General features: G+C 39.6%; 1 protein-coding gene and 1 long non-coding RNA gene across 2 annotated transcripts; both read left to right on the forward strand.

Moving 5' to 3' along the window:
- The first annotated feature begins 18,824 nt into the window (after nt 1–18,824).
- Nucleotides 18,825–88,095, forward strand: LOC122811516. The gene is made up of 3 exons (XR_006366264.1): nt 18,825–18,915; nt 62,206–62,233; nt 87,868–88,095. It is a non-coding gene; the product is annotated as an uncharacterized LOC122811516 (long non-coding RNA).
- Nucleotides 88,096–91,927: 3,832 nt separating this feature from the next.
- Nucleotides 91,928–93,228, forward strand: LOC122811517 (uncharacterized protein C11orf96 homolog). Its single transcript, XM_044083403.1, has one exon. The coding sequence runs from the start codon at nt 92,261–92,263 to the stop codon at nt 92,660–92,662; it is 402 nt and encodes a 133-aa protein (XP_043939338.1). The 5' UTR covers nt 91,928–92,260; the 3' UTR covers nt 92,663–93,228.
- The last annotated feature ends 50,951 nt before the right edge of the window (nt 93,229–144,179 follow it).

The raw sequence follows: 144,179 nt of genomic DNA on the forward strand, positions 1-144,179 counted from the left end.
TATCCATGGCTATCCTCTGAAATGGTTCCTCAGTAACTGGTAAAGGCATCAAAGCAGCCTTGACTTTATCCCCAACCTTGCTAACCTTCTGGAATTGCTCACAGGTACTGTAGTATCTTGTTACATACGTCTTTTGAAATCCCAAACCAATGAAACTTCTGCACAAGGCAACTTTTAGTATGCTTTATGCCAATATGGTCTGCAAAAGGAATATCATGAGCTATGGCCATAAGTGCAGTCAGTAGGCTGTGGGTACTACCAACTGCTGTTCTACTTCACACTGTATCACTACATCACGATTGATTCCTTGTATGATAGTCCTTTGTCCCTGTGTACAGACTCCCTCTGCCCTTAAGTATTTGAAGCCTCCTTGACTGCCTCCCTGAAGTCTTGTAAAACAGGATAAGAGAGCCTTGCCCTCCACAACTCCTCCTAACTGACCCTTCTTAGTTCCTCTTCCAAAAGAAGTCTGCTGCTATCTGGTAGTGATGTATCAAGTTCTGGCTGACTGTTGTCACTTACCTCTTCGCTAGACGATCACCTTCCAATGGAATGCCAGTACCTTTTCCATGCTGTGTCTCAGATACCGGGTTCCTACTACTACTCACCTACTCCTCTGAAGTAGCCACATCACGAACCCTAGATAGAGGTGTTGGTACTGGCAGCCCCCTCCACCTCACTGCCTTCACCATAGGTTTGCCTATATGCCTGTGTATGACAGCATGCACACAAAGTACTGTACTGTCAAAATCATTCCCTGTTAGAAGGAATGTCCTCAAACATAGCCACCTGCTTGCTACTTTCCTGTCCTTCCCAATCCAGATAAACTCTAGCCAAAGGTACCTCAAAGATTTTCCCTCCTAAGGCTCTAATTGGAATGGATTGCCAGGCAATTAGTGCTCCTGTCTGATGACTGCAGTTTGACTATGGTTATATCTGAGGCTGTATCCCTTTGGTAATGGCCTCCTTCCTTCTACTTGGATAGGATACAGACTTTTGTGATAGTTAGGTACAGCTGCTGTCCCTAAACAGCCCACCACTGTTGTAGTGATAGTTCTGATGGATGCTTTCTGAGATCTTTCCTTCCCTGCCTTAGCAAACAGTTAGAAAGTACATGCTCATTTACAGTAAACTGTCATTTAACCAGCACCCATGGGGATTGGTTGATGCTGGATAACTGTAGATGTTCATCTTATTTCACTATTGCAGTCATTACACATGGGTTATCCTGCTGGCAGGCTACCAGCAGTCGGCCTGAATTCCAAAGTCCTGGTCCGGCGTCGGTTGCTGTCACCTCTTCCCTGATGTCAGTGCGCCAGGGGTATATAAGATGCAGCCAAGGCCATTTTCTTCAGTCTTTCTTGCCTCGTGGCTCAAGCAAAAGCAGTTCACAAGTGCCAGTCGGCCGACTCCTGAGATTTTCGAAATTTAATTTCAGATCCAAAGTCTTCAATAAAGCTAAGTACCCTGTTGAGGAAACTTTTTCTTGCTCCAGACCGATGTCAGTAAAAGTTAACAATTGCATTTCTTGTGGGAAGCAAATACCTCATAAGGATTTTCATTCTTACTGTATTCCTTGCCTAGGCCCTGACCACGACGTTGCTAATTGTCGGTTTTGTGCTAGATTTAACCAACACACTATTAAGCGTCGGTACGATTTTGCTTTCCATTACTTTGGCCGAAGGTTTAACTATATAATGCCATCGGAACAGCTGATGATCGGAGTTCATAAAAGCGAAGGAAAAGAAAAGGACAGGCATCTGAGGTCCAAAACCGGCGATGAAGCCTCTTCTAGGCCAGTCGCGGTTCTCAGTAATCAACCAAAAGCAGCTTTTTAGGGTCCCCAAAGTCAAGGGATGTTTAAGGATCCCCTGTATCCATTTATACAGTCTGGGGAGTGGAGGCCACCAGATTCCTAGACGATCAAAGTGTCTGAATGCTCTGTGACATATTTTAAGTCTTACTTTTGAAATATAATCACTTGTTAGCTGCATCTTTTATTGATACCCAGAAGAATAATATGCGTGTCCCAGCATTATTGGATGTATGCATTGATAAAAATAAGTGATATTTTGCACACACACACACACACACACACACACACACACACACACACACACACACACACACACACACACACACACACACACACACACACACACACATATCACAGCAATGGTAGTTTTGTACTTATTTCAGCAAATATTTTGTACACTAGTACTGCTACACAAGATCAGTGAGTGGTGTTTAGCAGTCATCAAACAGCAGCAGGAATAAGTCATTTTTATTTACCTCACTGAGTAGTAAATCAATACCTATCACTATCCCTGATTTCACAGATATTCCTGATTTTGCCTCAGAATTTTGCTCTGTCACAATAAATCCAGTCATCAGATTTTCATACTTATTGTCTAAAAATGCATGTTGATGCAAAATGTGTTAGTCTAGTAACTTTTAAGTGAATCAGAATAATATTTAAAATGTGTTCTTCATTTTAAGACTTTATTATGCTATAATTTTTATCACTGAACAGAATTCTTCAGCAAAGACATTGAGAGTTATAGTATCAGTTGTTCTGCCAGTATGTATAAAAACCTTGAAAAAGAAACCATCCCTGAAGATTAGAAGTAGCAGCTCTTCCTAAACTCCAAGGTTTGCACTGTGATCGTTCACCCTGGGTTGCTGATCTCTCTAGTGCTTACTTTGCTTATGTTCATTACAGCTTTGCCCTAGCAGGGTCATATCACAGTCATGTTCAGGTTAAAGGGTGTAATTGAAAATTAATACATTTTTTCTCCTCATTTTTCCCCAACCAACAGCAGCTTTTGTGGGGCCCTCACACAGCCAATGATGATTAAGGGGCCCCCTGTAGCCACAGCTATTGGAGGTACCTAAGGCTGGTAATGTTAATTTTAGTGAAGAGGATGTCCACCAACAGGGCTTAATTAGGCCAGGGGCAGTCTTTTATTGGTAAAATATTTAATGAAATTGTAAAGCTTCTTACTTGACATAATATTGCTACTGTAACTAAAGATCTTTGAATTTCGAAGGAGATAATAAATAAGAGTTATTGTTACTTACCTGCTTTATTAAGTATTCAAGCTTGCTGTATTAGCTTTTGCTGGTTTAGCAGACATGTTACCAAATAACAAGATAACATAACTTGCAGTGGTTGGGGCCCCCCAGGACCAGGGGGCCCCCAGCGACCGCAGGGTTCGCTGGTGCCTAAAGCCGGCTATGGTTGTACCTGTGTTAGGTGCACATGAACCATCCACATGAGTACCCTAAGCTCCTAATCTTAGTCCTGAGATTTAGGACATATTCCACAACAGACTTTTTGTGAGAAGCACACTCACCCTTCTAATCATAATAAATTAAATCCAGGGGGCTCACTTAACCTATGACCAAACAATTGCTCAAAGGGTGAAAGATCTGTAGATTCTTGGGGCACCCTCCTGTATGTAAACAAAGATGTTGCAGATAATTGATTTTACTCCAACTTGAACTGGTATGCAAATGTCCTCAACATGGTCTTTATTGTAGAGTACTACCTCATCACCAGACCCTTTGTCTATGGATGGTAGGGTGCAATCTTTAGGTGCTTTAATCCACACACTTCTACAAACATGCCATCAGGTCTGACATAAAGTTGTCACCTATATCTGTCAGTATTTTTCTAGGAAACCCTATCCTGCTGAAAATGTCTAGCAAAGCTTTTGCTATTTTTTCCTGCTTCAATGGAAAACAAAGCACAGTTTATGGACATCTAGAGGCATAATCTACCACTACCAAGAGATATTTCTTATCTGTGGAACATGGGGGAACTCAGAGGTGCCTCAATATCCATGGCTATCCTCTGAAATGGTTCCTCAGTAACTGGTAAAGGCATCAAAGCAGCCTTGACTTTATCCCCAACCTTGCTAACCTTCTGGAATTGCTCACAGGTACTGTAGTATCTTGTTACATACGTCTTTTGAAATCCCAAACCAATGAAACTTCTGCACAAGGCAACTTTTAGTATGCTTTATGCCAATATGGTCTGCAAAAGGAATATCATGAGCTATGGCCATAAGTGCAGTCAGTAGGCTGTGGGTACTACCAACTGCTGTTCTACTTCACACTGTATCACTACATCACGATTGATTCCTTGTATGATAGTCCTTTGTCCCTGTGTACAGACTCCCTCTGCCCTTAAGTATTTGAAGCCTCCTTGACTGCCTCCCTGAAGTCTTGTAAAACAGGATAAGAGAGCCTTGCCCTCCACAACTCCTCCTAACTGACCCTTCTTAGTTCCTCTTCCAAAAGAAGTCTGCTGCTATCTGGTAGTGATGTATCAAGTTCTGGCTGACTGTTGTCACTTACCTCTTCGCTAGACGTATCACCTTCCAATGGAATGCCAGTACCTTTTCCATGCTGTGTCTCAGATACCGGGTTCCTACTACTACTCACCTACTCCTCTGAAGTAGCCACATCACGAACCCTAGATAGAGGTGTTGGTACTGGCAGCCCCCTCCACCTCACTGCCTTCACCATAGGTTTGCCTATATGCCTGTGTATGACAGCATGCACACAAAGTACTGTACTGTCAAAATCATTCCCTGTTAGAAGGAATGTCCTCAAACATAGCCACCTGCTTGCTACTTTCCTGTCCTTCCCAATCCAGATAAACTCTAGCCAAAGGTACCTCAAAGATTTTCCCTCCTAAGGCTCTAATTGGAATGGATTGCCAGGCAATTAGTGCTCCTGTCTGATGACTGCAGTTTGACTATGGTTATATCTGAGGCTGTATCCCTTTTGGTAATGGCCTCCTTCCCTTCTACTTGGATAGGATACAGACTTTTGTGATAGTTAGGTACAGCTGCTGTCCCTAAACAGCCCACCACTGTTGTAGTGATAGTTCTGATGGATGCTTTCTGAGATCTTTCCTTCCCTGCCTTAGCAAACAGTTAGAAAGTACATGCTCATTTACAGTAAACTGTCATTTAACCAGCACCCATGGGGATTGGTTGATGCTGGATAACTGTAGATGTTCATCTTATTTCACTATTGCAGTCATTACACATGGGTTATCCTGCTGGCAGGCTACCAGCAGTCGGCCTGAATTCCAAAGTCCTGGTCCGGCGTCGGTTGCTGTCACCTCTTCCCTGATGTCAGTGCGCCAGGGGTATATAAGATGCAGCCAAGGCCATTTTCTTCAGTCTTTCTTGCCTCGTGGCGCCCGAAGCAAAAGCAGTTCACAAGTGCCAGTCGGCCGACTCCTGAGATTTTCGAAATTTAATTTCAGATCCAAAGTCTTCAATAAAGCTAAGTACCCTGTTGAGGAAACTTTTTCTTGCTCCAGACCGATGTCAGTAAAAGTTAACAATTGCATTTCTTGTGGGAAGCAAATACCTCATAAGGATTTTCATTCTTACTGTATTCCTTGCCTAGGCCCTGACCACGACGTTGCTAATTGTCGGTTTTGTGCTAGATTTAACCAACACACTATTAAGCGTCGGTACGATTTTGCTTTCCATTACTTTGGCCGAAGGTTTAACTATATAATGCCATCGGAACAGCTGATGATCGGAGTTCATAAAAAGCGTAAGGAAAAAGAAAAGGACAGGCATCTGAGGTCCAAAACCGGCGATGAAGCCTCTTCTAGGCCAGTCGCCGGTTCTCAGTAAGGTGCTTTCGCAGACCCTGACACCTGCTACCTCAGAGCCACAGGCTGCCTCCGACACCCACGTGGAGACATCTAGGCCTCTGGAAACTCAAGGTATTGGGCCTACAGAAACTACTCCCTCAGATGGGTCCGGAGCCGCTTAGCAGGCATTGGCTTCTGAGGGTGTTTTCAGACCTACACAGCTTTCTATCAAGACCACTTCAGCAACCAAGACAAAGAAACAAGTACAGCATTCTCCTGGACGGTCTTCCATGCCTAAGAAACAGATGCTTAAAATGGCCGAGGACCTAATTACTTTGATCAGGGGTTCCCATCCCCCTCCTGATAAAAGGCCTAGGCAAGACACTGACTATGATTCCTCTGATCAGGTTTCTATTTTTTCTGATTCCTCTTCAGAACAGGGATATTCTATTCCTTCCTATGAGGACTCTGATGCTGAAGAATCTATCCCTTCAGCCTCTCCTCCTGAGGACTATTCTTTTAGGAAACCCTGCACACCATGAGGGAGCATTTCCACTGGGAGAGCCAAGATTATTCAGAATCCAAGAAAAGGCTTAGAGATTTTCTTTTATTGCCTCAACACAGACCTCTTGCTATCCCTCCTGTGTTAGACATTGTAGATGATGTATTTTCTGAGTCCAGTCTGTCTCCTGATTCTTTACCCCCTGCACCAGTTAAGCCAGACAGGTATTACAGGGTTCCAGATTCACATACATTTCTTCATAAAAACCCTGCTGCTGACCCAGAAGCTATATCTCAGGGTCTCAAAGGGGTCAAGGCTTCCACTGCAAAAAACCCTTTTCCCTCTGATAGGGATTCTAGAGCTCTGGACAGATGGGGGAAAAAAGTTTACACCTCTGCTGCTTTAGCTGTAAGGGCTTTAAACTGCCAGTTTCACATGCTTAAATATCAGCAATACCTAATGTCTCTGCTAAAACAGAAAATGCTGACAAACTCTGAATGTCCTGAAAACAAGGAAATGCAGGATTTATTGCATGCAGCTGAACAAGTGGGAAAACATACTTTGCAATGTGGTTTTGATTCACTAGAGGCTTCTTGCAGGGCCGCAGTTACAGGCTCTGTCATTCGAAGGCATGCTTGGTTAAAGGAACAGAGTCTGCCTGATCATGTTAAAGCATCCATTACAGCATGATACTTTGTTTGGTGTTAAGGCAGAAGAGGTGTTAAAGAAAATGGAGGATAAAGCTAAATCAATGCAGACAGTCAAGGATTTCTTACAGGTTCAGCCACCCAGATATAGCAGGAACTGGCCTTCTAAGAAATGGTCCTTTCCAGTGTCAGACAGGCCACAAAGAGGCAGATACAGATGCCCTAGAGGCAGATCTCAGCCCCAAGGCTCATACAGGCCTAAACAATGGGGTGCTCCTCCTTCCAAAAGCGGAGAAGACAATTCACAGCCTTATAGGAAACAGTCCCAATGACTTCCCACTGCCAATGCCAAGCACTTACCTTTTGGCAGCACCAAATTGGCACATGATTATCCAGGACAAATGGGTACTGAATATTGTTTCGCAGGGCTACAGGTTCCACTTTCACACCCTGCTAAAGACAAAAGGTATGCCAGATCTGCCACACAATCAATGGGCAGAGGCACAAAAGCAAATTTCATCTCTCATGGACATGAGGGCTATTCAAAGAGTTCCACAGCAAGAGCAGGGGCAAGGATTTTACTCAAGACTTTTCTTGGTACCCAGAAAGGACAAAGCTTGGAGACCAATACTGGACCTGTCTATTCTAAATACTTTTCTGGAAGTTCCAAAATTCAAAATGTTGACACTACAGCAACTTCTGCCCATGCTGGGCAAGAAGGCTTGGCTCGTAACTTTGGACCTCAAAGAGGCATACCTGCATGTCCCAATCAGACAATCTTGCAGAAGATACCTCAGATTCATAGCTGGCTCAATGTACTACCAATTCTATGCACTGCCCTTTGGCTTATCTACTGCGCCCAGGGTCTTCACAAAATGCCTGGCACCAGTAATTGCATTTTGCAGACAAAAAGGAATTCGCATGTATCCCTACTTGGACGACTGCCTTATTCAAGCAGAAAGCAAGGACATTCTATTAAAGCATCTGGCATTTGTAAAAAGATTACTAATTTGCCTAGGGTACACGGTAAATGAAAAGAAATCAAAACTAGTGCCCTCTCAAGAGATAATATTCCTGGTTGCAAGCTTAAATACAACTGCCCAGATGGCTTATCTCATGCCAGACAAACAAAGGCAACTGACTCATTACTTCCAAATGATGGCAACAAAGACCTAGTTACCTGCAAGAAAAACTCTGCAGGCTTTGGGCTTCATGGCATCCTGCATTCTGCTAATTCCATATGCAAGACTGCATATGAGGAAGCTACAATGGTATCTAAAAAGTGTTTGGACTCAACATTGCCACAGCCTGGAAACAATAATTACTCTCATTCCCTGCCTGCAACAGGAGTTTCGGTGGTGGGCACTGGCCTGTCACCACAACAAGGGACAGCCATTCACTTTACCCACAGCCAGGCAGACACTAACAACGGATGCATCGGATTATGCCTGGGGGGCGCACATGGCAGGAAAATGTATTCAGGGCTCATGGCCCGCAAGCCAAATGCATCTTCATATCAATCAAAAAGAGATGCTAGCTGTACAGAATCCCCTGACAGCCTTCAAGAATCTACTCCATCCAGGACAACTACTGCTAAAGACGGACAACACTACAGTAATGTGGTACATAAACAAGCAAGGGGGCACACATTCCTACCCCCTCTGCAGGCAAGCCATGACCTTGTGGAACACAGCATTGACCTAGTTGGGAGGGTGGCCTAATGGTTAAGATGTTTGCCTTACAAACAGAAGGTACAGGGTTTGAGTCTTGCGGGGGATAATTGGCTAGGCTTAAAATGGCTCGCAAGGGCAGTTAGCCTAGTACTAATCTATGAACCTATGAACCTATCTGCAAGCACAATTCCTGCCAGGAGAGACAAATACTCTGGCAGATGAACTAAGCAGAAACCCCATGGACCCTCACGAGTGGAAAGTAGATCCACAAGTCTTCAGCATGATAATAAGAAAATGGGGATGCCCACACATAGATTTGTTTGCCTCCCCTCACAACTGTCAACTACAGAGATTCTGCACAAGGACTTATCACACACAAGCATGGAAGGTGGATGCTCTATCATTCAGCTGGAAAACCCTGACAGTTTATGCCTTTCCAGCACTGCCTCTCCTCCCCAAGGTACTTCTAAAGTTCAGACAAGAGAAGCCAAACATGATTCTGATTGCCCCACACTGGCCATGCCAGCACTGGTACCCAATCCTAAAGAGCTTGTTTCAAGGCCCAACCTGGACTTTACCTCAAATTCCTCATCTTCTGACCCAACAAAACAATCAGATCCTGCACAGCCAACTCAGAACCTTAAATCTGACTGCATGGCGAATACTATAACCACTCAGAACACATCTCTCTCTAAAGCAGTTATGGATGTCATTTTGGAAGCCAGGAGGCCCAGCACCAGAAAATCTTATGCAGAAAAATGGAAGAGATTCTGTGCTTGGAATCAGGCACAAGGAATTGAACCACTTGTTCCAAATATCCCTCAGATTTTACAATACCTAACTGAGATGCTGGACAAGGGCCTATCCTTCTCATCAATTAAGATACATACCTCTGCCATTTCAGCTCATTACAATATGGAACCACCTATTTTTTTACATCCACTGCTAAGGCAGTACCTCAGAGGGGCCAAAAACATAAGACCTCCAAGGAGAGCACCAATACCTGCATGGGATCTCAATTTTGTCTTGGAAAAGCTCACATTGCCTCCTTTTGAGCCAGCCAATACAGCTGAGATAAAATTCTTATCATGGAAAACAGCTCTGCTCCTAGCAATAACTCCAGCAAGAAGAGTATCAGAGTTACAGGCATTAATGGCAGTGGAACCTTTTATCATTTTCCATCTGGACAGGGTTTCTCTAAGGACAAACCCAACATTTATGCCAAAGGTAGTATCCAGTGTGGCTCTTAATCAAACCATTCATTTGCCTACTTTTTATCCAAATCCCCAGAATAAAGGGGAGAGACATCTGCATTCTTTGGACATACACAGACAGCTACACTTCTACTTGGACAAAGCTAAGACTTTCAGAAAGACTGAGCAACTTTTAGTAGCATATGCTGCAGGATCACAAAGAAAGGCTATCTCAAAGCAGACTATTTCAAAATGGATAGGACACTGCATTAGTTTCTGCTATGCTCAGCATGGCAAATCAGTGCCTGAGGGCATTAGGCCACATTCGACCAGGGCAGCAGCCACATCAGCAGCCTTTCTCAGAGGAGTACCAACCAAGGAAATTTTAGAGGCTGCAACTTGGAGTTCAGTGCACACTTTTACCAAGCACTACCACTTACCTCTTTACTCTAAATGCCACTGCAGTTCTGCAGGGCCTCGTAGCCTCTCCTAATTCTATTTAGACCCAGCTGCCCAACCTCAGCTTTGGGATTCATCCCAAGTGTAATGACTGCAACAGTGAAACACGATGAACATAGTACAGTTGTGTACCTACCATAAATGTAGATGTTCAAGTGTATTCATTGTTGCAGTCCAGGTTACCCACCCACCATCCCCCTTTCTTTGCTGGGACTTATCTGTACTTCTCTATTCTATACAACCTATGTGGTGTATTTGTTTGTAGATGAAGGTGTTGTTTATTTTAGTGTATGCTTTTTATAAGCAATGTTTTTAGCTTACCCTTTTGGGGGCACCTGACATCTGGGGCAAGAAAAACTGAAGAAAATGGCGTCGGCTGCATCTTATATACCCCTGGCGCACTGACGTCAGGGAAGAGGCGACAGCAACCGACGCCGGACCAGGACTTTGGAATTCAGACTGACTGTGGGTAGCCTGCCAGCAGGATAACCCAAGTGTAATGACTGCAACAGTGAATACACTCGAACATCTACATTTATGGTAGGTACACAACTGTACTTTTCTGGTTGCTTGAGAGTTACTATTAAAAATTGGCCCGAGTAATACTGTACCCTATACCATACCATACCATTAACACTGTATTGATTTGATTTTAATATTGAAATACAGTAATTAAAAGCCTGGCTGGGGGGTAGAAAGTGCAGCACATGAAAATTGAATTGTTCATACCGTACTGTATTTCTTCGATTTGTTTTGCCGGTTGCTTGAGTTCCGGTTAACTGAGAGTTTACTGTAGTTACTTTTAAAATATCGAACTTGTCAAAGTACAGACTCCACCCTATATCAAGAAGCATCTACGTCTACAATGAATTTTTGCTTATAGTCATCATCATCAGCCCCCTTTTCCCATTTGTTTTCTACACGGAGTCGGGGTATCGTGTTAACTGTCACCATCTCTCTCAGTTCAGTGCCACACTCCTGCCTGTCACAGATCTTCTTTCACACAATCCATCCACCTCTTTGCTGAATGTCCTCACTTCCTCTTACCTTCTTCCTGTCTGTCCCAAATCTTCCTCACCAGACTGCCTTCTGCTTTTCTACATGTGTCCAAACCACTGTAATCTGTTCTCTTAGATCTTTTCTGCAATTGGAGATACTTTGGCTTCTGCTCTTATGCCCTCATTTCTTCATCTGTCCCACAGTGTGCATCCTATCACCCTTCTCAGGCACTTCATTTCCATCACCTCTAGCTTCTTCAATTGTTCTACCTTAACTACCCAGGTTTCTATACCATACAGTAGTACTGGTCACACCACTGCCTTGTACACCTTACTTTTCAGCTTCTTTGGCATTCTTCTGTCATAGACTACACCTGACACTCTACGCCAGTTGGCTGCAGTCCCTCTGATTCTAGCTTTGACCTCTTCATTCAGACTTTCCTTCTCCTCAACCACCGCTCCGAGAAACTTGAAGCTGTCTACCTGTTCCACTATCTTCCCTTCTATCTCTATTCTCAACTTCTTCTGATTTCCCCAATTAGCTGCCATTACCACCATCTTGTCTCTGCTTAGTTTCATCCTCCGTGCCTTCAGTTTTGCATTCCATTCTCCTATCCTTTGCTGAAGGTCTAGCTCGGAGTCTGCCTGTAATGCCACATCATTTGCATACAGCGACTTTGTTGATCTGACCCATCCAACCTGTTTGCTGATGTAGTCCATCACCAGTATGAACAGCATTGGGCTGAGAACTGAACCCCAATGTACACCCACTCCTACTGGGAACCCCTCTGTGAGGCTGAACACTGTTTGTACTTGGGTCATTGGGTCCTTGTACGTAGCCTACACTAATTCTACCAATGATTCTGGGACTTTAAACCACCGCATTACTGCCCAATGATGCTTATAATCATTAGTGGATAATGCAAGGGATCCACTAAAAACCTCCTTGGGCTTTTGAAATGCCTGCTCACAGACTGGTGTCTTGATAAACTAAGTCAAGATGGAAAGGACTTGGCAAGGTAGAAAGAAAGGGAAATGTCTGAACTGAACACACTTTATAGTTGTTGAGTGTACGTACTGGTAAGTTAATTTCATTAATTCATTAATTTGAAACCCTAGCTGGTTGGCTTTACAGGATGGCTATCTTAAGACAGATATCTGCATTTAACCTAATGTCTCATCTCATTTGAATACACGGTACAAAAGCTACCTCTTTTAACCTCCACTGCACTGAAAAAGGAATTTAATTATGTAAGTCCATGAGTTTTATTTTATTGTTGTATAACATATTGTAAACTGATAATATCAAACTTTCACTGTTTTAGACATCAAAAGTAAACACATGGAAATGGTATAACATTGTGTCTGATGCAGTGCATATGTCTTGGTGAAGAGTGAAACTCATAATAAAACAAGCTCCAAGATGAGGGAGAGTGGACAGTTTACACAGATCACTGAGTCTGATGGAAGTTATTAATGTTTGTATTTGTTATGTCCTACATTAATGGAGATTAGAAATGCTACTAAAAAACATACCTAAAATGCACTAAAAAATGTATGATGATGCAAATTCAGTGATATATTACTAGTACTGTTTTGAAAAGTATTTTGTTTTTTGCAAACAATAAAAATGAGTACGATTCAATGGAAGTAAAACATTAAATAACCTTTCAGTGTTTTTTTACTACACACGTTTCTAGGGGTAATAGTCAAAATCTCAACATTTGTAAATATCAGGTGACATAAGGTCGAAATGCAAATGTTATAGTCGAAAATGTCAATGTATTAGAAGTAAACGGAAGCCAACAGTGTGTAATCGCAGTGCAGTGGGAATTGGGGAATTTGTCCTTCCCCCATTGTAAGGTGATCTTGGAGTTAGTATATATAATTAGCAGGGGGGGTTAGAGGGTTGAGGGGCATTGTGGGGGGGGGGGGGGTTGCCCCTGCAAACAAAGCTGTTTTTAGTGTTTTCTTTTTCTTTTTTCTTTTGAATTCAATGTTTAGAATGTTGGTATTTTGTCACTTGACATTCCAAATATCAGTGAAAAGACACATACCCATTTATCTTTTTATCCAATGGAGGCCTGAGTAAAAATCATGACTAAGAAAATAAATTTATTTTCATATTTTGTTGTACTTTTCAAATGTTTCCTCCATCTTTCCATCACACCTGTAACCATGGTGGGAATATTTAAATTAAGTAGAAAGTTTGGGGTGGCTAGACCCCCAAAAAAGAGTGTTATAGATGCTTAGAGGTGTATGTTAGGATGTTTTCCAATCTTTCGATATAGTGATGTCCTGAACAATTTATTATTTATTTATCTATTTATTTATATTTGTTGACCGGGAGTGTCCGACTGGACGTAGGTCCATTTTCAACGGAGGCCCGGGGAGAAAAACTCCACAGTTAAAATAAACAGACGGTTGTTACATTGGATTACATAGCGATTAACAATTTACATAGCAATTACTTACAACATATTTACAGATGAAGAACATAGTACATCAGTAGACAACTAGAATCCTTATCTGTGAAGTACATAACAGACATTAACAACTGTTACAAGAAGTTGTTCCTGCTGTATAATAAGAAGTACTGGCTTATGTGCATCTGAGCTTGCTATAATCAAGGTAGTTAGTGGAGTGGAAAGAAAGGTAGTGGTTGGATGGGGAGGGTGATTAGTGTGGGAGTCGCAAGGGCATAGCCAGCATGTTTTTAGGTGCGCTTTTAGTAAAGTTTTGAAGTGGGTGCATGATGGTATAGAGGTAATTGTGGGTGGGAGGGAGTTCCATAATTTGGCTATGGTGCAAGAGAATAGTGCTTCACCAGCAGAGTTATTGGCTTTAGTGATCTGCAAGTGATTTTTGTTGCTGGATCTTAGTGGTCTGGTGGTGCGATAGGATTGGAGTAGATTCTGGAGGGATAGGACATTTAGTGGATGATTTACTAGTTTGCGGGTGAGTGAGAGTTGATACCATTGAAGGAGGTGAGGGAGTTCAAGCCAGCCCAGTTCAGCAAGTGAGAGACAGTGGTGACTACGGTAGGATGCCCCTGTGGTGAATTTGGCGATTTTGTTGTAGCAGGTCTCTAGCTTGTTTAGATTGCATTGCCTTAGGTTGGTATATATTGGACAGGCATAAAGTAAAGTGGAGATAAGGTGGGAATTTGCTATTGAAATCTTTGCTGCTTTGGTGAGAAGTTGCTTATTTCTGTATAGCGCTCCTAGTTTTTTGTGGACTTTTTTTATGGTCAAGGATATGTGAATGTCAAATTTTAGTTTATTGTCTGCTTCCACTCCTAGCAATTTGATGTGTTCAGTTGGGTATATAGTGGTGCTGTCTTTTGCTGTGATGTTAAAGTGAGAGTTGTTTTGAGTATGTTTGGTGGGTTGGAAGATGAGTAGTTTAGTTTTGTTTGGGTTGAGTTTAATTGGGCATCGGATAACCAAGTTTCAACAGAGGAAAAGGCTTCCTGTGTGACTTTTTGCAGTTTGGGTAGGGACTGGGCTGAGCAGATGATGGTTGAGTCATCTGTGTATTGTATGAGTGTGCCATGTTTGGTGGCAGAGGCTAGATTATTGGTGACAACAGAGAAGAGTAGGGGTCCAAGGATGGATCCTTGGGGAACCCCTATGGAGACAGGTAGTTGGGGAGATATGTCATTCTGTCATACAACGGATTGTTGGCGGTCAGACAGGTAACTCTGAAGCCAGTTGGTGACTGATTGTGAGAAGGATAGGTTATTGAGGACAGAGATAAGTTGTTTGTGTGGGACCATGTCAAATGCTTTAGATAGGTCTAGGAAAGTAGCAGAGGAGAGATAGCCATTGTTTTTATGCTGAAGGATAGTGTTAGTAAAGGAGAGTAAGGCAGTGGTGGTGCTATGGTTTGGTCGGAAACTATGCTGACTATTGGAAAGGAGGTTGTTAGTAAGGAGGTAGTCTGAGACCTGAGAGTGTATGCATCTCTCTAGTATTTTGGAGAGTGGAGAGAGAATAGCTATGGGGCGGTAATTGGTTAGTTCTTTGGAGGGTCCGCCTTTGTGGAGGGGAATTATATGTGATACTTTCCACAGTGTGGGAACGTAACTTTGTGACAGAGATCGGTTAATCAAGATGTATACTGGGTAGGCCAGAGCATCAGCTGTGATTTGTAGGTATTCACTTGGGAGGTTGTCTGCTGCTAATCTGGTGGGCTTAAGTTTAGTTAAGAGTTTTTTTATGTTGGAGGTAGGTACAGGAGAAAAAGAGAATGCAGCGGAGAGATTACTAGTTGAAGGTGTGGGTTGGAGGGGAGGAGGGTTGTGTTGTTTAGCTAGTGATAGTATGGTTTGTGTGAAGTGTGTGTTGAATGAGGTAGCAATAATTTCTGAGGAGTGAGGGATGTTAGGAGGAGGGGTACTGACTTTACCTGGGTGGAGGATGGAGTTTATGGAGGACCAGAATTGTTTGGGGCTGTGTTGAGAGGAGTCTAGGGCAGACTGGTAGTATTGGAATTTGTCCTGTTTTATTAGCTTTTTGACTCTATTGCGTAGTTCTAGGAATTTCTGTCTAGTTGAGGGGGTTTTGGTTTTGTGCCAGTGCTCCCAGGCTTTATCCCTGTTTTTCATTTCTGACTTAGTGGTTTTCTGTAGCCATGGGGAAGGTTGTGCTTTGATTCTGGAAAGTCTTATGGGGGCACGGTAATTAAGGATGCTCAGGAAGGTAGTATTAAAAAATTTAACTGCGTCATCAAGACTGAGGTACTTTAGAGGATGCCAGTTACATTCTTTGAGGGATGAGATGACTGTGAGTGGGTTAAAGTTTAGTTTTTTACGTAGTTGACGGTAGATGACAGGTTTAGCTTGGTATAGGTATTTTTTGAGTAGGAATGTTGGGGAGTGATCACTGAGGCTATCTGATAAGCAGCCTGTTATATATGACTGGGGGCTCTTACTGACTAGTATTCAGTCCAGGGTAGTGTACTTGCTGGAGTTTTTATTTATCCTGGTTGGCAACTGGACTAGTTAGGTGAAGCCATGAAGGTTTACATGATGGGTTGGATGGTTGCCAGAACAGGATTGCCAGTCAATATTGAAATCACCTAAAATGATAGTTTCTTGGGGAGATGGTGGATATACCAGCTGAGGAGGTTTTCTAGTGGAGGGATGTTTTGGTCAGGTGGGAAGTAGCATCCAATTATGTTGATGGTTTTGTTTTGGTTTATTTTGAGGTTGATATATATTATTTCTTCATTGCCTATTTGTGGAGCTGATGATTTTAAGATCTGGATGTTTAGATGCATTTTAAATATTATAGCTACACCGCCTCCTTTCCTGTTTAGCCGGTCTACTCTTAGTATGCCATAACTTGTAGGGAGTATTTGCTCACTGGTAATGTGAGGTTTTAGCCAGGTTTCAGTTAGGATGACTATATCTGGGAGTACAAGTCTATGGTGGCATGGAGTTCATGGACTTTGTTGGATATACTTCTAATATTTAGGCTTAGTAGAAGGAAGTCACTTGGCTTTCTATTGGCTGTAATATGGGAGAAGTTGTGGTTTCTAGTCTGATTATGAGGATTGGGGTTGGAGATGGTAGGGCCAGGGTTGGGGTGGATATCTCCACTTAGGGCTAGTTTAGATATGCATGTTATTTTATTAGTTTTCTCAGTTTTTGAATGTGTTTGTTTATAAGGGAAACTTTATGATTGTGCTCTTTGGGTAATAGGTATGGTGGGAGGGTTACTGTGTTAAGTTGTAGGGATGCTTTATGTTTGAGTAATATAGTTGGTAGAATATGTGGGGGGTGCATAGGGATGTTTCTTGAGTTGATGGGAGGGGAGCTGAGTGAGGGTGAGACATGAGTGGTGATGTGAGTAGTAGTACAGTGGTAGTAGTTGAGTGGGGGAATGATACAGCTTTGGTAGGATGTAAGATATGCAAGGAGAGTGCATGCCGTGAGCATAGGTAAGGTATGCTTGTACATGTTAGTTGAGGAGGTGTGATAGTAGTGGGAAGATGGAGGAGGTAGTGTTGGGTTAGTGCTGTGGTTGGCTACTGGAAAGATGGGAGGGGTTTGTGAGTGTAATAAAGGTGGGACCACTGGGGGCGGGAGGAAATAGGGGGCAGGGTGGGGAGCGAAGCGGGTAGACACCCTGTTAGTTGCTTTTATGAGGGGGCTGGAAACAATCAGGTAACAGAGTTAACTGATAAATGAACATATGATAGTGACAAGGGTGGTTGTAGTTTTAAAAATGGTGCCTGCCACAGGTAATATTTATTATGTCTTAAGGTAATAAACAGGGAAGGGGGAGGGGAGAACAAGGGTGTGAGCAGGCAGTTCTTTGTACTGCTGCTAATAAGCCAAAGCAAAGACAAGTTTGTGTTTAAGAAACAGTCACAATTGACCAAGGACTGCTCTGAAACTGTAAGTCATTTCTTAACCATTTCTCAGGTGGAAAAACAGGATAACCTTGTATCAGTAGGTTACTGTAGTCTCAGTTTAAATTAACAAAGACACAGTATTGATCAGTTATGGATACTATTTGCTAATAGAAGGGAATAAGAGAGAAAGTGGAAGATGAGTGAGTGAGTGTGTGTGTGTGTGTGTGTGGGGGGGGGGGGGCTGCTTACAAGCCAAAGCAGAGTGCTCTCCAGGGGAAAATGAATATTGGCTCAAACAGGTAGGCACATACTCAAAGTTAACTTTAGCTGTTTACAGACAGTTCAGACCCTGACTGCGCTTTTTTCTTATAAGAATGATAAAGGTGGTACCTCAGTTGAATACTTAAGAGTGGTGTTAGGTCTAGAAAAAAAAGAGTACAGAGAGGAGTAAGCACTTTGAGATGGTAAAGATATATTAGAAAGATTACTAAAAACAAACTGAGCAAATAGCTACTGTATATGCAGGAAAATGTCTTGAACCAACAACTAGTATATGCAGATAGTGAGCCAATTGGAAAAACATCTGTTAGAAAAACCTCAAGACAGTTATGCAGTCACAGATAAAAATATAGCGAGCAGCACTCTATCGAGGTTGTCTAATATGATTCTATCCACCAGTAACAGCACAATTATATAGAAATAATTTAGACACCAGTATGAGCTGTCTACACACAACACAATTACACGAATAACATTAGTGAACAAGGTGCAGCTATGCAAACAGACCATACTATTATACTAAAAAACAACTTGGTGCAGACAAAATGCTAGCATGGCATAGTAACTTCCAATAATAAAGCATAAATCATATTAGATGTCTAACACAATTCAACATAAACATGTACAGTTGTAACATGTCTAACACAATTCAACATAAATAGGCATTTACAGTTGTAAAACACTTACTGGAGAGACACTTAGCTCCTTCATGGGGCCTGTAGCAGAGTGGATTGTAGTTGTAAAAATGTAAAAAAACAAAAATAATAAGAAAGGATACAAGGAATTCAGTCATATTTTTCTTTATTTCAATTAAGAAATATGTTGTGTCCAAGGCTTGATGTTCAAAGATGACTAAACTGTAGTTCTTGATAAACTGAGAAGATACATGCTTATGAGAATGCATAAAATCATATCTTGAAACAGTGCCTGCCTCCTTAACCTTCCCTCAAAAAAAAAGAAGTCACCTTCTGTATAACCCTCTGGTGTAAGACTGGTATGAAAGTGAATGAACAAATGTCTTTAGTAATGTATTTCTAGTTTTTTCAACAGTTAACCCTAGTATTGTTTGTTATATTCCAGACAGTTGGGGACTGCCCCCACAAAGGCTACTGTACAGTGAATATAACAGCCAGCCTTGCAAAAGGTTACAGACTTGACTTTTAACTCATTGTAAGGTAAATTTACTTATTCATTCTGTTATTATCTTAGTCATGCTCTGTTCAAAATGGTACCAAGTTTAACGTTCTGTGCTTGGGCATTGCTTAGTGGTCTGTTCTTTGGCCGTTTTTCAGAACTGGAGTCAAAAGTAGCCTCCACTACTCCTCTGCACCTTAATTTTCCCTCCTCCTTCCCTATGTAATAAATGAGCTACACCCCACTCTAACTGGAAGACTGCACTTTCTTAAGTGTCCTTTCCAGCTACTGCATTCTCCATCTTTGTCTGTTTAGGCAGTTCTACGTTACTTTTCCCCTTTTCGGTGTCCTGAAGATTCACTGATAACTGCTTACTTTGTTACTATTGTGTTTTTCTACCCTTATTGTTTTTATTTTACTACTTTTAATACTACATGGTCTAAAATTTACTTTTTGCATTCACCCTAGTAAGCACCCTTAGTTATTACATGGAAACACTAGTAGTATGAATTCCATTGATTGTTTTTGGTGATGTACTGGCCCTAATGGGCTGGAACCTGCTCCGTTCACCCTTGCTATGCTCAGTCTCACTGTACTCTCCTACTTTGCCCCCAATACAACTACGTTTACACTTCCTAAAGCCTGCCCACTCCAGTCGTATACATTACAGCCACCCTACTTGCCCTTTCCTCTAATACACAGATACATTACTCCACAAAACCCCACTTTTGGTTCTTCCCTCCACACTCTTTTTCTCTTCCCTCTACTTTTCAATCCCCTCACCTAAATTTAATTAGCAATGCCATAATTCATTCTATTGATCACCCCTCATTAAATTCTTCAAACCTACATTTTCTTTATGATGGCTACATTATGATGCACCTGTACTTACTGTTTCTACTTCCACTTCTGACATCCCCACTCTAGGCCAATAAACAAGGAGCCTGAATCCTCATCACTACCACTGGAGAGGGATGTTCACTTGGAGCAAAAATGGATACACCCAGGATTTCCAGATGCAGCTGTCTGCATCAAGCACAATTTCCCTTAAGACCACACAGGGAACACACTCAGTCTGGGGTCTGGATTTCTCTGTCTCCCTCCAGGTTTCAAGTAAGACTCCCCATTGGTACAGCTATAGAGCTTAGACCATAGCCGAATTTCCAAGGCAGTCCTCCAGCACCCTCTCTGTGAAACTACTGCTTCGTGTCCCTTCTACAAGTAGCTGACACACACACACACAGACACACACACACACACACACACACACACACACACACACACACACACACACACACACACACACACACACACACACACACACACACACACACTTCCTAACTGCTGCCCAGACTATAAGGCAGTTACACTGCCACCAGACACCCCAAAACCACAGATACTCTAAGGCAAAGGTACCAAATTATACTGAGTGAAATTATTATTACTACAAATGGTAATGTTGACCAAACAGCCAGGCTTTCAGGAGTGGCCACAGTGTCACCAATAGATAAAAGTACTCTCAAAAGTTAAAATATTATCTAAAGGACCAGCCACAATGAAAATTTTAAATATATTTAATAATAATAAAAGAACATGAAAATACTAAATATCTTTTTACAACAAGCACCAAAGTTTCAATCACAGGAAATATTACAAATAACACAGGTGGATAAGTTCACACAGTTACAGAAAAACAATACTTAACTAATCTTACTATATTTTCCTGACTGATCTAAAGAATTATTATTCCTTGGTTACTTACTAGAGCAAGGCAAACTGAAGTAGGTGAGAGATCCTTCTTTGTCGGGTTACAAAAACAGAGTGCTCTGAGACTTCAGTCTCACCTAGCATTAAACATTATTTGTAGTGATGTATTACAGAATGACATAACGCACATCTGGTCATCTGACTTCTGGTTCCAATGCAACCCCCTATTGCTATAAACTGCCAGGAGTTAGCACCTGTGTGTCAATAGCTCACAGACACAGAGCCTTGCTAAGATCTGCTGCAGCTCCTGGAAGTCATAAAACAATTTCAAACCTCCACCCTTCCACAATAGCAATTATTTCACCCCAATGATAATGCAGAAAGCTTCCTTGTACAGACTTTTTGTCTCTAGTTGCATTGAGAACTGTATGTTAAGGTCTTTATGACCTAGGCTCAGTAACTTAATTTCTTACTATTTTCCAAAGACAGGTGGATTGAGACTAACCTCTTCTCTTTCAGTATCCTCTGTTAAAACATATACATTTAAACAGTTACAATAATACATGCATATTTCTTTTTTTGTCCAGCAGGGCAGGCTGTTGGTAAATTTTTAACACAAGCAGCTTTCCAAATACATTTTTCAACACAAGCATCTGTACAAATCAGTTTGACATTCAAATAACATTTATTTTTTCACTAAATTCCAGCTAGCTGTGCTGGCATATTTTACATATCCAGTGCTCTACTTCTCCTAGCATAGCTGGCAATACCTCATATCATCAAACCACTATCTGTTCTTGCCCATGCCATATCTTATCACACCTCATTGTTACCCAGCCTCACTGACACCTCTAGAACACTACATCATAATTCCAAATCATCTCCCTGTCACCCTGTTATATCACTCTATCACATCCCATACATTCATTAATTATAAATACACCAAAGAAGAACCCACACTACATGCAGATAATTTAAAGGTGAAACAGCACAAAAAAAATATTTCACTACACATACCTCTCATTCAAACTTGGTACTGATGGTGATATACATCCTTATCCTAGACCCTGTCTACACACTTAAAACTCTACCACCTGAGCTGCCCTAGTACTCCTTTTCCAGTCAACCAGGGTAATAGTCTACTTTTGATGAATGTAAATGTTCGAGGAGCATCTATAATAAACTACCAGACTTACACGTCTATATAGCCTCATACACCCCCCCCCCATACTAATAGCCACAGAAATCTGACTAAAACCAGGTACTAAAGACCAGGAAATTCTATTCCCCCCACCCCCCAAGGCGGCATCACTATTAGAAATGAGAAACAACACAAGAAAGCGGACAAAATGGCTACCACATACAAACGCAACCTAGAAATCACTTCCCATCCCTATCTATATCCCTCCTGGAAACAACATCCCATTACTAGAGGAAATCCTGTAGTGAAATTATCATAATATCAACAAAGAAACCGTCATCTTAGGTGGTGTTAATGTAGACTACCTACTTATCAACTCCCAGTCTCTCTCTCTATCAGTCTCTCTGGATTTACCCATATTATCAATACTGTTACTCAAGTAGACAAATGCAATAATAAAGAGTCTACATTAGACTGAATCCTCACCACCACTCCATACAAAATTAGCACTCCAGGCTGTCTACCTGACACCATCAGTGACCATCTACTGACCTTTACCATGAGATAATCTAATCACATGCATAAATACATACTCTGTAATAGTGTGTGTACATTCTCCTCCTTCAACAATGACACCTCTATTAGCTAGCTTAACAAATACAACCATAATATTCCAAAATACTTACCTCTAGATATCACTGTACCTCATTTTAACACATTCCTTAACATAGTTCAAAAAACAGAAAAGTGGAGAGCCAAACCACAACTAGGGACAGCAGCATAAAATCTTCCTTTATTGTGAGCGCTTTCTCAGCTACTGAGGCTGCTTCATTAGACATAATCACTTAACATTCTCTCCATATTTAAACATCAAACAACCAATAAAATGACAAGATTCATTAAACATTTAAATGCCCAATTTTCCTTAACATACTAAACAAACTAGCTCCCATCAAATCTAAATCCACCCCATAGCTCATGATAGTAGCCAGGCAACTCATGCTAAACAGAGATAAAGCTTGGAAAGAATGGTCTATGCAAAACATAACAAAATTACAATATTTTAGACCACTTATGAATATTTCTAAACTAAAACTTAGATCAGACAAAACTAAATACTTTTCCAAGCTCTAAGGCAACGACAAACAGAACCCTAAACTTTGCTGGAGCACAATCAAAACACTACTATACCCAGGCCAAATTTCCATTAATTCACCAACTCAAACCCTAGAGCTACCCAATTCAATACAGATTTCTTACACTCTGTCCTCTCCCTACTTAGCAACAAACAACTTTCCAGCTACTCTATCCTAAACAGTAGTAATTGCCACCAAAATCCTTTATCCCTCCACTCAGTTTCTTCTTTTGTCAAAAACACAAAATTCCACCTCAGCTGCAGATAGCCTGCCACCAGAATATCTCTAAATTGCTTCAGATGCTATTACATACCCTCTATTTATACTCATAAACCAATCAATTACAGAAAGCTGTCACCCCCCCCCAATCTGGAAAAAAATCCCACATCATACCTCTACATTCAGGGAGTACATCCACGAACGTCTCCACCTACTGGCATATACCCAATCTACCTCAACTCTCCAAAATACTAGAAAAATGCATTCATTCCCAACTCCTTTCCTATCTTTACAATAACAGTCTCCTCCCCAACACTGGACATGGTTTCTGACCTCTCTAGAGCATTAGTACTGCTCTACTCAGTTTTAAAAAAATACAAACTCTGATAGAAATACAGGCAACCTAGTATCCCCCTCTTCATATACATGTCAAAAGCATTTAACACAGTTTCAGACCAATGCCTGCTCCATGAACTGCCCTCCCTAGGACTCTCCCATGCATCTCTTAGTTGGTTCCATGGCTATCTCACCAACAGTCTCCAGGTTGTAAAATGGAAATGTGAGATCTCCCCTTTTCTGTCTGTCTCTGTTGGTGTACCTCAGGGATATTCCAGGCCTTTTACTGTTCAACATATTCAGTAATAATCTTTACAAGTTACCAAAGAAGCCTCCATAGTACAATATGGAGACAATGCAACTCTTGTATGCTCTGTACCAAATCTACAACTACCCCACAAGATGACCCAGGACTCATTTTCCTCAGCTGAGGCCTTACTAGATGACAACCAACTATTTTTAAATGATAAAAAATACACACTAATGTGATTTTTACCCAAATCTCTGTCAGCACAGAAAGAATCATTCAATATCGCAACAGCAAATTATATCCCAACTGAAATAGTTTTCAGCACAAAGATTCTTGGTGTCATAATCAATGATAACTTAAAATATGATCAACACATCACTCAAGTCATCAAGTTAACTTCCCAAAAGATGGGCTTCCTCTACTGAAACAAAACCTTCCTTACTGACTCCTCTAGGAATTCTCTAGCAACATCTTACCTTCTTCCCTCACTACTCTATGCAGCACCCATCCTGACTAATCTTCACTCCAGCTTAAAAAATAAGCTAGAGGTTTGCTATGATAAAATAGCTAAGTTTGCATCCAAATTACCAAACAATTTAAGTCACTGCCTAGTGCTAAAGTGGCTTGAACTACCATTACATTACCTACTCCCATCTGCTTACTGCCCACAAAATAATATAAAAACCTGACACTTTCCCTTCTCCACAAAACATCCTCAAACAATACTCCCCTCCTAGGAATCTCTGCTCATAGAACAAATATCTCCTGAACAGGACCAAGTCTCATAACAGTGCAGGTGACTCACATTACTCAATCTATATTGCTAAGAACTGAGTTCAATCCCACCCACCCTAGTAGGAGAAAACATTAACATGCATTTCAAGCACACGGTAAACCAACACCCAACTTTCTCATGTCTATTCTCATGCTCCAATCCTGCTTAAACCCACCTTTCTTTCTTTTTGTTTCTCTTCCATTACCAATTTGTCTGTCTCTATTAATCACCCTGACTCTCTCACCTTTCTTATCCCTTGACTCATTTTCTCTTTCTTTCACCACCACTAATGCTCCTTCAACTAACCTATATTCCTAATCCTCCCTCCTACTAGTATCCCCTCCTTACCCACCTCATCTCCTTACCTGTCTACTATCATCTCAACCTCTACACCTTCAGAACTTTTTCTTATTTTTTCCTGATTATTTCTGCTTATGCCCTTTCATCTACTCTATTTTCTGTTCCTGTTCTATTGACATCCATCCTCATTTATGTCAATATACATACCGAACTTATGTGCATTCTCATTGCTCTTCAATTTCCAGCTATCACAAGTTAACATGTCTTTGATATATGTACAATAATATAACTTCTAAAGTATATGATACATGTATTTACTATTTATGTCTCAATATTACCTGCAAAGTAATGTTTACAATGTTTCATTTTTTACTGTTGTTCATTATAAAAATGTATTTTATGTGGAGCTTTTCTCCCCAGGACTCTGGTTAAAATGGGACTTGTGCCCAGTTGGATTGTACCAGTAAACGAAAGACAATAAATAAATACTTATTCACAGTATGTCTCCTCACCCCTACCATGAAAAGACATCCACCTTCTGTAAAACTCTCTGAAATGGCCACAATTATATACTTTAAATTGTAAGACCTTTGTAAGCAGCATGTCTCCTTGCCCCTGCCCCAAAAGTAACTTCCTGTATACGTATCTGATGTCTGATTGTGAGGAGTATGAAAAAAATGATGATCATGGTAATGTAATCCAACATATTGCTCCTAGATGCGCCTGACAGCTATAACAATATTTTGTGCAAACACTGACACTTGATACTGAGGAAAATTAAAGAAATAATGACCACATTATCCCTAGCTATCTCAAACACAAACTATAGTGACCTTCTGTGCATACCTCTGAGCAGGGCCAGGTTTACACAATGTAGGGCCTGGGGCAGCAGGTAAGGATGGGGCCCCACTAAGCCTGTGTCAAAACCCATTATAGAACTGGGGGTGGAGGTCTAGGAGCATGAGGGTCCAGATGAATTACAATGCATTTTGATGCATTTTATGCCTTATTTTGTTAAGATAAATATCTGTTTTGTTTTGATAGCCAGAAGAACTCTGTCTACAGCAAGTTTCTACATACACTTCTGACATTTGATTGCGAGGAAAGCTAAATACCTATTGACAACACTATCCCCAACCAGCACCCAGTACTGCACAAACCACAGCAACATTCTGTGTACATCTGTGACCAGGACCATTTGAAGGAAGCAGGAGTCTGTTGGGTGTGGCAGAAGGCGACATAATGTGCATTATTATTTTTCCCCACACATTTTCATGTACACGTACTGATACACGTCAGGGCTTTCAGAATACATGTGTGTGTGTGTATATATAAAATTATATTTCACTGCATTACCGACCCATTAAATCTGCATACACTACATTGACCACAGATGACTGAAAATGAATAAATCTCAAAAAAACCCTACATCACCACACTCCCTGCTACTTGTGTATACCAACTTTGGGATCGCAAACTAAGCAAATTCTGGCATCCTGCAATGAATTACAGTTTGATAAAACAAACATATGATGCAACACACTGAAAAAAAAAAAAAAATATATATATATATATATATATATATGTGTGTGTGTGTATATATATATATATATATATATATATATATATATGTGTGTGTGTATGTGTGTGTGTGTGTATGTATATATTTATATATATATATATATATATATATATATATATATATATATGTGTGTGTGTGTGTGTGTGTGTATATGTATGTATATATGTATGTGTATATGTATATATATATATATATATATATATATGGGTTCACTACATATGACTGAAAGTTTATATATATATATATATATATATATATATATATATATATATATATATATATATATGGGTTCACTACATATGACTGAAAGTTCATATGACCGAAGTCCATTTGACTGAGACCAAATGACCGAAAACTCATTTGACCAAAAAAACAGCATTGGCAGGTAAATGCCCTGTTCCCCACTGTAGTGCGACCCTGGAGTGAGAATATAAAGTTAGAGGGTTTAATTTAATTAAGGGTTTAATTGCAGTTTATGCACTATTACTTACTTGTGTATCCATTAAAAATGCATTAAAACATATAACATCAGTAAAAACTGGTTGCAAAATGTGTGTGGGGGGCTACACCTCCCACACCCCCCAACTTTACATTCTCACTCCAGGGTCGCACTACAGTGGGGAACAGGGCATATACCTGCCAGTGCTGTTTTTCGGTCAAATGAGTTTTCGGTCATATGGGTTTTTGGTCAAATGAACTTTTGGTCATTTGGTCTCAGTCAAATGGGCTTATATATATACCTGCAAGCACACACACTGCGTAACTTGTCTACATGCAAACTGGAGGAATGCCATCTCACCAAGAGTATGCCTACAGGTTGCAGAAGAAGCCAAAGCACCTGGATAAAAGCCAAACAGGGAGTAGGTTTGCATAAAGACTCCACACAGAAGGAACCACAGCCAAAGGCCCAATCAGAGAACCAAGCGCTGTGAGAAAGCAATGCTACTTCCTGTGCTGCTGTGCTAGTAATCAATTTACTTCACACATGTTCATCCCAGACTGTGAAAGACAGACACATGTGTATGATGCTGATATCTGACTGTGATTTAAAGTGAATGAAATTATGGCCAACTTGTTATTCTTAGATACACTGCAACACCCACATGCATAAGCTACATCAGTGATCATTTTACACTTATTTTAGCAAATACAGTACATTGTGTGACACTTTTCCTGCCTAGCTAATTTGATGACTATACAACTGAATCAGTAGTAATATCAGGTGCTGGACCAGTAACCTGCAGCTGTTTCTTAGAGTAGGGTTTTGAGTGTAGTATTCAGTGAATGTTTGGAATCAAAAAGGCAAACAGAAAATTCATGGGCCTAAGAGATGTGCTGTTAAAAAAAACAGCATGGTTAAGTCCCATTTATGTACAGACAGCCTACATACCCATCAACGCAGCCACTTTATATACTGTGTACATGTAACCTCAGATGTTCAGTTGTGATTTAAAAAAATTACTGCAGTAAAGCACTCCAATTTACTTCATACATATGCACACTAGTCCTGCACAGACAGATTAATGACTATGTAAAAATCATGACAGCAGCATCAGTCATTTTCATCTAGAGGTAGCCCCTATATTTAGGAATTATAGCCACTGTGCTTACTTTGCATAGCTCAGATGTCTGATTGTGGGAAAGCAATGGCCACAGTAATGGATTTTTAATTTATTTCACAAAAATGCTCACTAATTCTACAATGCTAGTTTAATAATTATTTATTTTGAGTAAACAAAGGCAGCACCACTCGTAGTCATCCACATATGGACACCTGTACCTAGCAGTTTTAGCCATATTGTTTGACTGTGTATACCTTAGATGTCTGCAGTAAAAAATGGCCAAAGTAACATAGTTCATCTTGTTTCATACATATGAGCATCAGTGCTACAAATACAGAATACTTACTATTTAATTTAAGCAAATGACAGCAAGATTAGTCATTTTAAACAAGAGACAGCTCTAGTGCCCAACAACTGTATATGTTTTGTTCTCTGTTTATACCTTAGGTGCCTGATTATAATAAAACAAATGTCACAGTAATTTACTTCCACTCTCTTTCACACAAACACACTGTAGCCAGCAACAGTAAAGTATTCAGTCTTGCTTCACACCAATACATATTAGTCTAGCAAAATGAAATAACTGTTAATAACTTTCATCATGTTTGTTAAGAATCAGGGACACAAATAAATAATAAAAAAAATGCAAAGGCCCAAAACCAAGGGCAATTTTAAATATTATTCTAATTCTTTTCAGTGGTTAGTAGAACAATGGGTCTCCTATCAGCATGGATTTTCTGAATAATAAGTATGTAATTCCAATGTCTGGCATTATTGACTGACTATGTTCCTCGGATGTTTTTCAAAAAAAAAAAAATCAAACATTTTACAAGGGATATGGCAAAATATGATGCAAAATCATGGAAAGCTAAGTATTAAGTTTAAATAAATGACACCAGGCCAAAGTCAGTTACTTTCATCCATGGACATCCCCTATACCAAACAGTTATAAGGATTTTGCCGACTGTGTGCACTTTAGAGGTTTGATTGTAATAAAAATATGTCTCTGTTTCCTACATACAATAGCCAGCCATGGTATAAAGTATTCCAATATGGTTAATACAAATACAAATTATTCTTGCATGTTGTAGATCCATCCACTGCCCATAACAACCAGTTGCCCTCCAGGATGAAAAGAAAAAAATACCTTCTACAAACCAGTCTGTTCTGTGCAAGCTGCAGCCTAGACACACAACATCACAACAGTGTCTTCCACAGCCTCAACTCCAGGCACAGTTCCCATCCCCACTGTGGCCATTACAATTCCATTGTTAAAACTTTCTGGGCTTTTCAGTTAGGCTAACTAATGAGTTTAACAGCCAGTCACAGAATTCCATGAAGGATGCTGTGACTGGTTCTGTAGAACACATGTAGGATTGAGAAAAGAAATGGAAGTTAAGAGCTGTACAGTGCTTTCCTTAGAGTGCACTGCAACCGTGGCTATTTCAAGCAAGGTTGCCTTGGCAGTAGCAGCTTTTTACTTGGTTAAGAAATGAATAAAATAAAAAATAAATAAATGGGATACGTGCCCCTGACTGAATGGTGCCCAAGGCAGACACCTAGCTCACCTATGCCTAAATCCAGCCATGCTCCCAAGTCACTGCAACCCAGTAGTAAGATTAATTATTCTTTTGCTTCATAGTGCTTGATGCAGAGTTTTGTGTTTCACATAAAAACTCTGAATAGTAGCATGTCCACCCAGATTCACATATGCTGCAGTATGCCTCCCTCTGTTGTAGTAGTATTTTCTATCACTTTCATAGTTACTGTTCAGTACAAAGTACTTCTCTATTCTATAAATTCTTGGATCACTTAATGAAGTGCATTGCTCAAGCCACATTACTGATTAATAGAATAATAAGGTTTTGTGGGTATCTGTTTATTTCTATTGTACTTGTAATGAAACTTTGTGATACATTTTGTGTCTTCCTTACATTGCATATTACCCATGGTATTGTGACTCATAAGGGATACATCCTGTCAGAAAAATATGTATTAGTAATATGCTTAGTGCATTTAAGGCTTGAAAAGGGTTAACACATTTATTCTATTTCACACTGCATAAAATCTGTACAAATTGCAGAAGCTTTCTAACCTTGTATTGTCATGAAATATGCGCAGCTGTAATCTTTGCTTATGCTTTGGAAATTTACAGGGAAGCAGATAGTTTCTGCTTGTGTCAGGAAAATAATGAATAGATGTATCACTTGTATTAAGGTTATGAGACTTAGACAAGGAGTTCCGCTTGTGCTGTGAGAAAATACACAGCTGCAGAAGCTATAGATAATTAGAACAAAGACTGCTTGAAAATATGAACTGCAATCAGCATTTGCTTGTGCCTAAGCTAGAAAAGTACCTTGAAATGTAACACATGTATTAGAACTACACAATAGAAGCTTGTAATGGGCTAGAGCCCACCAAGGCCAGGTTGTTTTTCTCAAAATGTTTTTCATAAATCCAGTCACGTCAGCAGAAAATCTGAGTAACATCTGCTGTAGAACAATACTGAAAGTTGTGTTTGATTACGTCAACCATAGAAGGCAATGTCTTGTAGAACAGTATAAGAATAGCATACTTTCTGTTAGTTGTTAGGCAAAATCCTGTATTTGCATGTTTTTGTCTCCTTGCAGCAAGTTATTAAATGTGCCTTATCTGAACCTTACGTGTATTGGTCTTTGAAGTTTTTTCCTTTGTCACATCCATAAAATGCAGTTAAGTTTTTAAGATTAATTGCAAGCTAAACATTGATAAAATATTAATTATTTTACAGGAAATTATTTAATGTACTGTACCACCTGGCAGTGTGAACCTTGGCTCTAGTTGGTTGTTACTGTTGAAGTGACACCTTGATCCCATGGGAAAAGGGGTTTTGGATAGATGGATGAATAATTGATAGAATGAATTTTCTATTAAGTAAGACTAAGATGTTATTTTAGAGTGACATCCTAGTCCATTTAATGTTAGTATATGTATTGCGTAATATATATTACCCCTGATCTGACACAGTGGCACAGATGTAAAGCTATCATTTGCAGCAACAGTGACATGGCTCTAGCTAACATCCCAAAGGGGTGAGCAGGGGGTGGGGGATGCAGGTTCACATGGCCAGCAACAGTCCTTTCTTAGGGTAGGTTTTTGAGTGCAGTATGCTGTGAATGTTTGGAATCAAAAAGGCAAACAGAATAATCACTGGTCAAACTGATGTCCCAGTGTCAGCTTGAGGGTTTGGGGTTCAGTTATGACCTCCAGTAATAACTCTGTGGAAGTTACATGTGTCTATGTGTGTTTTCCTTGGGTACTTTAGATTCTTTTCTCTCCAACCCCACAACCTATTGGTTAATTAATTATTCTGAAACTGCCCTAGTATATTGCATAGCTTCTTGCTTTTTGGCCTGGATGGTAGCCAAAAATGGCTCATGAAGAATTGGCATACTTAGGCGGTTAACAACCAAACAAACACAGTACTACACACTGATATACTGCTTACCAAGCCCTAAGGATGGAGGGGCAGTGAATGAAATCCCTATCACTTGCATGTGGAATGACTCTGGTCCCCCAGGATTTACAGCTCTCATTCCTCTCATGAGAAAGCTTATATGGTGCAATCATGAGTTTACTAATGGACAACAGGTTTAGAATTTGGTGACCAGATTTCAGACAAGTCAGAGAAAAAGGGAGAGACAGAGAGGATAAGAAAAAGAAGAAAATGACTGACTGCTGTAAAGGAGGATTCAGACACCCGGGATGCTGAGGCAATGAGCTGGGCCTATATGGGCCAGATACCACCCTTCCTTTTATGAATCAGAAACCAATGACACCCTATCCTCAGATGATCTCTCATTTAGATATTCCCTTCTTTTAAAATGAAGGAAGAATTCCAATGGGATATCAAGGAGTACTCTGAAATACCTGTCAGAACCCAAACCAGTTGCTGTTCCTCTTGTCACAAATGTCTCCTCTTTGGACACTCTATTGAGAAAGCATTTAAGAAATGAGGGGAAAAAAGCCCATGCAGTTGGTTCAGTGATGTTTTCCTTCCCAAGCTGCAAGATTCAGTAAGAATTATCCTTCAGAATAATAGCCCCTCTTCCCCAGCAGAACAAAGGTGAATCAGAAAGGGAAGAATTCACGATTCAGAAAAAAATGGCAAGCAAAGAATATGGACTGACCTGAGAGACCTCAGAACTGTGACCTCAACATGAACAGCTATGACTCAGTCAAGCTGCGTCCTCCCCAGTTAATATCACCTAGACCCTCTGTACACCTAAATCAGGACACCACTGTCCCTCCTTAAAGATACATCTGGGCCTATTTGTAGATGAGTGTGAGAAGATAACCCAGCACACATGGGTCCTACACATTTTGTCCTTTGGAGACTAAAGTTTGTAGGCAGAGGCCTAGCTAGGGTGGGGAGAAGGGTTCAAATGCCCCTGGTGCAAGGTGTCAGGAGGTGCAATCAGTAGTACAGGTATTCAGTTGCTAAATGCCAATACTGTGTTTGTGCTAAGGTCTGCAGTGCTTTAGCGCTCTGTGTGGAGCATATACAGTAATGCCATTCATAAATGAATTCTGATACTGGATGCTTTCACAGTCAGGGCTGAAGCACTCAGTGCTCTGTGTGTGATATTGAGTTCTGAACTGTAGCAAACCACTTGTTACCTCAAGTGGCTTGCTACACTTTGAAGAGATGGACTTTTTTTCTTTTTTGATCCTCTTGTATTTTTTTTTTTTTTTGCTCTGTTGAGAGGGCATAATATTTGTGAAAAGCACAGGGTGCCAGAATAGCTAGCTATGACTCTGTTCCAGGTATCCCTCCTCTATGAAATGATCAGGCTCAATTTGTTCGACCCCTGCTTGACAACAAGCTAGGACACTGAGCCACAGAAAATATGTCAGTATGACAGGATGACATAGGGTTTTACTCAAGATTTTTTTTTCTGGTGCCCAGAAAGGAAGTTACATGGAGATCTGTTTTAGATTTTTCAGGTATAATCAAGTATATATTACCAAAGTTCAAAGTGTTTACCCTACAAAGTATTCTGGCTCTTCTACTCCCTTAAGTGTTCAAGGTCACTTTAGATCTAAAAGATACCTATGTCTATATCCTCATAGCAAAGGTTTCTAAGGTTTGATGTAGAGGTAGCCCACTACCAATTTACCTCCTTGCTCTTTGGTTGTCTACTACAGCCAAAGACTTTAAAAAAGCCTGGCTCCAGTAATTGCCTACTGCAGGACTAACAGTGTACATGTCTATCCTTGCCAGGATAACTGCTTGATCCAGGCAGATTCAGTAGAAGACAGATCATAAGATCTTACAGTTTATCTTGTCATGCTTCAAGCACTAGGATTTGACCCTCAGCCTCCCCAAGTCTCATCTGATCCCTGCAAGAAAAGTAGCGTTACTGGCATCTTGCTTGACAGAGAGCAACATAAAGCATTCTTGTCCAAAGACAGTGTCCTACTTCTGTCCCATTTCCTCCAAACTGTGTTGGAGAGGTATTTTATCACAGCAAAAGAATCCCTGATTATCCTGGTCAACATAGTGTCTTACATTCTGATGTTTTCTCTAGCAATGCTCTATATGAAGAAACTGATGTGGCACATTAGAAGCAGATGGTGTCAACACTCCCAGTCTCTGTAGGTCATCATCCACCTTTTGCCCTGTATCTAAAAAGAGATGTCATGGAGGAAAAGCCAAGTATATCTCAATCCATGAGCACCTTTTAAGCTGGCCCATGGGATCCAGACCCTAACAACATGTCCTTCAGACAGTGCATGGAGGCTTATGTGGAGATCTGAGGACCCATGGCATGTGGGACAGCAATATGAGGAAGAAGGATATAAATGGAAAGAAGATAATAGTTATAATACTAGCACTAAACATTCAAACAGATCTGGATAAGGGGCATCCTACACATAAACACAGACAACACCCCAGTGATGTGGTACATCAGTAAGTAGGGGGCTAGTCAAGCTTACGTATTTTGCAGACAGGCAGTGCAAGCTTGGGAAGTACCCAGGAGTCAGGACTGACCTTTATGGTATCTTGTATCCCATCACAGAAAAATGCTTTAGCAGACAGACTGAGCAGGTCATATTCAGACTGTCATAAATGGATACTGAGCAGTGCTGTGTTATCATATTTGAAGCATAGCTGATAGTGTGCAAGAAGTAGGACTTTTTACTTCCCCAAAGAATAGGCAAGTCAGGAAGTTTTCCTTGAGGACAGCAGGTCCAGGAACCTAGAAAATAGATGATTCCTCCATCCCATGGGCAGGTCTGTTTTTCTTTGTTTTTCCCTCTGATTCCCCTGATCCCCATGCTATTGCTGAAAGTAAAGGAGAAGAGGCCAAAACTGTTTCTAATAACCCCCTTTTGGCCCAGGCATCACCGGATATTCGTCCTACTAAGTATTGCAAGGGTAGAGACAATACCGTTACCTCAGTGAGGAGATATCTTGGCAGCGAAGAAGGGGTACTTAATATACCCCAGCCTCAGAACTCTAAGGCTGGCACCATGGGTGATTTAGCACATCCAGTCCAGGCAAATGTTCTCAGTGGCCATGCTACACATAATGAAGGAGTCTAGAAAACATGTGTAAATCATACCTAGCAAAGTGGAAGAGAGTCTGCCTGTAGTGTCTTGCTAGAGACTAGCACTTTAAATCAGTTGTAACATCTCTGGTTTTAGTCAACTGTTAGGTCTTTGCAGAACAGTGCTGTCTAATGGATCTCCTGTTTCAGCTTGCCTGTCTTTAGAGATTCCACTATACTGTTGCCAATCAGACAGTTCCTAAAAGGGGTAGTATATCTCAAGACTATTCAGAAAAGGAAAGTTGTTCATCATGGAACCTCAGCTATGCATTACAGAAACTAACTCTGGCACCCTTTGAATCTGCAACTTCAGTTCCCCTAAAGTACCTGTCATAGAAAGAGATGTTTCTGAGCTGGATGTCTTAATGTGTGAAGAACCATTTTTGATCTTCCACAAGTATGAAGTCACTCTGTATACCAAATACACCATTCATGCCCAAAGTGGTAACAGACTTTCCTTAAATCAGACTATTCACTTCCCAGTTTTCTTTCCAAACCTCCATAACAAGGGGAGAGAACCTTGTGTGCTTTGACAAGTATGGGCAGCTGAGATTGTGTTTAGACAGAACTAAGGAAATCAGAAACTGAGATTAAATACTTGGCTTTTTTGTGAAGGTCAAGGAGGGGAAACCTGTCAGTTAGCAAACTCTGTCAAAATCTCTTGCCCACTGTATTGTTTTTTGTTAATCATTTTATGATAAACGTGTGCAAGGCCATACCAAGGCACCTTTCTCTACAGTCACAGTAGCCAGCACAACAATCTTTAGAGAAGTTGATACCTAGTCAGTTTTAGAATGAGTTACTTGGTCCTCTATATACACCTTCTCAAAACATTACAATTTAGATTTTTCATACTGGACCAGAGCAGTGTTTGCTGTGGCCATTTCCCAAGGACTGTTCTCTTAACAGCCCAACCAGAGTCAGCCACCTACTTGGCATTATACTCTGGGAGTTTTCTCAGAAGTGATGACCAAAAGTGAATATTACAAAGAACATAGTACAGTTGTATTAGGAACTTAACAAAAGTTTAGCTGTTCAAGTGTATTCACTCTTGCAGTCCATATTCCTGCTCACATTGCTGTGCATCCTGGGATTGTGTGGGAGATACTGTGGTCACCTTGTCTCTCCCACCTTCCATCTTATTTCCCCATCAGTTTTCTCCTTCACTGACCCTACCTTCATATACCTGCTTACGTAAATTGCTCTCCACATTCTGTACATTATTCTTTTATTCCCTAAAATGAGTTATTTGGTAGCACAAGGACTATAGTGGAAGTAGGAATGGAGTTGCTGAAAAGAGAGAGAGAGAGAGAGAGAGAGAGAGAGACTCAGGACAAATCAATAGCCTGTGTATGAATAAAGCCAAGCAAACATATCAATCAACACCTATTTTCTTTATGTAATTCCTTCATGAAGCAAACTTAGACATTTCAACTAACTAACTTACAAAATATCTTCCCATCATTAATCTGCCTATACTAAAGCACACAATGTCACTGCCATGAACCATAATGAAATCATCTGAAATCTACAGTGGAACACTACATCTCTGCTTAGTCTGTAGTTTCAACAGATGGAGGGGCACAAAATGAGTATGTACTCTCATGCCTCAGTCCTATTTTCTGTAACTCTGCTCGCAAATGCTCCTCTCTATATCATCAATACCACTGCTGTAGGTCTGAATAACAACTGAACATTACATGATGTCACTGTCTTGGAGTAGCCCAGACAGATGCTGTATCCCTAATCAGTGGCACCGTTTTACATCAAACTGCTTATAGGCTACCATCATAGTATTACATCTTCCATTGGGATACTCTGCCTGACATCACTAGCACTGCCATATATCTGACTTTTCCATAGTACTGCAAACTACCAATAGAGAAGAGCACAAGTGATACATAAATCCTCTATTCCTTTTTATTTGCATTACTTTTGGTCATGGTCTTACCACTGTGACAAATGCTGCCATCAGTATGCATCCCATTTGACAAAAACGTGTGCTGTCCCCTCATATGTACTGCTCAGAACTGGACAAAAGTAGTTAATGTACTCTCTCTCCGTTATCACTGGCACTGCTGAGAATGATGTCATAGTATTACATGCCATCACCATGGAGTCACGTGATATATGCTCTTCTTTTTTAAACACCTTTATTGAATTATCACTTGTGACATGGGCACATTTACATTTATGTAAAAGTAATCAAACTATATTAACAGGTTTATGTTTACAAACATTATACTTCACATATATTGCTATATATCATATAATCTAAGCAACATTACAGAAATTATTCAATTCCTGCCCTTTTTTTAAGCAAGAAACATCCTTATTAAACCATCCCTTATGACATAGCCAGTCATACATTTATATAAATGAAAGCAAACCACACCGACACAATCCTAGTTGCAAGCATTTTACAACCATGTATTGGGAGAAAATAACATACCCGACAGAGCATAAAAAGAAAAGCAGTTTTTCTTTTTATGTTCTGTCGGTTGGGATAAGCTGCTTTTCCTAGGTGCCTGTGTTTTCATTTATAGTTATTTTTAGTTGGTTTTCTGGTCGTACTAACACACTTCGAGTTGCAAATATTATACATCACTTATAATCTGCCCATTCATTTTCAGTCAAACATTAGTTAGCTCATTTAAGTCCCGCCTTCTTTTAAACCTCATTTCTCCCGTATATGTATTGTTCCCACAATTCCCATTTTGCTCTTACCCTTTTCCAAAGATTTCAATTCCAGTAGTTACTATATTCACTATGTCTAGAATAGTTGGTTTAGATTTTGATTTCCATTTTCTAGTAATTGCTTTTTTGGCAGCCACCATAATTAGACACAGCAAGGCCTTACCATCTCTAGGCAATTCCGATTTTGTATCATAGCTCAGAAAAATCATCTCCCTTGTCACACCAATCTTCCCACCAAGTATCTCTGACAGTGCATCCTGCAGGAAATCATTAAAGTCCTCTAACTCACTGTACTTCCAGAAAATATGTTCCCAATTACCTCTTTCTTCCCTGTCATACCCCCAACATTTGCTGTCTACATGAAGAATAATTCTGTGGAGTCTACTTGGGGTATTAAAATGTCTATCTAAATATGTCCAAGCAAAAATCCTAAATCTTCTAGATTTTGTTGCATATTTGGGAGAAATACATATATCCTCCCATTGTTTCTTTGTGAATTGCTTATCCAGTCTCTCTTCCCAATTATTTCTAACCTCCTCTGACTGATTCTTATAGTTATCATGCAATATTTTATATGCTCTAGTAATTATTCCTTTTTAATGGCAGCTTCTGTTCTAGATTTTGTTAAAAACTCTACCAATGCTGATCTTTCATTTAGGACCCCCCTATTTATTTCTCTTTGCCTGTACTCTAATATCAATCCTTGAAAGTTAAGGCAATCTCTAACCTGCAGTCCAAATACATTTTTTGGTGTCTTCCCATTCTGTCATCTTTCCCTCTCAAGTTATTTTCTCCCAATACCTTGGTTCCTTTGCCAGTTTTCTCCAATAAATTCCAGCCCCCTCTTGCCTAGTGTCTCTATCCCTAATTGCAGTCATCACTATTGGCAGAATCTTTCTCTATTCCCATGTTGGCTTAGTTCTTAGAATACTTTCTGCCACTTTATGGATATAACATTCTGCGTGAATATTGTTATTCTCCTTAAAGGCCTGGATCCAAAATCCCAGTCTTTCCTTGTTTCTCGAGCTTACCTCCTTTTCGTCATCATCCCTTTCCACTTTGAATTATAGTTTTCTGATTGTGCTGTTTATAGGAGCCTTAACTGTGTAGCTCTGAAATACCCCTTCAAATCAGGTAATCCCAATCCACCATGTTCTACTGGAAGAATCAATTTATCCCACTTGACTCTTGCTGTTTTTCCCTCCCAGATAAAGTCATTCAGCTCTTTATGCTGTTCTTAATGGCATTGACACTGCAGTTTCCTTTATTTTAATAGTTGCTTTTTTAATTGTTGTGATCTCTGCCTAACATATAAAGCTATGTCAAACTCAGAGCTCTTGGACATGCTACACCTAAAGAAATCCCAATCCCTCCAAGCTACACACTCTAGGGACCTAAACCTTGTCACCACAATAAACAGGACACGCTGGAGGGATAGATTCCTGTCCCAGAGACTTCCTATACTCTGGAACAAGCTACCCATCATCAAGCAAAGTTCTTTATTAGCACTCTTCAAGAAAAATCTTGATGAGTGGATGGGAAATAGGAAATACACCCTGGGGATCACTTCTGTGTCTCTGCCGGACAGTGGCACAGGAAAATAACTTTCTTGGGTGGCGTAAGCTATGGTACCTTGCTGGCTAGGCTTATGTAGGCCCTTGGGCTGATAGCCTAGTACCTACCTATGAACGTATAGTAAAACAACAAAATTAAACACATTGCCATTATTACTGCAAAAGGTAAATGGCTTATAATTAAAGATTTACCTGTGTGAACGTGAAGCACTCTCTTTCAGCAAACCTTGTATCACAAACTATATGCTGAAAAATGGTGAACTGAAAAACCATAAAAGACATAAACATTTTTTTTTACAAGGAGGCAAACCCCTGCACCCCCAAATTATATATATCAACTCCACGGACATACAACAGTGAAGAAAAGGGGAAAAAAACCCAAAAAAAGTACTGCTGGCTTGCACACTACATTACACTGAGATGAAACATTGTTTCACTAAAGACACATGATGGCAGAGTCAGTGATGACTCATAGGTATGCTGTAATTGACAATACCTAGACACTCACACACACACACACACACACATGCTTGTGTGTGTGTGTGTGTGTGTGTGTGTGTGTGTGTGTGTATATATATATATATATATATATATATATATATATATGGGTGTGTGTGTGTGTGTGTATATATATATATATATATATATATATATATATATATATATATATATATATGTGTGTGTGTGTGTGTGTGTGTGTGTGTGGTGGGGGTATGCAGAATCTGAAAAGTAAATGATTTTTGTTGGGGGGCAAACCTGTATGCAACCCTACACCCCCTTACTTATATCTGCTGTCTACAATATTGCATTAATGCAGACAAGGAGCAAAATGTAAAAATTCTATTTTTTGCCCCACTCTATTTCCAAGTTGCATTTATCTCTGAAAGAGAAAAAGAAGAAACAGTATTACCTCAGCAAAGAAATCTGCTTCATAACATACACCCTAGGGAAAACACAACCCAATCAAAAATGTAAGAGAAGATACGTTTCATACTCATCAAGCTATTGAAAGACACCCGTCCACATACTAATGTTTCTGATACTTGCCTTAAAAATAAAGCGAAAAATGTTAAGTTCTATTTCAGCAATGTAGTTTTGATTACTGAAACAAGCTTACCTGTTTATTCTAAATACCACAGATATGCACTGTCTTCATTTGTGGACTTTGGAAAGTTTTTTCATCCTGATAAAGATGTTACTCCCCCCAAAACACACACTATGTTCCCAGTCTTGTAACAAATAATTTTGAATGCAGTGGAGAAATACTGTTTAGTTTCTTGCTATTTTCAATTATCATAGTTGCACATTTCTTCATTTTGTTCACCTCACACAAGTTTAAACACTATTGCACTAATCTTCTTCCAAAGTGCAGATCAGTGTTTGACAATTACAAATGCACATTTGCAGTGTGATTTCAGCAAGTTTTTGTATTCCTTTTTTCCATCTCTATGTAATAATTCATATTTTAACTTCCTGCACCATCACCACTCAATTATCTACTTAGAACTGCTCCATGATACAAAAGAGATTCCAATGTGGGAAGACAGGGTTGCAATGAATGCAGCTCTCAGCTCCCTCTTAATGTGTTTTTCGGGGTAGTTAAAATGATTGGCATTGACAGGACAGGATATCTAAAGGTGCACTTCTGTACAGAGGATGAATATAGTGTAACCCTCCTTTTTACTCAATACAGAAAGATGATAGATATGATCATTACAATGCAGTGATCAAATATTCTATAACTTCCTGTGGGCCTCCTTGATTTTACAGGCAGCAAACTTGTCAACACCTGATCTGACTGTACTGCTGCCCCATCTGGCTGATGCTTTAAAATAAAAGAAAACAGTATGTTAAAACATTTTGCAAGTGAGGAGATGTGCCCTCTCCACAGTCCAGTGTGGGGCTCTGTCCCCAAAGTCTCACATTCTCAATATATATTACCTGCAAGATTGAACCAACTTGGAAGAATGATAAATACATGTTTTCCCTTTCCTCTGACTTAGTGTGACCTTGGAGGGATGATCAGGGTTCAGGGTATGCATCCGCTCCAGTTGCTGAAACATTTACAGTAAACTGCAACTTGATTTAATGTACAATGATGGTTTATCAAACATAAAATAGACCCCCTTCCTTTCAAATCAGAAGCAGTGTGTGGTCTTAAAGGTAAGCATACAGGAGTGGTCTGCAGGTACAGTGGCAATGTGTCCATCTCTGGTGTCAGTTCAAGAAAACTGAGACTATTTAAAAGACCATCCTAGGATGTATGTATTTATTTATATATTTATTTTACATTTGTTGACCAGGATAGTCCGACTGGATTCATGCCCATTTTCAGTGGAGGCCCGGGGAGAAAAGCTCAAAGATAATAATACACTTTGAACATTTAGTAAATGCTAGTTTCAAGCAGATTACAGTCATACGCAATACCAGCATTTAGCACATATAGTACGTATTATAAAACACTTTACAAAACATAACATTATTTTCAAAGTTAAACATACATAACATTACATTCAGGTTTAAGACACATTGAGCAGCAGTTATACAATTGACCCTTTCTGAAATGGAGTGGTAAAAAAAAGTTAGAAATAGCTGAAGGTAAGGCACCGAAGAAATAGAGAGGTCACCAGTCAGGGTTAGTGTAAGGACATAACCAATGAGTTTTTAAGTATTTCTTGAGTTTGTTTTTGAATGGAGTTAGTGAGGGTTCTAGGGTCAAGTCATCTGGGAGTCTGTTCCATATTTTTCCAACAGAGTTGGCAAACGGAGAGTCTCCAGCTAAGTAGTTAGATTTGTATGTTTGAACTAGGAATCTAGTGGATGATCGCAGTGGCCGGGTGCTGGTGTAGGCGCTGATAATATTTTTTAGTCCTGGTGTATTTTTTAGTTGGTAAAGGACTTTATGTGCCACTATTAGCTAGTTGAACTGCTGGTTGAAATGTATTGATTGAATATTGTTAGGCAGTTCTCCCAAATGGGAGTTTGGCGTGGTAGAGTTTACATTCAACTTTCTGATGTCTGTTGGACTCTAGTTAGCTGAGTCTTTGTCATTTTGTGCATAGAGTGCTGTAGGGTGGTTATAAGAAGGAACGTGATGCTGCTAGACCTATTGTGCATCCCACTGTATGAAGGGGTCCTAAGGGGAACAGAAAATGCATCTGTTCTACAATATGACAACTATGGGCACAATCACACTGGGATCCTCTTATATCTTTTTCCTTTCCATCACCTCCACTACCTGGATTGCAGACCATTACTAATGGCTGTTTATTTCCAAGGTAAGAAAAACCTATCTAAACACAGATTGATCTGGATTCTACAGGGAAACAAACAGAATGGACTTAAATAGGGCAGGAGTCTTTAATTGTTAAACATCCAGCAAATGGATATCAGAGGTTGGTGACAAAATAGGTACAAGAACAGAAACACTTTTATATTTATTTACAAACTATATTATAGCTATATGGGGGAGTCACAGGCATACATTATGAATCACCACACAACTTATAAGATGAAGAATGAGATATATTCTGAAGACAGTGACGATTGTGTAAGATACAAACATGATTGTCCTCTACTCATGGGGAATATATGCAATGGTGGTGTTGAGTAGAAGGCCTTCTGCTATTTGACTGAAATGAGACACAGTTCTCTCTTAGGCATGTACATACAGATCTTTTCAAAAATACTGGGGCCATCTTAAAACAGACAAATCTTGATGGCCCACTGGCATAGAAATAAGGCGGCCATCCGTACTGCCTGAAAAGTGAGTTCAGGAATAAGCCTCTTCTCTGAAACTGTCAGTTAGGAGGGACAGGATGAAGTATACAAAGGCCTGCTGTCCTATACTGTGAGAAGGACTGCAGACTACTGTTACCTGCTGAGCCCCTGTGGAGACTAGGAATTTATGGTTATGCAGTGCTCAGTAATGGCAAAGGGACTTCACTGGCTTCCAAGACATAGTGCATGGAAGTATACATGGTACGTAGTTTGCATCATTGCATGTTCTACCTCCTAAGATAGGGAAGCTGGCTGTCCAGTCTACAAGGATAATGTTCTTGGGTTACCACTCCACCCACCCTCCATCTCAGTGAAGCTTAGTTTAGATTCCACAGCCATTAGCAGAGGTAGCAGAAATGCTCTGCTTCCATACAAATGGAGGTCATAATTAACAAAGGTTTACCTCTTAGATTAGCAGGTAGGAAATTACACATGTGAAGGGGTTAAGGGACTGGGACACTCAAAAGACAGTGGACGCTCTGGCATGGTGTAGGTGAGTACAAAAGGAAGGACTCTTTATTGTAAAATGCTGTTTTATGCAGTGATGTTCACTTAGTAAAAGCAGAGATATGAAAACGTTGGGGGTGGCATCTTAATTTATCCCCACCTACTGTTTGAGACCTCACTCTGCATTCTTTTATAAGTATCACCTCATATGAACATATTGTAATAGTTACAATTAATGTTTCAATGTAAAAAAATTTGAAATGAACTTGCATTGAGGTTTCCTCCTCAGTTGTAAGCTACCCCTCATTTATAGATGATTCCCTCCCACACAAAGGGCATTGACACAGATCTGTTAGGGTAACACCATGTTCTATCTCAGTCTAAATATCAAGGAGCCCAGAAACTAAGCCATAAGAAGTAAGAATATAATGTAGCAGTATCATTGCAGATGTGAGGTACATCTCTTCATGTAGTTCTGTATGGCATCATGACTGGAAGAACGGTGTTTGTATCTAAGACGGGATCAATATTGTACATCAATTTTCATGTTTCTGATGTGTAATGGACCAGAACTGATGAATTAGCAGATATTTAGATTTTATATGTAGTTTTCTGCTTTCTGAGACTTCAGATACTAAACCATAATGCATAAATAATATTAAGCCTGCCAAAAGCAAACATATGACAATTAACAAATGAAATGCATATTCATTGCTTTTTTCCCCTGGTTGCCTCTGTTCACTACAATCCCATTCTTTAGACCAGGTCACCTGGTAAGAATGGATAGGACAAAATGAGTTTGCAAAATTGACATCCTTGCTCTCAACTTGTTCACTATCCCTCATCCTTCCACAAGCAGGAAGCCACCTGTTAAAATGTAAAAGTACTTAGTATATCACTGCTAGACAATTCTGAGCTAACAGCAGGAGACAATCTCCCTAGGAATTTCCACTAAAAAAGCTCTTCAAAAATTGTGTTTTTTCTTCTTACTCATTCTTTGGATTCCTTTGCTGTAAATGTGTAATTAAATAAATATGGAAGGCAATTTTATGTACTAATGAGTTGACAAAGCTCTTTCTGAAGAGTTTGGAGCATCAAAGATTTATTAGAAATTTCAGTTGTGCCTTTAGAGAGGTCACAGAATCAGAAAGGAACATACCCATGTGGTGGATGTAGTTTATACAGAGTCATTGAATGTTCTCCTTTTTTTGAAACATCTTCACACCGAAAGAAAGAATTTTCAGGCAAACTACTGTAAATGGCTTAACTGTAAATCTATAGGGTCGTCTCTTTGGCATGGTGCAGTTGAAATTTTATATGTCAGTAAAACCAAAGGAAGAATAGCACAAAGCATGGACAACCATCAATATGCTATTCTAGTAGAATGATCACTGTGTACTTTACAGAAATAGCCAAATCTTTTGTGGGTAAAGAAAAATATATTTCTTTTATTGAACAAGTTTTGTTAATGAAAGAGAGATGAGATTATGAGTGTGTTAGAATCACTTGAGCTGCATTGGCTCCTGGTGTTAAATACATACAATAGACCAGGTTTAAATGATCATGCTAACATTAAAAAACTATGATCTTTAAAATTAGTGTTTAATTAACGTATGCTGTTTGTAATGCCAATGACAGCAATAATGTTTATAGACACAGCCATATCTGTTTGGGGTATAGGATCTTTTTATTCTCTGGTATAAAACAATTTACATTACATTAAAGAAGAAGGTTATGAGAGTAAATTAGAATAATGTGAGCTGCATTAGCAGTCGATGTTGAACGTGTGTAACATGCCAAGTTTAAATCTGTGCTAACATAAATTGTATTTTAAAATTAGGATCATTAAAATGAGTGCTTAATTAAGGTAAATTGTTTAGCAATGTGAGTGTGCACTTGACTCTAATCATTTTTTTTATTTGCTACCAAGGCACATGTTTTTATTACGGCCCTACTCCAAACTTTGATTTGATGAAATTTCAATAATGAATAGAAAAATATCTTTAAAAAAAAAAAGAAGTTACTGTATACGTTAGTTAGCCACAGTATATTTTTGGATTATCAAAAAATAGGAGGATCACAAGGGACTTGTGCACCAAACTGCTTACTAAATTAATATGTTTGCTGTACTGTGTGTGGCTATGGATTTGGGAGACTTTTTGGAATAGACCCATAACTACATCTGTTGCTGCATAATATGCATTATATGTCATGTGGCGCTACTGAATACTAAATGGGCAGCAGCTAGTGCAACATATTTAATAAACAAAGCACAAGTAAAATAAAGAAAAATACACTCAGCAGGGCAAACGCTCCACTGTGCTGAAAAACAAGTAAGATAATTCCAATAACAGTAATGGCAGCAGTCAGGCAACCAGACAGCAGACACAAATCGTAAACCATAAAAACCTTTAATCCATAAAAGATGTGGTAAGCGCTTCAGCCAATTCACAGCCAATCAATGTGCAATTGATAATTTTATGATTGTGTATTTTAACTATGAGAAGTCATCATGCTTATATGGACATAATCTAGTTGACTTTTTGATGTGAATTTACTAATGCTATGGTTTTTGTATGTCAATAATTGGTGATTCACATGACTTTTTTTTTTAAGAAGTTAGTTGCACATTGATTGGCTGTTGACTTCTATTTAAGAGTTTTTTAAATGTTTGAGTACTGTTTGGTCTGAGGAAGCACCTGTGAAAGTGCTTACCACATCTTTTATGGATTAAAGGTTTTTATGGTTTACAATTTGTGTCTGCTGCGTGGTCGCCTGACTGTTGCCATTACTGTTATCGGAATTATATTTAATAAACAGTTTGGTCCATGAATCCAAAGTGAATCCACCTTTTTGCATATTTGTATAGCTGGTTCTAGCAATAGATGTAGTTACTTTTGGTTTGTTGGGTGTTTTACTATATTTTCCATTGTTATTGGTGAGTGAGACCTTTTTGGATTAAAGAAACTCACACAACTTTTACTGCATAGTACTCTGGTAGTGCCATACATAGTTCTAATGAATATCATGATGGTAGCTGCAGCAACAGTTGCAGTGGCTATAGCAACATATTTATATAATAAACAGTGTGGACCAGAAATCTTAATTGAGCCCACTTGTTTTGAGTTTTTTCATAATTAGGCCTATCTGTAGGGTCTATATTAGATAGTCAAACTTTCAAATGTTCGACTGTCATATGGTCGACAACATATGATCGAACTTTTAAAAGTTCGAAAATCTAATAAAAAAAAAAAACTACACAAATAACCTACCTGAACATTTTAAGCCGGTGGCCAAGCCTGCCTGCACCCCCACACACCCCAGTCTTTAAATACACCAACTCCGTGATCACACTACAGTGCAGAAAAGGGAAATCTTCTATTTCTGCGCTGTACGGAGATCTCTGTTAAAATGTTCAAAATGTAAAAAATTCAATCATATGGTGTCAACCATATGACAGTCAAACTTTTGAAAGTTCAGTTATCTAATATAGACCCTATCTGTTGCTTAGTTGTTTTTTGACATAAAAATGATCATCTCAGAGGCAAGCTATTAAGAGGAGCTAAATACTGAGCAAGTGAACTTTCAAACATTCACCTTAAAAGTATGACTGAGGAAATGGTAGTGTGCAAAAGAAAAAAAAACTCTGAGTAAAAAAACTCTGAGTAAAAACGACTAAGGTATGTACAGATGAAATTACTAGTGACTGCGTGGTATTAAAGATATCAGAAATGTGGCTGCAGTCATAACAAAGTATGCTTCACATTCATTAATTAAGTCTGTAGGTTATGTGAAGGTCATAATCATTTTACAAAGATATGTAAACTTGGAATGAAGTGTTTCAGACAGATTTGCTTGTATTAGAAACAAAGAAATAGAATAAAAGTGAAATATTTGTTTGGCATGGGGAGCTGTATGCTTTGAATAACAGACTATAAATAGTGCAAAGATAGTTTCTGCTCAGAAAATCATATTATTGGAGGCAAGCTTGTTGCATCTAAGCTTAATACTGGTGCAAAATGCAGTATATTTTCTGAAACTACGTTTCGGTGACTGCATTTAAGTGAATTGGCCCAATGTGTTCAAATCCGTGTGAACTCTTCTAACATATATTGGGCACAAGTAGAAACTTCTAGATCAGATTTACTTGATTATTAAATACAAGTGTAGAAAAATATAGGTTGATGTCCCAAGCAGTGTCCTCAGAAAAGCATTTACAACCACATATACTGGAAAATAATGCATTTGAGACATGATATGATTAAAAGGTTTCATATCATGCAGTGATTTACAGATTGGAGCCCTCAACTGTAGGAATAAAGCCAAAGGTGTGAGATGTAGAATTGATACTACTAAAGAGGCTTCTAATCAAAGTATGTGAAACAGCTACAAAAGTATATCTGCCATTTCTGAAGTATCCTATGAGAAAATGAGGATGTTTGTGAAAGCAAACAAGTTAATTCAGTGGTTAATGAGTACTCTCAAAGAGCTTAATAAAGCAAGGAGCAACACCTGTGTGCATATGTCTACCAACAGATTAGCTCTGAAGGAATATAGAAAGAATGCTGATGTAGTTAGCTGATGCAATAACATGAATAATGTTATTACAATTTAAGTGAAATTTAAAGGACACAATACTCATAGCACTTATTGTTTTGCTCAAGTTACTGATAATACATGATAACCATCCTGATCTGTAGTCTGATCTACATTGTTTAAAAGGAGAGTATTGTACTAAAACTTTACCTGAGGTAATATAAGTTATATGCACCAAGATGACTTCCATTTACACTCAAAATGTAAAGGTAAGCAGTTACTGTAGAACATGGAAGCTGTGGGAATCATTAAGTGTCTGAATGGGTAAAGAACATGGTACTAATTGTGAAACAATGCTACTTTAGAAGATATAGAGGTCCCCATAACTTAAACAAATGGCTTAGAAAGAACATTATCTACTTCAAATACTAAGTTATATGTGCTTGATGTGAACCTAGGGTTTTGACAAATTAGGCTAGATGAAGCTAGCTCAAAGCTTTGCACATTTAACACATTTCTGTTTAGATACAGATCTTTAATACTGACTTTTAGAATGTTATAAGCTCCAGAAGTGTTTCAACAAGCCAGATGATAAACTTTAAGGACTGAAAGCATGATCTGTGTAATCGATGATTGTCAAGGTTCTAAATAGTAACATCACGTTTGACCTATTAAGTTGCTGGAAAGACTGAAACAAAAACTCTTGAAGCTGAGCAAAAGTAAATGTTAGATATATGGACCAACTCTCAAGTACATGGGACAAAACTTAACTTCTGAAGATCTTAGACTAGACTATGATAAGATTAAGTAACAGAAGATCCATAATAAGTCACATTTTATGTAGTTCCTTGACATGTTATAGCATCCTTCTAAATGTATTCCATCTTTTCAGATACAGCAATACTTTTTAGGAAGCTACTAAAGTATAATATTACTTGGTTTTGGTCAATAGAACAAGAAGTTTTGGAATGTTAAAAAGATTGGTTTCTGAACTGGCAGTGCAAGTCATCTGCAGACCATTATACCACAATTAGATGCTAGCCAGCAAGGATTTGGTGTAATACTGTTGCAAGAATATAGGCTAATAGCATATGGATTAAGATCATTGCCTGATGCTCAAACACTCTATGCACAAAAGGAGAAATATATGTTGGCCGTAATTTTTGGTTGTCAAAACTTTCATAACTATCATTTTTGAAATGGTCACTATAGAATCCCATCATATGCCACTTCAGGGTGTATTTAAAAACTATTTTCACAAAGATCCAGCAAGACTTTAAAGAATGTTCCTGAATTTGCCACAATATGGTCTTTAAGTTCAATGTAAAGTATACTTTGAATACAGCATATGTAAAAAAAAAAAAAAAAAAAAGACTAAATAAAAATTACTGGAGAAAGAATTAGATGTTTTGTAGATTATCTCACAATTGCCTGTGCTTACTGAGAAAATGGAAGAGCTAATACAAGACATATAACTGCAATTGTTCCAAGACTTAGTTAAGAAGATAATGCTAAATCAGGGCTTCCAGGCAAGAGTATACTTTCCATACTGTGATGACTGTTCATCACCACAAGGCTTGATGTTTTAAAGTGACAACTTACCATTCTCATTCAGTGCTTGGTGATATATTACATACACTCTATGACTCACATCTAGGAGTTACAAAATTTAAAGAAGGACCAATCATTAATGTTCTTAGCATAAGGTGGATGCACAGATTGATGAGATTGTGCAAATGTATGGTATCTAGAGTGTGTTCAGGTGTTAAAATCAAAAAGAGGAAGTATCACTGTATCAAATACTAGATCTTTCTTGGCTAAAAGTACAAGTAGATGTATTCCTTACAAAGATGCACATTATCATTTGTATGTTGCTTATTAGTCAAAATTTCCAGCAGTAGTACAACTATTTCAGACTACAAGTCTGAGTGTTATCACAGTGTTTAAATCTCTTTTTACTATGTGTGGCATTCCTAATGAAGTGATATCAGGCAAAGATCCACAGTTAGTGAGTTAAGAATACTGTACTTTTGAGAGTCAATTGCAAGCAAAATATTCCACAAGTCTTAGGCGTCCAAAAAGAAAATAGCCAAGTTGAACAGATGCTACTGACAATTAAAAAATCTGTTCAACAAGTGTAACAATAAAGAGACTTTGGACTGTTGTCTTTCAACTCAGGATTATAGGAATACACAAGCAGAATCTGTGGGGCTTCTACCTTGACAGTTATTAATTGGAGGATACCTTAAAGCTAAACTAAAAGAGACCAGTTTGCATAAGGTCTTTGCTTCCCAGGTACAAGGTAAAAAGTTCGATCTTGACTTCCAGCCAATACCTGTTTGGAGTTTCCATGTTCTCCTTGTGTCTCTGTGCGGTTCTTCCCTCCTCCAAAAAACATGCTGAGTGTTTCCATTTCAAACTCTCCAAAGAATGGAGGTGTGGGCAGCATCACAGACTTTACATGGTGCCCAGTAAGGGGGAGCTGTATAAACCAACCAACAAACCAAGCTTTGGGCATCTACTGTAGCATGTAATTTCCTCATGATAAGAGAACAGACTGTATGCCATGGCAGGGCTACCACTCGATGATGTAAAATATAGCTCCAGGTGATTCAGTCATGTTGACTAATGCTGCCAAATGGACATGGAGATTTGCCGGTGATAAGTGGGTTGAGGACTCAGCTTACTCCAACCTATGCAACGGACCCATGCTAACAGTGGGAGGGCTGTATGTGCCTCTGTTGGCCAGTGTGTACTTGTCATAAAGCCCAGCAGCCCTGGGTCAATAAGCTACTGGCCAGCCAGAGTCTATTTCCCCAGCTTGGGTTACCTGGGATAGCTCAGTTGAGAGAAAGCTGGATGTAAAACATGCTGAACATGAACTAAGAATTGCTACATTCAGTGCAGGTTCAGTCATAGGATGCAGCTTAGAAGTGGATGACATGATGGTAAGGTGAAGGCTGGACATCCTATGTATCCAGGAAATGAGAATGAAAGGCAGTGCCGCAAAGCCACCTGCTCTGGGACAGGATAGAAATGCTGTGGGAATTGTGGTGAGGGAGAGGCTTCAGAAGACAGTGAGGGATGTCATCAGAATTAGTGACAGACTCATGGCAATCAGATTTCAGTCTAATGATAGAGCAATATTCAAATATTCATAATCTCAGCCTATGCCCCATGGCAGGGTTATGATATTCAGGAGGAGTACAGTGCATTCAGACAGCAGTTACGGGACCTAATAGATAAAGCAGGACAATATAAATTGGTGTTGATAATAGGTGACTTGAATGCATATATCCAGACAGACAGAATAGAATATGAGGAATGTCTGGGTCCAAGTGTCTGGCACAACAAGAATAAAGAAGCAGAGACCATTCTAGACTTCTGTCTGGCAAATGGCTTGATATTAGCCAACACATGGTTTCAAAAGAGAGAGAGTCACAAGATCATATACAAGAGTAGACAACATGCAACTCAGGTATAATTCCTCCTAGTAAGGAAAAGCCACTGGGGTACAATCAGCAATTGCAAAGTCATTCCCAATTAAACATTTGGCCCACAGCATAAACTGGTTGCCACAATCAGCTGTAAGAAGTGGTCAGAGAAGGCAGTAAGGTCAACAGACACCTTGCTGAAGAACTGGAAGTTGATTGGACAGAAAGCACAACAGTTCAAGGAATTACTCAGGACTCTACCATCTCAACAAGAAGAAAAAATAGGCAGAGTTGAAAAATGGCAGTGCCTCAAAATGGGTCTATATTAGAAGACCGAAGATGCATTCTTTCGAATTCGTCTTGGTCGAACTGAAAAGGCTGACAATTCAAAATATCAAAGCGGCTGTTAAGAGAATTCGTTCCCTGGGAAAGAATTTGCTTGGCTGCCTCGGTACTTTGCCATTTTTGGCACTGAAGTGCGGTCTCAGAGTTGGTATATTTAAGTAGGGGGGGGTCACCCCCCACTTAATGTAATGTTTGAAATTGATTTTTTTTTTTTTTTTTTTTTTTGTTGGAACAGCGGTCTTTTTCCCTTGGAAAAAAATCGCTGTTCTGACACTTCGAAATTGTAAGCTTTCACTTACATAGGGTCAATCAATCACTGTTTGCTTTTTTAAGGGTTCGGTGATTTAATATAGACCCCCTCAAAACAGCACGTGTGAGGATTACAGAAAAGATATGTGGCTGAGCCAGGTAAAGAAATAAGGTACATAAGGAAATCTGGTGGTGGAATGCAGGAAGTCATCAAAAGAAAGAAGGAATGCAGGAAAAAGTGGCAGATGGAAAAGACGGACCAGGCTAGGAAGGAATATTGGTTGTCTAACAAAGAAACTAAGAAAGGAGTTGCAATAGGAAAGAACAAAGTATCAGAGGCACTCTACCAGTTTCTGGAAAGTAAGTCAATAGATGGCACAAAGAAACTATATCAGGTTGCAAGGCAGAGACAGAAAGATAAAGAAGATAGTCAGACACCCTTCCTAAGGGATGCCAACAGCAACCTGCTCACCAGTCCACAGGAAATGAAAGGTAGAGGGAAGAAGTACTTCCAGCAGCTTCTGAATGAAGAAAACCCTACTGAAGCTGTACTGCCCAAGACACAGCCTATGATGAGAGAAAAGGAAGAGCCTGCCATAGAAGAAGTAAGAACAGCACTAAGGAAAATGATTTCAAGGAAAGAAGCAGGCTCAGATGAGGTCAGAGCAGATATGATAAAGATGCTGGGTGAGATAGTGGAGAAATGCTCCTGAGGGTACTCATAGCAATGTGGAGAGAAAGGCATGTCCACGATAACTTGAGAGTAAATATAATAGTGCCAGTGTTGAAAAAAAAAGTGGGCAGTGCAGAAATATCAAACTCCTGCCAAATTGAGTGAAAGTTCTGGACATGATGCTTAATAAATGAATAAGCAGAGTAGTATAAAGTAAGATGGGAAATGAGCAGTTTGGATTCAGACCAGGATGCAGCACAACTGACCTCGTGTTTTTGCAGTGAAACAGAAAGTTGAAAAGAAGCTAGAGATGGAGAAAGAGTCCCTCTGGGCTTTCCTAGACTTGGAGAAACACATGACAAGGTCCCCAGAAAGCTGATTTGGGCAGTCCTACGGTGGTTCAAAGTCCCAGAATCATTGGTAGAATTAGTGCAAGTTATGTACAAGGACCCAATGACTCAAGTATGAATGGTGTCCAGTCTCACAGAGAGGTTCCCAGTGGGAGTGGGTATGTACTAGGGTTCAGCTCTGAGCCCACTGCTTTCATGTTGGTAATGGACTACATTAGCAAACAGGTCATAGGGGACAGATCAACAAAGTTGCTGTATACAGTTGATGTGGCATTATAGGCAGACTCTGAGCAAGAACTTCAGCAAAGGATAGGGGAATGGAATACAAAACTGAAGGCACATGGGATGGAACCGAATACTGATAAGACAGTTGTAATGGTGTCAAATGGTGGAGTTCAGAAGAAGCTGAGATTTGAGATAGAAGGGAAAACAGTGGAACAAGTATCCGGGAGGGGGGGGTTTAGGAGAAGGCAAGTCTGAATGAGATGGTCAAATCTAGAATCAGTGGGGCTGCAGCCAACTGGCACAGAGTGTCAGGTGTAGTATATGATAGAAGAATGCCAAAGAAGCAGTAAAGTAAGGTGTACCAAACAATGGTGAGAAAGCTAGAGGTGATGAGATAAAGTGTCTGAGACAGGTGGTAGGATGCACGCTGTGGGACAGATAAAGAAATGAGTGCATAGGAGCAGAAGTCAAAGTAGCTCCAACTGCAGAAAACATCGAAGAGAACAGATTACTGTGGTTCAACACGTGCAGAAAAGCAGAAGACAATCTGGTGAAGATGATTTGGGACAGACAGGAAGAAGGCAAGAGGAAATGAGGATGTCCAGCAAAGAGGAGGATGGATTGTTTGAGAGAAGACCTATGACAATCAGGAATGAGTGTTGAAGAAGGCAGGAGAGTGGCATTGAACAGAGAGAGATGGTGACAGTTGACACGACACCCCAACCCCATGCAGAAAAATGAAAAAAAGGGAGATGATGATGACCTTAAAGCTAAACTAACCACTGCAAAATTACTGTTGGTATCTGTAAACAAAAAGAATCCATCTGAACTGGGAGAAAGACAACATAGAAATGTTACCATGCATCAACGTTTTTTGTGAAAAGGAGAATGATTTAGGATAAGTATAGATTTTAGACCTGTTCAGGAAAAGCAATATTCCTGCCACTGTGATTGGTCCATTGGAACAGTCAAGATCATATCTTACTGAAGGTCCAGCATACATGAAACATGAACTATCTATTTAGACAGGCAGTACAGTTTTCTGAGTCTCAACATTTTTGTCTTACCTCAAAGATCTGATCTTGAGAAATTATCATTTGTCCATGTGAAAATGTTTCTGCTGCCATTTGATTTGCTGATGTGCAGTAGATCCATCAGTACTGGGTCACCTTGTATGCCAGATGCAGGTCACCTCTTAGTAGTGTGTAGGATGCTGAGTAGAGTGACAGGGCTTTGAATCAGTCCATGTAGGCCACATTTTTTAGGTCTTGTATCCTTTCAGTAAGGTATCTCTGTTGACGTTCCAGTTGTTGCATGTGTCTAGATAGATACACTCCAAAGGGGATTTTATACTCAGTGATGGGCCTAATGAAGACTAGGTAAAGGGCAGCAATGCTATCTCTATATCTAGGCACAAAATTCCTTTGTTTTTAACCTGCATAGTATTGAAGGACTTTCATCAGTGGACTCATGTTGATCAAAACTTAGGTCACTATCCACATAAGTTCCCAAATTCTGTATAACTGGGCCATCTCTTAGGGGTGTACTGACACTGTGGTATTTCTCCCAAAGTGATACAATAATGTATTTTTGGCATTTAGTTTCAGTCAATGATTCTGCCACCTTCTTGGAAGATGGCTAAGTCATTTGGGGAGGCAATGACTGATCCTAGCTTGCAGTCATCTGTAAACTTAGTCAGACAGTCTTCATAGAAGTAAATGCCAAATAGGAGAAGTCCAAACACAGAACCCAGGGGGACTCCACTGCTGACTGGTCTCTTTGTGGAGGTAGCTTCCTCTATTTTGATTTCCTTCATCCTATCTGTGAGCCAGTTGCCAATTCAGTGGATGATGTAGGGGATTATTGTCAGTTGATTTAGCTTTTATACTCTGCCTGAGTGGGGGTGTGATGCCTGTGCACAGGTCCAGTAATCAAGGAGCCTCAAGCCTCACCACTAACACCAGTGAGGGGCTTGCACATTGGGGAGGATCACAAGTACACACACAGTAAATTACAATTTCCCTTAAGAGCACCATCAGTCTGGGGCTGGTTTGTTCCTTACTCTCCAGATCCCCAATAAGACTCCACACTGGCACAGCTATAGGGTCCAGATCTCAGCTGAGTAGTCAAGCCAAAACCTCCAGCACCCTCTCTGTCCAACCAGTGCTTCGTGTCCCTGCCCAAGTAGCTGACACACATACACACACACACACACACACACACACACACACACATACACTTTAAGATTTGATTTATATACAAACCCACAGACACTCCTGGGGAAGGCTGGCACAGGTTCTCCAGCTGTGCCCCCTTTCTGCCCAAACTATAAGGTAGTACCGACTGCCACCAACCACCAATATCAGCTACTATAAGGCCCTTCACAAAGGGTGACCAATATCACTGTGTAATATTACTGTTATCCAAATGGAAAGTGTGCCGAACAGCAAGACTGTTGGAGTGGCTTCGACAGTGTCACCAAATACAAGCAAGTACTCTAGAGCTTAAATTGTCCCTACACAAAACAGCCACAGTTGAAAGGTTTAAAAATATTTAATAATTAATAAAAACACAAGACAATACTTATTACTTCAACACAATGACATTACAGAGTTCAGCGATCACAAGAAACTTTTAAAACAATATTGTAAGATGGTCTGACATAAATATAGAAAACAGCTAGGCTAATCTGGCTATATTTCTATTTACCTCTAAGAGAAACAATGTTCTAAATAACTTACATACAGAGCAGAGCAAGTGTTGGTGAGATGATGTCAGCTTCAGACAAAATCCAAAATGCTCCCTCTTTCTGTCTGAGATAGTCTTAAATTGATATACACATTACTGCTGAGTCATTTCACATTATATCATTTTTGACACCTTGGCTGAAATTTCCCAGGCACACAGAACTCAAAATTTAAAATGTGTTTGTAATCATGCACCCGCCATGAAACCACAGCAATAAAGGACACTTTACATATAAAACCTAGTAATTAACTCTTGTCCTAAGACAATAGAAAGAATTTCTTAGTCCAGACATCCTGTCTCTGAGCATGAGATCAAACAGTCACAAAATGCTTCACTTATCAGCTTTCTTCCAGCAGGGTGCACTGTGGTTACATTTCTGAAGCTCAGAACATATAACACAGTTTTCTTACATTTAGTTTTCTTTACATTTGTAAAACAAGCCTATGGATTATATTAGTATTTTCAATGACATAGAATTATCTACAAAATTCTATCTAGCTAAGCTGGCAGCCTTCATAAGGGGATTGGTTCAAAAACCTTGGGCAGGTTGAAGTATGCAGTGAGTACCATTTTACCTTCATCTATTGCTTTGGTGACCTTTTCAAAAAAAGTTACCAGGTTGAGTAAGCATGACCTGCTCTTGATGAATCCAAACTGAGATTGGTTCAGTGTTTGGTGTTTGGATGTTCCCTATGACCTCATTGATTAGTTCATGATTAGTCTTTCCTTGGCTTTGCATATAATGATGGCCAGACTTATGGGTCTGTGATTGCCTGGGTGTGTGAAAGGTCCTTCCTTATTCAGGGGGAATGACTGCAGCTGGTCTTCATTCACTTGATAGAAAATCAGTATGGAGGCTGAGATTAAACAGTTTTGTTAAGAGTGTGGCTAAATCATGCTTCATGCCATTTAAAATGCATCCAGGGATATTGTCAGAACTCATGATGCAGTATTTTAGCTTTAGAACTCAGATTTTGCAGTATGAAAGATGTAAGTACAGCAAGAAGTATGACACTCTAATGTATGACATTATTGGATGACTGTAATGGCCCTTGATATGCGAGAGTTGTGCTCAAGACATCTAGACAAATCTTGGGGGAAAACAAGATGACAGCAGGGAGTCTTTTTAAATGTTTCTCTAATCCACTTAAAAAGTTAATAGAGTAAAGTTTTGCACCTGGATGCATTTACTGAACAATAAAAAGACTGAAAATCTAATGTCTGGCATTATTGAATGACTGTAATCATTTGGGACTTACAGGGGACATTGACAAATTGGGGATGTTCTGTAAACTCAGGAACAGATAAGAGGTAAGGTGTGTGTGTGTGTGTGTGTGTGTGTGTGTGTGTGTGTGTGTGTGTGTGTGTGTGTGTGTGTGCGTGTGCGTGCGCGTGTGTGCGTGTGTGTGTGTGTGTGTGTGTGTGTGTGTGTCGACACTAGATGTATTAGCAGTGAATATAGCAGGGATGTATGTTAACAAGAGGGAGGGGCATAGGGTGACATACAAGAGTGGAGGAAGATGCACACAGGTTGATGATATCTTATGTAAGAGGGCCAGTTTGAAGGAGATTGGAGACTGTAAAGTGGTGACCGGAGAAAGTATAGTTAGGCAGCATAGGATGGTGGTTTGTAAGATGATGTTGGTGATCAAGAAGAGGAGGAGTGTGAGGGCAGCACCAAGGATCAAATGGTGGAAAATAAAAAAGGGTAATTGTGAGGTGGAGTTCAGGGAAGAGTTAAGACAGGCACTGGGTGACAGTGAAGAGTTAACAAATAGCTGGGTAACTACAGCAGAGCTAGTAAAGGAGAAGGTTAGAAAGGTGCTTGGTATGACATCTGGACAGAGGAAGGACGACAAGGAGACATGATGGTAGAATGAGGAAGTACAGAAGAGTATACAGAGAAAGAGGTTGGCAAAGAAGAAGTGGGATTGTCAGAGAGATGAAGAAAGTAGACAGGAGTATAAGGAGATGAGGTGCATGGCAAAGAGAGAGGTGGTGAAGGCTAAGGATAAGGCATATGAAGAGTTGTATGAAAGGTTGGACACTAAGGAGGGAGAAAGGGACCTGTATCGATTGGCTAGACAAAGGGACCGAGCTGGGAAAGATGTGCAGCAGGTAAAGGTGATAAAGGATAATGAGGGAAACATACTTACAAGCGAGGATAGTGTGTTGAGCAGATGGAAAGAGTATTTTGAGGGGTTGATGAATGAAGAGAATGAGAGGGAACGAAGATTGGATGTTGTGTGAATAGTGAATCATGAAGTGCAATGGATTAGCAAGGAGGAAGTAAGGATAGCTATGAACAGGATGAAGAATGGAAAGGCTGTTGGTCCAGATGACATACCTGTGGAAGCATGGACAGGTGTTTAGGTGAAATGGCAGTGGAGTTTTTAACCAGACTGTTTAATGAAATTTTGGAAAGTGAGAGGATGCCTGAGGAATGGAGAAAAAGTGATTTGGTACCGATTTTTAAGAATAAGGGTGATGTGCAGAGCTGTGGTAACTACAGAGGGATTAAATTGATCAGTCACAGCATGAAGTTATGGGAAAGAGTAGTGGAAGCTAGGTTAAGAAGGGACGTGATGATTAGTGATCAGCAGTAGGGTTTCATGCCAAGAAAGAGCACTACAGATGCGATGTTTGCTCTGTGAGTGTTGATGGAGAAGTACAGAGTAGGTCAGAAGGAGTTGCATTGTGTTTTTGTAGACTTAGAGAAAGCATATGACAAGGTGCCTAGAGAGGAGTTGTGGTATTGTATGAGGAAGTCGGGAGTGTCAGAGAAGTATGTAAGAGTGGTACAGGATATGTATGAGGGTAGTGTGACAGCGGTGAGGTCTGCAGTGGGAGTGACGGATGCGTTTAAGGTGGAGGTGGGTTTACATCAAGGATCAGTTCTGAGCCCTTTCTTATTTGCAATGGTGATGGACAGGTTAACAGACGAGATCAGACAGGAGTCCCCGTGGACTATGATGTTTGCAGATGACATTATGATCTGTAGTGAGAGTAGGGAACAGGTGGAGGAGAGCCTGGAGAGATGGAGATATGCTCTAGAGAGAAGAGGAATGAAGGTCAGCAGGACTAAGACAGAATATGTGTGTGTGAATGAGAGGGAGGATAGAGGAATGGTGAGGATGCAAGGAGTAGAGGTGGCAAAGGAGGATGAATTTAAATACTTGGGATCAATAGTTCAGAGTAATGGTGAGTGTGGATGAGAGGGGAAGAGAGTACAGGCAGGATGGAGTGGGTGGAGAAGAGTGTCAGGAGTGATTTGTGACAGACGAGTACCAATAAGAATGAAAGGGAAAGGTCTACAAGAGGGTAGTGAGAACAGCTATGTTATATGGGTTGGAGACAGTGGCACTGACAGAAAGGCAGGAGTTAGTGCTGGATGTGTCAGAGTTAAAGATGTTAAGATTTGCACTGAGTGTGAAGAGGGTGGACAGGATTAGGAATAAGTATATTAGAGGGTCAGCCCAGGTTGTAAGGTTTGGAGACAAGGCCAGAGAGGCAAGATTACATTGGTTTGGACATGTGCTGATGAGGGATGCTGAGTATATTGGGAAAAAGATGCTAAGGATGAAGCTACCAGGTAACAGGAAAGAGGAAGGCCTAAGATAAGGTTTAGAGATGTGGTGAGAGAGGACATGCAGGTGGTTGGTGTGGCAGAGCAAGATGCAGAGGACAGGAAGAAATGGAAACAGATGATCTGCTGTGGCAACCCCTAACAGGAACAGCTGAAAGATGATGATGATTATAGCAAGGATAGCATAAAAGGAACTGCTAGCACTTGTGGTAATCACTAGGTGATTCAGAGACATGCATAATAGCTAGTAATGAGGTATTTCCTCATTGCAGCTAATGTGCCTCTGAATTGCTAATTTCTGTGATCATGCTAAAATTTCTGTTGCAGCCTTGCCGCTTGCATCCAGGCATGTTTCTGAATCCTGGCCATAATATCCCTTAGTATAGCTGTAGTATTTCTTAAGTTTAAACTGCATATGTCTTGCAAAGTGAGTTAGCTGTAACATCATTGGTCACATGTTAATACAGTGATAATATGGTAGTTGTGTTTTTAGGGGGGTGTTACCAGTAGCTGCATCTGTGTGCCATGTGACTATATTACAGCAGTTTTGTAAAGGTTCTTGTTGAATGCACATCACATCTAATGCCTCTTTGCTTGTTGCGTGTTACTATGTTCTTATGTTCTGATGTACATGTACTATACTCTAATAGCATGTAGGACAATTCATGTTCACAACTAAGGGAATTGACATTAACTTTGGATCAGATTTTCAGAATAAGGGCTTTAGAGGTGGATCTCGTGAAACAGTGTGCTCTCACAAGGAAGTTTGTTCCTTAATGCAGTTTTGAATTAGTTTTACAATATAGCAATTTAAAAGACAGTTCTGCAGTGACACTGAATACTTCATAAGGTGGGCATTCTACAAATGATAGGTCAGATTTGTGGACTCAAAATATTGAGAACAGTCAAACAAAATTAATTTGGAATGTTATCTTACTGGCCATACACATCTATATAATGATCCCCCAAGGTGACTTCACAGTAACTGTGCAAAATGACCTTTCTGGTCAGAACAAGAGTAATAGCGACAGAGTACATAATGAGCTTTTAACAACCACTACACTTGCAGTTAAGATGATATAGTTTCTTAATTTCAGAGTGAAGACACTAATGGGGTGAATACTTGTCACTCCCTTCAGTGGAGTCACTGACTACCATTATTGCCAGTCTGCAGGGTTGTGGGTTTGTGTGGGCTCAGTAGGTGGACAGAAATGGATGGTTACAAAGATATCATGAAAACAATGCAAGCATGTACAACTTCATTTACACAGGTCACGGGGCTAGGGCAATTTAGAAGAGCTCACTGAAAATGTATTTGTACAGGAACACCTGTGGACAACATAAGTACATATTTCTGATGGTGTGGTTCAAGTAAATGAGATCTAAAGTATGGCACCCACATGGCCAGAGTAATTTAGATACAGCTTTGTAAACACAGATACAGCACTGTTGCATGAAAGTAACAATACACACGCACACCAGTAATTTCTTGCTTATGCAAATAAATACATTTCATAAACTGGTGCACAGATACTGGTGTTGGCCTATGCTGCTCTGATCTGTATGGTTTGGTGTAATTATTGAAAAGATTGGATGCCACTTCAGAGTCACTGTACAACATTGTTTGTGATGGTCAGGTTGTGTGGCAGGGATGTTTGGAGATACGTTAATTATGAGTGGGTCAGAATGTTTGGTACAAGTATCTGAAATGCATTAGTACCAAACTGGGCAACTTGGCTATCTCATTGTAGCACTTATTTCATGGATTTGGAGCTGTTTATGAATCTTAATAACAGTATTTTGATTTAGTTCATAATCTGTATTTTTTTAAATTCCCACCACACTGCCTGCCAACCAGCAACCTTTACTTAACTTGCCCAGCCCTTCCCTATTGATCAGTACTAATTCATTCCTCATGCATATTGGTCACAAGAGAACATCATTCAGGCAGTCATCAGGGGTCTTTCTAACTTTAAGCCCCCCCCCCGAAAAAAAAGCTAATGCACTCCTTGGAATACTGGTTATCTGATCTATACCTGCAATCATACTCATGCTATTTCTGGCTATAGTTCTATGTTCTGCCAGTCAAGGTCTATGCATTCAGTACTCACACAAGGTAATATATTCTGGCCTCCTTCATGTGGGGTACCTTTTGAATGCTGTGGCAGAAAAATGTTTGCTTCACTTCCATCTTTTCACCCAGCTCCTTGAATGCCTGGGTGACAGTTCAGACCTAGCTCAGTGGAGATGTAGTTATGGTTTATTCACTCTATGCCACTGAGTTGGCTTCCACTATGTAAGACTTGAATTGCTTAGAAAATACTTGAGATATCACAACTGAATGAAATGCTTCTGTGCCATTCATTCTAATACCACTGATCAAAAACATTTTTGGCGTGGATCAATTCCTCTGCACACCCCAGACCTGTATTTACCAACTCCATGGACATGGACGCAGCATTGAGGAATGGAGAAACTCTTCAAAGCAGCACAGAGCTGTCGCAAACAGGTATCATTGTCACTCTAGCATGAGTAAGTGATTTCTGAGGTACTACTGCATGCGGAAACACAGGACAACAAAAGCTAGGATGTTTTTCTTTATTGCAGGAATATGCCACTGAAACAATATCCATCTGCCAGTTTTGTCAATAATTTTGGTCATTAAATTCAACTAGAGTCATTCGAAAGGGGAATAGGCCTTGGATGAAGTATAAAACTGATTCTTAGGAGCAGGAAGGCTATAAGTTGACTATATGCATGAGCTGCAACTTTTCTGCATCTTCTTGAATTCTGTCATATTGTTCATATTCACAAGCGCCTTGTATATTTGTGTTGGTTTTATGTATTTCTTTATGTATGAGAATGTGACAAATCAAAGCAGAATACATAAATAAATGGTCAATAGCAAGAATTAATCTAAATAACATCATTGTACCAAGGCTTCAAGTCTTAAATGAAAGATTGGAGATCTAATGCTTGCTGGAAACTACTATCAGCCCCTATTTTTTTTTGTTTGTTTGTTGTATTGCAAGATTGCAGTATGTGTCAGTACTGTTTTCATCATTGAAGAATGTTTCTCTTTGCAGGTTTTGTGCAAGATTGCAGTATGTGCAGGTACTGTTTTCACCTTTGCAGAATGTTTCTTTTTGCTGCTTTTGTGCAACTGTGAAGTTAGGATATTTAAGTAAGGGGATTTTGGAAGGCTCCAAGGTGGTTACCCCCCCCCCCTTTGAAAATGCTATCTTCATGCTGTTACCTGCAGATTTGGTTGGTTTATTTTTAGTGAATTTAAATTTCTGGGCTTGGTGTCAGTGGGTCACTAATCAATGGCTCCTAGAGGAGACACACACATAAAGTACAAGGTTAGTTTGTAAGAAATGCCTCCTAGTTTGGTTATTTTACATTGTTTCTTGTTAAAACGGAATATAAGACAGTGAGATATTGAAATGAAGAGAGCCATAACTAGCTCATTAGTGAAAGGCAGAACATCTGCCTGTGCCATTTGTGACCTCCAGGATACACTACGAGCTGACAGATGCCACATACCACACATAAGGGAGTGTGGAGTTATCTGAGTACTGCAGAGTCTGTACAATCTCTCACCCTACTCACACAACATTGCCAAATTCCACAATGCCATCAGATTTATATCACTGCTAAAGCTTAACAATAAAAAACTCTGTGTATTGCTAGAGTTTATATCCCACCTGGAAATAATATATCAGCTTTAGAAGAAATCTTGTCTTGGGCAACTAATAATATATCTTATGAAAGTGCCATACTAGGAGATATAAATATCGACAGGCAAAACTTTTCATCAGACTTTCCTTCAGCTAATAAAAACCTTGATGTTTGCATACAACTTATCAAAACACCCACTAAATTTAATAACACCACCATTAAAGGTGCAATTCTAAACTGGATATTGATTCTGACCTCAGTGTGGTGATGTGAGGTAGTGCCAGCTATGCCAGAGGGAGTAGGGCTGTACATGTATAACATATGCCAGCATAACTAGCTGGAGTTTTGTAAATAGTTATATGTCATTTGAATGTCAAACTGATTTGTACAGATGTTTGTGTTAAAAATGTATTTGTAAAGTTGCTGTGTTAAAAATGTATCAACAGTGGGTCCTGCTGGACAGAAAAGAAATATACACTTATATCAGACTGTACTGTTGTAACTGATGAAATGTGTATATTTCAATAAAGGATACTGGAAGGGAAGGGTTAAGCTCAGCCCAGCTAATCTTAAGAAAAATAGCCTGAAATTAAATGACTTGGTTTAGGGCATAAAGATTTTATCTCACAAGCCTGAATGCAGCCAGAGATGCAATGTCTGGGCTGGGATCCTGCTCTTATTGTCCTTAGTGGTGAATTAATTGCTACCCTGGTGTTCCCAGGAATGGCTTGTTAGTCTCTGCAAGAAGGATGAAAGGGCTGGAATGGTTTTACAGTCTACAGTTGCTGAAATAAGCTTTAGCAAGGTTCTAGCTATGTATTGTGACACATCTGTGCAATATCCTGGCTCAGCTTCTAGTCAGGGGGGTAGTGTGGGAACCACAGAATCAGATAACCAGATGTGATGTAATTCTATAGCTAGCACTGAAATTGTATTTAGATACTAGTGAGAGATGTGACAGATGATACTCAGCACTCTGTTTTGGAACTGACAAGACCACTCAACCACTTCATCTTGCCTTGCTCTGGTAAGTAACTTAACTAGGGAACAGTAATTATTCAGTCAGTTAGGAAAATATAGTGAGATTAATTAAAAGTAGTGTTTTTCTCTATCTGTCTGAGTCTTTCCATCTGTGCTATTTTTTATATTTCATATGAATTGAAACTCTGGTGTTTATTGTAAATATATATTCAGCATTTTCATGTATTTTATTTTATTATTTATTATTAAATATATCTATATCTTTCATTGTGGCTGGTCTTTTAGAAAATATTTCAACCCTTGAAAGTAATTGCATTTATTTTTTGGCACTGTGTTTTCATGCTCCTGAAAGTCTTGCCGCTTGGTCAAACATTACCATTTGTATAAGTATTAATTTTACTAAGAGTAATTGGGTACCCTAGTAAGAGCCTTAAAGTAGCTGGCTGGTGCCATTAAATCTACCTTATAGTTTGGGTGGAGGTGGCATAGTGGATAAATCTGTACCAGCCTTTCCCTGGTGTGTGTGAAAATCAAATCTCAAAGAGAGTGTGTGTGTCAGTTACTTGGAACAGGGACACAGAGCACTGATTTCTGCAGAGAGAAAAGTTGAGTCTTATGTGGAGCCTGGAAAGGTAGTCCAGCCCCAAGACCAGAGTACACTGTCTGTGTGCTCTTAAGGGAAACTGTGCTTGCTGCAGAGAGCTGCATCTGAAAATACTGTGTGCATCTATTTTTGTTCTAAGTGAATATTCCCCACTGGTGTCAGTGGTGAGGATTGAGGCTTATTGATTACTGGCCCAGAGGAGGGATGTCACACCCAGTAAATGTATTACCTCAGAAACCACCAGCCAGCCTATACTCACAGAACTATGACCCACCAATCTAATATTCACCAACTTAAAGCATCCTAAAACCTTTCCAAATTCAATAAAGACTCCATCAATACATTGAAAGCCTTTAATTATCTGCTATGAAAACTCTTCCACTTACAATATTTTCAATACTTTAGTCTTAAATACAGTAAAACAGCCATGCCCCGCTTAGCAAAAAAAAAAAAGAAAAGTAAAAATTAACCACTCCTCATGGCTCACTATCTAGACCAAAACCACAATGTCTAACAGAGACAAAGCCCAGAAAGAATGGCTCGAATATAACCTTCAGCTCTATAGAGAATTGCACACTCTGAGTAAAAAACCTAGATATAAAAATAACATTATAACCATCTACAATTTCAGCATATAAATACCCCCTCCAAAACATCTGGACATCAATATGTAACCTGTTATATCTGGGCTCAAGGAACCCAGTCCTTCTCACAATAGCTCTCCACTAGAAATTGTTACTGTATTGAATACCTACTTAATAGAAAGCATTGCCTCTCTAGCTAGAGTCTCCACCCTCATGAAGTGCTATCCCTCCCCAAATAATAACTTCTGATCCCAGTATTTCAGTGATTAACAGTTTAGATCAAAAACACATTCTCTTTACACCATTTACACTACCCCTTCCTTTGCCCCCCAGCCTTCTACACATGAATCTATTTTACTCTCTATATCAATTGCTAGCAATGTTCATATATTACCTGTCTTTATATCAATGATAAAAAACCTCTAGTTAAACTCAAACCCTACTTCCCTGCAGCTGACAACCTCCTACCTGAATACCTATGCATAGTTGCTAATGCAATAGCATATGCAGTCTCTAACTGCATCAATAGACCAATAGCCAAATCCTATTTACTGTCATTATGGGAAAATCATATATTATCCATCTTCATAAAGGTGGCATATCTGCTGACATCTCTAAATTTTGGCCTACTGCAAAATTATTACCTCTTACAAACATTCTTGAAAGATGTATTCATACACAACTCCTGCACTCACAAACATTCTTGAAATATGTATTCATGCACAACTCCTACACTATCTCCTGCAAAAACATCTCTCAATATCCCCTCGTCATGGCTTCCACCCAGCACACAGTGCAACTACTACCCTACTGTTATTCACTGCCACTATAAACAAATACAGGTGCTCAGGCAAACTTGTTTCCTCCCCACTACCCCTTGACCTGTCTAAAGCCTTTGATACACCTTCTCACCCTAAACCCTTATACAAAATGTCTCAGCTTGGATGATCCCCTTCTTCATTACAGCTATTTAACTGACAAGCTCCAATCTGTAAAATGGCAGTATACTCACTTCTCCTACCTGCACAACTTCATTGGTGTATCCCAAGGCTCTATTCTTAGTGTCCTCCTCTCTAATATATTTTTCAATGACTTCTATATCTCTGCAGGCCCAGTTGCCCTTATAAAATATGCTGATGATTCCTCTCTTCTGTGCAAGTCTAATAACCTGCCTCAACTTCTCCATATTGCACAAGAAGCTTTTTTTCTGCTGAGAAACAGTGCCATAATGCCCAACTACCACTCATCTAAAAAAAACAATGTTACTGCTATTTTCCCCAAATCACACGTACCTGACAAAATGATTTCAAAATCCTTTCACTAAACAAAACTGAAAATGAAGTAGTCTTCCATGAAAAACGTCCTGGAGTGATTATAGATCATAAACTTATATATGACCTGCTTATTCAAATAACACAAAAAGACTCACCAAAAACTAGGAATACTCTACAGGCATAAAAAAATTCCTTAGCAACACTACCAAAACTACTCTTGCCACTACCCACCCTCTCTTATATGATGCACATACCCTAACCAACATTCAGGCTACAGTTAAAAATAAGATGGAGGCACGCAAAATTTGCCACCAACAAATACCAAATCCACCACTGTACAGCCCTTAAGCCATTGAACTGAACCAAATTGCTGCACCACTTAGATTACATACAGCTTATCTCAACACACAACATTATTCACAAAGTCCTACATCTAGTCCTATTCTCCATTCCTATCACCCTAATAGACAACTTTGATCTAATGAACATCTCAGCCCCACAAATATGGCCAAAGCCTCTACTTACACTCAGTTGCTAAAAATATAGATCTATCTCTAACTTCTCCATCTCAAACACCTACTAAAAGGCATCCTACATAAAACTTGGCTGTGCTCCTGCACTTCCCCAAGCTGAAGTAGTAGAGGCATATGTCTTACTAATTCCATCCGTATGAACATAGTCAATCTAATTCTTAGAAAAAGGACAAATGTAATTTTGCCTAGACTGTTTATCTAGTCATTTCTGTTCCAAGGTCTGTGCTCATTGTGAATGATGTCATCACTATGAAGTATAATTTAGGAATACTTTAACTATTGACAATGATATTTTTTCAACTTAGCTGTCCAAATATTTCCGTTCTGTATGTATATGTTCACACTGTATGAACTTAAGTTGTGAAATGTTTGCTTAATTAGTATGTTCTCCTGCGTTAGGTTTTTGTAACTTCATTATTTAACTGTAACCATATTATGTCAATGTGAAACTTTTCTCAGGCCTCTGCTGAAAATGGGATATTATTCCAGTTGGACTTCCTGATAAATGAAGGTCAATAACACAAAATAACATTATTGCACACTATCCTCAGGGGACATAGGTAAATAAGACCTGCCTTCCTCTCACTGGAGAAAGGGGCAACTTAAGACTATAGATACTTTCTTCCCAGGTTGGGGGGCAGGGTCTGCTGATGAAGGAACATGCCAGAGTGTCTCTTCAATGAAGTACAAAAACTGGGGGAGGATGAAGTCATATGCAAGTAAGGGATCCAGTGGGCAGCAGTAGTGTTGCCCCTCAGAAATGAAAAGAAGTTAAAAATACTTTAAAATAGTTGAATGTGCCTTGAAGTGATCTGATCCTCAGCAAATACTCCAGAAATGTGCACCACAAAAATAGGAATTCCTCAGAGACTTCTCATTGTGTTCAGTAAGGTATGATGGCATAACAGGTACTATATGTGAGTGATTCCCTTTAGTTATGGTTATTATTCATATCAGCAAGCAACTACAATTAATTCTTTCAATGGGTGACAGGTATTCTTTTTTTTTGGAAAAGTTTTTTTTTGTTTGTCTTTTCGGCTTTTCCCAGTTAGGGGTTGCCACAGCGGAACTCCAGTCCTCTAATGAATGGCAGTAGTTTTTTTTTTATGGTGCCGAGTTGCCAGCCCGATGCCCAACCTTCAGAGAAGGCACACCCATTCACACATGTCTTTTGGAGGCCACTCACGGGGAGGACATGCAGACTCCACACAGAAGGCACTCCAGCCGAGAATTGAACAGGAGAACTTCTTACTGTGAGGCAACAACTCTACCGCTGTACCACCGCAGCTTATTCTTTTTTTGGAAAAGTACTGTTTGGAAATCAACAATCTTGTCATGACAGAACTGGGTATACATAACTTACACAAAATAGTTTTTTTCATCTTTTTAAGACATTTGTAGAAATTATATTAAGTTAGGTGCACAAAAATTATTGGCCTTATAATGGAATGAAAATGAAACTACCCATACATTATGGAATAAATAAATATATATGTATCTATTTTTGTGTGCATAGCTAATGCATGCTTGTGTTTCTGTGCTTGGTACTGTGTGTAATGAGACTGTACAGACTTTCACATTAGTAAGTCGTGGTAGTGGGTGATCTGACGCTGGGGCTCCCTGTGGTGCAAGTGAAGCAGGCATCACATTTCCTGTTAGGGACTGATCTGTCTCTGAGGTACACTGACCTCTGACTGAGAATAATAACGTAAAAGGAAGGGGCAGGGAAACTTGCACACTGCAAAAAATTTCTTTTATTGTCACACTTGCTGTTAAAATTGAACAGTTTGAGCTCATGAATTATAAGAATGTGCATATTCAAGACTGGACTAGTGGTAATAAATTTCAGTTGTACACTTCAGAACCACTTATTTGAAACACACACACACACACACACACACACACCCATCAGCTAATAACATCATCTGCAAGTCTATGCATCAAGACTCTGCCCATTGCTTGCATGCTAACACACACAGACTAACCTTACCACTCAACAATCATGCACCCAAAAACACAAACAAAAATACATTTTTTACATGGAGAAAGCCACCTATGCCACCATGGCAAAGGTTAGTCTCCTCCACATCCCCTACAACTTGTATAACTAATACTGAGATCACACTTAACCTTGGTATGTGCATCTCAAAACATAGCTGCACAAACACCTGTCTTGCATAACCTTCACACACAGACTGCACTCACCTGGCACACAGTGCACAACTAATATACACTGTGTTTCCTACTTACACATACTTACCTCATAAAACAAAGCCCAGATAGACTGCAAACTTCTGACCACACACAACAACCTCAAATCACTCACAACCTTACTACCATGCACACACACAGACCGCTATCATTGAACTACTCAGTGAAGCACAGCACAAACATGGACCACACTCACTGCAAATCCCATGCTCACCACTATCTTTTGACCTTTCATATAAACCAGATTGATACACACTGCATGCTTTTAGCAACTCACTAAAACCTTACCTGCACAAAACCCATCTCTCAAACATTAAAACAGACATACTCACTGACACAGTGGCAAACCTGGTATATGCTTTGTGTATAAGACTGATCTCTACACATGTCCCTGTTTGTGCACACTCTCAATGAATATATATATATATATATATATATGTGTGTGTGTGTGTGTGTGTATGTATATATATATATATATATATATATATATATATATATATATATATATATATATATATATGTGTGTGTGTGTGTGTGTGTGTATGTATATATATATATATATATATATATATATATATATAATATACACACACACACATATATATATATACACATATATACACACACACACACACTTGACATGTGTGTGTATGTGTGAATATATATATATATATATATATATATATGGAATCCTAACTTCTTATCAAATTAACAAAGAATTGGTTCACAGCAAATAGTTGACCATAAAATTATCGAGTCATAAACGACTGAGAAAAATTACAAAAGCACTGTTTGAGTGTACTCCTCACACCCCCTGCAAATTATATATACCAACTCAGATTGCACAACATTAAGGAAAGGATAATCTCCCTGATCCGTACTGTTCCTTGATCTAAAAATGAAAAAAAAAAGACGTAATTCTCCATCAGCTGATTTTCATTCAGCTACACCTGCTTTTTCCCTCATCGATAAATCGACAAAACATATTAATCCCATGTAAGGCCAACTCAATCAAAGACTTTCTGCAAAAAAAAGTGACAGTATGTGGTAGCTTTAACTTTTGGAATCTGCTTATTACATTTGTACCAAGCAACTTGTCATGGTGCTATGGCCACAGAGAAGAACTTTTTTTTTTGTTTTGTTTGTTTTTTTTCCCTTTGATGATCAAATAGAAGACTCTTTTTCCCCGTCCTCCTGAAAATGTCAAAGGTTGCAACTGGCAGGTGCCGATGATGCAGGAGTGCAGTACCCACATTTGTTAATGAAATGTTAGTACTGCGTTTGTAGTCACTTCTGAAGTACTGAAGAGCTCAGTGTGTGGTATTTTAATTGTAGCAAGATGCTTGTTACATTTGTAGTAGCAGCTTGCTACAGTTTCATGTAGAAGAAGCTGTAATGCAGATTACAGTGACAAATAACATGGGCCGTATTGCACCCAGTTACCTCAATCAGCTTAAGGCCAGTCTTGTTTATTAGCACCTTCCTTTTGTAACTGGCTTCCCAGGTTGAAATTTAGGTGTAATGTCTAATAACTGACTATCTGTTGGAAACAATTCTAAACTTATAAATAAATCACTCATACTAAAGTGGATAAACCTGGTTTATTTATTTATTCCATCAAATGTACCTGTTTTAAATGTATGCTCTCAACCTGTGAAGTAAAATCTTACTGAAGTTTCTAGTTCACTCATCTTTTCATGGATCATTACACTTTTCTCTATATGCAGACGATTTAGTTCCTTTTACCTCTTTTGGGCATTAGTTCCTTCTGAAGTACTGCTGTCTCAGTTTGTCGTAAGACTGTTGTCAGGGAAACAAAGTATTTCTTATCCTCCCCTCAGTAACAAAAAAATGTGGACCTAGATCAGTGGTTTTTGAACATGATGCAGAAAGAGGCATGTTCCTATGGGTAACAAACTAAGTAAGATCAGATCAATGTATTTTACTGTAAAATCCTGCAAAGTGCGCACAGTATCACAGGGTATTTTGACCAATGCTCAAGACAGAGCTATACCCATACAGTGTTTGTTAAATCACCATTGGTACCTCAAATACGAGTTCAAGAAATATAACATTAAGTACCATTCTTTCTGGATTCCCTACATACTTTTAAAGATTTTTAGCAAATTCATTATTCCAAAGGATATTTTAGAGTATATATAGTTTTCCTTGACGCTCCTGTAGAGTCCATCTGCCTTTATATTACAGTACCTATTTTTAAGTTAAAGTAAATACTCTGTTGTGAGTGGACTGTCTGCTGTAAGCAGCTTAATTCTGTCATATTGCAGTATGGAGAAGTCAACAGAAAGAGAGAGAAAGAACTGCTTTGTCCCAAAGTTCCTTTTGTTTTGACTCATTCACTGATTTTCCATTAACTTCTTTGTCTTATTAATGGTTGTGAGATAGAGTATTCCTACTGTAGGACTCCATGGGCATATGGCACAGAACTAGTCCAGGACAGGGTGCCAGTTGATCACAGTGTATACATAGACTTGCAAGTGCACACACACACACACACAGACACACAGACACACACACACACACACACACACACACACACACACACACACACACATACACTTCTGTAGGCAGCTTGGAAGGTCATCAATTTACTTAACTCCATGTAACTTACATGGGCTTAGGCAGAATATGCAGATTTTGCACAGAAGGTACCCTAGCAGGGAACCAAATCACAGAATCAAGCACTGTGAGGCAGAAACTTTAATTGTTGCACCCAGTTATCACCCAATATCCATCTTGCCATTAAAAAGATCTAGTGGAAAATATAACCTGGAAACGTTTTTAAGAAATTTGTATGTAAAATTTACCCGTTGTGTCTCTTGCTCCTTAGCAGAAAATGATAATAAAAACATTACCGGTTTGTATTTACTGCTGTTATCTTTGGCCTCCCTCTAAACAAGAAGGAACTGAATTCTAATACATTATTTTTGATATACACCCTGGGGAGTAAGCCGCGGTGGTGCAGCGGTAGCATTGTTGCCTCACAGCAAGAGGTTCTCCCGTTGGATTCTCGGCTGGAGTGCCTTCTGTGTGGAGTCTGCATGTCCTCCCTGCATGGTCAAGTGGCGTCCGAAAGACATGCGTGAATGGGCGTGCCTTCGTTGAAGGTTGGGTGTCGAGCTGGCACCTCAGCACCATAAAAAAATCTACTGCCAATCATTAGCAAACCAGAGTTCCGCTGTGGCGACCCCTAACCGGGAAAAGCTGAAAGAAGAACATTTTTGATATACACCCTGGGTTTATAACTTGTCAGAATCTGTGCCATCAAACAGCTCTAGGAAATAAATGAGGCACTATGACAATGCAGTGATCTTTTGATGAGATATCAAACTGAACTTTGCTGATTGGTTGTTATTTAAAAATCTTACAGCATGTCTTCAAAAGCAAAAAGGAGATATCTTTGGTATAATGGTCACATTTCACAGTTCACAACAAAACATTTGCAATATGGTTTAGTTGAGCTGGGTGTGCTTAAGTTCATATTTACATTCCTAAGTTAAAGGTAATGTGCACATTTTTTACCTTCTTTTCTAGTTAGCAAAAGCCAAGTTAAAACAAATACCACAAGACCTAAATGTGTATTTATATGTGAAAAAAATGACCAAGTTCTTATGTAGTTAGCAATTTCCTCACATATGACTGCACCATTGTTAATCCAGGCTTAAATCAGATCATAAACAGAGGCTGTTGGCAGTGTAATTGCTCTTGGCACCCCACCTCTGTTACTTCCATCAGCATTTTTCCACTATTCTATTTTTTAAGGAATTCCTTTTTTTTTTTTTTTTTTGACATCTTCACAGATTACCTTTATTCTAAGAAATATGTTATTGCTGAAAGATTGTAGGTATGTAGATTGTTAAACAGAATTTTTTTTTTTTTCCTCAAAAATTTTTTTATTTTATAATATAAACCATGCATACATGTAGTGGTACAAACAATGAGAAAACACAAATATTACATACAGAATGGCTTGCAACATTGTTCGGAGGAAAAAGATAAACATGAAAGCCTAATACGTTGAACGGAGGAAAGGAGTAGTATATATTGAGGTATGCATAGTACCCTAACTAACAACAACAACCTAAAGAAACCAATATTTACAAAGCTACCATGACAGCATTTACACAGTGTCACTAGTTATAGGACTAAATATTAGCAACCTCACTTGAAACTTGCATTATGAAATACAAACTCCTCAGACAAGGATAAAAAGGATAACAAAAAAAAAGATGTAAGGTAAGTTTTATACAATCACCATAATTTAATCACACAGAATTACTTCAAACAGGCTTTTCCAAAGTTTACTGAAGTAAACTCTCTTCTTAGTTTTTAAGGAATTCCTTAAGGACCAAGTCCACTAGTCAATGCATACATAAGATGGTCCATCAGTCTGCTGAATGATCACAGTGTATATTGTGAACATCCACATTGCTCTAAGTTTGTAGGTGGTGCACTATAATTTGAAATTGCAGATGAACATCATGTGCTGTTTGTTGTGAGAAAAATTCTCTTTGATCATAATGCCATAAAAGTAAAGATCACATGACTTATTTTACAGTGATGCTCCTTTGTGCTAGAAATGATAAAAACAAAAATCAGTACAATTTGTTTTTAAGGTATTTTTTTTTACTATAATTTGTCTAATTAAAGTTATATACTTCTGTCATGCATTGGACAAATGGATACTGTTCCAGAGTGCAGAAAGCAGTTATTATAACTTTTGAAACCTAATCTAGCTAGATTAATTACATTAAGGTTCTTTGCCTGTTCTAATTTTTTTATTTTGTCCTTTTCATCAGATTCTCTTTTCATTATTTCAGAATTAGCAAATGCTAATGAAACCATGTAATTAATATGTGCTCATTAGTTCCAAAACATAGGAATATGGTTGGAGCAGAAGTTAATCTATGCCTTCACATGGGTCTACTTCAAAACATTGAATTGTCATAACATTGAAACTCAAAACACTGAGACCATAACATCGAAAACCCAAAACAACGAAAACTCAGAACACTGAAACTTTGCATCTTAAGACTGAAAACTACAACGCACATGTAAGTAACATCCCCTCCACCTATAACAACACCAAGCTAACAAACACACTTTTTACTACGTTTCTGCAAGGGGGCAAGCCCCCGTGCACCCTCCAACCCCCCCCCCTCATAAATTAAATATGCCAACTCCAAGATCGCACTACAGTGGAAAAAAGTTAATTTCATGGCCTCACTGTATCGCGATCACCATACAGAATGTAAACATAATGTCTAAATCACTTACCTGTATGGCCTAAAAACAAGTACAGATTGACAAAATAAACATTTGTTCCCCTACTCACTTCTCCTAGCACTTCTCAGAACACTAACTTAACTTCCATGAAAGCAACACATCCATATATTTACATTCTGTATGGTGATCATGTTACAGTGGGGTTAGCAAATTAACTTTTTTCTACTGCAGTGCGATCTAGAAGTTGGTATATTTAATTTATGGGGGGGGTGAAACATAGTAAAAAGTGTGTTTCTTAGTTTGTTGTTATAGGTGGAGGGGATGTTATTTACATGTGCATTTTAGTTTTCTGTGTTATGATGCACACTTTCAATGTTCTGAGTTTTCGTTGTTTTGGGCTTTCGATGTTATGGTCTCAGTGTTTTGAGTTTCAATGTTATGACAATTCAATGTTTTGAAGTAGACCCCTTCACATAAAACTATAGTCTTTTTGTATAATTTTAAATGGCTCAGAAACTTTGCATGTTTGTTATAAATTAAAAGTCCAGTTTCTAGGCTGAAACCACTATTTTTTTTGTGCTGTGTAATAAAACTTTGCCTCACTGTTTCCACTTAATTCAGGTTGCACTTGTTTTTACATTGGTTTCCATGCACACATTTGCATGCACACACACACACACACACACACACACACACACACACACACACACACACACACACACACACACACACACACAATCTATGTTAGGAACAAGATCATAATAACCATGCTGCTGAGATTTCATATTCGTTTTCATCCCTTTGCCTCAGTGCCTGCCAATTTTCATACCTCTCCACAGTTTGTTCTAAGTCCATGTCTTCCCTTATATTGGGCATCCGTAGTCCTGGGGTGAGAGCTGAGCAGAAGGGACTTCATTCAGTCAGCCATAAAGGATTTTTTGTGCCCTTGCTGACATCCTGGCAATGAGGGCATTTCTGTTTAGGGCCCTAATCCTGTCCCTGTTGACTGCCATGAGCTCTTGCAATACCGCAGTGCAACTTACACTCTCCCTTTGCTTATGCATACTTTCATGTACGAGTTATATGGGCTACCATCACCAGCTTGGGATTAACAAGCCCATGTCCCTGGCCTTAACCCTTTCAGTGCTGTACAAGGCTCTGCTGTCATGGTTGCAGACAATAACCACTCCCCCCCCCCCCATTTGGGTGAGCTTTCATTGTCCACACACTCCCATCCTCCGCATCTCACTTTTCTAGTACCCAAGGTGCTTGTTGAACTCTGGTTATAATCAGGTTTTAGTCCATTAGTTTACATAGACAGACTAGGCATTTCCTTAATGACGTGTACCAAAGCATTATGACAGAGCAAAGCAGATGTGGCCTTTTCTGTCCTGAAGTGTGCGTCCCCTTCTTCCCCTCATTCTGTAACTTAAAATGATAAATCTGGTATCACATTGCTTTTTACTGAAAGTAGTCTGCCTTTCCTTGTTCCATTATATGCTTATTTTTCCTGGGTATACCAATAAGACAACTTGTCTCACACACCTCTTCACTTTTTCCGACACCACCTTGCCATTTCTGTACTTTTTTTTTCTGCTGTTGACTATAATTTTTTTTTTCTAAGGAAAACTAGAACTTGGCTGTTAAATGCACATACCTACACTATCTGAAAACAACAGGAATAACTTGTATCAATTTATTAAAAAAATATATGTAGCACTGGAACTCCCTTATTTGACTTTTTTATGCTTGTTAAAAGAATTTTCTATTACTGACCTGTGATGCAAGCAGAGTTTCTGAGAATCAAACCAACTTCTAAAGGATGCAATGTGGTTATAGGTCATTAACTGTCTTATAAGCCACTTTCATATTATTGGATATAATAATATTCTGCCTTTTTCCAAGATTTAGTTTGAGAGCAGTTCTAGGAAAAGGGGACTTTCCTTGGACTGAATGCTGCAAACTACTCTGTTTACATTGTGGTTTTATCAGACTGATGTCATTACGACAAGGTTCATCTTGAGCTTTTTCTAACACATCCTGGAATAAATGAACTTCCTGTGTGGTCCTTTACAAAACTTTTTACTGTATTGTCTCGGTATTTCAGTTTCTATGTTTTAAGTTTTTCATTTTGTTGTGTTCTTTTTGAAGCACAGCTCTCTGTTATATTGATGAAGGACACTGTGCTCTTCTATAAGCAACAGCTGTAGCTCACAGATAAATTCATGCACCTGTGCATGTGGCTTGATGACCTATCATCAGCTTTAGCATACTTTCTAAAGTCTCATATAATGCTACAGTCCTACTTAAAGTACAGAAATTATGGTATGATGTCTGAGCATATAACAACTGCTGTGTAATTTCTTTCAAAGTTTTCTTGTTAGTATAGTGGAATTGATGTAGCTCCATTTATCACAAGGGAACATTGGTGTAATTTCCTGTTGTACAGTTATGGTTCAACTGGCATAGAGTTATGCCCTGCAGGCCCAGGTTTGATTCCTAGAGCCGTGACTTGAATATTTTGCAGCTTTTCCTATTTCACTTGCTAAAGAGACCAAAGTGCCTATGTCACATCTGTGATTAGGCAGTTGTTTCTAATGTGTCTTTGCCAGATACAAAATACTAAGTAAATACACATATTAATGCAACAAGCAAAAGATAGTGTCAAATCATAATCTGCAAACAGTACACTGCTAAAACAACAAAATGGATTTAATGTGATAGAAAATATGCTTTGTACTCTTAACACCAAGCACCGATGAGAAGTAAAAAAAAAAGCCTTTATTCAGTGAAAAGAAAAACAGTCACATGCAGTAGCAGTCTTTGTGAAACACAAAGCAAAGTTTATATTATCAGAGACAGTCTGTGTTGTTACATCGTAACACCTTCCCCCAGTCCAAGTCTTTTCTCAGACATCTGCTAGATGACAATTAAATTGCCTTGTGTTGCACAGTGGGATGTACATCTCTCTAATATGTTTATCACGCGGCTTGTTTGTTAGAAAACAAACGCATGCATGCTTTTATCTCAGTGACGGAGGTGCCAGTCATTAAAGCTAGCGAGAACAATTACAGTAGTGGGCAGAAAAGAACTTCAGTTGAAATGATAGTAAAGGAATAGTGTGGTGTGACACTGGTAGAACTGTTTTGTTCTGTTTGTCAAAAGTGACTAGAGTTTGAGAACAAACTTAAGTTGCTGAAGGCAGTGAGCGTACCAGGGAATGTTTGCTTTCACCTGCAGCCAGGATGACCACTATCACTGTAGAGGGAGGGGCCATCTTGTTGGCCAGCAGTGCAGCTGAACAGCAGTAATGTGATGACAGATTTTGGACAAAGGTGTAAACTTACACAAAGAATGAGGATTGGTTTAACACTGCACAAATTTCCAGGGTATATAACTTTATGAATAAAATGTTTTACTTCTCAGACAGACTATTGTCCCATACCCAGTTACTGTCTCAGGCACTGGCATAAAACACTCTGTCACAGAAGGTTGGAACAAGCATGACTGGTTCTATCACTCAGGTACAAGCTAGCAGAAATAAAAATCAGGGGAGGACAGTGGAACTGTGTGAAAGCAGAAAGGTAAAGGAAAGAATTCTCATTAAAAGGACTGTGACTTTCTTTAGGCAGCATACTCCTAACTGCATTGTTAGTCTCGTATATTAGCCCCACAATCTGATGTGAGGCATCAAACCTGCAGCTCATTTTCCCACACTATCAATTCATCGTGAAGACAGTCCCATCATTAGCACTCCATGGAACAGATGTCAAATCCAGTAAACCCTCATAAGCTAGGGTGTTAGAAACAATTATGGCACTTCCCGGTGCATCAGTGCTGCCTATTGCGTAGATCATATTATCTTACCTTCTGCATATCTGACATGGCGATCATCGCTATCAGTCTTAAGTTTCTATCTGCGTGGAAAAAAGCAAGCTGACCCATACTGCTAAAGTGACACAGTCATGTGGACAGGAATAACCTCTACGTAACCTCATGTGCTGAGGCCTAGTGACAGCATCATATTTACTTTCTCATATTACAAAACATGTTGGTGGAATGAGCCTACCGACAGTTTCCATGGCAATTGTCTGCAGAATTGGGGGAGAAGGTCTTATTGCATTATTTTCTCACTAACGTTAGTGTTATCACCTACTGACGTAAAAGGCTTTATTCAGTGATTTGCGTCTTCATGATGTACGTGCTGATTTTTACAGCACATAATTTAACTGTGTGACTGAGGCAGTTACTACGATTATTACTGCTGCCAGACGTTACTCCTGCTGAGATCTTTGGCTCACTAACAAGCAGGTTCCAGACATACAATTAAACCGCTTTGTGTGGGAAAGGCAGGAGGATGGCTGAATCTACTGTTGTCTTCAGTGAAAGTCTTTTAAGTCTTATGCTTAATGTTTGGGTAACTAACGCTGCCAGTCCCTGCACCTTGTTCCCGACCTCTGGTCGTAGTAGTTCCTTTCTGGCATTGTGTACTATGCTCTCACAGCCAGTAGGAAGCCACAAATATCGGACATGGTACCATGAACCATTTTTATGCAGCCTGCTGTACTGCCCCTATTACCAAGTGTCTATGGGTTCTCCCTTTATTTTATGGGTTGAATGCATTTACTGCTGGCTTCATGTGAAAACTGCATCATAATAGTGTCAATTGGTTTGAATGAGAAAGTAAACAATGGTCTCTCCTCTCTTTTGCCTACTGCTCTACTAGAAGTTAAACATTTATCAAGAAAAGAAGGTCATTGTATAGTGGGAAGCATTTCTTAACTGACAAATGGAGTACAGAACAGGGCCTCTGTTAGTTAGCTTCTTCAGGAAAGCAAATATAATAACTCACTGAAGGTTTCCAGAGGAATATCTAAAAAAAAAAAGTAAACAAATATGTCTACTCATAGCAGTAATACTGATCGTATAGTACTAAAATACTGTAAGCCACCTAATTATGTTTGCCTTGCTGTAAATCACAGTGCATACTATTTTAAGTATTTACTACATTTTACTATCCTGGGTAAATCCCACTGAACCAAATGCTTCTTTACACAGATAGCCCACAAATCCAGTGATAAGTTTACAGTGGCCTGTTAATGTGTGTGTGTCTTTGGCAGTGGTAAGGGAGCCAGAGTCAACATGAGAAGATTGTACAAACTCAATCACAACTTCTGACTCCTAGAGACAGCCACATTACCTGCTTGGATGTCACAGCAGTCTAACGAGCTCCACAATGAATTGATACTGAATTATAAGAAAATATAAGAAAAAATGTAAATTGCAGTTTCATTTTCCTTGGCTACTGCTACAGCCACCTTTAGCTACTGGTCAGACCTGTAGTTTAGAGGGGTCTCCAAACAAGAGTCAGTCAAATAATTTTGTTATGTTTGTTAAACTTATGGGCATGCCTTCATTGAAGGTGGAACGTTGAGCTGGCACCTCGGCGTTCATCAAAATCTACTGCCAATCATTAGCGGAATGGAGTTCCGCTGTGGCGACCCCTAACCAGGAAAAGCCGAAAGACAACAACATAATTTGTCAAAACATTGACAGTTGTTGACCCAAATTACATATCAATGCTTCTTGCTGGTAATGTTAAGGCTACCCCTGATGATTTTTTAACTGGTGCAAAGGGTTTTCTTCTCATTACCTATCACACAACTATTGATCCATGTATTGATGTTTTATATAAACAAGCCTTAAATACATTACACATGTCTTTAGGCTGTAGTAGATTGACAATAATTTGGGATGGCCACGGTGGTGCAGCAGTTAGCGTTGCCACCTCACAGCAAGAGGTTTTCCGGTTTGATCCTCGGCTGGGGTGCCTTCTGTGCGGAGTCTGCATGTCCTCCCTGTGGTCACATGGGTTTCCTTCCACATCCCAAAGACGTAGTAGGTGGATTGTATACTCCAAAATTGGCCCTAGGCATGAGTGTGTGCATGCCTTCTGTGGAAGGTTGGGCGCCGGGCTGGCAACTCGACATCGTAAAACTCCACTGCCAGTCATGAGTGGACAGGTGACCCGCTGTGGTGACCCCTAACTGGGAAAAGAAGAAGATTGTCAATAATTTAAAAAGGCAGCATCAGTAAGTAATAAGTCTACTGTACTGGGATGTACCTATTATCACTGTTTTTCTTGTTATGACTGAATCATATGCAGCTGTCTGTCAGAAGTAAGTTTTTTTCTCCACCTGCAGCTATTGGAAAAGGGCAATGTCCTGTTGGACTACTCAACTCAGTTACATGATTAATAGAAAAATAAAACAAAAACTTTTTCAGCACACTTTGTAGTTAATAAGTCATAAAGGTAACAATAGATGCAACAGAATTAAAAAAAAAAACAAAACAAGGAGAAATACTATTGCTGTCTTTTAAAATCTCAAGCCATTTAACAGCACTGAAAAATAATTTCAAAGTGTCACACAAAAGCCGCACTCCATACATGCAGTGCTAAGTTAGTCATAAAGAGAGGCTTAGTGGTTTCATTTAATTTGATGTCCCAGACACTGTCATACCTACTGGGGTCTACCGGTTCATTTGTGTCCTACTGTGATGATGTTCTCTCCACTATCCTGTTAATTATTATGGGGATGGCCAGACTCCTTTGATGGTAATACAGATATATTGGCTCCATTAATTCTGGTGGCCCATGACTATGATAATTATTGTAGGGCTTTTTTATATTATTTAAACTGCTAGGCCTCTTGAGTCTGCTAAAGTTGCTGTGAACTACTGGTTTTGTTAAATGTGCCAGGACTGTCCACCTTTTTTTAGATTTGTTGGGCATCACCTAGTTTTGTTCATTTGACCCAGACATATTTATCTATTTATTTTCTGGTGTAGTTTGTTTGTAAACTGGGTTAGAACTACGAGGTAGATTTATTAATCATGTTAAGGGCTTTCTGACTTTATTAACCCTGTTGGACTCTCCAGCTTTGTTAATCATAATGACTCCTTTAGCCTTATTAATCCTGATGGGCATCCTGACCTTTTTCTAAAGGCTTTTAAAGCTGTTGAATCTGCTATGTTTTGGTGGTGCTTGACTCTTTTAATCCTACTGTGGGTATTGCATTTTGATTTATTCTGTCTGGGCCACTGGCACTCTTAGTTTTTTGAGGAGTCCCTATTTATGTTTGTTTTTATTTTACACAGTGCCTGACTGAGATTATTCCAAAAATGTACCAGTAACTTGCTCAGTTTCTCACTTCCCCTGCTGTAAACCTAATTCTTTATAAGTGAAACAGTAGTCATCAGTAATGATTGGACTAAGAGCATGTGATTGCTGCAAAATACCAACATGAATGCTCCACTCTACCCACCCTCCCCTCTGTCCTCTCCATTACCCCCCCCCAACCCTCCACTAAATCAATTGAGACCAAGTCCTTTTGGCACCTCCCCAATTTAAAAACACTACTTCCAGTGGGTCCTGACAATATTCCTGAATGTCTGTTGAGAAGTGCAAAATCCCACCCAGCAAAACCCCTCCATCAACTCTGCAGCCTGACTCTCTCTCCAATTGTTATGTTCCCAAGGTGAGGAGAATGGCAGTTTTGGTGCCCTTACATAAAAGTAGTCACCTTGCTGGCCCTGAGAATTACAGGCCTATTAGTCTCAGTAATATTAGTTACAAGACTATGGAATGTTATATGAGTCTATATCACATTGTCCAACCCTTAATTTATTGAATACCTAATTTTCGAAGCCTAATTGTCAAACTACCTATTCAGCAAATGACCTAATCATTGAAGTGGAATTCATTGAAAGATTTTACTTGGCCAACACCATAAAAGGTAAACTTTTTTCAAGTTTTTGCAGGGGGGTGCACCCCCCTGCGCCTCCTGCAATTTCAATATACCAACTCTGAAATCACACTACAATGAGGTAATGGGTAAATCATGGCCAACTGGCATCTCAGTCACACAATGTTTTTTTCAGGATGGCCAAGTAAAAATCTTTTGATTGATTGATTGATTGATTGATTGATTGATTGATTGATTGATTTATTTATTTATTTAATTAATTTATTTATATTTGTTGACCGGGAGTGTCCGACTGGATGTAGGTCCATTTTCAGTGGAGGCCCAGGGAGAAAAGCTCCACAGTTAAAATAAATAGACAGTAGTTACATTGGATTACATAGCGATTAACAATTTACATAGCAATTACTTATAACATATTTACAGATGAAGAACATAGTACATCAGTAGACAACTAGAATCTTTATCTGTGAAGTGCATAACAGACATTAACAAATGTTACAAGAAGAAGTTCCTGTTGTATAATAAGTACTGGCTTATGAGCATCTGAGCTTGCTATAATCAAGGTAGTTAGTGGAGTGGAAAGAAAGGTAGTGGTTGGATGGGGAGGGTGATATTAGAGTGGGAGTTGCAAGGGCATAGCCAGCATGTTTTTAGGTGCGCTTTTAGTAAAGTTTTGAAGTGGGTGCATGATGGTATGGAGGTAATTGTGGGTGGGAGGGAGTTCCATAATTTGGCTATGGTGCAAGAGAATAGTGCTTCACCAGCAGAGTTATTGGCTTTAGTGATCTGCAAGTGATTTGTGTTACTGGATCTTAGTGGTCTGGTGGTGCGATAGGGTTGGTGTAGATTCTGGAGGGATGAATTGATGAATTCTACTTTGATGACTAGGTCATTTGCTGAATAGGTATTTACATGATTAGGATGGTGGTGCAGCGGTTAGCATTGTCGCCTCACAGCAAGAGGTTCTCCGGTTCGATTCTTGGCTGGGGCGCCTTCTGTGTGGAGTCTGCATGTCTTCCCTGTGGTTGCGTGGGTTTCCTCCAGGTGATCCGGTTTCCTCCCACATTCCAAAGACATGCTGTAGGTGGACTGGATGCTCTAAATTGGCCCTAGGCGTGAGTGTGTGCATGTGTGTACCTTCTGTGGAAGGTTGGGCACCGGGCTGGCAACTCGACACCGTAAAACTCCACTGCCAATCATGAGTGGACAGGTGATCCACTGTGGCGACTCCTAACCAGAAAAAGAAGAAGAAGAAGAGGTATTCAATAAATTAAGAGTTCGACAATGTGATATAGACCCACGTATTATAACTGAACTAATAGACAATTATATAGGTGACCTTTTTTCCCTGGATACATACCAGTTTATTTATTTATTTAACATTTGTTTACTGGGGGAAAGACTGACTGGACACATGTCCTTTTTCAGCAGAGGCCCGGGGAGAAAAGCTCCAGCAATAAAAGTTACACACATTATAGAAATTAACAAATTACAAGCCATAAATAGCCAAAGGAACCATACATTAGCAATGTTAACAAATGAAGACATAAAAGGATTTTCACTAATATATAAATTCAAAACTAGCATATAGTTGGGTAAATACAACATTTTAGAAGAAACCTTTACATAACTTGAGGTATTTGAGTATATACATAAAGGGAAGGAAGAAGGCAAGATAGACTGGAATTATAATTAGTGTATGAAGTATGGAGCCAATAAATCAGGAAGGTGTGTATGGGTATACCGAATACAGAGTTAACCAGGAGGGTAGCAAAAGCAAAGCCAGGGGGCTTCTAAGTGAGTAGATAGGAGTTTTTTTTTAATTGTACTATGGGGATGGTTGGAGAAATAGAGGTGGATAGTTTATTCCATATTTTAGGAATGATGTCTGAGAATAGAGATTCCCCAGCTGCGTTGTTAGCCATGGTGGATTGTAATAGGAGTTTGTCACTAGAACGGAGTGTTCTTGAGGTGGTGTATGGTTGTATAACATTTTTTAGAGCAGGGGGTTTTAGCCAGTTCATCCAGTATTTTGTGGGCAAAGGTTAGTTGTTTGTATTGGAGCAATTGAGGGAGTTCTAGCCAGTTTAGTTGTTTAAGGGCTGTGCAATGGTGTGACCTATATATGGAGTTAGTAGTGAACCTGGCAATTTTATTGTAACATGTTTCTAGTTTTGTAAGACCTGAGTTCAGCTTTGTAAAAGCCAGATCATGCCTGCTCATTTTGGTTGAGTTCTTTGAAAGGGTTAAAGAGGCCATGGAAAAGGAACATACAGTCCTAATTACTTATCTAGATACTATCCCTCCTGTCGGGATTATTGACAAACTATCTCAACCTGACATTAACCCATACAAAATTTGCTGGCTTTGTAATTAACTGTTTGACAGAACCAATACCATTAAGGAAAAAAAAAGGTGTTAAGGGACTATGGCTTAGCAAGTTTGCTGACTGTAAACTGGGGGCTGTTATCAAATCCTGTTCTGATACTCAAGTGCTCCAGCAAGGGCTGGACCAAACAAATGCTTGGAGTAATACTTATGAGGTTACATTAAACACCACAAAATGCAGCAGCTTCTTGCTGTAAATTTATCATCAGTACCGCTTACTCACTAGATAACATTCCACTTAACTTTGACACAGCTGTCAATGGATGATGTAAATATGTTGATAAAAGAATCCCCTTTGACCACCATATGTCCCTGGTGGTTAGAAAATCATGCTGTCTTTCATGACATGTCCTCCATGGTAGATCCTCAAGGTCCAAAGACATTACACTCTCAGTTTATTATCCCTTATTATGCCCATCAAAGAATATAATGCACTCTTTGGCATGTACCTACTAAGCACCTAAACCAGCTTGAGAGACCTCAAAGTTTCCTCACCAAAAAGATCTCAAGAAAACTCATTTGCCGAGGAGTATCTATTACTTTTAAAATCCATTAATCTGATAGACTAAAGACCTGTCCCTTTGCTGAGTGACATACAGAATTGTGAAGGGTGATATCTAATCAGCCTTCCGTACTATGAACGGCCCAGCACTCCCTGAACTCTTTCATCTAAACTGAACCAATGGTAAAACAAGCGCATGTTCTAGAGACCTAAACCTACAGTATCACAACACCCCCAGATGGAGTGACAATTCCTAACCCAACTTATCCTTCATTTCTGGCTTAGGCTGCCCATAGCTATCAAGTAGAGTACTTCCCCAGCAACCTTTAGAGACAGTCCAGATGTCTGTCACAAATTTGAATGAAATATTATACTTAATGGGGACACTATTAATCTCCCACCAGTACTAGGTAATATGGCTGAGCTTCTCAATATTCTCCTTTGGCCATAAGCTTAGTAAGAATCAATGAACCTCTAAAATGCTGCTAACATGCAACTGTACATTGATTATTACTTGTCTCAATCCTACAAAATAAACTGCATGTAGCACAAGGTGGTCCTTACCATATATGCAGTAAAGGCATAATATTGACTACAAGAGAGATGTGCTTGTGGAGAGTATATCATGCAAATATGAGGAAGCTGAACTCTGACCAAGAAAAGATGGCCCTTTGCTTCTGTAGTGCCCTATAGAACAGAAGCAAGGATGACACTTTTGCATCTATGTGATGAAACACAGTCAATATTCTCATCTTCTTAAGGTAGTTGGCCACTTTCAGGGCAATAGAACTAAACTGGGTGAGAAGGATACACTTCAAGATGTAGAAACAGGTTTGACTGGAAACCAGGATGATATTCAAAATGCCAGAGCAAATGAACAATTGGGGTAGGCTTAATGAGAACCAAAACAGTATATTCATATGTGATATGCTCACCCATCCTTACCTGAACCTGAATGACTGAGTTGGTATAGGCCTGAAAGGTTGGAAGGAGGAAAACTCATTTGGTCAGGATTGCTTATTACTTAATCAAATCCAAATACATTGCACACAGCTGTCTCAGACACACACACACACACACACACACACACACACACACACACACACACACACACACACACACACACACACACACACACACACACACACCATTAGCTAAATACACAATAGACATCACCACCGAGGATACACCATCCAAAGACCTATGTGTTTATGCTAGTTGCTAGACTTGTGATCTGATCATCAGCATGTACAGGAGTGCTGGACTGAAGATACATTCACCTAGACTGTGGGAAATGGATGGGCATCTCTCTTATCACTTTGGAAATGTTAAGAAAATCCTGTGGTGAGAGACCTGGGTATTCAGGTTGACAACGATCTCACATTTGACAATCATGTAGTGGCAGTGGTCAGAAAAGCCTTTTACTTGATTCATCTCATAAGTAAAGGGATTGCATCCAGAAAAAAGGAGGCTATTACCTCTCTATGCTCCTTCCTCATTAGACAAATAATTGAGTACATCTGCATCAACTGGAAAGGCCACAGAAATACCTCACAAAGAGTATCCATGGCGTCCAACACCTGTCCTATGCAGACAGGCTCAAATCATTATCACTCTACTCAGTATCATACAGATTGCTCAGAAGTGATCTCTGTCTTGCCTACAAGGCAATCTCGGACCCTGCCTTACTAGAAATGCTCCATATATGTAAGTCTAACTCTTTGCGCATTACCCGCTTGAAAGGTCTAAATCTAATATGTGACATCAACAGAACTTGCTGGAGAGAAAAGTTTGTCTCCCAGAGGCTGCCATGTCTGTAGAATAAACTTTCCATACATGTCAAACAGAGCACCTCACTGACCCTCTTCAGATGCAACCTTGATGAGTGGATGGGAAACCACAAATTTGTCTCAGGGGTTCCACCTGTGTCCCTCATTGACCAGGTACTGACTGAGGTTTCTTTTTTGGGGATAAACTCTTGGCTAGACTTGTAAGGGCCACAGGGCCATTAGTTTAGTAACCTCCTATGAGCCTATGATCCTATGTAGCTATTAAACAGAAAATGATGCTTTGTTTAAAGTAATACAGCTTTAACCACAGAGTAGAATTTCCCATCACTTTTGAGTTCTGCACTATGAACCTTGATGAGTGGATGGGTAACAGAAAGTTCACACCGGGGATCACAACAGCAGCACTACTAGATAAGGGCCAAGGGTACTAGCTGCTAGTACAAGGGTCTAGGGAACTACTAAAGGGGCGGTGAATACCACACAACATGGCTGGGCTAATATATGGCTTCGGGCAGATAGCCCAGTACCAACCTATGAACCTATGTATGTCACTATCCAGCTTTCCTGCCTTTTTCTTTTTTACTGAAAACAAGCAAACCCAGTCAATAATCGTATAACACTAAAACTGTTTCAGATAGAGCAATTTTGTATCATGCAAGAGGTGTAACAATGAAATCTAAGAAAATTCACTACTTGTTTGCACTCTAATTAAGCTTTATTCTAGTTTAAATGTTCATTTACTGTAAATAGCTCAGCTACATAGAATTCAAATAATATGTGATGTCATTTACAGAGAAATAAAACAACCAGCAATTTGCTCAGTTTGATATCATGAAGAACTAGTCCACACTTAATTATTAACTTTTGGAAATTAAACTTTTGTTTTCATGTGTTTGAGGAGGCTGTACCAGCTGCATCCTTAAATGTGGGGATAAACAAAATAATTCCAAGACCTCACAAAAAACAAGTATTCTCTTTACCCCACAAAACTGCAATCTCTGACTTACTATGTTTAGTTACTTGGGTTGTAGCCTGCAGGTAGGGTCACAGTCGGGCATAGCCACCTCCTTAGAAAAACATATTTTTTCTTCAATGTATTTATATGCGTATATGTATTAACTTAGATATTGCTCCTTGTTATTAGCTCATAATTGTAGGATGTTTGACATATATTTTATATTTTTCAGATTTGACATTACGGCATTTGGATTTTCTACACTTTCACATACATACCAGAGTTGAACTACCAGACTACCATATGGTCACACAGTAGTCAAAAAATGGGTCATTGTCTGGTCATGGAATTCTGACCAGCCAAGTGCAACCAAAGTCAACACAGTAAATCTGAATGTGACATAAACAGTTACTATTTCTGATGATGGAAGCAATCGATGTGTGAGTGCAGCCCGAGTAAAATAAATATCTGTATGTGTATACAAATATCCTAGTTATTGATTTCTTCTCAGTGGTATTTTCTGTCAATGGCTGCCACTGTGTGAGATTAATAGTATTTTCAGTGTACTGAGGAACTGGATTAATGAAGGAGCACTAGACCACCAGACACATTTGGACATTTCACAATTCAAGAAGGACTAAAAGACCTAAAGGAAGGGCCAATAGGTGCTTGATGTCTGGAACATATCCTTAGCTGGTAGTAGTGTATGTAGTCTTGGCAGAATAAATTAAATGCATGATTCTATATTCAAGTTTATTGGTTAAGCACCCCACCAAAGCACCACCATGGGTGAAGCCGACAAAGTCTCATTAAGTGTTTTGTTAGGGATGTTTTTAACTGTGCTGTGTGCTTTGGCATCATGTGATTTTTGTTTGTTTGTTTGTATGCTCTGACAGTTTGTCAGTTGCAAACTGGTGTTTCACTACACTCATTAGGACATGGTTAACTGGTAGTGTTGTTTGGGAGCTGACTCAACCAAAACACAGGCATGTATGGACACTAATACAGTGTACTGCCCCATGCAAAATATCACCCAATTTAGGAGCTTTAGCAAATTGCCTTTTAGTAGAACATCACTACACCTACCTTCAAGGAAAAGAGTGTAACAAGGAGGAAAACGAAAAATAATATTTTGTGGTCAGCCCTAATATCTGCAGTCCTTCTGTAATATTTTGTGGTCAGCCCTAACATCTGCAGTCCTTCTGTAATATTTTGTGGTCAGCCCTAACATCTGCAGTCCTTCTGTAATATTTTGTGGTCAGCCCCTAACATCTGCAGTCCTTCTGTAATATTTTGTGGTCAGCCCTGACATCTACAGTCCTTCTGTAATACTGATGAGAAAAACATCTAGTGCTGTAGGAAAGTGGATTCAATGCTTCCATGATGTGTAACTCGGAATCTCCTGTTTGTTGACAAATGTTACTAACTTCAGGTAAAATGCAGTCCTTGGTAATCATCCGAATTACTGCCGGGGCAAGAGAGTGTGAAGTCCCCGGTGGAAGAGATTTGAAGTTTTATAATCCTTTTTGCAATGAAGAAAAGTGAAATAAGAATAAACAATGTATGGACATTTAGTTCCATATAGACTCTTTCTGTACCTCAGCTAGAAATACGATTATCCTATCAAGACATCTCGCCCCACTGACAGCTCTCTCTTTGTTTACAAACCCTTCTTATGCATCTGTTGTATTATGGTTATTTCTCCCTTATTTGATCACTGCTTCCTTATCACCACTTAATTAGTTGGCTCCCCATTACTCTCTGTTCAGGCATACTTCTCTGTGACAAGACAGCTTTTGACAACACGTCTTTTTTATATTTTTACTTATTTATTTGTTAGCCAGGTAGATGGGTTGATCACGCGTCCCTTTTCAGAAGACCCATGCTCAAAGTGAGTTTACAGTATTAGTAAAGTTAGATATTATATGTTATACAAAATGAGCAGCCAAGATGCTAAGTTTTAAAGGATTAAGAAACAAGACATTAATGCAGAGTTATAAATTAAAGTAATAAAGCAAGCAAGTACTATCCGTCATAAGAGACATATGTCAAGACTGGGTCATTGGCAGTGTAACAAAATATGTTTGTGTTAACCAGTTTCTCTGAAGCAATTACATTAATTCATTATGAATCAATGTAGCTATGAGACTTCCATTGATAAGCATCCACAATGGACATCTTTACCTATATGAACACTAAATTGAATGAATAAGCGAATAAATATATATTTGTTTCTTTCTGAAAGGAAAAAAAATAGGATGTTGCCCCTAAATCCTCTGTCAAAATCTGCTCAGTTATAATTGTCATTACAACAGAAATATAGAAACTTAAAAAATGAAAACATAAAGAAAAACAGAACAAGAGGAATATTATGCAAAGGATGGTGAAGTCATTGTTCCAGTTTACATGAAAGGTACTAGTGGGATTGAAACCTACAGCTGAGTGTTCACAACTTTTCTTTCTGCAGCTAAAACCTCTAGGTGCCATTTTTCTATACCTACCCCTTAAAACATACTGTAATGTAAAACGTTCACATAGGTAGGGAGACATTCACAAGTAGTTATTAGGTCCAGACCACCAATGAGTAGAACCAAGAGTGTAGCTGGGTATACTTAGTGTATTCTGATTAGCACATTGTGTGCATATCTTGGAAAATGTATTACTCAAGGAGCACAAAATGTTTAACACCATCAAGTAATAATCACAGTACAAAACTACACAAAACATGTTTATGTTCATCAGTGACATCAAAGGATATGCTTATGTTTGGCAGTTAGAGTAAAAGATTAAGACTCTGAGCTGTCAATGAGCTGCTTCCTGTGGATAAGGGTACAAAGTTTGATTCCTTCCACTTGCTAAGGTGTGACTCTTGAGCAATTCACTTAATCAGACAGTACTCCAAGGTTGCCCATGAAAAGGAGCATGTGTCCAGTGGGCTGAGTCAGAATAAAAATGAAAGGAATCTTCCTCTAAAAGAGCCATTTTATTGTTATGAGTGTCAATGTTTCCCTTTCCTCTGCGGATAGGTGCAACATTTTGAATGTTTCTGGAAAAAAAATAACAACTGAGAATACTGCTGCGAAATTCCATTAAAAAAATGATATGTGGATGGCGTGGCTACAGCCCTGAGAGAAGTGTAGCCCAATTTCCAAACTGCTTCATAGTAAAGTAGCAAACGGAAATTCATAGTGGAAAGATTCTGAACAAAACCAAAAACAGTGCATGCATGTGTGTGTTTGGGTGGGGATGGAGGGGTGGGGGGTTAAAGGCCCAAAAATCAAGGACAGATTTTAAGTATTCTCCTTATAAACTTAGAAGGTTAATACATTAGCAGGATTTGCATTAGTATGTAGTTTCTAAATTATACGAAGTCTGAAACTCAAACGTATGTCATTATTTATTGACATGAGTACTCGGTGATTTACCAGATAACCATGAAGAACTGATCAAAAATATGAATAAAAAATCTGGGAATTCTGGACAGGTGATAGATATGTTCCAGAGCACTGTCTGGTTAAATCTGTGCTTATTGACACAGTAGGCACATGGAGGCTTAGGGAATCAAACCCTTGACTATAGGAAGCAGCTCATTAACTGCCAGGCATAGTAAAATTGTGTCATCCAATCTATTGCCTTCAAGTTCCACGAACGTATTTCCAGATTGTAAATCATACATGGTGATGCATTTTAGGAATAACAGCCAGAAGGTGAGAATAACAGCAACCTCCTAACCACCCCCTTCCCAAGCTCTGTTACGCAGCTTATGCTTTTTTATTTGATTTCTGGCGGCCTCATTAAGGTTATTTTGCGGGATATTAATTAAGCGATTAAAACAAGGCTGCATCTGAAGAGGCTAATGTAGGAGGCAAGCCTGTGGGCTCCTTGGAACAAAAGGTTGATTACTACATCACTCGCTGATTTAACTGTCATAGACCATAATATCTTTTTCTTAGACAGGTTAACAGCTTTATATACAGCGGCTTACAACACAACTCTTGAAGGCTGGTGTTAATTTGATAGTTTATAGAATAAACTTAATTATCGAGATGCAAGAAATAATGATAAATAAATACATCCCGAATCACGCAGTGGAATTTACAAATCAGAACTGTCTCTAAGACTGCTTCTTCTGTGTGTGGAATAATCTACACTACAGGTTTTTGTGCCTTGGGCTTAATAGAAATCATACTGATACCTCTACCTTTTAATTAAAGCTGTGGTTAAAGGACGTCAGCCGGAACTGATCCTGCTTCCTTTGCTTTAAAAGGAATAGACGATAACTGCGCATGCCCGTGCGGTGAGGTGGACTATATAAAGTACTTGTGAACAGCCTCATTACTAAAGAAATCGGATTCGTTGTGTTTTGGAAGCGGTTGCGAAAAGAACTTGCCAGTACCGTTATCCGTCTCGTTATTATCCGATCCCAAACAGGAGCACGTTTGCCTGATATTTTCAAGTTTGAGAGGAAGAATTTTTATTGTCCTTTTTCGAAAATTGCCGACAAGTTAAATCTTTTTATCAAACTGTTGTCTCCTGTTGAAAGGATTTTTTAAAGTGCGGTGACTTTTGCCTTAAACCTCTGAAATTTTGCAGAGGAGCTGGACGCTTGTAAAGGTTACCTTAAAATGTCAGTGAAACAGGCTGAAGTTCTGGGCATTTGCAGCACATATCAGTCAGTAATGCCTCATTTCGTGTGCATTGCCGAGGAGGAGTACCCTAAGCCCCTGCCTCCCATGAAGGTACCCCGGGGTCGTGGTAAAATCAGACGGCCAAGGCAGTCGAGGTTCAAGACCCAGCCTGTCACGTTTGATGAGATCCAGGAGGTAGAAGAAGAAGGTGTGTCCCCCACAGACGAGGAGAAAGCGAGGAAGTCCTTCCTGATGTCGTTGGAGTGCCTGCGGAGGAGCACCCAGAGCCTGAGCTTGGAGAGGGGTCCCCAGGGCAGCAGCGCCAGTAGCCAGTGGCGCCGTTGTAGCAGCAAACTGCACAGTAGTTTGGATTCCAGTGATTCGGACTCCCAGTATTGAAAGATTCCTTCCTGGACATGGAAAGCAGCCCTGAGCCTGCAAGGGCTAAACTAGTCTTAAAAGGACCGTCTCCCACTCTAGCAGGGAGGTTCTGCTTCATAATGAAGTATGGACATTAATTATGTAAAATAATATATTTTTGTAAAAAAAAAAGTAATATGATGGAAATTATATAATTAATATTTTGGAAGGTGCAGTCGTGTAAAGATATCGACGAAGCGTGTAATTCACTTTCTGTCCTCTATTTTGGTACTGAATTGTTTTTTGTTTGTTTTTTTCTGATTTGACATGCTTTGCCCACCGAAGTGTTTAAAGGGCGAGGTTATTCTCCCTTTTTTTTTCTTCTTTGGGGACTTGCACTGATTGGGATAAATGGGTCTACTTTTTGTACAATTGAAGAGAATTGTTTTCTCTAGCTCTAGCTATAAATCTGAGTCTAGCTTTCTTTTCAGAGTACAGGCATCGTGACCATGTTTTTGTTTTGTACTATTTTTGAATTGCAAAACTTTTAAACTGTTTCTACACGCTTGGATATATTGTAATAATAAAGTTGTCATTATTCTAGACTGAAGTCTGACGACTGTTTTGTTAGCTTTTTCATAGTTTTGATGTTATGTAGATTTTTTTGAGTGAATCAGCAATATATTTTTGAGGAAATTTTACAAATGTTTGCATTATTTAGTGCCTTTAACCTTCACTGTTTTATCACACATTATAACAAGTTACTTTGTAGCGGCACTTAATGATTGTCGGGCAGTAAGTAACGAATATTCTGCCAGTTTGCCTTGTGGCCATCTTCAGAAGCAGCTCTCCAAGTGGCTTTTCAGTTCACCTCTCCAAGTGGCTTTTCAGTTCACGTCATCTGCTTTATCCAACAAACACTGCAAAAAATCAAAGGATGTTGACCCTTTCATATGGGGTGGGGTGGGGTGGGGGTGGGGGGTCCAGTTAGCATCTTATGAAACACTACCTCTTATTTTTCATGTAATGTAAAAGCACTATAATAAAAACATGTCCTCCATCTCAAATATCGATTCCATTTTATGGTTTGTAGTAACTAAAACCTAGAGTAGTAGTATGCATAATTGTAAGCATAATTTACTGTTTGGGCTCCCAATAACTTGTGGGTAGGTAGTGGTGCTGCTGTAAGTATATCTGCTTTGAAGCTTGCTGTTTCAAGTAGAATGCCAGATGTGGTGATATGTAAAGCAGTGAATGTATGGCAAATAGGGTAATCCCCTTCAGCACCACCCTTTTTATTCTTCCCAATAGCAAAATGCTTGGGACATCGCTTGGGACATCACGGCCCATATGTTCTATGCATTTTTCTCCAAATATCTGAACTGCTTAGACTAGGAAGACCTCATCAGCTCTGATGTAAAACTGTATGAACTGTTCTTGTAGTCCGTGTGAACCTGCCAGTTGTCTGAATGGTACAAGATGCAATTGCTGTCCTAATTAAGTTCTGACCCTCTGCTATGAACATGCTTATTTATTTTTTTAATATCTCTTCCTTTATTCACCAGTTTTGGGAGAGTTACTTTACTTCAGAACCAATGGGTGCATAAGCCTAGCAGTGCAGCAATGCTGCATCCCATCCAGTTTAGAATGGGGTTGCATGTTGTAGTAAGGTTGAGGTGGTGGTAGGAAGCTGGCCTAGGCCACTAGTGTAGTAGATGATAAATTTCTTTGCAGTATAGTTTTCTACCCTTTAGTAGAAAGGAATTGATTTAACAAGTCTCTGCAGTGAGCTGGGGTGGGAGTTCTAGTTTGTATAGAAAGGCATCCCACAGCATATTGTGCGTGCTTCTATAAAGCTTTTCTCCTAGAGGGGGACTTGTCTCCTTTTAATGCAAAGCAAAGACTCTGTGCTAAACTATTTTAATATATCCCAAGCACTGAATGGATAAATGTCCCTTTCACAGGACAGGGAGGAGTTGAGCTAAAATGAGGGGGGATTGTGGTGAGCCTCTTGGTCCTGTAAGGCATACATCCATTGAACAAATGACAAGCAAGGTCAAAAGTTACTGCTCCATACATTGTCATTAAAGTTTTGTCTCGACCTAACTATACAGAGGATGTAGGTGGGCTCGCTGTGGGCTATAATAAGGTACTGTAAAATTCTTACTTGTGTAAAGGCTTGTCTGTTATGAATTCTAACTGCACTTTCACAAATCATCCAGGCAAACAATTATTTGGTGCAACATTTGCACTGATCTACATGTGAGGGTAAGCTTGATGCAGTGCATTAGTAAGTGCTTATATGAGATGGTAGGAAACATTTAACTATCTTAGTCTTGCTAATGAAGAACCTTTGAGAGTAAGTTTGGGACTAAAAGCACTAACCATAATATATTTAGGATCACAATCCAAATACACCACCAATCTAAACTGCATGGAAAATATGTGGGAGAAGCAGGGAACAGTTGTTAGTACTTCATGTAACCTTGTGGTACAGCCTTTTGTGACAAAAATGCACAACTCCTAACCAGTAATCAATAGGAGCAAAGGTAATACTGAAGTGATAGTGGACAGGTGAGCCACTGTGGCGACCCCCAAGTGGGAAAAGCCAAAAGATGATAAAAAGGGAAAAGTGTTATCCTGAAACTAATGGGGCAATAAGAGGCCGCTTATGTAGCTTGTTTTACAGGAATGGTAGGGAAAATGTAGTTTTACATGTTGGTGAATGATGCTAGACTTAATACTACGGAAGGATGGGGGAGGGGGCTTGTGTATTTTTAGGGTTGCAACTATTTCATAGTTTTCTGTATTGTGTAGTATGAGGGTTTTTTTTTTTTGGTGGGGGGGGGGTGGCTTCCAATTTTTAGTTTGTAAATGAAAGCTGTGGAGAGGATGACCTACTTGGGAGGCCCATAACACCCTGTATTTCTGGAAATGTTATGGGATTGATTGTAAAGGGGAAGGACACCATTTAGGAAAATCCCACTAGTTTGACAGACTGAATACTGTCCAGTGTGCAAGAAGAAATTGATTCTCTTAATACCTTTGTTATAATGCAATATTACCAGGTTTACTGTTCTGAGAATGGCAGTGAAAAAAGTATCACAAAGTGGAACATGGGTAGAAACTAGTATTCAGGGCAGCAGGTGACTAGATTCCTAGAGCCATTGTTTGATAACTTGCATTAAGTCAGGCCTGTCATTAAGAAAAATGAAGTGCTATTCACTGCAATTCTTTTGAAGTACTAATGGGTGCATTAAAGGGGAATTGCACCAGAAGCCAAAAATCTTAGAACTGGTTCTAAAAAAAAAAAAATCACTAAGTGAATACATGGCAGTATTGTTGTAGAACAGTACCTCCAGTCGGTCTGTGCAGAAGTGGGTGTGCCTTGTGATTGCCATGCTAAATGGCTGTGATGTATGCAAATGATGCATGATTGACCTCCATGCAGGTTTGATAGTGACATCATGCGTACATTCGTTGTTTTATATATCTGTCAATCACCCATGTAAATTTGTGAGCGTTAAATAAATTACCTGCTGCAGGTGTTTATAAAGTTGTAAGGGATCCCTATCAGATGGTAGAAGTATTGCAACTTTTGAAATTCATATGATCGAAGTCTTGAAACTTCCAAAGTTTTGAATGGAGATTGTGGTGGAGTGCAGAATGGGAAATGTACCAACTCTGAGATCACACTACAGGGTAAATTTTAATTTGCAGGGGGGGGGGCTAAAAAATGGAGTTTTTGTGCTATTTCATTAGCATTAGGTAATTGTAACTTGTAGTGTCTTTGTGCGATGCATGTAACCAATCTTTGAAACATTTTGTATTCAACGTTTTTATATTTTTCAAGTATAAAAACATCGCTTGAGGCACTGTGTACATAAACTTGTTTTCAATGTCAAGTTAAGTGTGTACTTCTGCCTTGTCTATTGTACGAGGAAAATTTCTAGCTACCACAGTCTAATTTAATTGGCGAAATAGCATAACATATTCCTTATCTGAATTTTTGTCCCTTCAGTATAAATCGAATCTTAAGCCATTCTACAATGTAGTCTTTTAAAAGATGGACTCATGACCAATGTATACACTAATAAGGAATAGTGTCTCTTCAACTGCATTGATTATAATGATGTCTCAGCAACTCCAAAACCGCCCACTAGAAATCTGTAAACATAATTTGTTGCTTTGCCCTATGCCATTGTGAGCTGCCCGTTTCATGTAGCCCTTTGAGTGGAGGTACAGTCTCAATTTAAAAAACAAACATTACCAAATACAGTAAGATGAAACAGTTTGCACTACAGCATACTTATTGCTTTGGATGCCACAACATTGAGATGCTTTTCCCAGCAGTTCTACTCTCAATTGTTACATTAAGGCCAATGATACTGGAATACAAAATTTGTTTAATTTAGGGAATTTCTCCTCACGCAAACCAGTCAACTCCTTTTCAACTGGATTATTTTAACCTCTTAAGTGCTTTATATTTGTAAGACTTGTAAGCAAGGTAGGTTGAAGTATTGTCTGAATTCAGCCCTAGTGCCTGAAGTAACATTTTTAAAAATGATACACGCACAAACTTGTGTTAGCCAAGTATGAATATAATCTCTAGAAGGTGATAGGAAATGCTGTACTGCAATGTGATGTGTGCTTCTGAATGCTACCAGACTTAATTGCTTAACTACCATTTGTATTTGTTACATGGTGACCATGTCTCCTATAAGTGCTTCTATGTCACCAACTGTAATATTCCATTATGTTCCTCACCTTATGAATAAGCATTCGTGTGTTTTGTCTATGCATCCTACTTGTATTTGTGTTCAGCTATACTGCATATTTGTATGTATAGTTGTCGTAGTGTATACTAATTGCTGCTTTTTTTGTTTTTTGGAGCTTTTCTACTGGGACCTCCACTGAAAAGGGGTTTCCAACCCTGACGTACTTTTCTGGTAACTAGAAGCATACATAACATTGGAAAAGTTGCCTCTGATAGCTACTATCTACCTCTGCTTTGCAGATATAATTTGCTAGTAGTGAAATATGGGTAAATATGTAAAATCTCATTTGACACCATGAAGTACCATGTAAATTTGTTCTCACTCAGGGTTTTGCCACCAATATTAATGTCATGTATTCATAAATATGCATACAATAAAATGCACAATCTCTAACATGCATATATGTATACATACATGACTATACACACAGCTCTGTGAATACCTATGCACATAAATACATATAGGTACATGTACACTTGTATAATTAAATGCGTGTGTGTGTATATATATAAATAATGTGTGTGTGTGTGTGTACATATATATATATATCTATATATATATATATATCTATATATATATATATATATATACACACACACACACACACACACACACACACACAATTAGAGGGAGAGAGCACTGCTGTTTTTCTGCTGTGATAAACATTTCTGTAGTGTTTTCTGCCTAAAATAGTGTAGCTAGCAGCTGTAATATAGTCCCAGTTCAGATTTGCTGTGTCTGGGCCTGTTTGCAGTGGCTCGTTTGTTCCGAGCACATGTCCCTGGCCATCTTGAATTGGCAGAAGCCTTTCTTCACCTGAGTGAGAGGATTGTGTTGATTGGTAACTGGCTGGTAAAGGTTGGCTGGTCTAGGGCTTGGAGTAAGCACTCATTGGTCCTTAACTTTTTTTTTTTTTTAAGTTGTTTCAGGTTGCAATTTCTGGTATTTAAGCCCTGCCTTTGAGTTATTTTGTTTATTCCCACTAAGCTGAATGGAGGAGGGGCACTGACTACAACTCTGATATGTTCATATGTAGGTACTAGGCTATCTGCCCTAGGGCCCATACAAGCCTAGCCAAAAAATGTACCCTGGCTTTTGCCACCCAAGAAAATTATTTTCCTGTGCCCCTGTCGAGCAGAGCCACAGAAGTGATCCCCTGGGTGAATTTCCCATTTCCCATCCAATCAAGATTTTTCTTGGAGTGCTAATGAGGAGCTCTGTTTGACATAAGTAGTCTGTTCCAGAGTAGCTCAGAGGGATTGGGATTTCTGTGGAGCATGTCCAACAGCTCTGGGTTTGACACAGCTTTGTATGTTGGGCAGAGATCGCCCCTGAGTAGGCGATATGCGATGGAGGGCATCTGAGGCCAGTAATCCTCTTTGTGAGTTATTTCTGTGGTCTTTCCAGTTGTTGTAGATGTCTTGTGAGGTACATACCAAAAGGGGCGTTACTCTATAATGGGTCTAATGAGTGATGAGAACAATGACCTGTCTTTTTTTTTTTTTTTTTTCTGGATGAGAATCCTTTTGTGATGAGATGAGCCACGTAGAAGGATTTCCTGACCACTGTGGTGATGTGATTATCAAAGGAGAGACTACTGTCCACCTGTGTCCCAAGGTCTCATCATGTTCGGCATTAAGTAGACTACCAGCTATGTGGTAGTTCATGGGTGCAGAGTTTTTACCAAAGGGGATGACAATACACTTTTTGGCATTGAGCTTCAGGCCATGGCTTTGACAGCAGGTATCTGTCTCAGTGAGGCCCTTTTGTAGTTTGTCCACATCGTTAGGAGTTTCGATTATGGCTCCTAGTTTGCAGTCATCTGCAAACTTTTAGTCAAAGACTTCCTGTGTTGGCCTGCACTTCAGAGAAGTAGATGCCAAACAGGAGAGGACCCAGGACTGAACCCTGTGGTACTCCACGTCACTGGTCTGATGTCGGATTTGGAATCCGCTACTTTCACAGTGTGGGTTCTGTCCATGAGCCAGTTGGCAACCCATCTTGTGACATGGGGATTTATACCTAGTTTAGTGAGCTTATCTATAATTCCAGAGTGGGGGATGGTGTCGAAAGCCTTGGCGAGATCTAGATAAGCTGTGTGAACCATTTTACCCTCATCTATGGCTTTGGTGACTGCTTCAAAGAAATAAATCAGGTTTAGGGGACATGATCTGCCTTTACAAATCCAAACTGGGTAGGGTCCAGAGTTTGGAGATTACCAATGTCTTTGTTTATGAGTTCCATGATGATAGTTACATGGCCTTGCAGACCAGGCTCGTCAGGCTAATGGGGTGGTAGTTCCCGGGGTCAGTCATGGCTCCCCCTTTGTGGAGTGGGATAACCGTCACGGTGCGCCATTCAGTGGGTACAAAGCCTGAGGTGAATCTATGAACATGGTACTTAGGTAGGGTGCCAGTTCATTCTGTAGTTCGTGTAGAACGTGGCCTGGGATATTGTCAGGTCCCATGGATGCTGTGTTATTGGCTTTGGAGAGTGTGTTTTTTTTTTTTTTTTACCTATGCAGCCGTGATTATAGGAACTTTGCATTCTTCCCGTATAGAGATGAGCCCTCTAGGGGTTGAGAGGGGGGTAAAGTTAGCACTGAACTTATCTGCTAGGATGTTGGCAATATCAGTTGGTTCTGTATATTTAGTGCTATTGTGCTGTAACTCAGAGCAGATCTGAGTGTTCCCATTTAGATTCTTGTCATAGCTATAGAATGCTTTGTGGTTGTCTTCAGCGGCAACTTTTTGTTTTCATAACTAGCTTTGGAGGATTTTGAGGGATCTCCACTTCTTACTGAGGTTGACCAGGGAGTTCCTCCAGTCATGGGATTTTACTCTCTTTTTTTTTTTTTTTTTTTTTGCAACAGTTTGTTTCTTCTGTTGTAGAGTTTGTTTATGGCAGAGGACCACCAGATTGGCTTCCTTTTTTTTTTTTTGAGGATAACATCTTGGTTCTAATAGGGATAGCATGATCCATGCACTTGTGTAAGTGTTTATAAAGTGCATTTGTGTAGGATTTGCCAGTCATACCTCTATTGTTCGTCTGCATGGGTGTCATGAAGTTTGCCACTTCTGTCTTAAGAAGTGTGAAGTTGGCTTTAGAGAAGTTTTTTATGATGGTTTCCCTAATTGGGGGTGGGATGTGGATGTCTAGGCTGATTAGCTTGTGGTCGGATCTGACCAACGAGGAATTGACCTCTGGTGTGGAACACCAGTTTCCAACGTTGGCAATGACCAGGTCTAGGATATTGTTGCCCTTGGTGGGGGTGTGAATAAGTTGATCCAAGGCGTTGGAATTTATGAATTCTAGAAAACGTTGAGCAAAAGAGTTGGTAGAGGAGTAGTTTTCCCAGTTAATGGTGGGGTAGTTGAAATCGCCCATTATTAGGGTGTTGGGTTGTACCCTAATACTTTCCAGTGTATCAAGAAATGAGGAGTGTGAATCCTGGGGCATGGTGGGGGGGGGGGGTCTGTAGCAAGCTACAATTTGGATTGCGGTCTTGCCCAGAGTTGGTTGCACTTGGATAATCTCGGATGCATTATGCTGTGCAACTAGCCTGGAGGTGTAGATATCCTTAATGAATATGGACACGCCTCCGCCTTTAGTGCTTCTTTCTGGGTTAGGTGGCCAAAAGGTGTGGTATGAATTGAAGCCTGGTAATGCAGGGGTGCTCTCTGGAGCTTTGAACCAGGTCTCTGTCACTGCACAGATGTGTCAGTGTTCTCCATTTTAAGGAGTGCCTCGAGTGAGTGCATTTTAAGGTTTAGACTTCTAGCATTGAGTAGCATTACCCTCAGATTTTGCTTGCTTGTACCTGTTATGGTGGCAAATTTGTCATTTGAACCTTGCCTAAAAAAGGCATTACAGGGGTGGAAAGAGCCTTAGCCAGTATCCGGAATCCTAAGGGCGACAGGTGCAGGCCATCTCTGGCAAAGCATCGTGGACTGTCGAACATGTCGTCCCAGGCAGACAAATACTGGATCCTCTTAGAATGACACCAGAAGCTTAGTCAATTGAAGTCAATCATTTTGTCCTTGTATTGTGGTATCATTCTGGGTGATGGCAGGATGCTACTCAGGGTTAGGGTCATACCTGCCTGGGATACAAGATCGGAGAGCTCCTCCATGTCTCCATGTAGTCCAGGGAGGTATGTCTCAGGTCATTCACACCAACATGGACAATGACAGTGTCATATTTGTACTTATTATGGAGTGACCTGAGTGCATGCATTATGTGGTGGATCCTGGCACCTGACAGACAGCTTGACAGTAACTTTCTCCTTGTTTAGTCTAGTGAGTGGAACATCCATGTGCCTGACTATAGTCACCTATGACTAGAGTGTTGGTACGTTGTTATGCCTTATGGGCTGTGTTTGAGTGGCACACTGAGTTTGTGGGCTATGTGTCATTTGGGTTGTGTTGGGGGGTGGAGTTTGCTTGCGTTTATGCTTTGGATGTCCCTGATGCTTGGGCAGATTTTTATTGAGAGCCTCCGCAAATGTAGGTGTGTGTTTTGTGTTTCTATGTGATATTTAACAATAAGTATCCTGTTTTGTTTTGCTTATTTTTTACTAGTATTGCTTATTCTAACCATTTATAGCACTTTTATTGTCTGCTGCCTGCTATTTTTTACTGTATTTTATTACTATAAGCTAATCTGCACTATTGTACTGAAATTGTCTGCCTTACAGGGCCTGTCAAATCACACTTGTTGCTGTCACACTGTTTGTAAAGCTTTTTTAGCTAGTTTCACTGTGTGAAAGGTATTAACTGGAAAACATCTCTATTTGTTAAGCATCTGTTTGTTCTGATTTCCTACCAATGAGTGTATCATATAACTTGATTTGTTTGCTGTTAAAAGCATTCTCTAGAGTCTCCTTTAAAACTTTCATTTAATGTCTCACTACTGTTTTTCTGGTGTGATAAACATTTCTGTAGTGTTTTCTGCCTAAAATGGTGTAGCTAGTAGCTGTAGCGTAGTTTCAGTAAAGATTTGCTGTCTCTGGGCCTGTTTGTTTGTAGTGGCTTGTTTGTTCTGAGCACATGTCCCAGCCCATCTTGAATTAGCAGAAGCCTTTCTTCATCTTAGTGAGCGGATTGTGTTGACTGGTCACTGCCTGGTAAAGATTGGCTGGTCTAGGGCTTAGAGTTAAGTGCTCATTGGTCCTTCTCAGATTTTTTAAGTTGTTTCAGGTTGTCCTCCTGGTATTTAGGCCCTGCCTTTGAAAGGAATTCTGTTTTTCACACTGAGCTGAACAGAGGTGCGGCACTGACCACAACTCTGATCTGTGATGTATAACAAGTGTCCTGTTTTTTTTTGCTTATTCTTACTAGTTATTGCTTATGCTAACCATTTATGATACTTTTTTTATTGTCTGCTGCCTACTATTTTACTGTACTTTATTGCTATAAACTAATCTGCACTGTTGTACTGAAATTGTCTGCCTTACAGGGCCTGTTAAATCACTTTTGCTACTGTCGCACTGTAAAGCTTTTTTAGCTATTTTCACTGTGTGAAAGGTATTACTTGTTAGCTTTGCAGTTGCCTGCCCCTAGTGTAAATTTGATCTGAGACACTCCTCTTAGTCCAGTGTCATTAGCTCATTCTACTTAATACAAAGAGAACATCTGGGAAGGCCAACCCCCTTAGTTTCTTAATCTTGAATTATCTCCTTTCTCCCTTTCCAAAATGTATTCATCTGCTTTTACACTGTTTCCGCCTCCATCACTTCATCTTGGTTTCTCTGCTACTTGTTCTCTAAATTGTTCAATTGCATCTTCCCTGCTGCATTTATCACTGCTTGTTTTAGCATGTTTACATTTTAAGTGTTATTCTAAGCCTCTGAGTTTTGGTTTAAGCACTTGGGCTTTAGGCCTACCCCTTAGCTCCCCCTGGCCTCTCTCCCTCAGATTCTGACAAACATGGATGGACAATTTCCTATGATTTCCCCTGCCAGCGTGGTTAATATGGGTATCCTGAGAGTGTAGCAACTGCCTTATGTACACTAATAACCATCTACTACTACCACCTAGGAACACAATTTGTGAGAGGTGCAATTACATAAAGAAGCTAAAGTATATGCTTTCTCCCCCACAAGCCAAGCCAGTATATCTGGCACTGAGAAGGTTGCAACACACTCACTATACCTCAAACACCACCCACAACTACACAACACACACTCGCATATATGGAGGTTCTCAACAAAAACAAACCCAAACAAAGGAGACCTCAGAGACAAAAACACATGAGAACTCCACAACCCTCCACACCACATACCATGCATAGTCCACATGCCAGTGTCTCGCAACCACTAAGGCCCAATCATAAACGCAACATATTAGTCAATATGAGACACCATTGTGAGAGACACAGATGTATCTCTCACCAGGCTGGATTAGGAGAAAGTCACGGTTAGTTGTTTGTCAGGTGCCAGAATCCACCATATCACACACACACACTCAAGTCTGTCAAGAACAGGTACTTTTATGACTGTCATAGTCCATGTTGGCATGAATGACTTGAGACGTATGTCCCTGGGTTACAAGAAGAGAGAGGTGATTGAGCTCATTGAATATTTGTCCCAGGCAGGTATGTCCCTAGCCTTAAGCAGCATTCTACTGTCACCCAGAATGATGCCTCAATACAAACAAAAACGATTGACTTTAACAATTAGCTTAGTTTCTGATGTCATTCCAGGGGGACCAGTGCCTGACAGCCTGGGAAGATATGATCGACAGACCACGATGCTTTGCTGAAGATGGCCTGCATCTGTCTCACTTGGGCTTCTGGCAAAGGCCCTTGCCTCCCCATAGTGCCTTTTTTAGGAAAAGCCATGCAGTCGATACTACCAACATAAACATTTCAACAAAATGCAAATTAAAGGTCACTGTGCTAAATGCTAGGAGTCTAAGCATGAAACTGCACTCATTGCAAGCATTCTGATTCTGTCCCTCTGCTCAGTTTCATACAGACGCCTCAGAGGTGACATCTGTCTGGCATGCAAAGCAATCTCAAATCAAACTCCACTCGAGCAACCCACACAGGCGACCTCAACCTGATCTGTGATATCAGTTGGACTTGTTGGCAGGACAGACTTGTGTCCCAGAGACTCCCCCATCTGTGGAATAGACTCCCTTTCCATGTCAAGAAGAGTACCTCATTTTCCCTTTTTAAGTGTAACCTGGATAACTGGATGGGAAACATTTCTGGGATTCCACCTGTGTGTCTGCTGGACAGGGGCTCTGGGTGCTGACTTGTCTAAAAATGGGCTAAACTCTTGGCTAGGCTTATAAGGGCCAATAGCCTAGTACCCTCCTATGATCCTATGTACATGTACTTGCACTTGTACCTACATGTATGTTCACATACTTACACAAATATAAAGTAGATATATGTGCACAAACTTGTACATACACAGATGTACATATATGTAGACACATTCACACATTTACATAGGCATACTGATATGTCTTGAATTACAGTTAACCTACGTTAGACCGTTATGTAAAGCTATTACATCTTTACATAAATAGCCACTGAGGAGGAATAATTTTGCTATTTCCCCATCACATATTTTAGATTGTTTGATCCTCTTATTCTAAAAGTTCTAGAAAGTATTTTGTGGACAAAGCACTTTGTGTGGCTTAAGCTAAAATCTTGAATTTTTCAACTGAAAATATTACAATTCCCACAAGTCTGGAGTTCTTATTAATATAGCAGGCAACATGTTCAAACATTTCAAATAATTTAAACTGAGACAGTGAAAGAAAAAAGCAGTGCTAAGTGCAATCAGAGTCAGTGATGGAAAAAAGCATTACTAAGTGCTGCTTACTAAGCTGATTTTTTTTTTTAATTTCCCTCTAATTGCATACACTTTTACTTCTCACACACTCCCTAATTCACTTTCAACACAAAACCATAATTATCTGTACAGTTAACTATTTTATATCATGCACTAACATGAATCAGCACACTTGGTTTCACAGGGTTTAAGTACTGCTGAGTAATCTGAGCATGTTCTATTCATCTGAATCAAGTTTTCCTCATGAAACTGTCTTGAATGGGAGCAAATTACTGGCAAGCAGTTCCACTCCTTTCTGTCTGGAGCTGCTTAGAGGTCTTGCATTCTAATTTTCAGGTCCACAGACTGTGTTGGGTGTCTGTGCAACTCTTCACATAATGGCTGGAAACAGACTCTACAACACTGTGGTGAAACAGGGAGTAAGTACTCTTTGCAACTGTACAGTAGCTTGGAAATGCTGTAATTTTTGCACTGTATGTCACCACAGTGGGCGGTGACCTTAATAGCTTTGCTGCTAGTGATTGTAGCCATGTGCACTATGAGCTCACACAGATGTTGGAAAATCAACCAGATAGCTACATGGAAAAATACTATTTCTTTGACTTTAAAATTATTGTTGGGCCAGATCTTCTTGGGAAACCAGTGGCCCAACAATGAAGTGCATAGGGTGGTGCATTTTTTACACTGCAGTGAAGTGAAGTCATTCCAATGGGTGCAAAGTTGATTGTGATGGTGCATTTTGAATTATTTTTCATCATTCAGGTGTGGTGTTCAGCACTGTGGCATGTAATATAGGGGGAATTGCTCTCCTTGATTCATATAAGAAATTTCCTTCAGATTTGCAAATAATTTTTCCTAGTTGCAGAAGTGGGATATCACAGTGTCATGTGCTTGCAACAGAAATGGGTTATTTCTGGTTCCATTTTGAATGTGTTTTTTAGACGCACTGCTAAGTGTTACCCTCAGTTGTCATGCAAAATATACCCAGTGGAGCTGTAGTGCTAAACACTTGGGCTTCCTCATGCAATGAACAAGAAATCCATCATTGTGACAATGCTGCTTAGTCCCTGTGAATCCCATTTCATATTAATATTTTCCTAGAACATGTACCCTGTCCAGCAACCTTGCACTGCCATGATAAAGATTCCCCTTTCAGCTGGGCTAAAGGTAGACATCAGTAGCTGGTGATCAATTATCAATGTAACTCTATTGACAAAGAATAACTGATTAAATATCTTTACTCAGGTTAAGGGGCTATATGTTAGTTTGGGCATGATTATGTACAACTTACATTAATAATCTTGAAGCAAAGCTTCTATTGTGTATGAGAGTCAATCACCAGAAAATAACTTTTCCAGTCACAACTTGTGAAAACAGCAACATAACCTGTGTTCCAGTGAAACCAATTGACAAAAGGTATTCTTACAGGGCAAACCCCCTGCGCATCCACATGGGAGTGCAGCTCCCCCTTAAGATTATATATGCAAACTCTATGTTGTACAACATAGGTGAGGGGAGAAACTCCACACAACAGGACAAAGTAGTCACACGATTGTTGTGTTCTGTCTGAAATTACTGAACAACTGTTTTCTGATGAACTGATAACTGAATTAACACAGGGCAGCCTAAAGTAAATGAGAAGTGACTCTGTCATCTGTAATCATGCAGAAAATCCATTTCATATTGTACAGCATCACATGCCAAAAGAGTCGAGAAGGATGGATTAAGCTACATTAGTACATTGTCTGATATCATTTCCATGGTCATTAAGAAGATTATTTTTTAAGTCTATCCCATGAGCAGCACATTCAGTAGAATCAATAAGAGAGTTGATAAAAAAACTTGTGATAATAGCTCATCAGTCCTATGTACATCCTCAGTTACATATTCCGCATCTTGGGTGCTTTTAGGACCAGCTATGTAGCATCATGTACTTTCTGCAACCCATCCTTATCAATGATTTATTCAGAATAAGCAATTTCATTTTTAGAAAATTCACATTTGTCTTTTTCAGTCTGAACCCCATAATCCCTTAATCTGTCCAGAATTTATTTTATCTTTTTAACTCCTTTATTAAATTATCACTTAAGACATAGACAATCATTAATATAAAATAAAACAAGCACATTAACATGTTTCCAGTTACATTCATCATACATCACATATGTTCTTTTTTATAAATATCATTAGTCCAACATTACATCAATTGTTCATTTCCTGCTTCCCTTAAACCACTCACCTGCTCCTGAACATTATACTGCATGTATAATTCCCACAATTTCCATTTATGTCTATGCAATTTGCTTCTTCCTTCCCTTTTCTTAAGATCTCACCTCCAGTTCTTTTATTTCTTTAAGAATATTCAGTACTTCAAACACAATTGGTTTAGACTTTGATTTTTATTTTCTAGTGACTGCTTTTTTGGTAGCCACCAGAATTAGACTTAATAAGGTCATAGTATGTCTAGGGAAGTTAGATGCTCTCCCAACTCAAAAGAATCATTTCCTTAGTTACACCCATTTGCTTACCCAATATTTTTGACAGAATACTCTGTATGGAATTTTTAAAATGTGCCAGCTCATTACACCCCCAAAATATATGTTCCCAGTTAGCTCCAATATTTGCCCTCTACCTGAGTAAAACTTTTTGAAGTCTATTTTGGATATAAAAGTACCTATGCAAACACTTCAAAGCAAAAAACTAAACCTTCTGGACTTTGTTGCATACTTGGAGGCATATATATATGCCCTCCCATTGCTCCTTTGTATATTGCTTATCCAATCTCTCTTCCTAATCTTTTATAAACTTCTCTGAATGACTCATAGTTATCGTGCAATATCTTATATGCCCTACTAATTATCCTTTTTTAACAGTAGCTTCTGTTCTAGATTCAACTAAAAACTATGCCAGAGAAAGTCTTTCAATTAGGATTCTTCTATCCCTTTGTCTTTGCCTGTACTCTGATATAATCCATGGTAGAGAAGCCAGCTTTTTCTTCATCTTCTGAGTTTTGCAGTTTTATCAGTTTATCTGGATAGCTAGTTAAAGCTTTTTCTATGTTTTCCAGCCTTTTGTTATTTGACTTGGTATACTCTGTCAGTGTTTCATTTATTTTAATCACCTCTGAATACATTTGTTTTATTTTTTTTCTACATTATTGGAAGAATCTCTTGTACCATAGCTGAAATGCTTTTTGCTGAACACCTACTGGATTCTTCCCAATCAATATTTTCTCTTCACCCTTTCTAGCTGAATTTATTTCAGGTTGTCTAAGTTTTTCTTTGCTGGCATTTAGACTGTGTACTTAATACCAACTACATTTTACTCAAGTTGGCAGAATTACTGGTTCTTATTTCTCAGTGTCTTTTTTCTCACAGAGAGATGAAATTAAGCTGTTGGTCAGTGTGCAGCCATCTTGGAAGTCCAGTCTGACAGACGTTCAGTGAATCATTCAGGTGGTCTTTGTTTCTGTCTCTCTCAGATCATCTAGGCAATACAGCATACTTAGAATTTCCTGTAGTAGTTAACCCATTGTTGTCTACCACACCTGTCACTGAGTTCACCAGAAAAAACATTTGCACTATAATGAAATAAAACTGTAGGCCATGTTAATGTTAAAATACTGAATTTTCCATTTCCATCTGCAGGTATTCTTGTGTTAGGTTTATGTTTGCGAAGTACCAACCCCCCCCCCCCCCACTGTAGGGAGTGCAGAGATATTTTCATTTTCTACTGCTGTACCACGTATAGCACTAATTTTGAAATCCCCATAATGACTCCACTTGTGACACTCAATCATGCTATTCTGGAGCCACAGGAGCTGGGCAGTCCTGGGCTGGGCAAGAGTCCTGTGGCACATTCATTCCAACCCAGGAATCCTGATCAGCTCTCTATTCCCTGATGAGGTGGGTGATACAGAGTTGGTCGATCATGGTGGTCCTTCAGGGTGGTCTGTCCTCTCCTTACTGGGAGCACACCCCTCCCCTTAGCTCTGCTGAGCCCACTATTGCAGTCCCCAGAGGGGAAGCATGCCTCTGCATACCAGATTCTCATTGGTTTATTGGTACTAAGCATCATGACTGTGCAGGATGGACGGTCTTGGTCTCTACAATGGGAGAACAACTAGCGCTCCTGCTTGTCTCACACTGTGTGAAAAACCAAGCTGCATCTTACCCATGATGAGTGAGTTGGCAGCCGTCGCTCATTCCCATCCCCTACTGCCAGTACTGTCTTTACCATGTCTTCTCATAAATTTCCCTTATTAAGACTTTAATGTGTAAAATTACAAAGCCTTTGAAATATTCTATGTATAAAGTATGATTCCATCATAGTCCATGTAGGTGTAAATGAACTGAGATGTACCTCCCTGGACTATATGAACAGAGATATGTAGGGAGCCTTCAGACTGTGTGTCTCAGACTGGGATGAACCTAGCATTGAGCAGCATGTTACCATCAAGAAGGATGATGCCACAGTATGAACAAAAATTATTGATTTCAACGACTGGCTGTCTTAGTGGTATCATTCTAAAGGGATCCAATATTTGTCACCTTAGGCGGACATGGTTAATAGAACATGTTGCTTTACCAAGAATGGTCTGCACCTTTCCACTCTAGGTTTTCAAATACTGGCTAAAACTTTATCCACACCCTAATGCCTTTTGTAGGCAATTCCCAATTAACTGGTTAATTAAATAACTAGCCTAATTTAGGGCTAAACCTGATAGACTTCTTTGAAGCAGTCACCAAAGCCGTAGATGATGGTAAGGTGGTTCACACAGCCTATCTAGATCTTGCCAAGGCTTTTGACACCATCCCCCCCTCTGGAGTTATAAACTCACTAAACTAGGTATAAATCCCTATGTCACAAGATGGGTTGCCAACTGGCTCACTGACAGAACCCACACTGTGAAAGTAGCAGACTCCAAATCTGACTTCAGACCAGTGACAAGTGGAGTAACACAGGGTCAGTCCTGGGTCCTCTCCTGTTTGGTATCTACTTCTCTGAAGTACAGGCTAACACAGAAGGTCTTTGGCTAATGAAGTTTGCAGATGACTGCAAATTAGGAGCAATAATCAAAACTCCTAACAAAAGGGCCTCACTGAGACAGATGCCTGGTGTCAAAGCCAGGGCCTCAAGCTCAATGCCAAAAAGTGCATTGTCATCCCCTTTGGTAAAAACTCTGTACCCATGAACTACAACATAGGCGGTAGTATGCTTAACACCAAAAGTGTGATGAGACCTTGGGACACAGGTGGACAGTAGTCTCTCCTTTGATAATCACATCACCACAGTAGTCAGGAAATCCTTCTACGTGGCACACCTCATTATAAAACGTTTCTCATCCAGAAAGAAAGAGGTCATTGTTCCCCTCTACTCATCACTCAGACCCATTATAGACAACAATGCCCCTTTTGGTATGTACCTCACAAGACAGCTAAAACAACTGGAAAGGCTGAAGAAATACCTCACAAAGAGGATTACCAGCCTCAAACAGATGCCCTATGCAGACCATCTAAAAAAACTCCAGCTTTACTCTGTCGCATATCGCCTACTCAGAGGTGATCTCTGCCTAACATACCAAGCTATGTCAAACCCAGAGCTGTTGGACATGCTCCATTTAAAGAAGTCCCAATTCCTCCGAGCTACACACTCTAGGGGCCTAAACCTTGTCACCACAATAAACAGAACATGCCAGAGGGATAGATTCCTGTCCCAGAGACTTCCCATACTCTGGAATACACTACCTATGTATATCAGACAAAGCTCCTCATTAGTACTCTTCAAGAAAAATCTTGATGATTGGATGGAAAATAGGAACTTCACCCTGGGGATCACTTCTGTGGCTCTGCTCGACAGTGGCACAGGCACATCTCATTACCAAGGGTTTTGCATCCAGCAAGAAAGAGGTTATCATCTCTCTCTACTCTTCCCTCATTAGACCAGTCATGGAGTATAATGACCCTTTTGACATGTACCTCACTAGACACCTGCAGCAGCTGAAGAGGCCACAGAGGTATCTCACGAAGAGGATCCTAGGCATTAAACACATGTCCTACATGGACAGACTTAAAAGACTCCAGCTATTCTCTGTCTCATATCGCCTACTTAGAGGTGATCTCTGCTTGACTTACAGTCATGTATGACCCAGCTCTGTTAGAAATGATACATCTAAAGAAATCTCAATCCCTCCACACCACATGCTCCAGAGACCTTAACCTCATTACCACAGTCAACAGAACATACTGGAGGGACAGGTTCCTCACCCAGAGACTGCCCATGCTTTGGAATAGACTTCCCATACATGTCAAGCAGAACACTTCACCATCTCTCTTCAAGAAAATTCTTGATAAGTGGTTGGGTAATAGAAAGTTCACCCCAGGGATTACTCCTGTGAGTCTACCTGATAGAGGCACTGGGAACTAACTTGGGTGGCACGATGCCAGGGCACTTCTGTTGCTAGGTTTGTAAAGGCACCAGGGCAATTAGCCTAGTACACACCTATGAAGAAACCTACCAACATAGCAAATTCAACTCAACTGAACCTGAAGATGTTACTGCTCATTGATAGGAGCCAAAATCAGAAACTACACTCCCTCCAAGCCCTCCTCACACTCGGGGAATATAGGCATCTGTGCAGTTACCAAGACATGGATTAAAGAAGCAGAGATTGTCCTGACAGTGCAAGGTTTCAGTACCTTCCACACTTTTAGACCTGTAGCTGCACAGCCAAGGGCTGAAGGTGGAGGTGTCTTAATATACAGCAGTAACAAGCATACCTCTAGGGTGGTCAAACAGGATGACATGCTGGAGTTCATCCACATGCAGGTCACCACAGAAAAAATTCCATACCATATCCTATCCAGCTATAGGTCTCCCTCCATGTCCCAAGAAGCTGACAATGCATACTTGGACCTACTGGAGACATTTACCATCCAACCTAAGACCCTACTCATGGGAGACTTTAATTACCACCCTAGAAACTAGGAATCCTACATGGCCTTAAATCTACAGGCACAGAAATTCCTGGACTTTGTTAATACAAACACAGTTGACCAAATAGTGAATATATCCACTACAGGCACCAACATACCTGACCTTGTGCAAACAAATATGGGAGAATGCTGCATATCCACAATGTCTTGTTCTTCCTGGTATGGTCTGAACATAAAGCTGTCTCTATTGAAATAAAAATCAATTACGTAATCCCATTAAAACCAGTAGGAGTTAGGAACTATTCCAAGGTAAATTACCTTTTATTAAGTGATGGTTTGTCAAAATTCAGTGCTTCTCCAAACCCCAGGAACACACCAGCCTATGCTGCATTGCTCTGAGAAACTCTGTACAACCATGTCAATGGCTGTATAGAGGCTACTGTACCTACCAGATGTAGTCCAGGACTAGCCTCAGAAACAAATTGCCCTGGTGACATCTCAAATTAAACAGGATATACAAAAAAAAAAAAAAAAGAAAACAATTATGGCAAAAATCAGGAAGGGTAATTCCCCTAAAGAAAATCTCATCACATTAAATAAGCATCTAAGAGGGCTAATTAAGTGAAATAAAGCCAACTTTGAGGTTAAGATAGCCTCTCAGATGAAAGATAACCATAAGGCCTTCTTCAATTATGCCAGAAATCTCAAAGACAGCACACAGCAGTGTGCTGAAATGGTGGAAAATGGTGCCGCATTCACAGAGCTTGGCAATATAGTGAGTCTGTTAGTGGACAAATTAAATTTTGACTTTACCCCCTCTCATCCCCAACCATCCCCCCAAAAATGCCCTCAAACATAACCCCTCCAACTATAACTAGGAGTATCTACTGGCTGTGCTTGGTAAAGACTAGAACATGGACTCAGTGGGCCCCAATAACATCCCAGGATGACTACTGAATATTATAAAATACTAGTTATCAGGACTCCTGGAGTCACTAATTAACTATAGTCTTAAAACAGGACTTGTACCCCATGAATGGAGGACTGCAACAGTCATCCCCCTTCATAAGGAATGACCTTCACCAGATCCTGGAAACTACAAGCCCATTAATCTGATTAGTCTTATTTGCAAAGCCATGGAAATAATTATCATGGAGATTATCAACAAGGCATTGAAGACCTCCAGACACTGGGATCCATCCCATTTGGCTTTGTCAAAGGAAGGTCATGCTTACTAATTCTGGTGGACTTTTTTGGAAAGGTCACTAAGACAATGGATGAGGGGAAATGGTGCATTCTGCCACCTAGATCTGGCTAAAGCATTTGATACAATTCTCAACAAACTTATGGAACTAGGTATAAATCCCTGTATAACATGCTGGATAGCTAGATGGCTCAGTGATATGACCCAGGAGTTTAGAATCTGTGAGACCACCTCCACAAAGAAGCAGGTCACAAGTGAGGTACCCCAGGGCTCTGTGCTAGGCCCACTCCAAATTGGCATCTACTTTTTGAATGTCAAAGCCATGGATGTCAAAGCCAGTGTCAAAGGCTTATGGCTAACCAAGTTTGGAATGATTGCAAACTGTCATTGAATTCTCCCAAGATGAAAAAATCCTTCAGGAAGGTCTAACACATACAAATGCTTGATGCCAAAGCCATGGCTTAAAACTCAGTACCAAGACATGCATTATAGTACCTTTAAGGAAGTCGGCTACCATGAGTAACTATGTCATCAATAAAACACCCCTAAAAGTTGATTCACTTGTCAGAAATCTGGGAATTCATGTAGATAGTAAACAATGTTCGACCAAAATGTGTCCAAGGTAGTAAAACAATCCTTCTATGTTGCACAACTTGAAAGCAAGGGTGTGGCATCTAGGTCCAGAGAGGTCATCATACCAATGTACTTGGCCCTCATCAGAACCATCATAGAGGATAATGCCCCCTTCAGTATGTACCTGATCAGGCACATGCAGCAACTGGAATATCCACACAGGCTCCTTACAAAAAGAATACAAGGAATAAACATAATGTCTTATGCTGATTGCCTCAAAGCCCTGTCTCTTTACTTGGTATTAAACAGACTTCTGAGAGACAATCTTTGCCTAGCATACAAGGCATCCCTGGACCCTGTTTTGATGAACCTTTTGCACTTTTGCAAAACAAGCAGTATCAGAACTATTAGATTAAAATACCTAAATTTTGCTTGTGACATAAATAGGACTTGTTAGGTAGACCGATATGTTTCTTAGAGAATTTCCCCTTCTCTGGAATAAGCTCTCCATCCATGTGAAGCACAGTTCCCCACTATCCCTATTTAAGCACAACTTGGACCATTAGTTGGGTAATCAGAAATTCACCCCTGGTTTGGTGTCTATGTGTCTGATGGACAGAGGCAATCAGTAAATCACCCCTATATGGATCAAATTTGTAGGTCACATTTGGTTGGCACATCTAGGCTTATAAGGGACCTAGTGGTTATTACCCTAGTATACATCTAAGAACCTATGAACTTATGTGGGGAACTGTCTACACTTTTGTTTAAATACCTTTAAATTTGAGAAACTGTTTACTTTTCGTTTGTTTATTTTCACTTTGGGCTGAGCATAAAATGGATCCATATGAATTAGAGCTCTACCCTACAAAACTTATATAGATAACTAAGTAAACAATGAATGAATAAATAAAGGCACCTTTGTTGATTTTTAACAGGTATTTTTTTGCAATTAAATATTGAAGAGAAGTGAAGCTGGAAATGGTATACTGGCTAAGGTCCTTGGTCATCGGCACAAGATATAGTGTTCAATTTTTACCTCAGCCCATTGACTAAGCTTAAAATGGTCCTTCAAGGCAGTTAGCCTAGTATTCAACTATGCATTTATAATGCGAGTGTTTGATGTGTGATTTCAGTTAATTGCATATATATTTTTGTTAACATAGTGTGAAACTTTAAATTGTCTAGTGGAACATTGCCTCTATATTTACTCAGCTAGCATCATCATGTCCTTGCCTCATAGGCACAAGATACATGGTTCAATTCTTACCAGGGGACTTCATGATTGAGATGTTTCCCACTCATTATGAAACATACTAGGCTCAATGCTAAAAGACATGCTCTCTGTGTAAGTGACTTACTGTGGTATAAGTCCTAGCTGTAAAGTAAGCTTATACTGGGACCAGATTCCAGAAGACTTGTTCTCAGTATGTCTTACCCTTGGCCATGATTTCTGTCTATATATATATATATATATATATATATATATATATATATACATACACACACACACACACACACACACACACACACACACACACACACACACACACACACACACACACACACACACACACACACACACACACACACACACACACACACACACGAGAACTGCTTAACTGTAACCCAAACATGAGGATGTATTATGACAATAGTACTATTTTTGTGGTGTATGGTTTTATCTGTATGCTATAAAGTAGAGTTTTCTCAGTTATTTGTAACTGTAATGTGATTTATAAATAAGTGCTGACGTTCTTTCTTTTTTCCCCTTTCTTTCTCTTAAACTCTTCTTTGGATTGTTTTAAGAAATGTAGGTACTGCAATATATAGAAAAAAAAGCTGGTTAAAAGAACACGACAAAAGAAAAATAATATGCTTTTTTACAATCTTGCATTGGGGTATGACTGGATTAAGGATCTTGGATTGATTTGGTAACAAGTATCAAATCAATATTCTTTTTCATTTATGAGGCTTTTTTTCTAGCAAATGAATGCATTATTAGTAGCAATTCTATATTTGGCCCTCGTGTCTCCGTGGAAACAATCTGATAAAGAGAAATTGGTTATAGTCTGGTGGAGAGTGATTGGCTGGGGAACCAAAAGAAAAGAGAAACTGACTAGGGGATAATATTCTTTGAAAGTGTTCAGGGGTTTTCCCAGCTGGGAGAGCTATAAAGGTAAGGCAAAACCAGTTAGCACTTAGAAGCACAGGTTGCACCATGCATCTTAGTATGGATAACCTTTCTTTTAGGTTAACTCAAGTTTGTGAGTGTGGATGTCAGTTTAGGACATCTGTTTCTATTAGGAGGGTAAAACTTCAGTATTTGAAGATGTCTAGTTTTGTGTATTAATATTAAATTAATGGATTTAAGGGAGGTATTGGTGTGTAGTTTTGTTTTGAGGGCTTTCAATAAAACAAAGGTTTGTACAATGTGACATAGGCTGAAATGGATATGACATTAAATGGATATGACAAGAAGCAACTGTAGTTCAGCCTGCCAAACAAGTGTATGCACGTAGCATGGAACTAGACGTTGAACAGAAAAGTTGTTACACATAAAAGGTGGGGATAATAACTTTAATATAGTGATGCTTTCTGTAATGTCTTTAAATGTCAATGGTCTCACAAGTAAATACAAAAAACTGGTGAACTATATTCATACAGGCCCATTTCAGTACTAAACTGTGATTATAAAGTATACGTAATGGCTAAACTAATGGCAGAAGTAATGCCAAAATGAACAAATATGGATCATTGTTGTAGTTTTGTGGAGGGGCGACAAACCTTTGACAGCATTAACAGAACATTGATCCAGAGGGATGCAAAATGTAAGAAAATACCATTGTTGTTGGTGGGTCTTGATGCAGATGCATTTGACAGCATAAGCTGCAACTTTACGAGCAGGGTATTGGAAGCATTTGCATTTCCTGAAGGAAAATTGTATGGTTGATTAGGAGGATATTTGAGGGATTGGAGGAAAGAATTGAAGTGGGTGGGGTCTTCTTTGATAAATTCTACTTGAGCAGATGAACCAGGCAGATGTGTCCTCTTTCCTCTTTGTTATTTGCATTAAATTTTGAACCACTGGTAAAGAAAATAAGGGAGTCAGAAATTCAAGGATGTAATTGGTATAATAATCAAGAAAAGCTGGCTGTATTTGTGGATATAAGTTTATACCTGACAAAACTAGAAAGAGACAGTACATTGTTGTGGAACATTTTGTTACAGTTTAAAATCTTTTTGGTATACAAAATGAATTAAAGTAAAGTAAAGGCAATAGCTGGAAGTTATGTGCCCAGATGTGAATTGGTTCAGCAATATCCATATTTATGGGGACATGGTAAAATTAAGTCTTTAAGAGTGTGGATTAAAAAATTACTCTGGTGTGGCAGCTAAGGATATGGGGGAAGAGATAATGCAAAAAAAAAAAAAAAAAACAAGAGAATGGAAGCTTTGTTGCATAGATATGTATAGTAAGATGCAAACAGTTTAAAAAAATGCGTGACCTGTGTATAAAACTAATGGGACTAAAAACATTTTATCAACCAGAGAAGTTGTTGTTGATGGCAATTAATAAAGAGCTGAAGGACTTTTTCTGGGAAGACTGCAAGAGTCGAGTGGGATAAGCTGATTCTTCCAGTATAAGAGAGCTTATTGTGATTACCCGATTTTCAGTGTGTTTTAGAGCTACGCAGTTACCACAAGCAGAAAATTATAATTCAGAATGGAAAGGGATGATGGGGAGGGGGGGGCTTAAGAAACAAGGACAGACTGGGGTTTTGGATGCAGGCTTTCAAGGAGAAAAACAATAATCAAACAGAATATTATAGCTATAAAGTAGCAGAGAGTATCCCAATCTCTCCATACCACATGCTCCAGGGACCTAAACCTTGTCACCACAATTAACAGAACATGCTGGAGGAATACATTCCTGTCCCAGAGACTTCCCATACTCTGGAACAAACTACCCATTCATGTCAAACAAAGCTCCTCATTGGCCCTCTTTAAGAAAAATATTGACGACTGGATGGGAAATAGAAAATTCGCCCCGGGGATCACTTCGGAGGCACTGCTCGACAGGGGCACAGGAAAATAATTTTCTTGGGTGGTGAAAGCCAGGGAACCTTTTTGGCTAGGCTTATGTAGGCCCCAGGACTGATAGCCTAGTACCTACCTATGAACAAAATTGCTTATCTTGATACAAAATAAAACTGTTTGAAAAAAAGCCCAGATCTCCTGACTTAGAAGGGTTATGCAGGAAGAAAGGAACACAAAACTCTGCTTACTAGAAGCTGTGACTGACAACATTGACTCTGTGCCTTAATTGTTATACATGTGTCCATTTAGCAGCAGGGTTGTTGACAGATGACTTCAGTTAGTGTTTTTTTTGTTCTCTTTAATATCAACATTTTTTATTCTCTTTGATATTACTGAGAAACTTGAGGGGATAAATTCAGTACAAAAATACATTCCAAGGTCTAAAACGAAACCTCTTTTACTGTCTCTCTCCTTATCACTGGTTTCCATTGTAAATTCAAGGACTGTCAGTGTGATCTATAGAAACCTAAGTGTGATTTGGAGAAATATCTGCTAAATCTGAAACTGCTGTATCTCAGAGAATTCCCTTTGCTCCAAGTTGCATTGACCTCTTGTTTTTCTATACATATGCAATGGGGTTGTAGAGGTACAGGAAGCTTGCCCCCTTGAAAAAAATCTATGCAGCAGTGACTTTCATAGTTCACTGTTATTTCTAGTTACTTGCATGTATTTGTTGGCAGTTTTCAGGACTCACACTGCACAATCCTGAACCTATTGATGGGTCCTCCTTATCATATACCAGCACTTTTATCACATTTATAATTGTGCTAAACAGCTAATCTGCTACATTTTGCAATGTTATAAAGCTTTTATTTTTACTGTTTCACTGCATTTATGTACTGTTTTAACTGTATTTTTCATTGCTAGATGCTGTTTCATTACTCTAATTGCATTTTTACTGAATTACTTAACTGTAAACTGCTTTTTAGGTTCATAGGTTGGTACTAGGCTATCAGCCCTAGAGCCTATACAAGCTTAGCCATAACACTTCCCTGGATATTTCTTCCCACAATATTTACTTCCCTGGACCCCTGTCTAGCAGGGTGACTGTCATGATCCCTGAGGTGAATTTCCTATATCCCATCAAATAGTCAAGGTTCCTGTTGAAGAGAGTTGTATTTTCTGTTTCTGAGTGCTCTATCTGTACTTTTCTGTACATTTTTTGTGAGGTTTCTGTGTTCTAGTCAGGTATCATATAACTGATTTGTTTGCAGTGAAAAACATTCTGTAGTCTCCTTGCTCCATTATCTGTTTAAAACTTTCATTTAGTGGTTACAGCTAGTGGCTGTAATAGTTTCCAACTGTCCCTACCTATTGGTGTCTTGTTCTTATACTTGTTTTCTTTGCAGTTGCCAACCCATACTGTAAATTTGATCTGGGACACTCCTCCCAGTCTAGTATCATTAGCTCATTCTACCTAATACAGAGAAAACATTTGAGAAGGCCAACCCACTTAGGTTCTTAACCTTGAATTATCTTCTGTTCCTGCTTTCTCCCTTTCCACTTTACTTAAAAAAAACTGTTTGCAAGAATTTCCGGTACTTTTCCATTATTGGAGCAACATTTGTAATGTGTGCTTGGAATATTAACAAGCGCTCACAATTATTTCACAGCTCATGATGACTATCCTTGCTAGCTCACTACCAATTCAAAAATTGTAGTAGAAACGGACCAAAAATATGACACAAATTCGGAGACTTTCTGCAAAATGAGAGACATCTGACAGGTATACCCCTCCATCCCGTATGTGCTGGTATTGTGGACAAAGCCAAAAAGAATTGGGGTTGACAGACAAAGATCACAGGCAGGATAGCGGAAAACTCCCACATATTATAAGCTATGTCAAACATAACAATCATTTAAAACATTTCCAACTGCTAAAGTTCATAATCCTCCATTTAATCCTAAAACCACTGTAATGTTCTGATTCAGTCTCCACAATTCTGTGAATGTTCTGTCAACATGCACTATGAGGAAATCATGCAGTCTGTCGAGCACTGTTTCGTCAAAATGGAATTATGATGTTTTGTTTAGTTGATTCCCCATTTCCACAAAAGTTCTGCAGTGTCATTAACATATTTACAGACCCACAGGAGATTTCTCATTAAATTATGGCTTTCTGGCAATTTATTGACTGTTGAAATAAGACAATATTGACAGATATTTCAGTGTCAGACTTGATAGCAGTGAAAATACCAATATTGTCTTACTTCCACAAATAAAGCCATAATTTTATGAGAAACCTAAAATATGTTCTATATACATAGCATGATCACTGTGTGCATGTTCTACCATGGTAACTAAGTTAGGTCAGTAACTAAGTGAATGCTAACTAAAAAAAAAAGACGCTAGATGTCTACTCTTCATATTTTTGCCAACTTCACTTACTTGACCTTTTTCCTTTGTTTCTTGGTTGAAAGGAAAAAAACAAAAATGCTCACATCCTAGATGTGGATAATTATATTTAGCAAACCAAATTACTGAATCATATCAGCATCTGTGAAATCATTAATGGAGCATGCTACGATTCCATGCGCTCATTAGAAGTGTTGCCCCGATAACGGAAAAGTACTGAATCTCCTTGTGTTCTGACTGAGTGTGCTTCTCAGCTGATAAGTATATTTTTGGCACTTTTTAACTGCTGAATAAAACAATAACTGAATTCAGTTTAGAATGCAGTTTGAATAAATTGCATTTATTTAAACTGTATTTCCTCTAATATTGTTACACACTCAAATGTGCTAGCTTGCACTGCACTTGAATTGTTTTTATTGCTGTTTTGGCTGCCTTTCTGTAAAAAAAATAAGCCGTCTATCTTATCAGTGGGAGCGGTAAAAACCAGGTAGCCTATCTACCACAAAAGGAGTGGTGTCTGGTCCAGAAATTGTAGTTATTGGCTGTTTGGGCAGTTTTTTCATCTCTCTCAACTTTTCTGGTTTAAAAGCCCATGTTTGAGCTTGTTTCCTGGTTTTCCTGTAACTAGTCTAGTCCAGATACAGATTTGCTATATCCAAGAATGTTTGTAAGCTTCTGACCCCCCCCCAAGCCTTTCTGTATTGGAGGGAAGGCTTCTAGCTTATCAGTGGGAGTGGTAAGCACTAGGTAGCCTATCTACTACAGGAAGGGTGGTTTCTGGCCCAGAAATTGTAGTTATTTGCCGTTTGGGCAGTTTTTCCATCTCTTTCAATTTTTCTGGTTTAAAAGCATGCTTTTGATCTTGTTTCCCGCTTCTCCATAACTGGTCTAGTCCAGATACAGATTTGCTGTATCCAAGACTGTTTGTAAGCTTCTGAGCCCCCTATGCCTTTCTGTGTTGGAGGGAAGCCTTCTAGCTTATCAGTAGGAGTGGTAACCACTAGGTAGCCTATCTACCACAAGAGGAGTGGTTTCTGGCCCAGAAATTGTGGTTTATTGTCCATTTGGGCAGTTTTTTTTCCATCTCTCTCAACTTTCTGGTTTAAAAACCTGCATTTGCGCTTGTTTCCCACCTTTCCTGTAACTAGTCTAGTCCACATACAGATTTACTGTACCCAGGACTGTTTGTAAGCTTCTGTGCCCCCCAAACCTTTCTGTGTTGGAGGGGAGCCTTCTAGCTTTTCAGTGGGAGTGGTAAGCACTAGGTAGCCTATCTACCACAAGAGGAGTGGTTTCTGGCCCAGAAATTGTAGTTTATTGGCCGTTTGGGCAGTTTTTCCATCTCTTTCAACTTTCTGGTTTAAAAGCTCATGTTTGCACTTTTCCTGCCTTTCCTGTAACTAGTCTAGTCCAGATACAGATTTGCTGTATCCAGGACTGTATGTAAGCTTTTGAGCCCCAAGCCTTTCTCTATTGGAGAGAAGCCTTCTAGCTTATCAGTGAGAGTGGTAAGAACTAGGTAGCCTATCTAACACAAGAGGAGTGGTTTCTGACCCAGAAATTGTAGTTTGCTGGCCGTATGGGTAGTTTTTCCATCTCTCATTCAACTTTCTGCTTTAAAAGCCTGTGTTTGCACTTGTTTCCCACCTTTCCTGTAACTAGTCTAGTCCAGATACAGACTTGCTGTATCCAGGACTGTTTGTAAGCATCTGAGCGGTGCCAAAGTCTGCTCTTCAATTTTTCCCTTAGATCTACTAGTTCTCTCCCCTCCTGCACTTTTACTAGCTTATTAATCTAGCACTTTACCAGACTTCTTGTAGCAATTATTGTAGCACACAATAGTGATACCAGCACTAAACGTTCTACAAGGAAACAGATCCAATGCATATTATTAATGCCAACCCCTCCATGCATGTCTAAAGGTCAGTTCCCTGTGCTTTCTCTTATCAACCTGGTGAACTTGGGCATCCTGAGGCAATGTAGCAACTGCCTCATGTGCACCAACAACCCTCTCCTCTTACCTCCCAACACTCAGACTTGCGAGAGATGCACTTATATATCTGAATTGGTAGCCACACACTCTCCAGCGAAGACTGGAATAGCTGGTCAGGAGGAGAAGGTCAACACTTGCACCACACCACATGGAACACATAGCCCTCCAGAACACACACCAGCACTGCCTTCACATAAAAACACAAACTGCACACCCAGTTTTGTGGAGGCTCTCAATAAAAATCTACCTAATCATCAAAGACCTCCAAGGCAGAAATGCACTCGACCACTACAACACAACACTAATCACAAGACACATAACTCTCCCAAACAGTGTGCTACTCAACCAAAGCCGCTAAGGCAAAACAGCATGCCCAACACACTAGTCATAGGTGACTCTGTAGTGAGGCACACTGATGTCCCACTCACTAGGCTGAATAAGGAGAAAGTAACAGTCAGCTGCCTGTCAGGTGCCAGGATCTGCCACATAATGCACACAGTGAGGTCCCTCAACAACAGGTAGAAATATGACTCAGTCATTGTACATGTGTGTGTGAATGACCTGAGACATACCTCCCTGGACTACATGAAAAGAGACTTGGAGGAGCTCTCAGATTATGTAGCCCAGGTGGGTATGACCCTAGCCCTGAGCAGCATCTTACCATCACCCAGAATGATACCACAGTGCAAGCAGAAAATGATTGACTTCAACAATTGGCTAAGATTCTGATGTAATTCTAATGGGATCCAGTATCTGTTTGCCTGGGATGACATGACTGACAGAACTAAATGTTTTGCCAGAGATGGCCTGCAGTCTGAGGGTTGTGCTGCTTAATGCTAGAAGTCTAAATCTCAAAATGCACTCACTCGAAGCACTCCTTAAAATGGAGAACATCGACATTTGTGCTGTAACAGAGACCTGGTTCAAGGCATCAGAAAGCACCCCTACGCTACCAGGCTATAAATCTTTCCACACCTTTTGGCCCCAGAACTTAGACTGAAGCTCCAAAGGTGGTGGTGTTTCCATATTCATAAAGGATGCACACACCTCCAGACTGGTAGCCTAATGTAACGCATCAGAGATACTTCAGCTGCAGCTAACATTGGGTAAGACAGTGATTCAGGTCATAGCCTGCTATAGGTCCCCAACCGTGTCCCAAGACTCACACTTCATGTTTCTAAGCACCCTGGAGAATATTAGGGTCCAGCCTAACACTCTCATATTAGGCAACTTCAGCTACCCCTCCATTGACTGGGAAAACTACTTGTACCAATACACTTGCCCAACATTTCCTGCAGTTCATTAATTCCACTGCCCTGGACTAGCTCGTTCTTACTCCCACTGGAAGTAGCAACATCCTTGACCTGGTCAATACTAGCACGGATGACCATTGCTCTACACCAGCAGTCAGCTCCTCCCTGGTTAGTTCTAACCACAAACTAATCACCCCCCCCGTAAAGGTAACCACCATGAAAAACTTCTCCAAAGCTAACTTTGTGCTCCTGAAAACAGAGGTGGTTAACTTTCATGGCACCCATCCAAATGGAAAATAGTTGCATGACCACTGAATCATACACCAATGCACTGTACAAACACATACACAAATGCATGGATCTCATCATACCCAATAGAACCAAGACGCTCCCCTCCAAAAAAAGGAAGCCAATCTGGTGGTCCCCTGCCATAAACAAACTTTACAACAGAAGGAGGAAACTGATGCGGAATAAGGTGAACTCCCAAGACTGGAAAAACTTCCTTATTAGCCTCAACAAAAAGTTGAGATTCCTCATCAAATTCTCTAAATCTAGCTATGAAAACAGAATTGCAGCAGATAGTAAAGACAGCCACAAGACCTTCTATAATTATGTAAAGAATCTCCACAGCAATACCCAGCTTTGCTCTGAGCTACTGCACAATGGTACCTCTTATACTGAGCCAACAGATATTACCAATATACTTGCCAACAGATTCAGTGCCAACTTTACCCCCCCAAAAGACCAATCACAATACCAGTAGATTGCCAGAAACCCAGTATTCCTGCTGCACAGGTTAAAATAGCACTGTCCAAGGCCAGGAAAACAGATTCTATGGGACTGGACAATATTCCTGCCTGTGTTCTACATGAACTACAGAATGAACTGGCACCTCACCTGTGTGCCCTGTTCAATCACAGACTCAACTCAGGCTTTGTCCCTACTGAATGGTGCACTGCTATAGTCATCCCTCTCCACAAAGGAGGAGAGACTACAGACCCTTGGAACTATCACCCCATTAGCCTGATGAGTCTGATATGCAAAGCTATGGAATACATCATCATGGACCTAATAAACAAGGATATAGGGAATCTCCAAACTTTGGATCCCACACCGTTTGGTTTTGTGAAGGGTAGATCATGCCTGCTCAACTTGGTCGACTTCTTTGACTCAGTCACCAGAGCTGTGGATGAAGGCAAGGTGGTTCATACAGCCTCCCTTGATTTGGCCAAGGCCTTTGATACCATTCCCCACTCAGGAATCATAGAAAAACTCACTAAGCTAGGCATCAACCCCTATATCACTAGGTGGTTCATAGGTTCATAGATCAGTACTAAGCTAACTGCCTTGAGAGACATTTTAAGCCTGGCCAATTATCCCTTGTGAGACTCAAACCCCACACCTTGTGTTTGTAAGGCAAACACTTTAACCATTAGGCCACCCTCCCAACCCCTAGGTGGGTTGCAAACTGGCTCACAGCTAGAACCCACAGTGTGAAAGTAGCGGACTCCAAGTCAGACTGCTGACTAGTCGTGAGTAGGGTCCCACAGGGTTCAGTCCTGGGTCCTCTCCTGTTTGGTATCTACTTCTCTGAAGTCCAGGCCAACACGAAGGGACTCTGGCTGACAAAGCTCACAGATGATTGCAAGTTGGGAGTTATTATCTCCCCAAGTGATGTTGGCATCCTACAGAATGGCCTCACCTGAGACCAACGACTGGTGTCAGAATCATGGCCTTAAACTCAATGCTAAAAAATGTGTCATCATCTCCTTTGGGAAAAACCTGGTTCCCATGAATTACTACACTGATGGTAATCCACTGAACACAGAAGGCATTATAAGAGACCTGGAACACAGGTTGACAGCAACCTCTCTTTTAATCACTACATTGCCACTGTGGTCAGAAAGTCCTTCTATGTGGCACATCTCATTACTAAAGGTTTTGCGTCCAGGAAGAAAGAGGTTATTGGCTCCCTCTACTCTTCCCTCATTAGGGCAATCATCAAGTACAATGCCCCATTTGGCATGTACCTCACTAGACACATGCAACAACTGGAGAGGCCGCAATGTACCTCACAAAGAGGATCCTAGGCCTTAAACGCTTGTCCTATATGGATAGACTCAAAAAACTCCCAACTATTCTCTCTCATATCGCCTACTTAGAGGTGATCTCTGCTTGACTTACAAAGCCATGTCTGACCAGCTCTGTTAGAAATGCTACATCTACAGAAATCCCAGTCTCTCTGCCCCACATGCTCCAGAGATCTCAGCTTCATTACTACAATCAACAGAATGTACTGGAGGGATATGTTCATAACCCAGAGACTGCCCATGCTATGGAATAGACTTCCCATACTTGTCAAGCAGAGCACCTCACTGACCCTCTTCAAGAGAAATCTTGATGAGTGGATGGGAAACAGAGAATTCATCCCGGGGATCACTCCAGTGACTCTACTTGACAGAGGCACTGGAAACTAAGGTTGGGTGGTACGATACCAGGGTAATCCTATGGCTAGGGTTGTAAATGCCCCAGGGCCATTAGCCTAGTACACACCTATGAACCTATTTACAAAGTGTTATACCAGTACATCCTTTAGGGAGTTATTTGTTCTGTCAGTTATCAATATGTCACAAGCCATTAGGTCAAGACTAGCCAACCAAAGGAAAGCTCAGCATGATCTAACCATACATTATGCCATAGTTTGATAACCTCTGCATTTGTTGTTTTACAGGCATTTTAATGCATTTTGCATAACAATTACTGTAATGAAAAATATTAACAACAAAGACAAATATAAAGTCACGATAATAAAACAAAAATAGCCCAAAACAAATAATATAACAAATTCCTTATAAATAGCTAAAAAATAAGAAAGTTCAATAATGTTAAAAACACTACTGAATATTATAACTGAATCCCATAACAGTGACAAGGTATTGTCTAATTTAACAGATCAGTAGAGTAGGTGCTAACATTTTCACAAAGCCAAAATGCTTGAAAACCCATAGTCTATAAACAGAAGACAGTCTGAAGTTATGGAAAGGAAGAGCAGGCAGACTGGAGCAGCTCATAACCATCAAGTATAAAGCTTGGCACTATGGGGATCATAAACATGGAAGTTACGTTTCTTACAGCTTTCACAAAATTATTATTAGAAACAGTCAGCACCATAATGTCCAAGATGTATAAGTGTACTTTCAAATACTTTTAAATAGACCCCCTGATTATAAAACTGCAGCTAGGTCCTTGAAAGGCAGTCTTACCAACATTTGTCAGCTTTCAGACAAATTCATTGCTGAAAGACATGCACTGAAAAAGGCAATGCCCATTGGCAACAGTAACTGAAGGGAAAACAAAATGGATTGGTAAAGAATGCAATACAGACTCCTGCTCTGTGTGAGGAATATGAAGGCCAGAGCTCTGCCAGGTGAAGAATAATCCAACTCCCACAGCAACAAATAGTATTCCAGAGGTAATGACAATAACCAAAGCCATTGGCAGTGTCAGCTCTCAAAAACACAAGGCAATTCATCCCCTCCCCCCACATACACATATATACACACAATCATCCACTTAGATCAAAACTAAAGTAATTATCAGTCACAAATACAAAGCCACAAGTAGAGAATGAAACTGCCATTAACCCAGAAGTGCCATCACTATACCAGTTGTCCAGCATTAGTCAGAGCACTCAGATTTAGTTGAAACCTGCTGAAATGCTTTTTTGGATGTCTTCAAAGCTGAATCAAACTAAATTATACAACACAGAAATTTAAACAATAAAACAAGGACAAAGGGGAAAATAAAAGTAAACCATGTAAGCACATTCTGGCAGCCACCTTCTGTCAAACTGGCTCTTAAAAATTAATGAAAGCCAAACTTAATTTAGGTAATTTAGGTTACATTTGGTCAGATAGCCTCACTCCATTGGACCCCAGCTTACGGTAATTGGCTGAGTCATTTATCTATTCAGTGCTGTTATGTTGTATCCAGTATGACCTCATGAACAGCTGATGGCCATCCATAAAGTTTAACAGGCAAATAAACAATAGACATGTTTACGTATTTACTTGTTTGTTTTGCAGTTTTTAAACAGGGTAGAACATTGATCCCAATGGACCACTTTCAGATTCAACACAGGGTTATACACCAAACAAAACTTAGATAATAATCACGCATTCATAAGACTTAGGCAGAAAAAAAGTTGTGGCAGTATTTAAACACTGATGAGATATAGACTAACAGAAACTGAAAGTGATGGTGTGCACCTACCATGATATTTGTTGGACTTTGCCTTTTATAGTAGGTACGATGATGGTAAATTGCCAGTTTTGGCCTTATGTTTATATACTTTTAATTAATTACAGTTTTTTCAACATGTATTACATTACATTCTCATGAAAGCAAAAGGAAAAAAAAATAGACTGTTTAGTCTACAGATTTAGCACATTTAACATTCAACTTCACATATGTACCTGCCATTTGTGCCTCCCTTTCTCCACATGTTCTATGCCCTCCTGAGTGCATCCTTTGATTCCCTGTTCTCTACCTATTCAGGTAATCTGTTTTTATGTATCCACAACCCTCTCCATGAAGAAATAGAAGGAATACATTCTGTAATCCAAGAAGTTAGTCTGTCCAATCTGATACCTGTGCTCATCTTCTCTTCTCTGATATTGAAACATGGCTAGAAACTCACACCTCATTTTCAGCCCTAATAAAACTAAACTTATGATCTTTCATCCATCTAAACCTACTAACCTCTCAGCTAACTTTTATATCACTGGCAGTAATAATACTAAGATTTTCCCAGATTCCCAAACAAAAGTATTAGGCGTCATAATCGACAACAGACTAAAATTTGACATACATATTTCTAACACAATCAAAAAGATTCACAAGAAAATGGGAACAATGTATAGAAACAAAAAATTCTTAACAGACGCTGCAAGAATAGCCATAGCTAGAACCCACCTTCTCTCCTCACTCTTATGTGCATCCCCCATACTTACCAACTTCAAAAAGTCAGAACTAAGTAAATTAGACTCATGTTATAATAAGACTGCCAAATTTGCAACAGATTCCACACAACTAACCCATCACTGTCAATGCCTAAAAAATCTTTCTTGGTTGGAACTACTTCATATTATGAACTATAAAAAGTTAATAATGGTTCACAAAATAATGCACAATCCTGACAACTTACCTTCCCTAAAAAATCTTCTACAACCGTACTCTAACATTTATACTCTTCGATCATCTAACAAAGACTTACTCCAAGTAACCAAAGTATCCAGTACAGCAGGCAACTCTCTTTACTCTAACTTTGTTGCTAAAAATTGGAATACCTTCCACATAGTATTAGATCCATAAGCAATGTTAATCATTTCAAAATATCTCTCAAAAGACATTTATTTGAATCCTGAGTTTGCACATGTAACACTCTAGGTTAATTATTAACTTAGCATTACTTACACAATTTGGCTCTACATACTAACTCTGTTTGCTTTTTATTTGTTGTATTTTGCATTAGTTTATTGCCTTTTTATATTTTGAGTGCTGTGATTTGTTTCTTTACCTTGTGTTTTGCTTGTGTTCTGCTTTTAACTGGATATTACAACTTCAAAAGACACCACAGCTCTGTCTCTTGTGAGTCAGGCAGAAATTAGAATTGATCAATTAAGGACTCATACATAAGACAGAAGAGGTCACTTAGGGTTAATCATTTGTGAACTGAGGGGGTGGAGCTAGGAACTCAACCTTCTATTTAAGGGGTAAAATAAAACATTTCAGAGCTTTATTGGAAAGGCTCATCCAGACTCTGCTACACTTTGCTGTGAGGGAGAGGTTGGTTTGCTTTTTATTTGTTGTATTTTGTATTAGTTGATTGCCTTTTTATATTTTGAGTGCTGTGATTTGTTTTCTTTACCTTGTGTTTTGCTTGTGTTCTGCTTTTAACTGCATATTAAAACTTCAAAAGACACCACAGCTCTGTCTCTTGTGAGTCAGGCAGAAATTAGAACTGATCAATTAAGGACTCATACATAAGACAGAAGAAGTCACTTAAGGTTAATCATTTGTGAACTGAGGGGGTGGAGCTAGGAATTAAGCCTTCTATTTAAGGGGTAAAATAAAACATTTCAGAGCTTTATTGGAAAGGCTCACCCAGACTCTGCTAAACATTGCTGTAAGGGAAAGGTTGGTTTGCTTTTTATTTGTTGTATTTTGTATTAGTTTATTGCCTTTTTATATTTTGAGTGCTGTGATTTGTTTTCTTTACCTTGTGTTTTGCTAGTGTTCTGCTTTTAACTGCATTGTAAAACTTCAAAAGACACCACAGCTCTGTCTCTTGTGAGTCAGGTAGAAATCCCCCCACCCTGTCACTGTCATGTTCTTAAATACCACTGTCTTTCTAGTTGCCTGCCTCTTATGTTAATTTGACCACATATCTCATTTCCTCTCTGCTTTCACTGGCTTGTGTGAGTAAGCACAAAATTATCATTTTGTGAAATCACTCCATTTCAACTGTTTAAATTTATTGGCCATTCTACTGTATTTCATAGTACCAGAATACAAAGGTGACCACCCCCTTTCAATCTATCTTGCTGTTTTAAAAATAGTGACTCTCCACTAAAACTTAACTTTTTAGACAGGTAAAACTTAAGTTACCCACTTTCACATCTAACTTCTCTAGTGCACACTGCAATGTTTAGGATAAACCATTTTTTTCATCTTACCTTTAAGCATCCCTGTGACTAGCACTTGCTCTAATACCTGCTGGAAAGCACTAGGAAGCCTTAAACTGGTACAAGCACTCAACTCTCCTTATTAATAAGGAGAAATTAATCATAGGCACTAAATAGCCTATAATTGCAAAATACCTTGCTAAGGTAAGGGAAAACAGCTCCTGTACTTTTCAAAAAAAGCCCCAAACCAGGCATATCCAACGGTCAGCTTCCATTAATTTCTCCTGTCCACCTGTTGAATCTGGGCATACTGGGGCAATGCAGCAATTGCCTCATGTACACAGACAACCCTCTCCTCCTACCACCCAACACTACAACCCGTGAGACATGCACTTACAAAGCCAAACTGGAAGCAAAGCTTTCTCCACCCAAGATTGTGCTAGACAGTCGAAAGGAGAAGGTTAACACCTGCACTGCACCTCAAGCAACACATAGCCCTTCTAAACTCACACCACCAACACCCACACATAGCAACACTAAATCCACATATGCGGAGGCCCTTAACTATAACCTGCCCAAGCAACAAGGACCTCCGAAGCTGAAATGCAAACAAACACCAATCACAACCAAAGTGTCACATAGCTCACAACACCAGTGTGCCACCCAGCAACAGCCCCTAAGGTAAGACAACGTACCTAACACTTTAGAAATAGGTGACTATATAGACAGGCACACTGATGTCCCACTCACCAGGCTGAACAAGGAGAAAATTACAGTGAGCTCTCTTTTGGGTGCCAGGATCCACCACATAACACATGCACTCAAGTCACTCCACAACAAGTATAAATATGACTCTGTCATTGTCCATGTTGGAGTGAATGACTTGAGACGTACCTCCCTGGACTACATGAAATGAGACATGGAAGAGCTCTCGGATCATGTAGCTCAGGCAGGTATGACCCTAGACCCAAGTAGCATCCTGCCTTCGCCCAGAATGATACCACAATATAAGGACAAAAATGATTGACTTCAACAATTGGCTAAGCTTCTGGTGTAATTCAAAGGGGATTCAGTATCTGTCTGCCTGGGATGACATGATCGACAGACCACGATGCTTTGCCAGAGATGGTCTGCACCTGTCTCCCCTGGGATTCAGATTAATGGCTAAGGCTCTTGCTACCCCTATAGCGCTTTTTTAGGCAAAGTTCAAAGGACAAAACCACCACCGTGACAGGTACAAGCATACAAGCATGCAAAATCTGAAGGTAATGCTACTCAATGTTAGAAGTCTAAACCTCAAAATGCACTCTCTCGAGGCACTCCTAAAAATGGAGAACATCGATATCTGTGCAGTAACTGAGACCTGGTTCAAGGCTCCAGAGACCACCCCTGCAATACCAGGCTACAACTCTTACCACACTTTACGGCCACCAAACCAGGATCGAAACACTAAAGGTGGAGGAGTGTCCATATTCACCAAGGATATTCACACCACCAGATTAGTTGCCTAACACAATGCATCTGAAATTCTCCAGGTGCAACTAGCACTAGGTAAGACTGCATTCCAAACTGTAGTTTGCTACAGATCCCCACCATGCCCCCAGGATTCTCACTACACCTTTTTAAACATACTGGCAAATATTAATATACAACCACACACCCTAATACCGGGTGATTTCAACTACCCTGCCATTAACTGGGAAAACCACTCGTGTACCAACACCCTTGCCCAGTGGTTCTTGGAATTCATAAATTCCAGTGCCCTGGATCAACTAATCCATAGTCCTGCCAGGGGCTTCAATATCCTAGACCTGGTCATTACCAACATGGGAAATCGATGCTCCACACCTATGGTTACCGCCTTGTTGGTCAGGTCAGACCATAAGCTAATCACCCTTAACATCCACATCCCACCCCCCCAGTAAGGAAACCTCCATAAAAAAACTTCTCCAAAGCCAACTTCATGCTACTCAAGTCAGAAGTTACAAACTTCATGACATCCATGCAGACGGGAACTGAAAGTTCGACTGCCAAGTCCTACACTAAGGCACTGTATAAGCACATCCACTCATGCATGGATCGTGCCATCCCAAATAGAATCAAGATGCTCTCCTCCAAAAAAAGGAAGCCAATCTGGTGGTCCCCTGCCATAAACAAACTTTACAACAAAAGGAAGAAACTGTTGCAGAAAAGAGGAAAATCCTAGGATGCAAAAAACTCCCTTACCAGCCTCAGTAAGAAGCTGAGATCCCTCATAAAATTCTCAAAGGCTAGTTAGGAAAATAAAATTGCGAAAGATTCCAAAGACAACCACAAGGCATTCTATAACTATGTCAAGAATCTAAATGGCAATGCTCAGATCTGCTCTGAGCTACAACAGAATGGCATTAAATATACTGATCCCAAGGATATTGCCAATATCCTGGCAGATCGATTCAGTGCCAACTTTACACCCCTCTCACCCCCTAAATGGCCCATCTCAATAACGGAAGATTGCCAAATTCCGGTAATATCGGCCACACAGGTAAAAAATGCACTCTCAAAAGCTAAGAATACAGCATCCAAGGGACCAGATGACATCCCGGGCTGTGTACTACATGAACTACAAAATGAACTGGCACCTCACCTAAGTGTCATGTTTAATCATACCCTCACCTCAGGTTTCATGCCCACTGAGTGGCGCACAGCTACAGTTATCATACTCCACAAGGGGGATCCACCTTGGATCCTGGGAACTACTGCCCCATTAGTCTGATGAGCCTGATCTGCAAGACCATGGAATGTATTATCATGTAACTTATAAACAAAGACATTGGCAACCTTAAAACACTGGACCCCACCCAGTTTGGGTTCATGAAGGCCCGATCTTGTCTCCTGAACCTGATTGACTTCTTCGAATCAGTCTCCAGAACTGTGGACGAGGGTAAGGCAGTCCACACAGCCTATCTGGACCTCGCCAAGGCCTTTGACACCATCCCCCACTCTGGAATAATAGATAAACTTACTAAGCTGGGCATTAATCTTTACGTCACTCGATGGGTTGCCAACTGGCTTACTGACAGATCCCACACTGTAAAAGTAGCTGACTCCAAATCAAGCTCCAGACAACTGACAAGTGGAGTACCTCAGGGTTTAGTCCTGGGACCTCTCTTGTTTGGCATCTACTTCTCTGAAGTACAGGCCAACACTAAGGGACTCTGGCTAACAAAGTTTGCAGATGACTACAAACTGGGAGCCATTATTGAATCGCCAAATGATGTTGATACTCTACAAAAGGGCCTTACAGAAACAGATGCTTGGTGCCAGAGCCATGGGCTCAAGCTCAATGCCAAGAAATGTATAGTTATCCCCTTTGGGAAAAAAATATGTACCCATGAATTACCACATAGGTGGCAGTACACTAAACACCGAAAGTGTAATAAGAGACTTAGGGACACAGGTGGACAGTGGTCTCACCTTCAATAACCAGATCGCCACAACAGTCAATGTGGTACACCTCATCACTAAGGGCTTTTCATTCAGAAAAAAGGAGGTCATTGTCCCACTGTACTCATCCTTCATTAGACCCATTATAGAATATAACGCCCCATTTGGTATGTTCCTCTCAAGACATCTGCAACAACTGGAAAGGCTGCAGAAATACCTCACTAAACAAATCACAGACCTAAAGCAGATGCCCTATGCTGACTGCCTTAAAAAACTCCAGCTATACTCTGTTGCATATCATCTACTCTGAGGTGATCTCTGCTTAACATACAAGGCCATGTCAAACCCAGAGATGTTGGACATGCTACACTTAAAGAAATCCCAATCCCTCAGAGCCACACACTCCAAGGATCTAAACCTTGTCATCACAATAAACAAAACATGCTGGAGGGATAGGTTCCTGACTCAGAGACTCCCCAGACTCTGGAATAGACTGCCCATACATGTCAAGCAGAGCGCCTCTTTAGCCCTCTTCAAAAGGAATCTTAATGATTGGATGGGAGAAAGGAAATTAACCCCAGGGATCACGTCAGCCGCCCTGCTAGACAGGGGTCCAGAGAAGTAAATAGTGTGGGAAGAAATAGCCAAGGAATTGTTATGGCTAAGCTTGTATAGGCCCTAGGGCCAATAGCCTAGTAGCAACCTATGATCCTATGAACATATCCCTTCTAACAACATTACTTCTCTATAAGTAGTTACATTCCGAGCTGCAACTCTCACCACGGAAATATTACTAACTGTGCACTACTTTGCCTAAGTGATTTTTCCTGCTTAATTTCCTAACTAATGTTATGTTCCTCCATGTATATAAATTCAACCATATATTTGTCTATATTGAAGTGTTTAAAGTCTTGTTCTATTTGAAACTATGTATATATTTTTGTTTTTACATTTTTATCCTGTAAATGTGTTAACATTTATTTTTTGTCAGTTTTGTTTATAATTTCTATTACTTGTTGTGATAATTTTTATGTAAGCTTAGACTGGAGCTTTTCTCCCCAGTCATCCGCTGAAAATGGGCACTGTCGCAGTTGGACCATCCCGGTAAACAAATGTAAAGTAAAATAAAATAAATCTTCTCCCTTTGTCCTTGCTGCTGTGGTGATTGCTTCATATCTCCATAACATGCTATTTGCACCCATATAAATACCTCACTGTCTCATCTGTTTGTTAGTGAGGAGAGATGCAGCTTTTCTATTGTCCAGTCATATCCCATCATCCCGCTCACCTTTCTGGTGACTTTCTTCTAAACTACATCTAGGAGCCCAATGTCCCTGCCTGTGTAGTTTCTAGAACTGCACAAACTACTCAAAGTGTGGCTAGATCAAAGGTTGGTGGGATAGGATCACTATGCCTTTGCTTCTGGAGTGTATCCCCTGGAAACAATCTGATGACTCCAACCCTCTATGTCTTGCCCTTTAACCATGTAACAATCTAGGTCCTTAGGTTTGGTCCCATTACCTAAGTTTTGTAGTAGTTTTTGTAGTAGCCACCTATATAAGAAGAAGTCAAAGGCCTTGGTGAAATTCAGACCATATGTATGGAAACCCCCCCCCCCCCACTGTCATTTTCTCCTGGAACCTAGTCAGAAAACTGAGTCAGGTTTGACTGCTCTTATGTGATCTCCCTCCCATCTGTACCCACCCTGACCAGGTCTGTCTCTCTCTTCTTTGTATTTGCTATATGTCTAAAAAAGCATTATTTTCTTTCTTGGCACCTTTTTGCAAACTCCACCTTTGTTGGTCTTCTACCTGCTTTTTTTTTTAACTTTGCCTCTTACACCTTCCTTTATACTGGTTCCAACAGGTTTCATTTAGTTGAAATGAGTTGAAGTTTCAACCAGATGAAGCAAACTGGTAAAAGTGTCAACCACATGGGAAAAAAAGCAAAAAGAAAGCATTTTTTTGCAGGGAGACCCAGCTCCAGTTGGGCTCTCCTTATTTATATGGCAACCATATGCTTAGTCATGCATTCTCTTAGTTTAATGCCATTTCTGGTGTCAGACATAGGTGAATGTAGTATGTTGAATGCAAGAAGAGTTAAACTGTGGATATTGAATGTTGTTAATGGAGAGTGATGCTGAAAATTTCATATATAATGAAAATTTTGACATTGAGGTAGAGTGTCTCTGTGCATTTGTGCAAAGTTTCTTGGGTTAATGTTGTGGTTAGATAAGGGCCAGTGAAGGAGATAGCTTTAGTGTTATGCTTGTGTGTTGGTGCATATGGAGTGTCTGTATGCATGCGTGCATGTGTGTGTGTGTGTGTGTGTGTGTGTGTGTGTGTGTGTGTGTGTGTGTGTGTGTGTGTGTGTGTGTGCCTTGTTTATTGGTACTGTTATGAAAAGGTTGTTTGGTGAAATAATGTGTAGGGTTGGGGTTAGGGACAGGGTTAGCACTCATATGTGTCAACTAACCTTAACTCACTGCCCCTAACTCCAGTCCTGCACATTAAGTCACTAAACATCCATTCCATGACAGTACCATTATACAGAAAAACTGTGTCTGCAAGTTGGTAGTCTGTTGGTTTTATTTATTTATTGTTACCAAGCACAGAAGAATGCTATTTGTTTCCTCCTGCAATCAGTGTATTTTTTGGTGTGGGGGTATGTTTAATAATTTCTTTAGTTGATGGGCTTGCACTGTTTTCTGTATTGCTGTAAGGTCATTTGACTATTGGCAATAACTTTATAATTACATAACCACAGAAAAAAATGAAATGCCCCAAAATTTTAAATCAATGCGGGCTCATAAATTGAAACTGTACCAACAACTATTTCCTATGGAGAACAATCAACCAGATGTAAATCAGGGAATTGTAATCAATGACCTGAAACCTCATCTAGTTTACACTCAGTCAAGGAAAGGGAAACCCCTTCCACCTCTTTTATGAACTAACATTCCAAGGTAGCAACACAGCCCCTATTGTCTTGTTACCTTTTGCCTTTTCCTTAAACTCTAATCCACAACTTTGAGGATTGTTCCTGGAAGTTCCATACATGTGCAGTTTTGCACACCAAATTAAAAAAAAAATTAAATGTTATCCACATGTCAGATGTGTGGCTGCACAAATGTGCTGAAGGCTAAAGTCGAGTGCATCACCGAAACACTGGTTACTCTGTAATCGCCAAGTACAGAAAGGTATTTTATATGTAGCTGTTAAAGCTATTCTTAAGCAGTTTAATCATGGCTTCTGTACCTGCATATACAAAACATTTCTACACATATCAAGTAAACCATGATCAGTACTTACACAGCAAGCTGCTTTCTGGCATGTACTCTGGAGTAGCACACCAAAGCTAACCACAGAAGCAGAGTACCAAATCTGTTTATGCAGAACTGGCAGTGGCAGCTTGTATTTGGCAGACAACAGTGTCTTCTCCCTTTTCCATCTATAGTAAGACTTGTGTTAGTATACCTGCCTTTGAGTGTGTATATATATATATACTGGCTAACAAAATGGGTGGAAGAGTGGCTGAGAGCTAGGAAACAGAATGAGCAGAAGAGTGACCTTCTCAAAAGAGAAATAACTATAACTGGGGTCAAATAGGGGTCTGTCCTGGCCTAGGACTGTACACTGCAAGGAGCCCTAAAAACATGATCAATGTGTTTGCAGATGTCACTGTGATAGATGGGGCACTAAGGTTTTGTTCCAGCAATCATGACTTAATATAATCAACTTTGAGATTGCTACATCTCAGAGATGGGGCAAATCTCAGGTGGAATAATCTCATTTGACAAAGCTTTGTTTTGTGAAGTCTAATATTTCTGTGGCTGGCCTTTACGCAGATGGTGGGATATTGTTGATATAACAGTAGATTATGGAGATGACTGTAAATGAAATAAAATATGGGCCCTCTTGTGGATTCATGTGTGTTATAAGTATTGAGTTCTGTGCCAATGTATGTATACTTTTTGTTATCAAAGTAAATAGCAATTGTTGATACTAATATAAGGAAAGTAAGTCCATGGTGTGCTATGTTTATTTCTGAAAATTCAGGTAAGCTATTTTTTAAACAAATGGCAACGAGAGAGCAGTATAATGGAGTAAATCTACAGAGGAAAAACAGAGGAGGAAAGGGTGAACTTGACCTTCAGACTGAAGGCATGACCTTCAATTTACATATTATAAAGATTTTTTTTTCTAAGAAAGAAATGTATATAGGTGAATCAGCTAGTAGGTAGAACTATGGCCTATATGACTATAGATGCCTTAAAGGGTTCCTTGGATAGATGGTATGCTAGAAGGAAAGGCATGAATAGAGAATCTGAGAGATGTTAGGTATACAAAAATGTAGAACAGACAGTAAGACTTGGGATCATTGTAACAAATAAGGCAGCAGATTGTAGAAGAGCACATTCAATAGCAGAAACAAAATCACAAAATTAGCTGTTACAGTATTTAGGCATTTTTGCTTAGTGGCTGGAGGGAAAACCCCCATGTACCCGAATGGGAGACCACTTCACTACACCCCCACATTCCTGTTAACTATATATAATAACTTTGACACTACTGTAACTCAGGGTAGTGGATATACTCTGAAGTACTGCAACCTTGTGTTTAAAATATATTCCCCAAATTATCAATTAAATACTCACCATTTTGAGGATGACTGTTACAGCCCTTGACTTTACAACCAAAACCCACAATGTTGTATTTTCTAGCATCACTGATATGTAATATAATCTAATAGTATCCAGGATATTACTGTCCTCACTGTCTTTCTAGTCAGGTCCCCCAAAACAGAATACTCAATACTCAGAGATTACTCCCTGTAAAATGTAAGATAGCTTGCAGAACAACCTAATCTGGTCGGGTCTATATTACTTTGTCGAAAACTTAATTGAGCGAATCACTAATCATCAAATTCAAATCGGTGAAAGCTCAATTAAGTGAACGACCATTCCAGCCAAACATTTCTTAGGGCAAAAACCTAGTAGGTCAGCTACTGACTGGAACAAGTACAACAATATATAAAACCCTACAAAGTGGGGGACTTCACTCCCCTAACTCTATATATATATATATATATATATATATATATATATATATATATATATATATATATATACACACAAACTTCAAGAGCGCACTACAGTGGAGAAAAGGGCAAATATCCGATGATGGCCAACCATGTCTTTTCTCTAGGAAATGTTTCGCTGAAATGATCATTCATTTAACTGAGCTTTCACTGAATAGGGTTTGATGATTAGTGATTTGCTCAACTAAGCATTCGATAAACTGATATAGACCCCATCTGGTCACCTGACTCTAGGTTCTCACAGTATCCCCATTTGAAGCTGAGACAGAAATTTAGCATAGATGGCTACAATACCATGTAAATGTTTATGGCAGTACCTGGGGCTTCCCCTCTTTTTACTCAGCTAATGAACAAAGACATCTTCCAGACCCGCCATCTCCAGTCCTATTCAGCACTGTGGAGTGCCATTTTAATGGTTTAACAGCTCATTTACATTTCCCTTATTTTTTTAAAGCAAGCTGATTAACCTCTGCTGTCCCAGTATCCACTATTCAAAGATACATTTAATTCAGTTACAATAATACATGTACATTTGTTTACATTCCAGCAGGGTGCACTGTTGATACATTTTAACACAAGTAAACCTCACAAAAAGATTTTCAGCACACGCATTTGTACAAATCAGTTTGATATACAAATGACATATAATTATTTACAAAATTCCAGCTAGCTTGCTGGCACAAGTCATACATCAGCTGCCCTATATCTTCTGGCATGGCTGGCAGTACCTCCTATCGTCACACCTTTCATTGATAATTCTTAGCTGTCATCTATAACTACTGCAAGGCATTGCTGTAAACAGCGTGGTTGCCCCATGGAAAGGATAGCTGTGCAGCAATACTTAATTTGAACCCACGTCGCTGTCACTGAGAGACATCCAGCTTTTGGAATACTTGGTCTCTTGATTCTTTTTTTAAGTGTCTCGCATTGTTGAACAGCCCAGTGCTTGATTATTCTTGTAAAACTTCTAATTTACTAAATGAGCTAACTTCTTGCATTACTATTTCGTTATGTTTAGCCTAAGAATGCTTAAGTAGCTATTTTCTTTGATATGTAACTAAGTGTTTCTGCTTTTTTCTGTTTCTGTTCATATTTGTTTCTCTATTCTTACTCATGTCCTTAATATTTCATGCGTAAATTTATATGTGCCTGTACATGAATCCAGGATTTATGATGCTGTGACAAGAGATCTCACAGTGACATACTATTCTGTGTTTTGAATATGCGTTTCATTTCATAACTGTGATCAAATTCTACATTGCATCATTTCTGAGCAATGTTCTTTATAATGTAATCCCTTGCTTGAGTCTATTTTTCATTGCTCCGTATTTCCATATGTGGAACTGAACTAGGGCATTTCTGTGGTATAAGCAAATATGAGGAGCTACAACAACAAGAAAAAAAAACTAACATTACTTTACATTTATGCAAAAAAAACAGCAAAACATGCAGGCTGCTCAACTGGATGTGCTTTCACATATATACATATTCTTTGTAGCATGTCTATAGAAAATGTATCATATATGCTCAGAAGTATTACTGCAAGACTTTTCTTTATTTGTAAACCAAGTAAACACACTAGGCTCAATAGCTTCGTTTTAGGGGCATCCCAGGAGTGCTGTTTGCTGAAACAACTTGCTGTATTAAATCAGCAAACATGAGTAAAAGAGAAAAGGGATGGCATGCTGATCTTTGTACACTGTTTAATTTTAAAGTTCTTACTGTATTTATTTATTTTTATTTTATTTGTGCTTGTTTACCAGGGGTAGTGCACTGACCTCCATGGATCCTTTTCAGACTCAGATCAGTAGTGCTATCTTTAATTGATTTGCTCAGTCACACAGTTAGGCAATGGAGGTTGAGCAGCCTTCATGTTTTGCTGTTTTTTGCATAAATGTAAAGTAATGTTAGTTTTTTTCTTGTTGTTGTGGCTCCTCATATTTGTTATAATGCAAAAATGCCCTAGTTCATCTGAACCACTTGACCACAAGGAACAGCTCTTTAACAACTCTGCACTCATCTGTGCTACATAGATTAAGAATAGGCAATCCATGCACATTGTTATATAAAACATCACAGGACATGTTCAAAGGAAGATGAAGGTGAACACAACTAAAACAGAATGGAATAACATAGCACAAGACTCTGTAATTCTCTCCTAGATGCACACATTTGTGAAAACTGCTGCACAGATACAGAGAACTCCATATTAGAATACACAAAGTCACAGACTGTGATCAACAAAAAAGTCCCATTATGAATTCAAATTGACAACACCATAGTGACCGGCAGACTCTAATGGTGGCTTGATGACACGGTACTCAGAAGAGTTCTAAGAATGAATCTACAGACGGTACTCCCCTAATCTACACATCTTATAATCATACATATCTGGCATATTAAAATGGAAAGTGACATGCAGTCTTAATAGTGCAAGGGGAATTCAGGAAAGCAGCATGCAATAATGTCAGGGAAATTCATACTGTAGTCATGTGGTTATCAACTGTTTACTCATGCTGGTTGTCAAGCGGGTGGAATGGAGAGTCTTCCCTGCAGAATGCTGTCTTGCTTCTTACACAGGGGTTATTGCTGGTAATGATGATGACACTGAATGCCCTAGCTTGTACTAAAGTTATTATTTATGGAAGACACTTGCAATGAGCTCAGTTATACTTGCTTTAAATGGAATATGCCGTCATTCAGTGTGCTTGCTGTGTGGGTTGCATGCTATATTAAAACATGGCAAGCATCAGCATTAGAACAGACAGCAGCTCTCCTAGCAGTAGATCTGACAGCCACTAAAAGCCAAGGACATATACTGAATATTCTGTTCGGGGAAAGCTATTTGACTGCATTTCTCATGCCTGTTGTTGTGCTGAGTTAAAGAAAAAGAGAGCCGTAGCCTACACAGCATATTCTGAGTACTGAAGACAGTCCTGGAAGGACTTTTTTTTTCTACAGACAGCAAGCACAGAATAAGAAGACACATCAAAACCAAAAAGTGTACAACAGAAGGGTTGGGAAAGTATTGTCATTGTGGACTGATGTTATCCCAGTGATTTGGACTGAACCATCCCAGATATCGATTTATGAAATGTTTTCCTCCTGAAATCAATACTAGTACTGAATATATCATTATCTGCTATTACAGACCTTGCCTTACTTGTCACTAATTTGTTCAGTCCCACTCCACATAAAATCCATTAGAGATCAAGAACTTCTTTTTTATTCATTCTTACTGTTTACAAGAAATGCAAAAAAAGTTAATAATGTCAGCAAACCAGGCTGAAGTTCTGAGCATGTGTAACAGCTACCAGATAGCAACACCTCATTCTGTGTGCAACATAGAAGATGAGTACCCTAAGCCTTTTACTGCCATGAAAGTACCCAGAGGAAGAGACAGAGTCCGACGAGCTGGTCAGTCAAGGTACAGGACCCAGCCTGTCACATTTGACGAGATCCAGGAAGTGGTAGAGGAAGAAGGAATCTCACCAACAGAGGAGGCAAAGGCAAACAAGTTATTTCTCAAGTCACTGGAGAGTCTACGGAGAAGCACACAAAATTTGAGCTTTGATAGGGGCACACAGAGCAGTGGTATCAATAAATATTTGCTTAACTCTGGTAGCAAACTGTATAGCAGTCTTGACTCAAGTGACTCAGATTCCACACAGGAGTAAATCTTATCATGGCCCTGGAAGGTCATAGGCTGTGGTGGGCCAAAGTTGCTCTTAAAAGGACAATAGGTTTTACATGTACTCTTACCTTAAAAAAAAGACAAACTGAGACTCTGGTTCATAATGAAGTCTGAATTAATACTGAACATCCACTGACACACGTATTCATTGTTGTAAAGAATACTATGGAAATGATATATTATAAAGGATAATCTTTTTTATAACATTTTACAGAAATATTTCAATATTATTTTATGAATTTGATATTTATTGTGTGGAAGCAGCTGGACTGTGTCAATTGTAACAACTTTGTAAGTGAAACACTTTGATATGGAAAGTTTTTGTAATAGGCTGGAATGTCTGTAATACAGACACATTTTAAAGGGAAAAGTATACTGTTCTGATGTGATTGTTTCCAAAAGGATTTACATGCAAAATTTAATTTATTATAGTGGCTTTCTACTGTTTTTTTATAAGTCATCATCAGAGTTATGTCTTTAGATATAAGTAATAGAACATTTCTGATGTGATGAAAATATTCTACATAATTTCCTTGTTATTCTTCTGTACTTGTTTCACCTGATGTGTGTCTGTGTCTGTGCTGGAAGTGGGTAACCAAATGTGTTTTTCCTGACTATCATACAGATGTTTACATTTACCTCTGTCATACCCCCTGGCATGCCCTATGCAAGTCATTAGGAGTGCTTGTAAAACCCTGTAACTGATTGCAAAACTGCATTACTTTGTAAATTCAGTTCCATCAGTCTGTTGTATTGAATAGCTCTATGGCAGGTTTCTTATTTTCTTTTCTTTCTTTTTAAAAGCAGACAATAGTAAAAAGGGCTTATGCTTTCACTGGATACTTGTTTTTTTTTCTCTCTTCTGGAAATTAAACAAACACCAGTTTTAGAAAGGGTTGGAGTCTGATCGGGGAGGCATCTCTGAAAGTTGACATCAGTTATGTCTTACAGAAGATGTTGCTTAAGTGTGTAAAGTTTCCACCATATTCCACTGTGCCGTGACAATATTTTGTTTTCCTTGGCTCAATTAAAAATATATTTATAGTATTATCAGCCCCACTAATTTCATGCTGTTTGTTGATAAGAACTTATATTATTTGAATACTTACTTTTTTAATCATCGCTTCCTCAGTATGTGATCTGTATTTTACTGTAGAGCTTAGATATGTGCTAAAGACAACTGTTCTCTGATTCTATATGCTATGAGCTGTTATGGTAATACACTTATGATCTCCTGTCCTCAAAATGCATTGCAAATGGCCAAACAGTGTATGTTATTTTCTCAAGTTATAGCAGATTGTTGAAAGAAAGAAACAGAAAGAGAGAAATTGTCATGGACATGCCAGTTTTTAATTAAGAAAAATAAAATAAAAAAATATTTCAGAGTTCTGCTTGCACCAGTGCTCTCTCTGTGCAGTGTAATCAGCCCTTAGACAAATTGACTTGAATTTGTCTCTGTTTGCTATACTTTAGTGTCAGCCAGTTCAGTAATACTTAAATGTCACACAGCAGAATGACTTGGGGCAGACAGAGTTTGTTGAGCCTGTACTGTGTCCTCCCAAACTAACCTCAAAAATAGTACTAACTTGTCTTTTCTTTCCTGCATTCCTGCTTTGTTATGTTTTCTACACCATTTTACCAATGAATCCAC

This window comes from Protopterus annectens, chromosome 9.part0, assembly GCF_019279795.1.
Source record: "Protopterus annectens isolate FY-2018-M chromosome 9.part0, PAN1.0, whole genome shotgun sequence".
NCBI classification, from domain to species: domain Eukaryota; kingdom Metazoa; phylum Chordata; order Ceratodontiformes; family Protopteridae; genus Protopterus; species Protopterus annectens.

Excerpts from the sequence above, each read along its gene's own strand:
- LOC122811517 (XM_044083403.1), top strand. The coding sequence starts at position 92,261 with ATGTCAGTGAAACAGGCTGAAGTTCTGGGCATTTGCAGCACATATCAG.